Source organism: Mya arenaria, chromosome 9 (assembly GCF_026914265.1).
Source record: "Mya arenaria isolate MELC-2E11 chromosome 9, ASM2691426v1".
Classification (NCBI taxonomy): domain Eukaryota; kingdom Metazoa; phylum Mollusca; class Bivalvia; order Myida; family Myidae; genus Mya; species Mya arenaria.
In genome coordinates, this window is record NC_069130.1 from 18,066,534 (window position 1) to 18,189,158 (window position 122,625).

The window sequence follows — 122,625 nt, forward strand, 5'->3', positions numbered from 1 at the left end:
CTAGCCTGCAGCTCATCTAGCCTATTGGCATTCACCTCACTCAACTTTCTACGAACCCTTAAGTAACCAAGCCCAATGGACATCATACATAGACCTCATCATAATCTCACCAAGCTTCAATCACTGCAGCTTGCGCTGCAAACTATTCTGCAGTTTACTCATCCAATGTAGCTTACAAAAACCCAACTCTACATGCCCCCTATTCTGCAGTTTAACCAGCCCCAATCCTGCTGCTCAACCATCCCCAAGTCCTGCAAATCACAAACCCCTATCATGTAGTTCACATAGCCCCTTTCCTGCAGCTCACCAATCCCCTGTACTGTAGTTCGAATTGCCCCTTTCCTGCAGCTCACCAATCCCATGTCTTGTAGTTCACATAGCCCCTTTTCTGCAGCTCATCGACCTCATTCTCTGTAGTTCACTTAGCCCCTTTCCTGCAGCTCATCGACCCCATATTCTGTAGTTCCCATAGCCTCACTCCCGCATCATCAGCTTACAGAGCGACATACACTGCAGCCCACTTACCTCACTACCCTTCTGCTTACTAATCTGTCTACATTGCATCTTACATAGCCCTCCCCAACCGGCATCATGCAGCTAACACATCAACCATCACTGCAGCTTTCAAAGCAACCTACCCTGCAGAAATCTTACCAACTTAAGAATGCAGCCTTCAGCGCTTCCTGAAGTGTAGATCATACATCTTCTTAGCATGCAGACCAAGACTGCAGTTTTTTTTAAATAATGAAGTTCTACACAATCCGACACACGTCATACAACAAATGTCTACATCATGAACCAAACAACTCATTATATGTAATGCGTTGGTAAGAAAACATATGATTAACTCAATTGCTTCAGTTTTTCAGCAATCTCGGTGCTTTCATATTGGTTTTCGTTCTACATTTATTCTCTATCAAGTAGAATGAAGTGTTTCATAAGAACTGAAGGTAAGTATCATTTTGTATTTCTTTTGCTGTCTTCTGTACGTGTGTGTGCCTGCTATTTTAGCCTTCTATAATGATAGTTTAATCCGGAAAAACTGTTATCTTAAACGAGGTAATTGTACTATGAATAAACCCAAACAATCTAAAGATATTAAAATGATTTAAAACATGAACGTTATAAATTTATAGAAATTTATAAGAAAATACAGTGAGGTTTATTTTGATTTAAATTTGTATATTCTTAAAAAGGCAATAGTCGAGGTATTGCCATTACATTGTTTTCGTTGTCGAGGTATTGCCATAGCATTGTTTACGTTGTCGAGGTATTGTCATTACATCGGGTTCGTTGTTGAGACATTGTCATAACATTGTGTTCGTTGTCGAGGTATTGTCGTGATATTGTTTTCGTATTCGAGGTATTGTCATAACATTGATTTCGTTGTAGTGGTATTGTCATAACATTGATATCGTTGTGGAGATATTGTCACAACATTGATTTCGTTGTAGTGGTATTGCCATAACATTGGTTTCGTTATCGAGGTATTGCCATAACATTGATTTTGTTGTCGAGGTATTGCCATAACATTGATTTTGTTGTCGAGGTATTGCCATAACATTGGTTTTGTTGTCGAGGTATTGCCATAACATTGGTTTTGTTGTCGAGGTATTGCCATAACATTGGTTTTGTTGTCGAGGTATTGCCATAGCATTGATTTTGTTGTTAAGGTATTGCCATAACATTGGTATTAATGTCTAGGTATTGCCATTACATTGGTTTTGTTGTAGAGGTATTGCCATTACATTGGTTTCGTTATCGAGGTATTGCCATAACATTGGTTTCGTTGTCAAGGTATTGCCATGACATTGGTTTTGTTGTCGAGGTATTGCCACAACATTGGTTTTGTTGTCGAGGTATTGCCATTACATTGGTTTTGTTGTCGAGGTATTGTCTTCGGGTTTTTTTTGATGTCGCTGTATTACCATACCATTAATTTTATTGTTGAGGTATTGACAATGGTTGAACACCAACATCACATTCTGCAGCTTACACAGCCCAACCTACACTGCAGCTCACACTGCCACCAAAACTACACTAACTTCACTAGTTACTTCTATACCCTTCATTAAAGTGACATGATACTTCACACAATTCACAAGTAACGTAATTCCATAATATCCTTTATACAAGAAGTTTACAAACTAGGTCTCAAATACCTTTTATATAATGTACTTCATTCTTTACACAGTATCCAATGATGTTACATAACTACATATAAGCTCCAAATACAAATTATGCACTTATTGTTTTTCTTTTTTATTTTTACATTTTTGTCCAGGTGTTCATAAAGTTGAACCTGGTTATTAGAATTTCTTATATCTGTGTGTGTTGGCGGGCTTGCATTAAGGCGGCGTCAAACTCAGCTTTAGTATCGATTTTGTTTAGTTGAATTTGAAATCTTGTGAGTAAACTTGGTATAAAGGAAGCGGTAATGAACTCTTTCCATGGGAGTGCGTTTATGGTTCATAGAGTAAAGGTCAATGTTCTTAAAAATAGAAAAACGGTTGAAACTGAATACTTTTTGGTAGGGTTGACATATTGTGAAAAAAATTGGTTCGTAGTAGAGCTTATGGCGGACGTTCATGGGATTGGTCAAGGTCACTGTTACTAAAAATACCACATGTATATTTTACCTCATTTATTTAATACATACTAGTTACCTACAGTATTTATAGTAACAATACTTGACCTGAGTACATGAAATATCATTCACTTAATTTAGATGACTGATCCACTAGATCGGGTGTATAATATGTGTGTATATGTCAAGACAGTTTGTATTTATTGCTCTTAACACATGTCACTTTAATAAACAAATTAAGTATCTTATCTTTTACCTAATTGATGGTGACACATATAAATGCTTTTATTAAAAAAGCGATCTACTTTCACTTTCGACCCAGGTTTACTTCCAATTTGAAGTACATGCATAACCATGAATTTTACAGTACCTTAAACCTCATTCTAAAACAATGCTACATGCATGTAAGGTATCCGATACACAAAAGTGTGCTTTCGATATTATGTTAGCTGCAGTTGAAAGAGTTTTGTGGAGGCGGGGGTAGGGTTGGGTGGTGGTAGTACCGAAAAATAGTATATTGGAAAGGTTGTTTTGGCCAGATAACTGACTAAGCCATTTATTCCCGATTCAATTGTTTTAAAGAGCAAATCTATACAATGTAAGTACCTAATGTATGATGTTATTGTGGTTATTTTTTTACTAGTAATCAGCAAGCAAATACCTTTCAAATGATACCAACAGTATGAAGAATAAGAATCCATCAAAATGTAACATTAATGTTAATGAACCTATGAGACAACGTCAGTTTTCGGTCTTAATTCATTTACACATTGTATGTAACTCGTTGGTAACTTAAACATATGATCCATATTAGTGCCCCCGTCATTCAGCACATTCAATGCTTTGAGTTAAGTTTTCTATCTGAACTTATTTATGCTAAGGTTTAGTAGAATGAATGTTTTATGAGTATATCGATATCTCATTTACCTCAGTTCTCATGTTTTAAACCTGCCATTTATTCGTCCTTGTTGAAATTGGAGATCGGCAGAGTTCATTGAATTTTTGAAAATAATTGCAAATATACGTTAATTATATATAAAGAGACGGATAATAAGAGAGTAAGCATTTATTTGTGTGGTTTTCAAAATTACGACGCCGTTCAAACATATCTGAAGGGAAACGTGATATCTCTTCTTAATTTCGTGAAAAACAAAACTATTGTAAGACATTATGTACTTAATATTTTAAAAACAGTAAATGATGTCCTGAACATAAACAAATTATGACGCCATCCTACAAGATATCACGTCACAGTTGAAATAAAGAAAGCAAATTTCGTAAAAAAAATAGCGTTTATGTTTTGATTCTTAAATGATATCATTTTAGTATCCTTAACAAAAATAAAATGATCGGATACATCTTTTTTATATAAATGATTTGGGTAGGACATTCCCGCAATGCATGTCACGCGGGAAATATCATTGATTTGTGTATTCCCCAGCAACGCAGGTTAAACAGGTGGACCTTCCTTAAATTTTGTTAGTGGAAAATACCTGCAATTAATAAAATCTGACAGTCGTCATGATGTAAAACACAATTTTATTCAAAATGTTCAGGAAATATGTAAGTAAGCGAGCCTTTGTATATAATATGTCTTATGTCACATTCTATATTAAGTTTAAACATGCATAGTAGTTTGAACATTGGTATTCATGATTACAGTTAAAAAAGCGGTGTTCATGATTTCGGTCCAAAAATAAGTTGTATTCCTTTGTCTGAAAAAGTGACACCTGCAAACATGGTAATTTATTCATCTCTCATTCTGATGCTACTAAATATTTCTTGAACAAAAGAATATTGCTTAGCCAGTTTACGGGAACTTTTGTTAAGCAACTTTTACACGTGTCTACAGAACATTAATCCAAATTGACACAAAGTATAAACAATTTTAAATTATTATAAACAATGAAATACCTTAGGATCTTGGCATAAGGACACGAAATTGAGGCTATATTGAATATTTCAGAGACGTTGGCAGTGTTACACATACCATTACTGACAATGAACAGTCCAAATTTAACCGATACCCTTTTAATAGTTTTATGTAGTTTGTATGCTATCAAAATTCATATCAAACACCTGTGCATATATAGCTTCAGTGTTCAGGCATTTGCCTCCGCCAATGTGACGAAGGACAGATTCACATTTTATCATATAGATTTACTTTGACAACTGAAACTCCATTTAGCAGATTACAACTGTCAAATTTCCATTTAATATCTTAACAACCACCAAATCCCATTCTGTTATTTATTGGCTTTTAATTGATTTATGTAAAAGCCATCCTCGGAACCCAAGCGTATCATTACCTATATGATACACTGGGCATATCAGCTGTTAAAATCTCTTAATCATGAATAATTAATATGGTGAAATCCAGCCGCTTGATTGGTCGCATGAGACACAGCTCATGCAGTGCAGAAATGGCGGAGAAGTTACGGATGTAATCTCGGTTCGAAATAATCCAATGAGATCACGGCTTACAAATCGTTTTAGGCAGGATATTGTTAAATATGCCGGTAGCTCTTCACAAAGGATATACTTTCATTTTATTATCGGCTATTTCACTAGTCGGAAAATGCTTATGAATTTTCAAGATTATGATTTCCCTAGCCAATTTGCTCAGGGTATCATATAGGTTATGATACGCTGGAGTGCCAAAGATAGTAAGAGCTCGAGCATGCGCCCTGTCTTGTGTAGAGGCGTTCGCGAAGCACTTCCTGCTGAACACTAAGACAAATATAATTTATTTTTGGTATTCTTAAAGATGTGTCGGTGCGAGGCTTCTCCGATCTGCAAGCTTTATCCTTTAGAAACCCTAAAATAAGCATTATGACATCTTTAGGAAAAAGTTTTCTTCGACCTCAGATAAATAGATCCAATAATTTAACCATGCTAGAAATTCTTATCTTGCCCACGGGCGAAAATAAAATGCCCGTATGGCACTCCATTTTAATTGAGAAGACAGTCGTCTATAGCATCATGGAAACCTTGTCTTGTGGCAATATTTAGAATGCTAATTAACTATTTCTCGCTTCAAATGTCACCATAAAAAAGTTTTCACGCATATTTCAAGAAATAATGCTCCACTCTCCTCCGAACTATTTTAAGACCGATTTGACTAGTAACATAACCTGAATCACTGCCAGCATATCCATGACAACCATGAATTATCAAATATCTATACGCATTTATTTTCACCACGCACAAAATAGTTCCAGCAAAAAATACATTTTTGCTTAATTTTGTTTAACTGAGGTGGGAGAAAAAGCATCTACCATAGCCGCTCGTGTTCATCCCGACCCTCACGCAGGGTGTTTTGCGGAAACTCGGTAAACCTCGTTTCCGCAAAACACCCTGCGCTCGGGTCGGGATGAACCTATCTTGCACTCTCAGCCATTGAAGATATTTATAATCTATCATTACGAAACATGCAATAATTGAATGATATCTTATCGAATTTATATCTTACATACGTCGTATTGCGCTACCAGGTCGATTTTAAACTTCATTATTAGTCTGCTTTAAACTATTCAAATATCGTTAAATAAGCCTATATTCCATTCATAGTGAAGGTGCTAGTTGTCAATAAACATTTGCCTGATTGCACGTAAACACTTTAAGTCTTAACAAACAGAATTATTTAAGTTTAAAACGTTGGTGATTTATTTCTGAAGGTAAATATAATTTTGTGATTTTTTCTGTCTTCTGTACGTGTGCTTGCTATTTAAGCCTTCTATAATGATATTGTTTAGTCCATAAAATCTGTTATCTTAAATGAGGTGTTTGTAATACGGGCTTGAAGACAAACGCGAAGCGTTTGTCTGTACAAGCCCTCTTACGGTGTGTACGTGTATGCAAGGGACTACTTCTTTTTTGCCGGAGTGATAGGCATTAAAAAATTTGGGCACCACTGAACCGTGAAAATGAGAACCAGACAAGCTCGTCATACATTGTTCATATAAAGCGCATGCATGCCGGCAAGCAAATTGTATAAGGTTTAGGGCGGGGTTTGACCTCCGTTAACCAATGAAAATCAATACGGAAATACCCGAGGTACATGTACAATCCACCTTCGGCACTTCCATAAAAGGAGTGGATAACACATATAATGAATACACGTCTAAAGAGTACTTTTTTTGACCGGAAATTATATTTCATAACTCTGCAATAATAATACAAATCGAACAGGGTTGTCATAACAATTGTGTTTTTTTACCCCACATCTTATAAAATACCGTTTAAACTGTATATCTAAATAATTAAGTTAAATGTATTTATGCGCATTTTACGACAGGTGATGTAAACAATGATTTGCATATAGGCACATTGCAGGTGCGCGTGACGTCTTCAATGTGTCTATTATATTGAAACTTTCATCATGATGCAATAACACGGATTTAACGTTGCTTTCACGGTGAGTTGTACTAAGAATTATACTTGTAAATTCAATCGTTCATACGTTGCTGTTTGGACACCATAATGACATAACGTTGGTTTTTACGGATAATGAACAAGCTAAATTGATGCAATCGGTATCCAGATATGACCTTCATGTCATAATTTATGACTCATCACTATACATGCCAAATCACATATTTTTTATTATGTGACTTGCGCTTGTGTGCCAAACTAATTGTTAACTGTGCGATTGTGTACTTCGTTGTATTGTATTGTAAAATTAAAGTATTGAATAATAAAAGTTAAAACTTAAGTAGTGAAAACTAAATCTTAAAAAAACATTCCTTTTTCATTAAAAATCATTGTGCATGCCTATGGTAAACCTGAGAAGAAAAGTGAGCCTGGTGTGGGGCTCAGGCTCACGACCGCAGGAACACTAGCACGGCGCTCTTGCCAACTGAGTTAAATGGGCAGCTGGTTTCAACTTACACAGACTAGACTCGTCCGACCATTAAAGGGGCTGTCTCACAGATGATAAAATAGCGAAAGGAAAAGAAAATTGTCGAAAAATAGCAAAAACTTGGCATCGATCTGTGACACAGTCCCTTTAACCATTTAGGTCGACATGTAGGCACTCCTGCTCTCTTACTGCTAACACGATTGTGGGTAACCTGATTGTAATTATGCCCAGTTTAAAAATTAAAAAAAAGTTTACAGTATTTAATTAATATTTTTGTCATGGCGGAGTGGGGCAGATAACTCGCGAATACTTTAAGCGATAAAGATGTATGAATGAAATTACAGAAAAACCACTTCAGCACAAACAATAAAATCAAATGTTTAGTAATTCATAATGTGATTGACAGGGGAGGGTTCGGGAGGGGTATCCCCTCCCAACAACCATCAAATTTGGCATGTTTGACCTGGTTTCAACAAGTATTATAATGTGAGTATTATAGAATTTGAACCCGGAGGAGTTTTAAGCATAAAAGGCAGTGTTTCTTTTTGGCAGAATTACATGATAACGCTAGAGCTTACAGCGTCTTACCGGTGATTTTTTTAACAAGGTTTTCAGAAGGATACCTTTAGGCGAGATGAAATGTATTGACATGTCTCGCTTAAACTGGCACATATTTCCGCACAGAATTTCTTTAAGTTAACCTCTGTTCAAACTTAATCAGCTGAATGCATGTTTAAGCATGCAAGACAGATTTAGACAAACTCTTTCCTACAAAGTAAAAAATGGCATTTAAGTAATTAATTATTTAAATGGGGTGGGTTTCCCCTCCCGACAAAATCCCTCCCAACAAGCAATGTTAATAATACCTTTTTTCTCCTGCATTTAATTAGAAAATGCGGGGTCATCAGTTTAGCTCAAAAACAGTGGCGTTTTTTGCAATATTTTTCAGACGTTTTTAACAATTGCTTGTAGATCAGTGATTCTTCTTCATTCAGTGTGCAATTTACTCTTCCTAATAGCTGTTTCGACTTGAGATAGAATATGGCAGAGAAATATTTTCTTCTCAATTTGTTCATAAAATACAGTCTATATGAGTTACTTAAAAAAAGATATATTGTTTATGTAAAATTAACAAGACATTTACAAAGCCAGCTCTAATATAGTAACGCATAGGCATAGCAAAATTCAAAACATTTTTATTATATATGCTTTGTGGTGATTTATAGACATTTATGAACAATAAAAACAATCTTTCACTGTTTCAAACATATTGAGATATTTTTTACTGTTTGAAATTTCAGCCAGCTCTCAAATAAATATTGAATCCCATCAATTTAAACTGGTAGGCCAGAGATGTGTTAATTGAGTATGTTGTATATACTATAAGGGTGTCAATGATTGTTTGTTTGGGAAGGTGTTGTGTTATTTTCATTCCTATTATAAACAGACCCGGGAGGAAATGCTGATGAACCAGCCAGACAGCCCGCCTGCCACCCCGCCGAGCTGTACTTAGTGTATGCCAACATGCCGACATGCTAAAATTTGTTAGCACTTCAAGATCATATAATGGAAAATTGTATCCAAACTGAAGTATAAAGTGAGTAAGTTTGGTCATATAAGCCCATTGATACTGTTTGATCCATTTCTAAATGAATTTCTTTCATGTTGTTTGTCAATCATTTCTGGTGCGGCTTTGATAATAATATTATTTTCTAATGAAGCTGCTGACTTGTATTAGTCTTTGGTCTGTATTGTGCATCTCTTCGCACATTTTGTTTGCTCTTTTAAGCAAACATTACATAAATTGCAAATTCTATAAGCAATTAATCAAAACTTACTACATATTTGATGCAGAATGATGTTTTATTTTTGCACCAGTCAATTATAACCACGCCCCCCCCCCTGGTCCGGGATAAGCCGGGACTTTGACTTTCAGTCCAGCCAACCCGGGGTAAAATCCCCGCCCTGCGGGGACGAACTGATGGTTAAACCCCGGCCAAATGCCCCCGCACCTCCGCTAAAATTGGCGCTATGGCAAAACCACCGCGGTCACCCGGCCCTGCGGGGCCACCTGGAAAGTTAAAACACGGCCCTTTTCCCCGGTTAACCCCCGGACCTTGGGGGGGGGGGCGTGGGTACAATTGACTGAAGCATTAGTGTGCATATGATTTTCAGCTTATGGACAAGAAAACATCTACTTCAACAATCACAGCAACACAATGAGATCCCCATTTTAAAGAAATAATGCCACCTTTCATTAATTCATTAATCAATTCTATCAACCATTCATATATATTCATTAATTCATTCATTTATTCAGTCTATACATTGAAAAACTTGACATTTCTCAAGGCAAAAGAAATAAAAAAGTGAGCCGCTTTCATAAAGATAAGAGCCTTTTCCCTTTATGCATTAAAAAACAACCTTAATTCATTATAAATGTCTTAAAATCCCTAATTTATTGCTTATTTCAATAGCCAGCCTGGTTGCTGTAGCCACAGAGGAATTTTCAAGGACAAGAACCAGTGCTGGTCAAAATGTGGTCTCGTGTGGTTTTCCATACCTGCTCTCGGCAAGGATTTCCGAGAAACGAATACCGTCTCAAAGTCAGAAGAAATGCATGTCTGGTTTTAATGCTTTCAAAATGCATCTGGGTACTCAATAAGATGAGATTAAACTTTGAGTTGTTAAAAACTGATTGCAAAATGTCCAAAAGACTATATATTTCATAACATTTGTCCTGAAAATCCTTGAATTCATGAACTTTTCTGCATATTTATCACATTGATGACTACATAATAGGTTGTGTATGCCTCAAATGAGTGTTTACAGGCCTTTATCAAACTTTAACAGTAGTGACAGAAAGTTTTATTAGTGTAAAACATTGCTTTTGTGTCTTGCTTGCAGATCATGATGTGCCAATAAGCTCCAGTTAGCTGCGCCTTTTTTCCCCGGCGGTAGTCCTGCAATCTGAATCCAGGAGATGCAGCACTGAATCCAATATTTCAGAAGAATGAAGATGTTAGTCAACTATGTAGTATTTGTTTGTGTGTAAATGATTCCAAAGAGTGAGATTTATAGCAAATAAGCAACTGATAGACAATGGTGAAGTGCTGTACTCTGAATTTAATGCCAAATCTAGCCTATCTAAGTTTTTAAAAATGGGCATAATAATGCTATCTCTGCATTTTCTACATCATGTAGCCACCTCAATAATGAAAACACTAGCAGTTGTCATGAACCTTTCAGTTTTGGTGGGATTTTTTCCATTCCCTTTGTTGCGCCATTTGTCCCAGACGCAAACAATTTGGCATATAGTGGTGTTTAGACTGTCTATAAACACATGATCATTAAATTTCTTTTGTTAAACTGAACAGTTCTGTTACCTTTGTATATAAGTGGACCAGAAAAGCAAAATTTTTACAAGTTGAAGGATTTCAGTTTGGCTCTATGTCATTTTTTTATATAAAACACTAAGCCGATGAAGTGGAAAAACATTTTTTTGCTTAGAAAAAACTATTAAAAGAGTAGGCAGGCCATTTTTGTGGTCTGTTCTATAGACACTATTCAAAGCTACAAGGAAAACTTTACTTAGTCAAATTATTCCAATGCATAAGGAAATAATGGCTCTTCAAAGGTTTGCGGCTTACCATTTGAGGGAAATAGCTGTTTCTGCTTTTTTATGAAAATACCACAGGTGCTAATACTTGTCTCATTCATTTAGTGTTTAATATATCATTGCCAAACTTTCAGTATATGTTTCACATAGCCTTAAGTTGACCTATAGCAGTTTTGAAGTCTGTTTCTGAAAAAAATGTTGCTTAAATAGGCTCAAGACCACAGTTATCTGCCCCCTGTTGACCAAGATCCGGATGTGAATATAGAAAAAAGAGTGCTTGTGTTCAAGTATCAATATTTTTTTAAAGTTGAATGAAAGAGAAGAAACAGGCGGCCTTTTTGCATAGAGCTTAACATAATTTGACACTGTATTGCAAAAACTGATAGATTTCAGTGTAAAAATTGGAAAAATCATTGCCTGTGGAACTTTGTAAATTGGTTGTTTGTAGCCTTATTCCGTCTTGAATTCAGGGTCATGTCTTACTACTCAATTTTGTGAGAAAACGCTATAGTCCACCCAATGTTTTCTTGTTATTAAATTTTGTGTCTTGGATTGTTCTACAGCAGCCAGTTACTTGGTTTTCAGTTGGGACTGTTTAAAAGTAAGAAGCCAAGTTAGTGTCTAAATGAAACATATATGAAAAATAACTGTGGTCTCACGCCACATAGCATGCGCTTCTTAAAATAGGCATATTTTGGTTTCCCCAAGTCTGAGGTGATAAGCGCTTATTAAAACGTATTGTGAATCTGGTTCCAACCGGTGTTTGCCTTATTTCTAAACGACATTTGCAACAAAATGACAGCTATTTAATGTGAACAAACAATAATTACAGAATAAATTGATTAAACTTGAAAGTTGTGTTATGGTAAAAATCTTATATATATATATATGTATATAAATGTAACTGTGTTCGGTATAATAAAGTAAATATTACATTGCTTCCAGTGTGACAGTACATATTGTCAACATTCGGGTAAATATTTATATAATGACATATTTTGGGATATTACTCAGGACAAAAACATTGTACCTATATGCTTAAGAAGACTTCATATCAAAGTAATAGCACTGTTTTTGTCATAGTTTAGGGATAGAGTTTCTATCCTATTTTTATCAGAAATTAAACAGCTTTTTATGTAATTTATTTTCTGACATGTGTGATACCTTTTTTTCCCATTTATTGTGATTTCTGATGTTAAAGCTGCACTCTCACAGATTGAACGTTTTGACAACTTTTTTTATTTTTTGTCTTCGAATGAACAAGTTTTTGCGTAAATATCTGCAAACCAATGATAAAAGACTTCTGACAAAAGATAAGATCACAGCTTTTCATATTTCCGTCCCAAAAACGATGTTTTATGCATTTTTAATAAACCGTTAATAACGGTTTAAGCCATAAAACATTAAATGTGGATTGGAAATATGAAAATCTGCGATCTGATCTTTTCTCAGCAGTCTTTCATCACTGGTAAGCAGATATTTACACACAAAATAATCTAATTCCAAGACAAAATTTAAAAAAAAAGTTGTCAAACAGTAAATCTGTGAGAGTTCAGCTTTAAGTAACAACAAAACTTTTACTGCATTTTGATATTTTCCTCCATAATCAAATGTGTGCAGAAATGACAACCTCAAATAAGTGGATATTTCTTTATTTTATATCAATGCTTTAAAGGAAAACAATCAAAAGCAAAAAGTACTTGCTTTAGTTCATGTACAAGCAGGAAAGTTATTAACCACTTCTAAACTTGACAATCATGTACGTAACACTGCTTAATTAAGACCATGTAGTATTAACTTTCAATCCATTCTTTTTCAATAGATTATCAGTTATTCTTAGTATAAGCCTTAAATATATTTTAGCATTAACTTATTCATTCACTTATGTTGCCCTCCACATTCAAATGATACAATATTTGAAACTTGTAAGGCTCACTTTTGTTTTCATTTTCAAATATTTACACCTCAACTTCCATTCCTTTAATGAACTGCCTTTCGGCAATTGCGTTCATCAATCGATGAACGCAACATTTTCGGATATGTTCGGATCGTAATTCATTGCATAACAATAAACATGAAAGCTATTGATCTTATTTTTGGTTGTATTGTGTGTGCAGGTCCCGTAAAATAAAGATCAACATTTTTAAATGTGTTAGTGTATTATATTTTAAATATATCGGTACCAGAAGTGTTTCAATTTTACGTTTTAAAGTGATTTCAAGTGGTTGACCTTTTCCCGCGTTATTGTGACGTCATTTGAAAAAAATGCTTCCGGTTATAGTCAGGTCGTTCTATTTACAGAATGGGTAAGAACGGATTACTGAAAGGTTTTCTTAAATGAAATGGAGTATTTTTATAATAATTCTTGAATGAAATAATGAACTATTGGTGTAAATATAAGGAATGAATTGCGGGGTTGATGTCATTATCGGGGATATGAACGCAATTGGGTTGGTCAAAGTACGCGTGGAGTCCTTCGGACTCCACACACATTGACCAACCCAATTGCGTTCATACCCCGATAATGACATCAACCCCGCAATTCATTCCTTAATTAAAAAAAAATCATGCATTTTTTCTGTTACTTTTTATATATATTTATTTTCTAATTACTGACTTATTCTACAATTATACTATAAACGAAACACTTATGTGATGGAAATATATTGCAGATATTGAAATGTGCTTTAAAAAATATACTAGTTACTAGTTTTTGAAAATGGAAGTAAACCCCTTAAATATTTTGGTTTGAAAAAATGAAGTTTTAATAAAAGTTGAGTAATGTTCTTATGATTGACCCTTCCCTCAATGGGCAATTTATTGCATTCATATTTTTTATAAAAAACTTCCTTAACTTTTATTTTATTTGTATTATTTTCTGTGTAAACAATATAGTTTTTTCAAATGTGATAATGCTTTTGACATGTGATATTAAAATAATTGTTTTAATTACTGTTAATCAGGAATTATACTCATGTATTTGGCCAAAGGAATGTTTTACTGATGTTGCAGTTAAATCAACATATTTTATGAAATGGATAGTGTTGATGTTAAATCTTCAAATATGAGTATTAAATGTTATTGTTACAAGAATATATACTCATCTTTTACTTTAAAAAAAATGTCTTCAGTATCAGCTGAATGCTAATGTTTTATCCTCACTATAATTATATGCTACCTAGTTCTTGTTTATAATAATTGATAATTTGTCTACTGCCACATAACTGTATGCATTTCACATTACTCATTTACAATGGCCATGTGCATATTTATCTCATATTTTATAGCTTTAGTTTATAAATGTATGTAGATAGTGTATCTATGTAAATTAAGGACTCATAAATAAACTGTGAAATACTTACTGCATGCTTTATGGAAAGTGTGAAAGACCAATACTTATAAGGATTTACATCTGGTAATAGGAACCATTTCCTTCACACTACTTAGCCGATTTCTTTCACTTTGGTCTTAATTATGCACCAGTCAATTGTAAACACGCCCCCCAGGTCCGGGGTATACCGGGGATAGCCAGGAAAATGGGCCGTGTTTTTACCTTTCAGGTGTATTTGTTCAAAGAAATGTTTTACTAATGTTGCAGTTAAATCAACATATTTTATGAAATGGATACTATAGTCTTAATTATGCACCAGTCAATTGTAACCATGCCCCCCCCCCCCCCAGGTCCGGGTGTATACCGGGGATAGCCCGGGAAATGGGCCGTGTTTTTACCTTTCGGGTGGCCCCGGAGTGCCGGTTGAATGCGGTGGTTTTGTCTTCGCTTTAAATATAGCGGGGAATGGGCCTTACCTAGGGTCCCTGGGGTACGGGGGCTCTTGGCGGGGATTTTACCATCTGTTCGTACCCGCAGGGCGGTGATTTTAGCCGGGGTTGGCTGGACCGAAATTCAACCTCCCCGCTATTCCCCGGCCCTGGGGAGCCGTGGTTACAATTGACTGGTGCATTACTAATCAAAATACTAAGAGACCATGCAAAGTACAGTGTGTATATACCAGTGATGGGCAATCGGTTTTATATTTTCATAATCAATTAATCAGATACCCTGATTGATCGATTATCCGATTAATCGGCTGTAATCGGACAGTATCACAAAAGCATCATTTTCTGATGTATATATCAATAAGGACCTTAGTTTTCACGTGTATTTCATTTCTTATGCTTCAGTCAGAAAACAGGTATTATTTTTGGCATATTGAATAATGGGGGGGGGGGGGGGGGGGGCTTGGATACAATTGACTGTAGTCCAAATAATTGTACGTTGACGGATTTTTTTTAGATTTTTGATATGGCAAATCCTTCACGTACAAATTGTTTAGTATCAAAAGTGGGTAGTTGTTCCGATCATGATTCCGGGTGAAAGCATATAGCGTCTATAAAATATCATAAAATTAAGAAATATTACCAGATAATGTTATTCTATATTAGTTCCGCACACAAAAAATAAATATCCAACTTATAATTATGAATTTGACGGCTTTTCTTCATTTCATTCTGTCAAAACATAACGATATATACATGAAGGGCACCTGCAAGGCTTCAGGGCACAGTTTTAAATCGCTCGGAACATTTCGGCCATGGCCGAGCTGTTACGATTGTATAACGAGGTCTATCTCGAAGCTTTGTCGGAGGAGGCCGAGTTATTACGATTGTATCGAGTTGTTCCCCTTCGCATAATTGTTGACTGTGTCAGTCAACTTTCGTTTTATTGGAAAGGTAAACAACTTGTTTTAATGCATTAAATGCTTGTTTAGTGCAAAATAACATTACACTTACATGTTAGAATATGAATATAACTCTTTATGATCAATTTCAACCATAAAATATACTTCACTTAAAACAATTTCAATATTTTTAAAACACCCCCCGTTTTTTGCACATTCCCGTTTCGACGTTAGGGATTGGAAGAATCCCGTATAACACGTCTATTATTTTAAACTACAATTGGTGCTTAATTAAACCGGTTTTGAAAATTAAATTGAAAAAAAATGAGACATAACACATTGGTTTTGGATGTCATAAGCTATTAAAAATAACGAGTAATTGGAAATTAAATAAGCAAAACGTTTCTCACGTACTTTCGGAGTTGGACGGCAAACATTTCCCTTCTTCAAACAGTTTTTACATTGATCTTGACGTTCATTTCAATATGTGAGCACAGTTGGGGTCGATCAAGCCTAGTTTCATAAGAATCTGGGCTTGAATGACCCTAACCATTTTGCTGGAATAATTTGCTCTTGTCCAGCACCTGGACGACCGATATCCAGGGTAATCAAATATTTATAGATCGATGTCCCCCCTGGCCGTCCGCCATCATAAAGCTATTTGAACGCAAAGAAAAACTAAATGAAAGTACTGTTAAAACTCAAAGTATCGGTTACTTCCCTTAGATCTAAGTTACTGCTCTATATAAAGTTGGAAATTTATTGGATTCAAGCAAACCTTTTTTTTTCGATTATTCGATTATGGAACGATAAGGTCGCCGATCCCCAAATTACGAATGTCTGCCGATATAATCGATTATCGGCGATCATCGGCCCATCACTAGTATATACCACCTGTTTCCAAAATAATGTTTTGACAGTGCTCCGTCAGACGGCTATATGGTGAAAAAGGTTTGTCGAAGTGTTTTAAGAATCTAAACTCGCAATCAAAATTTGGTTAAAGAACGAAGATAGGGCTCCGTAATCGGCGTAGACTGCGCTATGTTTCATTTACAATGATGAAGAAATAGTAAAGCTATCTTTGTTTAAAGTATTTTTTCAAATCAAAATATTGCCTTCCGACGTATCATTTATGACGCAATTTATCACGTGGTATACACACACTAAAAGTATGGACTGTACTGGACTGTAGACCCGATATAAAAATTATTATACAGCTGAAAAGCACATTCAAAAAAGCCTCTTCGTCCTTGCCATATGAATATTCATAAATTAAGGCTCTGTGCTTAACTTGAAAGAACATGTACTGAAAAGTTTGCGACTTGTTTATATAAAACAGCTAGTTGTTCTTGATGGCCCGAGAGGCCAAAAATGCCGGCCGCGATGTATTGTACAACATGTGTTTCATAAAAAGAACTACGATTCCGGCAATAACACTTCAAGCCCGTAGAGGCAGCGCCTTAATTCATATTACCTTTCAAAGCAAATAAAGCAATGTCATAGCCTTGTCAACTTTGTCGTCAGCCTTCAAAAACATGAACCGTGGCCATTACTCAAAAGCCATGCTCTCCAAGGCCCATAACTCTGGCTTTCATAAGAGTTTAGTTAGGCCTCATAAACGCCCGAACACAACAGAGGACTGTTGGCTTTGCAGCGCTCTTATATTTAATAAATATCCCTGGTATATGAAGAAGTAGGGATTTGAGCTTCATTGTTTTACAGAGAAAGTTCTCATAGCTCTGATGTTGTCATGCTTTAATAGACCTAAAGGGACTAGACGCTTAATGTTTCCGAAATCGGCAAATACAGTATATCCTCCAGACAAGACTAGAATCGTCAATACGAGATAGTATGAGGCTGATAATACATCATTTAAATGCTTGAGATAATGTAATTTTAACTGTCTCAGCTGAGTTTACCTGTTTAAAAATAGCCCATAATGGTTTTCCAGTTTAATGAGTCTATATTTAGCATGTGAATGTAGCGTGATAAATTGCGAATGAGAAAATTATACAAACAATTTGAAAGATACGTGTGAAAAATATATCAGTAATTTAGATTCAATGTGTTGTACACAATGATATTAATTTATGTAAGTTTTTGATATTTTTCTGTTTTTCTTGCAGTCATCTGGTGTCTTGTCCATTTAAGCCTTTGGCCATAAAGCAAAACACATTGTAGATATGGGTGATTTAAAAAAATGAAGCTTATTCCATTTTTTTATAAACTTTTATAACAGAGGTCCATGAGCTCAACTTTAAGCTCATTAAGTGTTTTTTATGGTGTGTGTTGCTGCTGGAAAGTTTTATTCACTTGTTCAAAAATGCCTAAGAATAAAGTCGCCAAAATGTCCGGAGTGTACTGATTTTCGCGTGACATTTCAACTTCTCAGCCATTTTAAAATTTGAATAATACTTAAGATATATGATATACATGTATGACCAAATTTTCTGCTGCTATTCATTTATTAGCATGTCTGCCATCAATACATTTGTATATTATCAGCCATCTTGGATTGAACAATTTAAGGGAGTCTTAAAATGAACATGGCCCTTAAATAATTTTGAGGATGCAAATATGCACTAACCTCACCATTACAGGTTTAATATTACGATTTGAGTATAATTTTATGTATGAAAATATTTTATTTCATCAATGTAATATTGAACCTTGAAATAAAACAACAATTAGGCATCATTTTTCTTTAATATATTCATATTGACTGTTGCATAATGATGTTGGTCATGACATTTGATAATGTTACAAATTAACTTAAATGAGTGTACAAAAATAGCCCCAAAAGTGCCATGTATTGTATAAGCTGTATTAAAGTCAATTTTAATTCAGGCTTGATGAAATTCTGCAATAACCTTCATTTTGACTTACATTTTTCTAAACATGTCTTTTTACTTATATCCCATGATACTTTGTAAAGTTATACAAACTTTTTGGAGTGTTGTTATGAAATAACAGGACAGCAAATAGTTTAAAATGTTATATTTCGCAGGTTTTGGTGATTGTGTCATCAATGTTCAGTCATATTGTTAGTTCAATATGTACTTAAAATTACTTAAATAGAAGAAAACAGTATCATTTTGTTGTTTATATGTTCCTTTAAAATGTGTTATCAAGTTCATAAAAAGTTCATTAAAATCATTATTAAATGTTAAAAAAATCACGTTTATTGTTTACCTATCCATTTGATAATTTAAGAAAATAAACCTGAATATATTGGATACAAAATCGACTAAAATCACTTTGGGCATTCAATGTTTAATTTTGACACCAATGTCACGTCTATGTTTTCAATTCACCCATATACTCATGAACTTACTAATCATCTTATCATTTAAAACATGCATTATGCTTATACTTAAATTGAGTAATGCCCCTTTAAAAAAAGCTTGTGGTCCTAATTTGTGGTATGTGGCATTGAAGTCTGCAAAGTCAAGTGTGACAGTGTCGTGATAGCTGAGTGAGATTATTCATATCATACTAAAACTAAATCTCATATTTAAATATCTCGGTTTTCAGCTGGATGAGCGAAATCCCAGTATGAAGACTGAGTAAAATAAGATTGAAAGCAATTTTTTTGAGACAATGCCTAACACAGTGGCTATTGTGCCAATCGCCAGGGTGGAAAATGGTGACCTTTGGCATGACTATGTAAGGTAATGACAAGTTATGGCTTGGTCGTCAGCCTTTCAAAAATTATGTTATGACTTGTATATTAATCATTGGGTGTGAGTTGTGTATGCATGCAAAGCCCTTTGTGAGAGCACCACATAGGACTAAGGCCTGAAAATATCACTTGTTCGAGTTACCAGAATCTAACTACAAAATAGTCTCTGACCCAACAGTTTTTAGCTCGACTATTCGAAGAATAGGTGGGCTATACTACTCGCCCAAGCGTCGGCGTCGGCGTCGGGTTAAAGTTTTAGGGCAAGTTGGGATTTTCACTTATAAGTCCAATACCCTACTTTCAATTGACTTAATACTTTACGCAGTTGTTCAGGGCCATCACATGATGAGGTAAGATAACTCCATTTTATTCTTTACACAGATTATGGCCCCTGATTGACTATGGAACTTAGGTTAAAATTATAGGGCAAGCTGGAAAATTTATTAATAACTTCTATATCCTTTGTTCAATTGACTTAATACTTCACACAGTTGTTCAGGACCATCCCACAATGAGGTTACATAACTCCATATTATCATAAATAGAAGTTATGGCCCCTGATTGACTTAGGTTAAAGTTTTAGGGCAGGTTAAAGTTTTAGGGCAAGTTGGGATTTTCACTTAAAACTCCAATACCATTCATTCAATTGACTTAATACTTCACACAGATGTTCAGAGCCATCACATAATGAGGTTAGATAACTCCATATTATCTTTTATACAAATTATGGCCCCTGATTGACTAGGGAACTTAGGTTAAAGTTTTAGGGCAGGTTGGGATATTGTTTAGTAACTTCTATACCCTTCATTCAATTGACTTAATACTTCACACAATTGTTCAGGACCATCCCCCAATGAGGTTACATAACTCCATATCCTTAATACATCTCATGGCCCCTGATTGATTTAGGTTAAAGTTTTAGGCAAGTAAAAGTTAAGAGCAAGTTTAATAAAAAAAAAATTCTATACCGTTCATTAAATGCACTTAATAAAATTCAAAATTATTTACGACTATCTTACAACAAGAAACATAAATCCGTTTAAGCCTAAATACAAATTATATCCCTTGATTTTTTTTCTTTTCTTTTTTTAATTTCCTTTGAAAGGCATATTTGTATATTCTTAACCACATTTTCATAATGGGAAATCAAGTTATTTGAATGACTTGCGTCATTGTTTGGGCGTGCTGGTGAGAGGCCAGCATCAAAGTCACCTTATGTATCAAATACTTTTGATTAGGTTTGACATAAAGAGACCAAACTTGGTATTATTTCATCGTTATTGTATTCTAAGTCAAAGCGGCGTAGTCGAGCGCGCTGTCTTACGACGGCTCTTGATTTTGTTGTATTTGCCATATTGACAACTATCTGAGGTAGTTGTTGGTGACAATGTTTGTTAAATATCAATTGCATAGGAGTGGGTTTTAAAGCATTCGATAGCGAACACATTTTGCAACGTAGCCTTACTATCTTTATTTACTTCAGTGATCTCCATGCCTTACTATCTACATTTACCTCGGTGATCTTCATGCCTTGCTATCTACATTTACCTCAGTGATCTCCATGCCTTACTTTCTACATTTACGTCAGTGATCTCCCGCCTTACTATCTGCATTTACCTCAGTGATCACAATGTCTTACTATCTACATTAACCTCAGTGATCTTCACGCCTTACTACATACATCTGCATATACCTCAGTGATCTCCATGCCTTACTATCTGCATTTACCTCGGTGATCTCCATGCCTTACTTCCTACATTTACCTCAGTGATCTCCATGCTTGACTATCTACATTTACCTCAGTGATCTCCTTGCCTTACTATCTACATTGACCTCAATGATCGCCATGCCTTACTATCTACATTTACCTCAGTGATCTCCCTGCCTTGCTATCTACGTTTACCTTAGTGATCTCTACGCCTTACTACATATATTTACCTCAGTGATCTCCATGCCTTGCTATCTGCATTTACCTCAGTGATCTCCATGCCTTACTAACTGCATTTACCTCGGTGATCTGCAGGCCTTACTCTCTACATTTACCTCGGTGATCTCCATGCCTTACTATCTGCATTTACCTCAGTGATCTCCATGCCTTACTGTCTACATTTACCTCAGTGATATCCATGCCTTACTATCTACATTTACCTCAGTGATCTCCATGCCTTATTACCTACATTTACCTCAGTGATCTCCATGCATTACTACCTACATTTACCTCAGTGATCTCCATGGTTGACTATCTACACTTACCTCGGTGATCTCCTTGCCTTACTATCTACATTGACCTCAATGATCTCCATGCCTTACTATCTACATTTACGTCAGTGATCTCCCTGCCTTACTATCTACATTTACCTCAGTGATCTCCATGCTTAACTATCTACACTTACCTCGGTGATCTCCTTGCCTTACTATCTAAATTGACCTCAATGATCTCCATGCCTTACTATCTACATTTACGTCAGTGATCTCCCTGCCTTACTATCTACATTTACCTCAGTGATCTCCATGCCTTGCTATCTACGTTTACCTCAGTGATCTCCATGCCTTACTTTCTACATTAACCTCAGTGATTTCCATGCCTTTTTATCTACATTGACCTCAGTGATCTCCATGCCTTACTTTTTACATTTACCACAGAGGTCACCATGCCTTACTTTCTACATTTACCACAGAGATCTCCATGCCTTACTTTCTACATTTACCTCAGTGATCTCCATGCTTTACTAACTGAATCGACCTCAGTGATCTCCATTCCTTAATATTTACATTTACCACAATGATCTCCATGCCTTTCTATCTACATTGACCTCAGCAATCTCCATGCTTTTCTATCTACATTTACCACAGAGATCTCCAAGCCTTACTATCTACATTTACCCCAGTGATTTCCGTGCCCAACTATCTACATTGGCCTCAGCGATCTCTATGCCTTACTCTTTAAATTTACCTCAGTGATCACCACGCCTAACTATCTACATTTACACCAGTGATCTCCATGTCTTACTGTCTACATATACCTCAGTGATCCCCATGCCTTACTACCTACATTTACCTCAGTGATCTCCATGCCCTACTTTCTACATTGACCTCAGCGATCTCCATGCCCTACTTTCTACATTGACCTCAGCGATCTCCATGCCTTACTCTCTTAATTTACCTCAGTGATCTCCGTGCCTTACTGTCTACATTTACACCAGTGATCTTCGTGCCTAACTGTCTACATATACCTCAGTGATCTCCATGCCTAACTATTTACATTTACCTCAGTGATCTCCATGCCTAACTATCTACATTTACACCAGTGAACTCCATGTACTGTCTACATATATCTCGTTTATGATTCAATTAAACAATCTTAACAGGTTCTTTATAAAGTAGAATATTGCCCTTCTCAATTTTAAGCCTATACCAAGTCCAATATAACGTTTTCATTTTTAACTGATTGTTAAGAGAAAGTGATATATTTTAGTTTCTTTATATTCTTGAAAAACTGTTTACCAAAATTTTATTTCATATGTTTGTTTATTATTTGTATACGTTGGCAGTCAGCGCTTTAAGTTTGACCCTATTTTAACGTAGTTTATGTTTTTGCGGTGCATATGCTTAGAAGGAAACACTCTTTAGTAAATCAATGAAGCATTTGAGAAGATCATCGCTGAATAATCGATGTATTGAAAGCTTTAATTGGTATGTTTGGTGTATAAATTCATTTCTTAAACTTTCGTAAACTCGATTGTGGAGGGTGAAGGGAATGTTTCTTTCGTGGCGGGCGGGAGGTTCGGGTCCTACCCGAGGAGTTTCATCATATCAATATCCATGCGGAGTGGATGTGGAGACGTACACCCCCTTTTGAGTTAGACATTGTTTGAAACTATAACAGGTGTTTTTAAGCACTAGCAAACTCAGAATGGAATTTATCTTAAGTGACTTTTTGTGCTTAGTGCTTTTCAGAATCATTTTCTATTAAACAAGTATCTAGCAGCGATTCAGGTGATATACAAGTACATTTTGCCCTTTATAATGAAATCGGGGTTATAGTTGGTCCGTAGGTAAATATAAACATGGAGTTAAGACCCCTCCCACTACCCAGGTAGATTAAGTAAAATTGGTCGGTAGAAACAGGGAAAACGACAAATAACAGTTTCACCTTGCTTCTTGCAAGGTCCAGTTGAGTAACATATTTTTGTCAAATTGTCTATTCTTGATTATTTTACACATTTGACGGATATAGATTGTTATACTTTTCAGCGCCCTTTTTATACCTTTCATCAAAAAATATTTCACTGTATTCTCATTGTGTTTATATTTCTATCAATTATTTGTACGCCTTGAGCTACTATTTGACTCGTATTGATAAGTTCATGTGAGACCCGACAGGTATTGATTTTGTCATTTTGTAACATTTGCGAAATAAATGAGCTCAGTGTACAATATGAATAGGATTTACAACGAGTGGACTTAAGGTATGACTACCTGATTTACAATTATTAAATGAAGTATTTGAATGTCTAAATAAGCATTATGAACAATGTTCATCCAATAATAAGTTGTTGAGTTAAAACTGTTTTTCTGATGCAATTATAAAACCCATTATTTAGTATTTTAAGATACTTATAACCATACAAATATGTTTCATTATTGCACAATTGGAATAATCGCTCACGCAAATTAAATTGCAAGATTACAAAATCACAAAATGTTATTTTCTGAAAATCTTTTTCGAAACATGATATTTTTCTTTTTCGATACACTTGGGAATCTCTTTTATAATTGCATGAGAAAAATAGTTTTAACTCAACAACTGAATGTAAAAATAAAATCGTAAATAGTATTTATAATTATTGATAGATCTCCTATTAGAGTGTATATAAAAGGCGAGTTAATTAAGGAATATTGAGAAATTGTTTGACAATATTGAGGCAGAGAACTATTATAAACTTTGTAACAATACGACAACGTTATCGGGGTCTGTGAATATGCTTTACATCTGTGACTGCCAACCGTTTTGGAATTTGGTGACTCCTTGCGTTATAGATATTGACTTTGGAGTAGGCTTGTGTAAGTTAAGCTGTCGCATGATAATAAACAATATCCTCTAAAACTGCTGTATTTCTCTTCTACTGAATATTGAAACATGTAATTTTATCCGTCAATTGATCTTCCATATAATAAACAATATCTTCTAAAACTGCTGTATTTCTCTTCTACTGAAAATTTAAACATGTAATTTTATCCGTCAATCGATTTTCAATAAAACTGCTATTATTGACTACGTGAGATTTATCATGAGTGGTTTTGTTATTTTGTAAACATTTGCGAAATGAATGAGCTCGGTGCATAATATGTCCTTGATATATCGCCAGATTTTCAAAACTATTGCACAATGATCTAAACCGCGTCAGTTCGATTCGTTGAAAATGCCTAAAAATAGACCATTTTTTAAAAATATTTTCCATTCAGTTCATTTTCGAAACTTCTCTAAAAGATCTTAACACGATGTGTGTCATCATAACTTTCAGATCAATTGTATTTTCAGATCATGCAAACTCTATTTGTTAAAGCCCAGTAAGCTATATTTTTGTTTTTATCTTACATGCTTTATATCTCTCAAAATTTGGAAACATATTTTATAGGCAACACGGTTAAAAGTGAAACTTGCTTGTTAATGTTTGAGATAAATGAAACTTTTGTCGGCAGCAGGCTTCGAACTCAGGACTGCTGGGTCTGTTGACTGCGCCACGTTGGATATACTGTCAATTTTTTGTTTGTTTGAAAATAATGTTCCTGAATTACGGCGGAATAAGTCAACATTTCATTATTTCATTTAGGTGATTTAAACGTATTTTCATTTGAAGAAGCTTTCAGTTTCACCATCAGTGTTTGTTATTAGCTCTGTGGACAAGAAGAATCTGAAAAAAAATATTCCATTTTTTTTAAAACCCAAAACAGTGTTCAGTTGAGAATTCTTTGATTTAAATTATTTAATCATTTCTCGTTTATGGTTCAATTAAACAATCTTAACACGTTCTTTACAAATTAGAATATTGTCCATCTCAATTTTAAATCTATACCAAATATTACTATTACAAAATAAAGTCAAATATAACGTTTTCATTTTTAACTGATTGTTGGGATAAAGTTATATATTTTAGGTTTTTTTCATATTCTTGTATAACTGTTTACCAATCAATTTATTATAAACTTTTGTTTATTATTAGTATACTTTGGCAGTCAGCGCTTTTGGTTTGACCCTATTTTAACGTAGTTTATGTTTTTGTGGTGCATATGCTTAGAAGAAAACACTCTTTAGTAAATCAATGAAGCATTTGACAAGATCGTCGCTGAATAATCGATGTATTGAAAGCTTTAATTGGTATATTTGGTGTATAAATTCATTTCTTAATCAATACTGATTGATTGCCTTCTTGAAGAAAAAATTGAGATTTATAACGGGTTTGTTGTGATTATAGTGTTTTGTGCATGTATAACTTGTATATTTTTCACGTGTTATTGCCACATTAGATACCAATAACTGTTCAAAACTAATCACTGCATAGCTGTCCCCTACAAGTTTTTCTAGTTTGTCATGTATAACTATATTGAACTTTTCACATAATCATATTGTTATTGTTGCAGCTGCACTTACTTGGTTATACCATATGATCTTCCTTAAATCGTGCTACTGACAAACAAAACTATATTTTAGCCAAAGCGGAGTTAGGCCAAACTTTCGTAAACTGGATTGTGGAGGGTGATGGGAATGTTCCTTTCATGGCGGGCGGGAGGTTCGGGTCCTAACTGAGGAGTTTCATCCTATCAATATTCATGCGGAGTGGATATGGAGACGTATCCTCCCCCCTTTCTGAGTTAGACATTGTTTTTAAACTATAACAGGTGTATTTAAGCACTAGCAAACGCAGTCTTAGGATATTTAAATGGAATTTATCTTAAGAGACTTTTTGTGCTTTGTGCTTTTTAGAATCATTTTCTGTTAAAAAAGTATCTTGACGAGATTCAGGTGATATACAAGTACATTTTGCCCTTTATAATGAAATCGGGGTAATAGTTGGTCCATAGGCAAATACAAATATGAAGTTAAGTCCCCTCCCACTACCCAGGTAGATTAAGTTAAATTGGTCGGTAGAAACATTTGGAAATGCCTCTCCAGGGAAAACTGAACTAAAGCGAAGACCTCATTTCAAAATAATTACACAGAGCAGTTCCTAATGTGACCCTTTTATCAAATTTATTATGCCCCCTTCGAAGAACAGGGGGTATATTGCTTTGCACATGTCAGTCGGCCGGCGTTTCCTTCGGTAAACCAAAGTTTGCCCGAGTAATAACTCGTCAATTACTGGACCTATTGTCATCAAACTTGACCGGAAGGTTGGCAGGAACAGAAAATGAACTCTAGTGATTTAATGGTCCTCGGGTCAAAGGTCAAGGTCACATTGATATTCTGTTTCAAAACGTTGTGCTAGTGATAACTCAACCATGACTGCAACCATGACCCTCAAACTTGACTTGAACATAAGTCCTGACCTGTAGATGACCCCTATTTATTTAGGGTTTAAAGTTCGAGGTCACAGTGACCTCGAACGCAAACTCGACAATTCCTAGACATATGGTCATATAACTTTACCTGAAGGTTTGGCCTGAGCAGTAGATAATCCATAATGATTAAGGGTCAAAGGTGTAGGTCACAGTGATCTTTAATGTGAAAAGGTTGACGAAGCTTTTCCGAGAGATACAATGCCAGGACCTATGGTCACCAAACATTATATTGGGGATGGCCTGACTAGTAGATGACCCCTATTGATTTAAGGGGGTCAACTGTCAAGGCCAAAGTGACCTTGAATGCTGAAAATGAGTGAGTCCAAATGATATCTCGACAATGCCTGCACCCGTGGCCCTCAAACTGGACATCTAGGTTCTGGGTGACCCCTTTGGATTTTAAGGTCATATAGTCTAAGGTCAAGGTCACAACAAATATGGTAATTAAAATAATTTTACTTAGTCCATGCTACTAAGAGATACTACATGATTAAAAACTGTGCCTACTATCCTCACACTTTAAATGGTAATAATCTTTAAACAGCCTTAGGGGCATCCAATCGCAATAACAAATCAGCAGTCATTTTGGTTTATTTCATTTTATTGTCCAAATATATTTCACAACCTGCCGCTCAGGGGAGAGGGGCATTATGCTTGTCAAACATCTCTTGCTATTTTTATTTTTATTTTCTTCGTTAGAGGTATTGCCCTTTGTATTTTTTAAAACAAATAAATGTACATTGTCCGATCTATAACTTAAGAACTCTTTGTCCAATCGAATGAGCGATATTGGACCATCTTGGCACTCTTGTTTGATGTGGTTTTTTCATGTATGTTGATTATTTACCATAATTATGCCTAAAATGAAGCATATCTACAACTGTGATTGTTCTAATGTTGAATTGTAACAGAAGTGTTTTTATCCTTGATGATTCCGCCTAATTGTTTACATAGCATTCTTGAATTGATCTCCACATATATTCCATGTGTTTTTTGCCTATCATAATTTCTTTCATTTAAAAAACAAAACAAATAATAAAACATGAGTATGATTCATCTGCTTAGGCAAATGGATAAAAGTTATAATAAACATAATGAAATCATATTTATTACTAAAATGTGGCAACAAAAAAGGCTGTATTGGCCAAGGTCGCTACTAGTATACTTTATTTGCTAATATCCCTAGCAGTACACTTATTTTGCTAGAGAAACTCGTACGAGCAGTTCACTTAATTGGCGTATGTCACTAGCAGTACACTTTATTAGCTAGAGTAACTCGTACTAGCAGCTTACTTGATTGGCGTATATCACTAGCAGTACACTTTATTGGCTAGGGTTACACGTACTAGCAGTTCAATACATTGGCGTATGCCACTAGCTGTACACTTTATTGGCTAGAGTTAATCGTACGAGCAGTTCACTTGATTGGCGTGTGTCACTAGCAGTACACGTAATTGGCTAAAGATATTCGTACGAGCAGTTCACTTGATTTCCTAGTTGCTAGCAATACATTTTTTGGCTACATTTATTATGAGTTAACTTTAATGGCTAATATATTGGATTTCTTTTAAGTAAAACATCTTAAGTGTTTAAGAACTGTAATCATCCTAGGAACTTTAAAACCTTGGTATTGTCTTTGTTAATGAGATGAAAAAAATGTTTATTTACTGTAGTCAGTAGATGCCATTGAGTTTTCTATTTTGTACTTGTTGTTAATGCTTTGGAAGTAAAAATAATATATAAACATTGATGACAGTTCTACTTGCCTAATCTTTAGGTCCTTCGCCCAAGTGTTCAGTTATATGATTCTAGAAGTTATGACAAACTGGCACTTTAAGTCATGATTCACAGCTTCAAATAAGGCCATACCAAATCGTTTCCATGTCAAGCGGGCGGACGGATATATTTTGGTCTTTCTGTAGGAAAATACCCCATATATTACATGATCAGCAATCATGCCGAATATTTAAATATCTTTCTACTATGACTCTAACTACAGAACACCACAAGTGTAAACAATATGCTTCTTAAATAGGTTGTTATAGTATTCTGGACATTTGATATCAGACAATGATGCATTCCCATGATCAACACACTTAAGTATAACATGCACAAGTTTAATTTGAATTAATTTTGTGGTGGAAATCTAATTAACAATTGATAATTGGTCACCTTTTCACATTGAATTGCTTTTTATGTAGAACATTTAAGTGATCAAGCACTGTTATTGCCATATAAACTAGTTTTAAACCTGAGTTTTGTCTTTGTTAATGAGATTAAAACAATGAGTATGCATTGGTTATACAAAAGTAAGTAGATGTCGTAAGGTTTTTATTTTGTACTTGTTGTTTATGCCTTGAAAGTGAAAATAAAATATAAACATTGTTGATAAGAAGTTTTAATTTCTTTAGTGTCCTTCTTCCAAGTGTTAAGTTGCATGATTTTATACGTTATGACAAACTGACAGTTTCAGTTAAGATGCACAAATTTTAATACATGTATTGGAATGTCTAACAAGTATTATGAATGTTTATCTGATAATAATTTGTTGAATTAAAAACCTTTTTAATTTTGGAATGTAAATTTAAAAGTGAGTCACAAGTCTATCGAAAAATGAAGATATCATGTTTCGGAAATTATTCAACATTTTCAGAAAATAAGAATTTGTGATTGTATAATCTTGAAATTCAATATGCGTGAGAGATATTTCGAACTGAATGTAAAAATCCAAATCTTGAACATGATTTGCATATTAAGCTATTAAGCTAGCTGAAGATAACCTCTCAAATAAATTAAATGGGTGCAGTAAAAGTTATATTGTATATGATATTGGATTAAATATAAATTGTAAAACAGTAATAACTATTAAAACTTAGATTAATGTCATAAACTTATTGAGCAGAACGGAAAAGAATAACGCTACATGTACACATTAACCGGCATGCATCGCTGACTTCCAGTAAAGTGAGTTGATTGAATCCGTTACAGAAGAAAACTGCTGACCATTAATTGAAAAGTGCTGAAAATATAGATAACAAAATTTACTATTGAAATGTTTTGATGGATTTTTTATTTGTGAAAATCGATATTTCTATATTTTATAAAAGCGTTGAGTTGAAGGTGGATGACATTTGTACATAAACAGTATCCTTCCAAATACATGCCACATTACGCTGTGATGCTTTTGGGTGAGTGAGTGAGTGAGTGAGTGAGTGAGTGAGTGAGTGAGTGAGTGAGTGAGTGAGTGAGTGAGTGAGTGAGTGAGTGAGTGAGTGAGTGAGTGAGTGAGTGAGTGAGTGAGTGAGTGAGTGAGTGAGTGAGTGAGTGAGTGAGTGAGTGAGTGAGTGAGTGAGTGAGTGAGTGAGTGAGTGAGTGAGTGAGTGAGTGAGTGAGTGAGTGAGTGAGTGAGTGAGTGAGTGAGTGAGTGAGTGAGTGAGTGAGTGAGTGAGTGAGTGAGTGAGTGAGTGAGTGAGTGAGTGAGTGAGTGAGTGAGTGAGTGAGTGAGTGAGTGAGTGAGTGAGTGAGTGAGTGAGTGAGTGAGTGAGTGAGTGAGTGAGTGAGTGAGTGGGTGGGTGAGTGAGGTGGGTGGGTGTGTTATGGTTGGGTGGGTTTTGGGTGGGTTGGGTGGATTGTTGGTTGGGTTTGGGTGGGTGGGTGGTTATGGGTTGGTGGGTGAGTGAGTGAGTGAGTGAGTGAGTGAGTGAGTGAGTGAGTGAACAGACGGACCGACCAACCGACAGATAGACAAACAGACAGACCGCACGAACGACACCTACAACACTGTTCTTGGTCTAGCAGGCAAGTTACATACACAATAAGTTTCAGTTGATGTTGTAATGTTTTGTTTCCGCCGTCCACTGGCACTCTTTTTCGTGATTGGAGATTTCTTCCTTTTCTACACACGATAAATGTTCTTGGAGTTAGTATACAGTCAAAACACGGATTGTGCCGACTCAGAAAGATGTAGCATGTGCAATGGCATATTATCCACACTCTACTACATTGTTGTTTTTGAATGGTAGGTCCAACTACATTAATTATTTCTTCATGTTCATCTATTTGAGATAATTAGTAGTTTAGCCCCTTAAATATAGCCAAACAATTTTAAAAAATGTACTCTACAGACATGATCTCTTATTATATCATTATTATTGTACTATTTAACAAATTCCCTTTTAAAACAACTAACAACAATCTATTCGCACTTAATAAGTACAAAATAGAACATAAAATAAGTCTTCAAAATCTTATCTTTTCACTAATAAGAATATATTGACAGCACTTTTAAATATATGGTCAGCAGTTTCACTCTATTTCCATATCGTTTGTAACTTATCAGCACTTTAGAACGGGAATGATTAGTCACAGGAAAATGTACGTGTCGTTTTAGAAATCCCATAGGTAACAATTTTGTTAAATCAAATTTCGGGAATGAAACTGAAAACGCAAAAAAAGATAACAAGGAAACAGAAATGTAATCTAGTATACATACATACATACGTACGTACGTACGTACGTACATACATACATCTGCGAGAGTGTATAGCTCGTATGTATATCTTACAGAGGGGCTCAGGTAATTTGTGAGTACATACATGTTGTGGAAATTCCCTGGAAAAATATGGTTTTCCATGGAATTTACAGTGATTTCCTTAGATTTCAAAATAGTATCCACAGTCACTTCTGGAAAACAGTGCGGTCAACATATTGGCGTTGTTGATATTTTCCGATATTACACTCGAAACGTTTGGAAACTAGATAATTATGCAAAGTTTGGACTTAGAATATTTTCTGCATGTTTTACTATGCAGTAAGCTTTTTCTGTGAATATAACTTTTTTCTTCGTGTTTCTAAGCAAACATTAAGTTATCTCGTACGAAAAAAAGGGGAGATTCTGGCATGTAATGAATACATTACGCCTGTGATAAGGACAAAACCACCGACAGTTTTGGTGTTAAAAAAGGTCCATGCATGTTTTTATACTAAAACATTTTCGCAGAGATGAAACTTGAACATGAATTCAACTTAGAAATTCCGGTAAAGGTTTTGCATGTTACTAAATTTAAGTCAGTATCTCAGCAAATACATAATGTATTACATAGAGACTATTGAAATGTCTTCCAAACTATATAACCGACTTGATTAATAAAGTAAGATAACTCCATCTTGCAATAATGCAAATTATTTCCCTTTATTATTTATATTTATACTTTATATTTTGGTTTAGGTTTTGCATGTAAGCACACATATGTTAATATCTAAGAAATAATCAAGTTGGATAACTCTATTTTTCACATATAATGTTAATTATGGTCCTTTATTATTAGGAATTATGGCTAAGGTTTTGCGGCGGAAAGGTAGAGCGCGCTTGTCTCGGTGACAGCTCTTGTTTATAAAGTTTTCAATTTATGATTTGAATTGGACACCTTGTGCAATAATATTTCATTGATGTGATTTAAATATAATTCTGAAAAATTGTTTTATCAACATTTCAGAACATTTTTCCGACCACACACAAATGCTTTCAAAATGCATTTTGTATATATTGAACCTCAGACTGGCTTTAAGAAAATATGCGCACTGTCGACAATGCTTTTGTACATCATGGACTTGTTGCCAATATAATAAACAATAATAAAAAGTTAAATTGCGGTTTTATAGATATAAGCAATGCCCTTGATTATGTGGGGAGACCCAGAACCTGTGGTAAAATTAAATAAGACTTTTTTTCTGCTTTATTAAAATCCTATCATAAAATAGATTTGTTTGCATTATAAAGGTTGATCATACTTGTTACTTATCATAATTTCAAGCGAAAAGTTGTTTTTTAGTGAATGCATCATAATATGTTATCTGTGGTATGATGAAGTAGGCAGTATTAATGGGTGCCATGATTATAAATTAATTCACAGACATAGTTATAATCATAAAACAGTAACAGTCAAATTAGAACCACATGACATCTTATTTTATTATTATAAAGTAAGTTGTGGTTTGAACTTGAAATAGTTTCAAAACCAATTCACAAACTATTTCATATTAGTATTCTAGTATATGAACTGGTGTGCCTAGAGGAAGATGAAATTACTGATCTATATTGGTGTTTTGAACGATTATTAATTAAATAGGACCTTAACTGAAAACAATCATTTACAAAGTCGGTGATTACAGCTTTATCCTCATTACTAAACAGCCATAAAACTAATTTCTTTGACAATTATAAGCCTTACATGAAGTGATAAAGAGGACTTCATCTTCAATTTTCCCAGTGAGACCGTCGTTTCAAAATCTTTCTTCTCCAGCAATACTTTTGTATCTACCAATTTCTATCTCTAACTTGTGTTAACAAACTCAAAATTTGGTAAAGCATTTTTGAACCTCTTGTCTCTTAATGACATGTTTGTTTTTATATAATGAATCACTGTCTGCAAGAGCACTTCCTAACAAGCTCTATGTATCAGATTACGATATTCTATACACACGATTATACAGTGCTTACTCAAGGGCAGTAGTGTCAGTTGCGTCCATTGTTGATGATATAAAATCAAGACTTAAAGTACGCAATACTCTTATACATTATTTCATTGTTTTTAGGAGTGCGGCAGGGAGAATGATTATCTCCTGTATTTTTCTCATTATATTAAGACGACTTTGAGGAAATGCTTTAACTAAATGGCTACGATGGGATTGAGATGAATCTGTTGAAAAGGTGTTTGGATATATTTGTCGATGATATTGTACTATTTTCTCAAACACAAGTGGGTTTGCAGATAGGTTCTGATATTTGTCTTAAGTGTTGTTATACATGGAAAATGAAAGTAAAGGTAGGAAAACAAAGGTTATGAATTTTTGGAAATCAGGATTACTTCCAAAAGAATTATTTATACACGGAAACAATAAATAAAGGGTATTGGAGACTTTTCCATGACTGTTAAACTTCTATCCAGACTACTGTATAAGGAGGCAAAATACAAGGGCAGGACCCTCACAGGATGCCGGCCGAACATCAAGTATGATCGAAGGCCTATCTAGGAGGACCTTACCAAAATTATATAATATAAGGTACTTATCTTATATTCGCCATAACACTAAGTGTGTCAATTGTTTGTCTAACAGAAAAGAAATATTTCATTGATACACTGTTTTTTTTTTTTTTAATTATCTCTCATAGAATATATCTGCAGTTTTGTCCTTTCTTTGGCGCTGACATTGACATTGTTTTTTTTTCTGCTTGAACAATTTCAGTGTATTAACATTTTACTGAGTGCAAAATATTCGTCAAACAATACATGCCAAGGCTAACTAAAAGACTGCATTTGTTTGCGTTTATGCGTAGGAAACACAATATAGCCAGTTTTTAGTTGTTTGATTATGTCCCTTTGTCAATTAATTTAGAAAAATTGATGAGCGGTATCATGTTTGTGGATCTTTTTTCCTAAAATCATCACAGAGCAGTACAGTGATTTGACAGCTGCACTGAATGGCATAACTGATGAGATGTTAAAGCCAACAAGAGTGGCGAAAAAGACTTTAAAACTGCTGGTTGTGCTCTTGAGGCTGTGGTTGGTTTGTGGAATTACCAAAAATTAACATTTTTGAATCTGTGTCACTCAAAACTGCTTTGTGTGGCATGTGAGGTCATCCGTATTCATTTAATATAATAATATGAACTTAAATCATAATTAATGTTCGTAATATTTATCAATACGAATTTGTGTTTGTCAAGTGTTATCATGTCGTTTCATGATAAAATTGGTTTTACATAAGTGTTATTGTTTATTATTCTTTGTATTTTGCATTTCTTCAGTGTAATACCAAATCAGATCAAATATTAAACACTTCCAATGTTTTTTGTTCGTTGTCCGTGATAATTATTGTTTGGTACGTTTGTTTACGGAGCTAGCAGTCCGTCCGTACTTGAAGATTAAAGGGTCATGCCTCGATATGAAGAAATTTTAATCTAGCAACTCTTTAAATCATATGTATAGCAGTAATATATTTGTTATAATTTTTTTATTTTCGCAAGCAATGGCAGCGATTAAACATATATTATAAAACAGAAAGCATCCATACAGGAAAGCAATTTTAGAATAAGTGTTAATATCCCCGATGAGTTCCCGATGGGTATCATTTCTAGCAATAATTTGAACAAAATAACAAGGTTCAGTATTGCGTACTTAATGTTATAAGTACTATCAAACCTGTAAGATTATAGAAATATATCAAAACAGTTTGACATTATTACTAGAACCATCAAACCAACAGAGTCACAAAAAAACCAATAACTCATGATAAAAACTCCACTTACAGATGCCTTCGATATGCAATAAATACAATGTCTTGCGATACTGGGATTTATCATCTAATTATATCCCGGTATCATCTAGACTGGGATCGACAAATGGTACCAGATACCGGGTATCGGATACTAGGTTTTAGCACCACTCTGGATTTCCGGTGAATTTAGCTGTGCTGGTATCCCACGCGCAATGTGTCACTTCTTAAATGTTCAACTGTATTGGTTATGGCAAGTAAATTTTGACATTTAAAAGGAGTGTGATTGAATACATATTTCTACAAGAAATTTGAGTACAATATGAAAACAAATGACCTTTGAAAATATGATTTTTCAAGGAACTATTTGACCTCAGTGACCATTAAAGGTACTTCGCGTCATGATGCTGTTTGGTGAAATGTATAAAAATACATTTTTCTACGTCGTTATGTACACGAATTTATGATTGTATGCAAGAAAATAAAAGGAAAACACATGCTTGTGTTTCCGGTCTGGAATGAAAAATCGGACTCTCCGGCATGCTGCATGAGCGGTAACCCGGCTTTACCCTAAACCAGCTTACTGACGTGCCCTTGGTCGGATTTTTCTATCTGGACTGGAGATTTGTGATAAATATTATTATTGAACAATAAATCCAAGCTCAAATTCGCTGAATTCCAGTATTCAAAGATTTTGTTTGGCAAATTGAAGCATTTTCTCAATTTATGTCTCATATTTCAAGTTATTGAACAATTCATTTCTTGTTTGAACTACGACATACCAAAATATAAAAGCTTGATTTGGGAATTGAACAATTCATTTCTTGTTTGAACTAGGACATACCAAAAATATAATAGCTTGTTTTGGGAAATCAGACCATCCTAACCCTATTAGGATATGAACTAAGGCGCTGCCTCTACGGGCTTGAAGGGTTATTGCCGGAATCGTAGTTCTTTTTATGAAACACATGTTGCACAATACATCGCGGCCGGCATTTTTGGCCTCTCGGGCCATCAAGAACAACTAGCTGTTTTATATAAACAAGTCGCAAACTTTTCAGTACATGTTCTTTCAAGTTGAGCACAGAGCCTTAATTTATGAATATTCGAATGGCAAGGGCGAAGAGGCTTTTTTGAATGTGTTTTTCAGCTGTATAATTATTTTTATATCGGGTCTACAGTCCAGTACAGTCCATACTTTCAGTGTGTGTATACCACGTGATAAATTGCGTCATAAATGCTACGTCGAAAGGCAATATTTTGATTTGAAAAAAATCTTTAAACAAAGATAACTTTGCTATTTCTTCACCATTGTAAATGAAACATAGCGCAGTCCACGCCTATTACGGAGCCCTAACTTCGTTCTTTAACCAAATTTTGATTGCGAGTTTAGTTTCTTAAAACACTTCGACAAACCGTTCAGCTGTCTGACGGAGCACTGTCAAAACATTATTTTTTACCTCATCAAATTTGGAAATAAAACAAATGCGGGGCGCTTTAATCGGCATAGGCTGCCCTTTGTTTCATTTTAAATGGTGTTGTTAATGAAAAGTTATCTTTGATTTAAGTCTTCATTTTAAGCAATTTTGCCTTCCGACGAAGCATATATATAACGTAATTTATAACGTGGTATATACTAGTGATGGGCCGATGATCGCCGATAATCAATTATATCGGCAGACATTCGTAATTTGGCGATCGGCGACCTCATCGTTCCATAATCGAAAAAAAAAGTTTGCTTGAATTCAGTAACTTTCTAACTTTATATAGCGCAGTAACTTACTTACATCATTGAGCAAACTTCCGTCACAGCTTCAAATTATTATTTTTAGCAATATCTTCTAGACTTCAATTCCCATTAAGTGGTTATTTGTTTTCTGCGTTGACAAGAAAATGTAAGAATGTATCTTGTTGTTTAAGTTATGTCATTCACGTTTCTTAAAGTGTTTAGAGCTAAGGGAAGTAACCGATACTTTGAGTTTTAACAGTACTTTCATTTAGTTTTTCTTTGCGTTCAAATAGCTTTATGATGGCGCATTCGGAGCTCCTCGGCCATTTTTTTTCAAAAACAACCTCGGATGTATGCCGGTACATCTGTTGAAGTAGTCCGTATTTTTTTGAATAAAAGCATTAATTAAATGTAGTGTTTAAGAGTTGTATTCATTGCTCTCAGTTTAAATTGATTGCCAGTGAAATGTATTATTGCAAACATAATTACGATTCCCAAGAGTTAAGTCATAAATTTTAACTACTAAATAAGATTACTACGCGATCTATTTGCAGCGGACTTAAACGTACCACTTTTTAAGTATGTAAACCGTCCATATACATCCGAGGTTGTTTTTGAAAAAATGGCCGAGGAGTTCCGAATGATGATGGCGAACGGCCAGGGGGACATCGATCTAAAAATATTTGATTACCCTGGATATCGGTCGTCCAGGTGCTGGACAAGTGCAAATTATTCCAGCGAAATGGTTAGGGTCATTCAAGCCCAGATTCTTATGAAACTAGGCTTGATCGACCCCAGCTGTGCTCATATATTGAAATGAACGTCAAGATCAATGACAATGTAAAAACTGTTTGAAGAATGGAATTTGTCCAACTCCGAGAATACGTGAGAAAAGTTTTGCTTATTTAATTTCCAATTACTCGTTATTTTTAATAGCTAATGCCATCCAAAACCAATGTGTTATGTCTCATTTTTTTCAATTTAATTTTCAAAACTGGTTTAATTAATGCACCAGTCAATTGTAACCAAGCACCCCCCCCCCCGTTATTCAATATGCCAGAAATAATACATGTTTTCTGACTGAAGCATAAGAAATGAAAACTAAGGTCCTTATTGATATATACATTAGAAATTGATGCATTTGTGATACTGTCCGATTACAGCCGATTAATCAGATAATTGATCGATCAGGGTCATCACTGGTATATACACACTGTACTTTGCATGGTCTCTTAGTATTTTGATTAGTAATGCACCAGTCAATTGTAACCACGCCTCCCCCAGGTCCGGGGAATAGCGGGGAGGTTGAATTTCGGTCCAGCTAACCCCGGCTAAAATCCCCTCCCTGCGGGTATGAACAGATGGTAAAATTCCCGCCAAATGCCCCCGTAACCCAGGGACCCTAGGTAAGGCCCATTCCCCGCTATATTTAAAGCGAAGACAAAACCACCGCATTCAACCAGCACTCCGGGGCCACCCGAAAGGTAAAAACCTGGCCCATTTCCCGGGCTATCCCGGGTGTATATCCCCGGTATACACCCGGACCTGGAGGGCGTGGTTACAATTGACTGGTGCATTATTACGACTGAAGTATCCATTTCATAAAATATGTCGATTTAACTGCAACATTAGTAAAACATTCCTTTGAACAAATACACCCGAAAGGTAAAAACATGGCCCATTTCCCGGCTATCCCCGGTATACCCCCAAACCTGGGGGGGGGGGCGGGCATGGTTACAATTGATTGGTGCTTAATTAAGACTATAGTGAAAGAAATCGGCTAAGTAGTGTGAAGGAAATGGTTCCTATTACCAGATGTAAATCCTTATAATTATTGGCCTTTCACACCTTCCATAAAGCAAGCAGTAAGTATATCACAGTTTATTTATGAGTCCTTAATTTACATAGATACACCATCTACATACATTTATATACTAAAGCTATAAAATATAAGATAAATATGCACATGGCCATTGTAAATGAGTAATGTGAAATGCATACAGTTATGTTGCAGTAGACAAATTATCAATTATTATTAACAAAAACTAGGTAGCATATAATTATAATGAGGATAAAACATGAGCATTCAGCTGATACTGAAGACATTTTAAGAAAGAAATTAAAAGATGAGTTTATATTCTTGTAACAATAACATTCAATACTCATATTTGAAGATTTAACTTCAACACTATCCATTTCATAAAATATGTTGATTTAACTGCAGCATCAGTAAAACATTCCTTTGATCAAATACATGAGTATAGTCCCTGATTAACAGTAAATAACACAATTATTTTTAATATCACATGTCAAAAGCATTATCACATTTGAAAAAAAACTATATTGTTTACACAGAAAAAAATACAAATAAAATATAAGTTAAGGAAGTTTTTTGTAAAAAATATGAATGCAATAAATTGCCCATTGAGGGAAGGGAAACATAAGCACATTACTCAACTTCATTTTTTCAAACCAAAAGATTTAAGGGGTTTCCTTCCATTTTCAAAAACTAGTAACTAGTATATTTTTAACGCACATTTCAATATCTGCAATATATTTCCATCACATAAGTGTTTTGTTTATAGTATAATTGTAGAATAAGTTTGTAATTAGAAAATAAATATATAAAAAAGTAACAGAAAAAATGTATGAATTTTTTTTAATTGAAAATGATAACAAAAGTGAGCCTTACAAGTTTCAAATGTTTTATCATTTGAATGTGGAGGGCAACATAAGTGAATGAATAAGTTAATGCTAAAATATATTTAAGGCTTATACTAAGAATAACTGATAATCTTTTGAAAAAGAATGGATTGAAAGTTACTACTACATGGTCTTAATTAAGCAGTGTAATGTACATGATTGTCAAGTTTAGAAGTTGTTAATAACTTTCCTGCTTGTACATGAACAAAAGCAAGTACTTTTTGCTTTTGATTGTTTTCCTTTAAAGCAGTAATATAAAATAAAGAAAAATCCACTTATTTGAGGTTGTCATTTCTGCACACATTTGATTATGGAGGAAAATATCAAAATGCAGTAAAAATTTTGCTGTTACTTAAAGCTGCGCTCTCACAGATTTACTGTTTTGACAACTTATTTTTTAGTTTTTGTCTTCGAATTAGATTTTGTGTGTGTAAATATCTGCTTACCAGTGATAAAAGACTGCTGAGAAAAGATCAGATCGCAGATTTTCATATTTCCATTCCAAATTTAATGTTTTATGGCTTAAATCATTACTAACGGTTAAATAAAAATGCATAAAACATCGTTTTGGGGACGGAATTTGAAAAGCTGTGATCTGATCTTTTGTCGGAAGTCTTTTATCATTGGTTTGCGGATATTTACGCAAAAACTTGTTCGTTCGAAGACAAAAAAATAAAAAAGTTGTCAAAACGTTCAATCTGTGAGAGTGCAGCTTTAACATCAGAAATCACAATAAATGAAAAAAACAGGTATCACACATGTCAGAAAATAAATTACATAAAAAGCTGTTTAATTTCTGATAAAAATAGGATAGAAACTCTATCCCTAAACTATGACAAAAACAGTGCTATTACTTTGATATAAAGTCTTCTTAAGCATATATGTACATTTTTTTTGTCCTGAGTAATATCCCAAAATATGTCATTATATAAATATTTACCCGAATGTTGACAATATGTACTGTCACACTGGAAACCATGCAATATTTATTTTATTATACCGAACACAGTTACATTTATATACATATATATAAGATTTTTACCATAACAACTTTCAAGTTTAATCAATTTATTTTGTAATTATTGTTTGTTCACATTTAATAGCTGTCATTTTGTTGCAAATGTCGTTTAGAAATAAGGCAAACACCGGTTGTAACCAGATTCACAATACATTTTAATAAGCGCTTACCACCTCAGACTTGGGAAAACCAAAAAAAGCCTATTTTTAGAATCGCATGCTATGTGGTGTGAGACCACAGTTATTTTTAATATATGTTTCATTTAGACACTAACCTGGCTTCTTACTTTAAAACAGTCCCAATTGAAAAACAAGTAACTGGCTGCTGTAGAACAATCCAAGACACAAAATTTAATAACAAGAAAACATAGGGTGGACTATTGCGTTTTCTCACAAAATTGAGTAGTAAGACATGACCCTGAGATCAAGACGGAATGAGGCTACAAACAACCAATTAACAAAGTTCCACAGGCAATGATTTTTCCAATTTTTACACTGAAAACTATCAGTTTTTGCAATACAGTGTCAAATTATGTTAAGCTCTATGCAAAAAGGCCACCTGTTTCTTCTCTTTCATTCAACTTTAATAAAATATTGATACTTGAACACAAGCACTCTTTTTTCTATATTCACATCCAGGTCTTGGTCAACAGGGGGCAGATAACTGTGGTCTTGAGCCTATTTAAGCAACATTTTTTCAGAAACAGACTTCAAAACTCCTATAGTTCAACTTAAGGCTATATGCAACACATACTGAAAGTTTGGCAATGATATATTAAACACTAAATGAATGAGACAAGTATTAGCACCTGTGGTATTTTCATAAAAAAACAGAAACAGCCATTTCCCTCAAATGGTAAGCTGCAAACCTTGAAGAGCATTTTTTTCCTTATGCATTGGAATAATTTGACAAAGTAAAGTTTTCCTTGTAGCTTAAAATAGTGTCTATAGAACAGACCACCAAAAATGGCCTGCTTACTCTTTTAAGATTTTTTTCTAAGCAAAATAAGTTTTTTCCACTTCATCGGCTTAGTGTTTTATATAAAAAAATGACATAGAGCCAAACTGAAACGCTTCAACTTGTCAAAATTTTGCTTTTCTGGTCCACTTATATTCAAAGGTAACAGAACTGTTCAGTTTAACAAAAGTAAATTAGTGATTATGTGTTTATAGACAGTCTAAACACCACTATATATGCCAAATTGTATGCTTCTGGGACAAATGGCGCAACAAAGGAAACGGCAAATAAAACACAAAAACTGAAAGATTCATGACAACTGCTAGTGTTTTCATGTATGAGGTTGCTACATGATGTAGAAAATGCAGAGATAACATTATTATGCCCATTTAAAAAAAATACTTTAAGTATCTGTTTTGAAGGCTAGATTTGGCATTATTAGTACAGCACTTCACCATTGTCTGTAAGATGCTTATTAACACCTGATTTGCTATAAAACTCACTCTTTGGAATCATTTACACACAAACAAGTACTACAGAAATGACTAACATCTTCATTCTTCTGAAATATTGGATTCAGAGCTGCATCTCCTGGATTCAGATTGCAGGACTACAGCCGGGGGTGGGGGGGGGGGTGGAAAAGCCGCAGCTAACTGGAGCTTATTGGCACATCATGATCTGCAATCAAGACACAAAAGCAATGTTTTACACTAATAAAACTATCTGCAACTACTGTTAAAGTTTGAAAAAGGCCTGTAAACACTCATTTGAGGCATACACAGTCTTTTATGAATCATAAATGTGATAAATATGCAGAAAAGTTCATGAATTCAAGGATTTTCAGGACAATTTTATGAAATATATAGTCTTTTGGACATTTTCAATCAGTTATTAACAACTCAAATGTTAATCTCATCTTATTGCGTACCCAGATGCATTTTGAAAGCATTAAAACCAGACATGCTTAGAATTTCTTCTTACTTGGAGATGGTATTCTTTCTCGGAAATCCTTGCCGAGAACCGGTATGGAAAACCACACGAGACCACATTTTGACCAGCACTGGTTCTTGTCCTTGAAAATTCCTCTGTGGCTACAGCAACCAGGCTGGCTATTGAAATAAGCAATAAATTAGGGTTTTTAAGACATTTATAATGTATTATTTTGTTTTTTAATGCATGATGGGACAAGGCTCTTATCTTTATGAAAGCGGCTCACTTTTTTATTTCTTTTGCCTTGAGACATGTCAAGTTTTTCAATGTATAAACTGAATAAATGAATGAATTAATGAATATATATGAATGATTGATAGAATTGATTAATGAATTAATGAAAGGTGGCATTATTTCTTTAAAATAGGGATCTCATTGTGTTGCTGTGATTGTTGAAGTAGATGTTTTCTTGACCATAAGCTGAAAATCATATGCACACTAATGCTTCAGTCAATTGTATCCAAGCCCCCCCCCACCCAGGTCCGGGGGTTTACCGGGAAAAAAGGGCCGTGTTTTAACTTTCCAGGTGACCCCGGTGACAGCGGTAGTTTTGCTTTAGCGCCAAATTTAGCGGAGGTGCGTGGGCATTTGGCCGGGGTTTAACCATCAGTTTGTGGGGCGGGGATTTTACCCCGGGTTGGCTGGACTGGAAGTCAAAGTCCCGGCTATTCCCCGGACCTGGGGGGGGGGGGGGCTTGGTTACAATTGACTGGTGCAAAAATAAAACATCATTCTGCAGCAAATGTGTAGTAAGTTTTGATTAATTGCTTATAGAATTTGCAATTTATGTGATGTTTGCTTAAAAGAGCAAACAAAATGTGCGAATAGATGCACAATACAGACCAAAGACTAATACTAGTCAGCAGCTTCATTAGAAAATAATATTATTATCAAAGCCGCACCAGAAATGATGGACAAACAACATTAAAGAAATTCATTTAGATATGGAACAAACAGTATCAATGGGCTTATATCTCCAAACTTACTCACTTTATACTTCAGTTTGGATACAATTTTCCATTATATGATCTTGAAGTGCTAACAAATTTTAGCATGTCGGCATGTTGGCATACACCAAGTACAGCTCGGCGGGGTGGCAGGTGGGCTGTCTGGCTGGTTCATCATCATTTCCTCCCGGGTCTGTTCAAATAAGAATGAAAATAACACAACACCTACCCAATATACAATCATTGACACCCTTATAGTATATACAACATACTCAATTAACACATCTCCGGCCTACCAGTTTAAATTGATGGGATTCAATATTTATTTGAGAGCTGGCTGAAATTTCAAACAGTAAAAAATATCTCAATATGTTTGAAACAGTGAAAGATTGTTTTTATTGTTTATAAATGTCTATAAATCACCACAAAGCATATACATAATAAAAATGTTTTGAATTTTGCTATGCATTGTAAATGTCTTGTTAATTTTACATAAACAATATCCTTTTTTAAGTAATTCATATAGACTGTATTTTAAGAACAAATTGAGAAGAAGATATTTCTCGACCATATTCTATCTCAAGTCGAAACAGCTGTTAGGAAGAGTAAATTGCACACTGCATGAAGAAAAATCACTGATCTACAAGCAATTGTTAAAAACTTCTGAAAAATATTGCAAAAAACGCCACTGTTTTTGAGCTGAACTGATGACCCCGCATTTTCTGATTATATGCAGGAGAAAAAAGGTATTATTAACATTGCTTGTCGGGAGGGGTTTTGTCGGGAGGGGAAAAACCCTCCCGAACCCACCCCATTTAAATAATTAATTAATTAAATGTCATTTTTTACGTTGTAGGAAAGAGTTTGTTTAAAACTGTCTTGCATGCTTAAACATGCCTTCAGCTGATTAATTTTGAAAAGAGGTTAACTTAAAGAAATTCTGTGCGGAAATATGTGCCAGTTTAAGCGAGACATGTCAATACATTTCATCTCGCCTAAAGGTATCCTTCTGAAAACCTTGTTAAAAAAATCACCGGTAAGACGCTGTAAGCTCTAGCGTTATCATGTAATTCTACCAAAAAGAAACACTGCCTTTTATGCTTAAACCTCCCCCAAGTTCATAATCTATAATACTCACATTATAATGCTTGTTGAAACCAGGTCAAACATGCCAACTTTGATGGTTGTCGGGAGGGGAAACCCATCCCGAACCCTCCCCTGTCAATCACATTATGAATTACTAAACATTTGATTTCATTGTTTGTGCTAAAGTGTTTTTTCTGTAATTTCATTCACACATCTTTATCGCTTAAATTATTCGCGAGTTATCTGCCCCACTACAGTAAGCCATCACAAAAATATTAATTCAATACTGTAAACTTTTTTTAATTTTTAAACTGGGCATAATTACACTCAGGTTACCCACATGTCGGCCTAAATGGTTAAAAGGACTGTGTCACATATCGATGCCAAATTTATGATATTTTTCGACAATTTTCTTTTCTTTTCGCTATTTTATCATCTGTGAGACAGCCCCTTTAATGGACGGACGAGTCTAATCTCTGTGAGTTGAAACCAGCTGCCCATTTAACTCAGTTGGCAAGAGCGCCGTGCTAGTGTTCCTGCGGTCGTGAGTCTGAGCCCCACACCAGGCTCACTTTTCTTCTCAGGTATGCCATAAGCATGCACAATGGTTTTTAATGAAAAAGGAATGTTTTTTAAGATTTAGTTTTCACTACTTAAGTTTTAACATTTTTATTCAATACTTTAATTTTACAATACAATACAACGAAGTACACAATCGCACAGTTAACAGTTAGTTTGGCATGTATAGTGATGAGTCATAAATTATGACCTGAAGGTCATATTATCTGGATACCGATTGCATCAATTTAGCTTGTTAATTATCCGTAAAAAAACAACGTTATGTCATTATGGTGTCCAAACAGCAACGTATGAACGATTGAATTTACAATAACAAGTATAATTCTTAGTACAACTCACCGTGAAAGCAACCTTAAATCCATGTTATTGCATCATGATGAAAGTTTCTATATAATAGACACATTGAAGGAAGACGTCACGCGCACCTGCAATGTGCCTATATGCAAATCATTGTTTAAATCAGCTGTCGTAAAATGCGCATAAATACATTTAACTTAATTATTTAGATATACAGTTTAAACGGTATTTTTTAAGATGTGGGGTAAAAAAACACTATTGTTATGACAAATCCTGTTCGTTTTGTATTATTATTGCAGAGTTATGAAATATAATTTCCGGTCTAAAGTAGTACTCTTTAGACGTGTATTCATTATATGCGTTCTCCACTCCTTTTATGGAAGTGCCGAAGGTGGATTGTAAATGTACCTCGGGTATTTCCGTATTGATTTTCATTGGTTAACGGAGGTCAAACCCCGCCCTAAACATGTACAATTTGCTTGCCGGCATGCACGCGCTTTATATGAACAATGTATGACGAGCTTTTCTGGTTCTCATTTTCACGGTTCAGTGTGTCGTATTATTTATTAACTATAGGGATGATAGATAAAGACTGCTATGTAGTTTACGATGTTTATTCGACGCTAGCTAACTACAGACTGCTGATAAGCCTGGCCACTCGCAAGTAGCCGATATCATATTACAACACCTCCCTTTTAAGTTAATAAGTAATTTAATGAATGTATCATTTAGAGGTGTTTACTTCTGAAACAAATATAGCATTATTATATGAAACATATAATATATTTCAACTAACACGATTCGATTAGTCTTTCTGGGTTTCTTGACAATCTTCCTGATCTTGTTACGTAACCATTCCCTGCTTCCACGGTCTCCTCCTTACTTTCCCATGAAGATAAAGAATTTTCACTATCACTCTCATTAATCTGAACCATCTGTTCTCCTTGACCATCCTGCTGACCATTAGGCCGCCTGGGAGTTTCTATAAGATGGCGCCTATTCCGGCAGATAATACCTTCATCCGTCTCAACATTGTATGAATGTGGGAATACAGATTGTGATTCAATTACCCCATACTTGTTTTGATCTTTTACAAGAACTCGGTCGCGATTTTTTAGGCAAGGCAAAGTTTTTGCCTTGTGTCTTGTATCGAAATTTATTTTTTGTTGACCTTTAATCTTATTTTCCCGATTTCGGACAATTTTTAAATTTGGCCACTTTGGATTTAAAGTTTCGGGTTTAACCGGTATTGACGTATTTAATTTTCTGCCAATTAATAATTCTGACGGACTGAATCCATTGTGCAATGGCGTTGCACGATATGACAACAGTGCCAAATACGGGTCTTCTGATTTATTCAGCATCTCTTTAATAGTTCTTACAGACCTTTCCGCAAGACCATTACTTTGAGGCATTTTTGGGCTAGAAGTATGGTGTGCAAATCCATACTCACGTGCAAACTTTTTAAAAGTCGCTGAGTTGTAACACGGCCCGTTGTCACTAAATACTATTTCTGGTATACCGTGTCGCGCGAAAATGGACTTCATGTGATTTACTACGCATGCTGCTGTAGCATTTGAAAGTTTTGCCAGCTCAATATAACGCGAGAAATAGTCCACTACTAACAAATATTTGTGACCTTTTAGTTCAAATAAGTCTGTTGCTACGCGTTGCCAAGGGCGTTCTGGAAATTCGAACGGCATAAGCGGTTCGGCTCTATCGCAACCGTTTTCAATGCATTTATGGCATGCCTTTACAACCTTTTCTAGAGCCGAGCTCAAACCAATCCACCAAACAGATTGTTTTGCCCGCTCCCTACATTTTGAAATTCCCTGATGCGCTTCATCGTGAAGTCTATCAATCATTTCTGACTGTAATGTGTTTGGTATTACTAGTCGCGTTCCTTTGAACAATTGACCTCTTTGAACAGTTATCTCACCCCTATAACACCAGTATGGTTTCATGTATTCAGGAAGTGCTGACTTATCTGGCCACCCTTGTTTACAATACAACAAAAGCTGTGTACAGATATTATCCTCTTTGTAAAGGGACTTAATTTGTTCCAGTCGATTAGCGGTCGCTGGGATGTCATTGAAAATCATTTGAACATATGCGTCACTCGCGGACTGCAGACTTTCTGATTTTTTATTAATTAACGTTCACAGAGGTGCCATTGATAGACAGTCGGCTGTAACCAGTTTACATCCGCTTATGTAAACAATGCTAAAATCGTAACGCATAAGGCGCATGCGAAACCTCTGGATTCTAGCAGGTAAATCGGTCAAGTCTTTCGTACTTAATAAAGGAACTAACGGTTTATGATCCGTTTCTAAGACAAACTTGGATCCTATTAAAAAGTTTTGAAACTTTTCGCAAACCCATGTTAATGCAAGGCATTCTTTCTCTATTTGAGCATATCTTTGTTCTGCTTCAGGTAGCGAACGAGAAGCAAACGCTATTGGTTTCCATGTACTTCCCTGCTTTTGCCTAACAACTCCCCCCATGCCAAATGAAGAAGAGTCTGCTGAGACCATTGTTTCCTTATTAGGATCATATTGGGCCAAAACCTTGGGAGAACTTAACTCCTCTTTCAATTTCTGGAAGGACGATTCTTGATCTGGACCCCAGAACCACGAGTTTTTGTCCTTTAAAAGGTCTCGCAACGGTTTAGACATTTGTGCTAAGTTTGGCGTGAACTTTGCTAATTAATTGCACATTCCAAGAAATCTCCGGATATCTGAAATATTCTGCGGGTTTGGCATGTCAATAATTGCTTTCACTTTGGCTGGGTCGGCCCCAATTGTGCCCTGACCTACAACATGACCTAGAAATGTCAAACTGTGTTTACCAAACTGGCATTTTTCATTGTTCAGTGTGATGCCAGTCTCAGAAATGAGCCCTAACACGCGAAATAAACGCTGATCATGTTCATCTTTATTCTCACCGAATATGAGGACGTCGTCCATTTTGCAAACTACGCCCGGTACTCATTCTAACATTGTTGACATTTTTCTCTGAAAGAATTCTGGCATAGCATTTATACCGTATGGCTAGACATTAAAGCAAAACCTACCGAATGGGGTTATGAATGTAGTTAAATGTCGCGATTCGAGTGCTAATCTTACTTGCCAGAAACCGTGGCGTGCGTCAATTTTCAAAAAGAAACGTCCTCCAGCGAGCTTTGCAAGTGACTCGTCTACGGAAGGTAATTGAAAACGCTCTCGTTTTACTGACTGATTGAATTTTGACAGATCTACACATATCCTAATTTGACCATTTGGTTTAGGAGCTACTACCATTGGCGAACAGTACTCGGTCAGCTCTGATACTTTTGAAATAACCCCCGATCTCTCCATTTGCTCTAGCTCGGCTTTGACTTTTTTTATTAAAGGCAATGGTACTCGACGCGGTGTAGACAATGAGTACGGCTTTGAGTTTTCACTTAATGTGATTTTGTATTCCCAATCAGTTTTACCTAATTTGTCGCTAAAGACAATGGGGAATTTCTCATATACTTGTTCATACGATGCTTTGACAGATGAAATGTATTTAAAATCATTTACCTGAACAATTTGTAAAGCCTCAATAGCAGGTCGGCCAAGGAGAGGAAATTCCAAACTTTTTACAACAAACACTTCTGTAACACACATTTTTGATGAAGATTCAATTGTGGTTTGGAATTTACCCAGAACTGATAATTTAGAATTGCCTGCGCCAAATAATGATCTGTTAGTTTTCTGTATTTTCACTCCAAACATGTGTTTAAACAGTTTCTCTGCCCCGGTGTCGATTTTGAACGTCACGTCCGCTTCATCATTTACGGTTAGTGTCACTTTCCACGGGTCCGTGGTCGTTGTTGCCCGTACTGTACCAAGAAAGGACTCGTCTTTGTCGGAATGCTCGGTGTTGCTAGCCTCGTTCACGGCTCCAACGGTTGAGCGGCATTTATTTTGGAAGTGTCCTACTTTTTGACATTTACGGCACTTCGCATCTTTTGCCGGGCACTTATTTCGAGGGTGCCCCGGCGTGTTGCCACAACGCTGACAATCCCTGCTTGCTGGCGTAGATGGGACCGGTTTTTTCTCTGGCTTCCAGTTCCGGTGCCCCTGAGTCTTGTGTTGCCGTCTTGTCACTGCCTCAACTGTAGATGACGGTTCGCCTCTTACTACCGCTTGTTGGGCTCGAACCGACTCTCGTTGTTTGGCCTCAGTCACCGCCTTTTCTAGCGACAGTGTTGGGTCAAGCTGCAGTCTTTCGGACAATTTGTGGTCTCTGATTCCAACCACAATCCTGTCGCGAATTAAACTATCATGTAAGTCCCTAAACTCACATGTTTCTGCCAAATGGTACAGTTCTGTGATGAAACTGTCCACGCTTTCACCAGCCATTTGTGATCGTTGGTTGAATTTGGCTCTCTCGAAGATAACGTTCTTTTTAGGAATGAAATGTTGATTGAGTTTTTCCACTACAGTGTCAAATTTCTTGCTGTTTTCATTCGAAAGAATGAACGATGACATAATTTCTTCTGCTTCTGGTCCCATTGAATAAATTAAAGTGTTAACTTGCACTTCTTCGTCTTTTTTTTCTTCGTCTCCTAATCCTGACGCAAGCCTAAATCTCTCAAACCGTTTTAACCACTTTTCCCACTGTTTCTGCCTTTGGAAGTCAAATTTATCCGGATGTTGGAAATTAAAATTTGCCATTTTGTTTATTAACACTAGTGCAAATAGTTCCAATATTATTGTTGAGTTTAATCCCGAGCTGCCACCATGTCGTATTATTTATTAACTATAGGGATGATAGATAAAGACTGCTATGTAGTTTACGATGTTTATTCGACGCTAGCTAACTACAGACTGCTGAAAAGCCTGGCCACTCGCAAGTAGCCGATATCATATTACAACACAGTGGTGCCCAAATGTTTTAATGCCTATCACTCCGGCAAAAAGAAGTAGTCCCTTGCATACACGTACAAACCGTAAGAGGACTTGTACAGACAAACGCTTCGCGTTTGTCTTCAAGCCCGTATTACCCTTAATCCCCCCCCCCAAAAAAAAAAAAAAAAAAATGATGGTTGGCCATATGGGGATCATCATTGTTACAAACATTTTGTTTCATGCAATATGCGTCAGATTAACTGATAAAATGCAGTATTATAAGCAAACTTATTCACTGAAAGACTGCTTTTTAGAGCCAATCTATGTTTCGGTATTATTGCAATGCACTGCTTATTTCATATCTCTAACATGATTTTTATTCCAACCGACAGTTTTTAGTTCGGGTTTGAAAAAGTATTCTGGAGACAAGTTGACGACTGATATACATTTATAGGGTCTCTTCAATAATATGTTAATTTAAAACCATATTGATTTAAATTCAGGAAGTGTTCTTATATTCATAATGTTACTAAAAAGGAAATGATCGCAAAAAACAATGACGTACAACTTTATATATTGTATATTTTAACATGTAGCTTTAATAATAAATATACCTAACATGTTGTGACTACTATGGCATTGAGACTGCTATTATGTAGTTTTGTTTTTATCCCCAATTCACCAGTCTTCGGTCCTTATCTGCTTGTTGCAAACAAATATTTATTTATTTTCAGTTCACACAAAACTTCATTGCATATTGTGCTTTAAAATGGCGATGGCTATGGATCAAGATAAGGATGACATTGTTCGCAGAGTGATAAGACTTCTGGCGTCACAACCGAACAATGTGATAGGATTTGCAGATCTACATGCTAACTTCAAGTCGCTCATCGAGAAAAGACAATTTGAAAGTCTGCTTAGGAACTATGCCGATCAGTTTGAGTTGTTTAAAGATGGACAATTATTTGTCCGTCTTGATATCAAAGTAAAGGTATGTGAAATGCATTGTTCAAACCAGATCTGTCCGGGAAACATCTCGGTCTGCAAAGGCTTACATATTTGTAAGAGGTATATTTTATATGGAAACTGCACACACAATCCTTGTATTGTTGGGCATGACTTAACAACTTCCCATAACATGGAAGTTCTGAGTCAACTCTTACTGGATCAGTTACCAATGCCTCTTGTTGAAGATCTCCTTAAACGTCCAATCCAAATATGTGAGTTTTACAACAGGGCGGGTGGATGCAGAAATGATGAAGCCGGAAAACCATGCCCATTTCTGCATTTATGTAAAAACAACATAATACAGGGATGTAAGAGAAAGAACTGCCAAAGAAGCCATTTCATCCATATGAGTACAGTAAGGAATGTCTTAGAGAAGCATGGCATCAGTATGGGAAGAATACCAAAGGAGAATTTAGCAGAATTCAGAAAAATAATGCAGGCAAATGACGGGAATTTTTCCAGAAGAGATGGACCTATTCCTGAACCGATGGTTGAAAGGTTAGTACATTAGTGTTTGGAATCGGACCAAATTTTACTAGCGAATATCAATAATGAGTCCCAAACAATGATCGATTAATCATCAATACCTATACCAATGTCATGCCTGTACAAACACATTACTCTTTGAATGTTGGCATCATTATTTTTAAATTAAAACTACAAATTACGTATGCATTTCCTTACTTAAGTAGTTTGAATGAACTTTGTTTTAAAATAAAAAGAAAGTGAAAAACCATATGTTTCAAATTACATTTGATGAATGATTTCGTTTCTAGCTGCATTCAGTAGAACCCGAGTTATGGCCTTTGAATAAGCACAACATGGCATTTCTTGACTTGTGTCGCTCAAAACTCCGAAGCTATATTACTTCCGAGTCATGAAACCTATTGGGAATGTTAATGGGGTGATGGAGTTGTACCTGTGGTTTTGTTTACCGCTGCACTTAGTAAAACCAGAGTTATGGCCCTTGAATATGAACAAAATATCATTTTGGTTCTTGTTAAACTTGTGTCGCTCATTACTTCAAAATTATTAGTCATAGACTCATGAGATCTTTTATGAATGTCTTTGATGTTATAAGGTTGTGGAAGACTTAATTTTGATGCAAATTTATGGATAATGGACAAAATAATTGCTCTTGCTTTTGTGACAAACGCGGCATATGGGGGCATCCGTGTCCTATGGACACATTTCCAGTTTTGTATATAATGTGTGACCAATTAATTAAGAAGCCTTTGATCAATCATCACAAAATAATATCTCCAATAAGTTTCATAACCATTGTGTATGTGTATTGGCATAACATCATGGACATGTTCGTAAAGAAGCCATATGACACCAGTCACTTGAGAGTTGTCTCCCTTTATTTATAGAAATTACCTTAAAACCGTTTTGCCCGTTCAATTTCTTCATAGGCCTGTGTCCAATCAACACCAAATTTGGTCAGTATGTGTATGGGTATTATATCAATATCTCGGTAAGGTTCGATAACCAGCTACAACGCCTTAGTCAAAGTTATGACCCTTGAATTTGCAAAAATCTAAATTAACGGTATCGGCTCTCTAAATTGGGCTTACGTATAACCAAGTTATCATCAAACTTGGTGTCCTAAAAAAAGAATAGGTGTATTTTGCGACAGGTTGCGCTCTTGTTTGCACTTTAATGAAAAACCTACGATATGGAAGCTTATATACATACTATAAATTAACAAAAAACAGAATTGCATCCAAACCACAAGGGCCACGAGGCCAGCTAGAGCCATGCGATCCCAAAACCAAGGGGTGCCATTCAATATCAGGCGGGCTAGCCCAAGTCCTGTTGGCAGGTATGCCTTATGGGTGGTGTGTATCGCATACGGGTTTATGGGCACGCCCAAGTCATTTTAGTAGGTGTGCCTAAGGGGTATTGTGTTTCGCATCAAGGTTTATGGACAAGCCCCAGTCCTGTTGGCAGGTGTGCTTAAGGGTGTTGTGTATTGCATACGGGTTTATGGGAACGCCCAGTCACTAGTTCTGTTCGCATGTATGGCTAATGGGTGTTATGCTTCGTATAAGGGTTTACTGACACGCCCAAGTCCTGTTGCCGGGTATATATAACGGATATTGTGTATCGTATATGGGTTTATGGGCGGAGTAAATACTCGACCTTATAAGTAGTGGATTCTAATTGTACTTTCGAACTTTTTTATTTTTTATTATTTCAGAGTATATTTTGTTCTTACTTATTTTCTCTGTCATTAATACCACGTTGCCTACAGAAAAATGTCATAACGGCAAACATTTGAAATTTTGAGACTTTTTTCTGTCTCCAGAGTGAGGCAGGCAACATCAGATATGGTATCAGAAACTGCGGCAAACAACATCCTTAACAAGAAGATATGCATTTACCACTTGAAGGTGAGTGTTTCATGAGTTTGTATTATTTTGGAACGAAATAATTAAAGTTAACATCAATGTTTTATTAAATAATTAAGCTGAGTTATTGTCATTGCTTTGGTGACGGCGCTGGGGTTGTGCGGTGAGGCCCATAACTCTGGCTTTGCTAATTCTTGTTGAAAAAAACACAACAGACTAGTGCATGTAAATAAGAGATAGAAATACAGTGTGGTATTGTTGTCCTAGTTTGGTGGTACAAAAGTTTTATAATGGTCATTGCTTTAAAAACCTTCAAGATATTGACATGAAAATGTATAAAGTTTCAAGGGGTAGTCAGCTATATTGGCACTCACATTGTGTATGTTAGTTGAAATAGTGATAGAAAAATATTAAAAAAAAAAGTTAAAAGGGGGTTAGGGACTTTGACTGGGTCCTGTTCATGGCGCTGTGTTCAAAAAGAAATTATGATTAAATGTTTAATTTAGGAAAATTGCCGTTTTTATGTTGAAATGAAAGAAAATTAACAATGTTTGTACAACAAAGTATGAAAATAAGCAAGAAAATAGTCTAGATAATGGTTGCAAATAAATCAATTTGATGAGCAGTAGAGGGTGAAAATAAATCTGGTGAAAAAATGATCACTTCGAGTAAAACAATACACTGAGATTCTTTATGAATACGATCCCTAGTTTGCAACATCCAAATTGGCTTTACCCCTGTTAACACATCTATAAATATTCTCGCAAGTTTCATGCGCCTTGCACGTTAACGTTGAGTTTTCGTTGATTTCTTGTTTTGCAGAGTCGATGCGCGTACTTTGAAAGGTGTTTTAATTACCACTGTGAACTACTGTACCAGTGGTTCTACCGGTTTGATGATAGTGCTAACTGGGAAACAGTCGAACCCCAGGAAAACATGCGTATGGAACTGCACTATAGCGATCCAGCCTACGTTGAATACAAATTGTTTATTGGGTATGTTGGTCTATTTAGTTTGACAAAGCTGGCATTATTTAAATTTAATGGAATATTTTTCTGTAGCAGTAAGAAATTATCTGATCGTTTTATTAGCTATTCTGTTTTTTAAGATAAAAGGTCTAAGTATTGTGATAGACTTGGTGTCGTTTTTGGCGTTATTTATGCAGACCATTGGTAATTACTCAAAAACTGTTAAAGATAGTTAAATGAAACATGCTATACATGTTGCCAGAGATAGTACACATATGTGTTGCAAGGGTCATCACTCTGGCTTTAAGAATTGTAGGTAAAAGCCCTTGTTAGAATGAGAAAAAACAAAAGTCAACAGTTGTTAAATAACTGCGTAAATATAAAAACAACAGCAGTAGCACATATTAGTCTACAAGTCGAGAACACCATTGATATTCAATCTACAAATCACTTATTCAATATGTTTGCAACAACACTAGACAGTGTTATTCTCATTAACAGTGTCATCTTCTGTGTCACATTGCGTTTATGATCAATAACTTTTCAATAATTGTTAAAGAATGGTTAAACTTGGTATGCACTAGGTCGTGGTCATATTATGTCTTGTTTATATGTTTTGGTCATATGATGGCAATTGTGACGTTTAGAAAAAGAAAAATTGTAATGGGCGTTCCAGACCTGTGACTATTTCGGTTTTCGAAATTATAATCTTAAAACTACTCTATCTCATGTTTATTGTTCTCCATCACAGAGCTATGTTGGTGCAACTGAAGTTCAAGACCATGAAAGGAGAGGGTGGAGGCAAGCAACTGACATTCCATCGGGTGTCAACAGAGACGTCGGCAATTTTGGATTCGCACCCCCTTGCAACAAGCTGGCAGTGGTTTTGGATGGCAGAGAATGGGGATTGGAATAAATATGGTGATGTAAGTGTCATAGTTAACCTTTATGTTTCATGCTTTATAGCGTTTAATTATAAGAGTTATGGAATGGTGCTGCTGTCTGTCCTTTTTTGGTAGCACACTTCTGCCCTTAATTCAGCATGTGAACCTTTCTGCCTTTGTAGAATTAATTGCTTAAGATAATTAAATATTTATTTTGTCTTGATTTAAACTATGATAATAAATGCATACAGTTATTATATTTTAGGCAGTTGAAACTAAATATGACTTCATTTAAACACAACTCCTAATATTTTCGGTCAAATTCGTAACGTTCAAGTTTTCACAGCCCAATACAATGTGCCCCCTTTACCCCCGGTCCCTCTTCTGCAGCACCCTGTCCTTTACTCAAACTTTGTTTTATGTTTGTAGCTCCTGCTCAAGAGCCATTTTTATTTGTTTTGCCTGAAAAGCATGGCAGGCTTACTTTGTCGGGTGTCACCATCGTCCACGGCGTCATACTTTCGTTTCCGATCCATAACATTTGCGTGCACATTAATAAGTCATGGCCATAAGATATGACTCTTACTGATTTGGGGGTCATAAGGTCAAAAGTAAGGATCACTGAGTCCTTTACTAGAAAAATGAGCTCTCACGACATGTGATAAATCTGATTTGAAAAGTCCTAATTCGAAATTAATCTCTTAAATTTGCTGAAACTTGCAAAGATTATTGTGTTTTGCTCTAACTGTTTATCTACACCCTTGTATTTTAGCATAGAACAGAATCCGGATTAAGTTTGCAAATCCGGAATTTTTGCAAACTTATTTTTTTTATTTTTGTATTTTTAAAATGTGTTAGGTAATACTAATAAGAGATATTTTTTGTTTCCTGAAATTTAATTTAAAAAAAGTTTTTTCTGCATTTAAATTAAATTTTTTCAATGGGACTCCCATTGGAAAAAGGCCGTCCCATTGGAAAATGTTTTTTTTCCAATTGGAAAATCAGCCCAACATTTTTTGTTGGAAAATTCTCCCACATTTTCAAAAAAGGAATTAGTGATAAATAACAATCATTATCATTAATGGTTAAAATGTTATCTAGAAAAAGTGCGTTTATAGTACTTTTTATCATTTTTTGTAAAAAAAAATCCCGTTGACCAACTTTTCCCACAATTCAATATGGGAAAAGTCAGGAAATTGGAAAACTCCAATTGGAACATTGTCCCATTGGAATCTTCCAATTGGTAACATTGGCAATGGGCTTAATCTAATTGGAGGTTCTGGCAATAAATTTTAATGAGATAATATTTCAACTTTCCTATATCTCTTAAAAGAATACCTATTTATTTATTTAGGAATATATTTGAAGTTTTGTTTTATTGTTTACCTGTGTCCTGACATTGTATCCATCCAATTCCAAGCTAATACTTCTGTGCCGATATCTTAGCGATAAGATGTAAGCATCTTTTAATGAATTTGAATGCAATAAATCATATCAAAAATTACCTGAAGTATTCTTACTCAACCAGTGACACAAATTCCAATTTTTAAATATCTTTACACTAGTTTCATCTCCTCAGACGCCATTTTTAATCGATTAAGTTGTGGTTACAAACGACTAAGAACTTATTCATTTTGGGACCAAAGCTATACTCAGTTTTACGCTTAAAAATGTTATTTCGGTTGCCAGTACCTTTACGCAAAAAATGTACCATTTTCTTGATTTTTAATGAAGATGTAATTAATTGATGGAAATCCATATGAAATGTTTTACCTAAGATAATAGTTTATTTCATACACACTGTTCTGCAGGGGGGCAGGACCTTTCAACCCCAAGAGGCTTTTCAACCCTTCTAAAAAAGAACACTTTTCAGTTTTCAACCCTTAGACTTTTAAACCCCTATTTCAAAGACTTTTCAGCCCCTACCTGTTTGGACTTTTTAACTCCTATATCAAAGACTTTTCAACACCTAGTTGAATTATTTTAATAACCATATTAAAGACTTTTTAACTCCTAAACAAAAGACTTTCCAACTCCATTTATTTGGTTTTGAGCTGGTCCAAGCTAAACACCATTTAAATGCTGGAAGGCATTTTAGAATGTTAACATGCATCATGTGCCCATGAAATGCCTTCCTCAAACAGTAATACTATTATATGTTTTAGAAAAAAATATCGAACTGTACAAAAATATAAGGCTGGTGAATTTTGCATTACAAAATAAACGCTATTGGTAATTAATGCCATGGTGTCACTAAACTACATACCCGGTAGTAGTATATAAGCCAGTCATCCTACAAGATAGCAGTGAAGCAAAAATACACATATGATGATTACTTGTAAGTCATCTTGTATATGTGGAAAAAATTGAACTTGTTATCTAGCTGATTGTAAAAACACTTTGTCATTCTTAAATGGACTCGTACCTCATTGGCACCAAATAATCATTTTCCAGGTAATGTGTCTGAAATAATTAGTTAACTCTTTGATACTGAAATTGCAGAACAAAATACAATGAAAGTATGAAAATAAAGTCTTGTTTTAATCAGGGGTGAACCTACGCTTGTTATGTCAAGGACAAATAAGTAGCAAAACCACTAAGCAAAAGGGACTCATACATAATTTATGGATATTTTGAGCATGCATGCCTTGGAAGCAACACCTTTATTTCGTATTTAAAACAAATCTGCTAAAGAACCACATTTTACATACTACGAGCTATAACTTATACAATAAACTCATACCTGGTTGAGCCTTTTTGAGGTAGAACATGCACCCAAATGCCAACAAGTACATTTGCATGCATAAATATTGAAGCAATGGTTAACATCGTCGCTTAAGTATATCCCTCACGCATCAAAATTAATTTTGCAATTGCACTAGTGGCCAGAAGGAGGGGGGGGGGGGGGGTGACCCCCCCACCACAACGTACCGATGTCGTCCAAGTTAACTTTTCGTTTCGAGGTAAGGGATACAGGGTAATCCAGAAGATCTGGAAAAAACAGGACAACCTTTTAGGTTGTGAAATTGCGAAAATTTGTTTAATTAATTTTTGTTTAGTGACACTGTTATTCAAAATCAATACAAACACATATATAACAAACATCAATTGTGACTGATTAACCTTTAACTACATACTAAATAATGCATTTATTGAAAATATTTATTACTGATAACAAGATTGTAACCGTGTTTTAATAGCAGAAAGCGCAAAAAATATGATTGGTAAATGCTAAAAGATTTATTGTGGTCTACTATAGTCTCATAAGGTAGAAATACCGTGTGTAATGCTCATTTCTTTCAAATATAACTCGATATCCTTCATAAGAACCATTTTTTTTCGACATTTATTCATCCTTTTAGGAATATTAAAAGAATATTATTAATTGTGGGAAACCTTATCTGGGAGTACTTAAGAGTGCATCTTTATTACTCGAGTGAATGTACCTTCAAACCGGTTTAACACAAACATGTCACAGTAATCAATACCATCTGCGTTAAGATGTCGGGGATGTGTTAGGGTAAGTGTTATATGGGAAACGAAATCGAATATTTAGGGGATTCGATTTTGGTTAACGTAAATCGTTCTGAAGGGCGGTGCAAAAGCACGGTTACCGGTACCCGGTATTTGCAATCACTTTCCGATAGGACTGCTATAGTTAATATTATAATAGTACGATGGCTGTTGTGGAGTTATAATTATTAAATATGCTCTTACTTTAACTTAAATGCCTTCATTTGATAACAAAGGTTATAGTTATCCAAATTGTATCCAATTATATATTTTGGCAGATAAGGCGATAAACCGAAACTGGATCCATTTTAGTCAATTGCACACTTCAATAAGGCTAAAGTTTTTATAAAAAATAAATAAACAAAAAATGAAAATGACTTTCAACTGACCCCCGTATAGTCAAAAGAACTATATGGGATTCAGTTTTGATAACTCAACAAATATTATAAAGTTATATTACACTAGACAGTTGATTAGGGATTCAGTTTTGGTTATATGCAATTTATGGGTATACAATTACTATATGGGAGTCAGTTTTGGTTAAATGCAATTTATGGGTATACAATTACAAATTGCAGTTCACCAAAACTGACTCCCATATAGTAATTGTATACCCATAAATTGCAGTTAACCAAAACTGACTCCCTTATAGTAATTGTATACCCATAAATTGCAGTTAACCAAAACTGACTCCCTTATAGTAATTGTATACCCATAAATTGCAGTTCACCAAAAATGACTCCCTTACAGTTATTGTATACCTGTAAATTGCATTTAACCAAAAGTGACTCCCATATAGTAATTGTATACCCATAAATTGCAGTTAACCAGAACTGACTCCCTTATAGTAATTGTATACCCATAAATTGCATTTCACCAAAACTGACTCCCATATAGTAATTGTATACCCATAAATTGCAGTTAACCAAAACTGACTCCCATATAGTAATCCTATACATATAAATTACAGTTAACCAAAATCGACTCCCTTATAGTAATTGTATACCCATAATTTTTTTACATTTAACCAAAACTGACTCCCATATAGTAATTGTATACCTGTAAATTGCATTTAACCAAAACTGACTCCCATATAGTAATTGTATACCCATAAATTGCATTTAACCAAAACTGACTCCCTAATAGTAATTGTATACCCATAAATTGCAGTTCACCAAAACTGACTCCCTTATAGTTATTGTATACCCATAAATTGCAGTTCACCAAAACTGACTCCCATATAGTAATTGTATACCCATAAATTGCAGTTCACCAAAACTGACTCCCTTATAGTAATTGTATACCCATAAATTGCATTTAACAAACACTGAATCCTTTTTATCAACTGTCTTATGTTATATGATTATATATTCGTTGAGTTACCAAAACTGGTTCCCATATAGTAAGGATTTTCTTTTTTACCAAAACTGACTCCCATATAGTCAACACTTTGTTTCAATGTAGTAATCATATTAGTAATCACGGCCAAGATATATCAAAACTATCAAAACTGCTTCCCATATAGTTATCTTATACCCATAGACAGCTTTAAACCATTATGTAGCAAATAAGTCATTTTACGACATTATCCATTTTTGAATCCCCTCTATCATTGAATAATGAAAAAAGGCCCCCATATAACCTCCACCATGTGTTAGACGAATGATTTTGTTTTTTTGGAGCTTTGAAGAGCGATGAATGGCACTAAAGTGGTGCCAAATTGATATCTCAAACACCCATTGGTAAGTCATTTATTTTTTCCATTTAATTTATTGTCTTGATTTTTGAATATATCTAGACAGTCAAGAAGTAGGACATCTCGTAAAGAACGTTCACTTGAAACTGGCCTCTTCTTATCCACACTTCGACAGGGAGTGGGGATGCTCTGCCTAAATAGCCGTCAACGAGTATTTTAAGAAATATCAAAATAATAAAAAATGGTGTCCTAGTGGTTGCACCAGTCAATTGTAACCACGCCCCCCCCCCCCTAGTCCACCTAAATGACCGTCAATGAGTCTTTTGACGATTTAAAACTATGGCAGTTACAGGGATACACATGAAATGTCAAAATAATAAAAAAGTATCCCTAATCGCTCATTGTTGTAGCTACCCCCCCCCCCGCCAGTCTAAAATTACAGACGTGTAATACAGGATTCTTCCAATCCTTACTGTAACGTCTAAACGGGTTTGTACAAAAATTGGGGGTGTTGATATATTGAAATTGTATTAAGTGAAGTGTTTTATGGTTTAAATTGATCATGAAGGTTTATATTCATATTTTACCATGTAAGTGAAAAGTTATTTTGCATTAAAACACATTATTTACCTTTCCAATAAAACGAAAGTTGACTGACACAGACAAAAATTATGCCAAGCGGAACAACTCAACCCAATCGTAATAACTCGGCCACCACTGACGAGCTTCTAGATAGACCTCATAAATACAATCGTACAATTCAGCCATGGCCGAAATGTTTTGATTGTTTAAAAATTGTGCCCTGAAGCCTTGCAGGTGCCCTTCATGTATATATCGCTATGTTTTGACAGCAAGAAATGAAAAAAACATGTCAAACTCATAATTATTCGTAGGATATGACATTTTTATGTATGTAACTGATATAAAATAACATAATCTGGTAATGTTTCTTGTTTTATGATATTTTTGAGATGTTAAATGCTTTAACCCGGAATCCCGATCGGAATAACTACCCACTTTTGATACTAAACAATTTGTACGTGAAGGATTTGCAATATCAAAAAACGTAAAAAAATCCGTAAACGTACAATTCTTTGGACTACCCCCCCCCCCCCATTCGGGGAGAGCCGTGGAAATGGGCCGTGTCTTAACCTTACAGGTGGCCCCGCAGTGTCGGGTGAATATGTTTTTGTCTTCGTGCAAAATATAGCAGGGAAATTGCCTAACCTAGGCTCCCTGGGGTGCGGGAGTATTTGGTGGGGATTTGACCATTGAACAGTCCGTGCCCGCAGGGCAAAGATTTAGCTGGGTTGGCTGGACCGAAAGTAAAAGTTATAATCAAACTGTACTTAAATAGTAATTAAAATTTTAACACAATGTTTTGACAGCATAAAAAATGGGTCCTTGTGAATGTTATTTTACAGCGAAATCAACAAGTTCAAAAAATACTCATGAACTGTTCCTGATCAATATGAAATATCTTTTACCTTTTTGGAACATTATGCAAAAAAACCAGTATATTTTACCTTCGGTATAAGAAAATAACTATTTTTTAATAAAACTACTGTTGAGAAATGTAAGCTAATGAAATGGAAAATAAAAAGATGCTTCTAGGTTGCTTTGAAGTTGAACTGTTCACATGAACCCACAAAAGATGTGTAGGTATGTGCTTAACAATAAAGGATAAAGCATTAAAATGAAGCATTTCAAGTGGAGGTTTTCATTACGGTAGTGCTACCTTAAACACACACTTTACAATTATTTTTTTCTCTTTTTAAATCTATTTTCTTTAAACAATGGACTATACAAACAGTAGGGTCAGTCCCAGTATTCAGGACAATTATTAAATAAAATGTTTATCCTTTTGATATCATAATTGTTAAAAAAAATATCAAAATGTAAAGAAAAAATAACAGAGACCGGGTTCAAACTGTGGTCGCCAAAATTGCAGTCCAGTGTTGTATCCACTGCTACGAAAGTTTACATTTGTCTATTTAATTTAATATATACCTAGTTTGGTAACATTAAGTGATAACATTGACTAGCAAATCACACATAAAAATTAATTATACTAGGTATACCCACCTAGTAATCTTTTTTAATGGAAAAAAATGTGAAAAATCAATTAATTGTAAACTATGTGGTACTTCAGTTAGTTAATTTCAATGCATTGTACACATTGATACCAAGTTCATGTCAGTTTTCGACAATTTTCTCTTCTTTCGCTATTTCATCATACGGTGTATAGCCCCTGAATAAAGTTTCACTCTGTTTCATTGAGTATATTTCTCAAAAATCCTTTCTTTGTTCTAATCTGCTAAAAGGTCAAAATGTCACAGTCATGTGAGCATCTTTGAGGCCTCTCAGTTATTATAACCAATGCACCAGTCAATTGTAACCACGCGCCCCCCCCCCCCCCGGTCCGGGGGTATACCAGGAATAGTCGGGGAAATGGGCCGTGTTTTTACTTTCTATGTGGCCACGCAGGGCCGGGTGACCGTGGTGGTTTTGTCTTTGAGCCAAATTTAGCCGAGATTGGGCCTTATATAGAGTCTCTGGTGTGCGGGGGCATTTAGCTGGGGTTTTACCATCAGTTTGTCCCGGCAGGGGAGGGGGATAATAGACCCAGGGTTTGCTGGACCGAAAGTCAAAGTCCCCGCTATTCCCCGGACCTGGGGGCGCCGTGGTTACAATTGACTGCACAGATATTGAGTTCTTGCACTAAGGTGACGAGATGCTTTATGCAAAATCTCACAAAGATGTAAAAAAATACTAAAGAGTTCAGGTTTGCTAGTTTGTAAAAATATTTCATGGAATCATGGTAAATTGTTATATTATGTCCAATGACAGCCCATATATTTTTTAACTACTTGAACCTTTCTTGTTATAATTCTTATTATTTATTTTTTTAGTTGATGTGTGATGCTGATAATACAGAGACAGCTAGAGTGACAGAGTTTGATGAATAAACTTAAATTAAAAAAACAGTGAGTACAATAATCCATTTTAACATGTCTCGTGTGTAAAGTGTGATTCCAAAGCAGTAAATATATATATATATATATATATATATATATATATATATATATATATATATATATATATATATATATATATATATATATATATATATATATATATATATATGTATCTTTAAGTTTTGAATCACAAATTTAGATCAAAGATCTATTATCACACGAAACTCAAAGAATATATATGAAAAGTCATGTGAATGGTGCAAGTCATATAATATAAAATTTATATTGATCAAGTCAAGTCATGCCATGTAAAAAAAACTGACATCATATCAAAGATTGTATGAATCATTCTCAGAGCTATTGAAAATATTTAATTGGTTGTAAGCGGACCATGCACGGTAATTTTCAGTAACCCCACCAGCCAATACAATTTGGCTATTTAGAAAGGCTTTGATAATATTTTTTATCTAATGTTTATCTTTCCTAAAATATTTATATTTATAAATCTATTTACCGGTATAAATCTGTATTTATTTATTTATTAATGCATTTATTTGCTCACTAATATATACAATACACTTATCGTTGTATATTGTCTAGCTAATACATGTATACAAATATGCATAATAATGGGAGGGGAGGGGGTCATAATTACCTATGGTGTACGGTCTTGTTCTTACGCATATATGATTTTGACTAAAATCCTTACTGATCCTTACTAATCCTATAGCTCGAAATTCACCTTTTATTTGTACCGGCATGGGAAAACCCTGTTATGTGATAATGCATATAGCCTGGAATTAACATAACTGGGTTTTCCCATGCCGGTAACAAATAAAAGGTGAATTTCGAGCTATTGAAATTCATGTAACAGTCCAATGACTCAATTGTTTCTGAAGTAACGTGCATATATTACAACGGTTTAATTTTGTTTTTGACCGTAGAATAAGGTTGGGAAAACCAGAACACAGGTGGCCATTTAAAGCAGGTGACCGTTCAACCAGGTTTGACTGTAGCTATAATTCCGGGCTACAACTATTCCGGGCTATATGTATTAATATATATATATATATATATATATATATATATATATATAAATGCACGAAATCAAAGTGGGATTTTCATTAAGTTTTGGTTAAACCATCTTTGTAACAAATTACAGTTACTTCCAAATTACATCTTATTCTACATAATACAAACTGGAGGACAGTTCTTTTTATTTGATAATGTAAAGAGACTTGAAGAAAAAAAAATGTTTAAATTCAGAAAACCTTACACAAAGTAGAAACCTTCTAATAATGTCATTATCTTGAAAACAATGAACATGCCTTTTAGCAATTGTATCAATCAGTGAAAATCTACATTTTGCCTTCGACATGTTATATAATTTAAGGATATTTACATGGAAATTAAGTTCAATTCTAAATTGACAGTCATGTATTTCTTCCAAAATTTTCATAGTATAAGGAACATGATTTTTTTATGAATTTAAGTGCATAACTGCAGATATCGATCATTATCTTAATTCAATTACAAGCCAATTCATAGTCATGCATATAGCCCCCTTTTCAAAATATGATTGTGATTGTCTCAAATGACCAGTCTTTCTCTGTGGGGGGTGGGGGCTGTCAGTCATAAGGAAACCTTTAAAAGGCATATTCATTCAGCCAATCAGATGTCAGGTTCAGTGAAAGGGGCGATGTCAGGTCAAGTTAAAGGGGTGGAGCTAAAATAAATACTGACATTCAATGTAGGTGGATCCCCCTTTGGCCTCATAAATATGTTTCAGTCACACTAGGGGGTGTGACAGGGTCAAGCCATAATGCAGCCATAGGCAAGCAGACTTTTATTAACCCAACAACAACAACAGGTGTAATTCTTACCAACTGAGGAAAAAACTTTAAAGGTTTTATTATTCCTCATTTTCTTATACAAATTAAATATCTAACAATGACAAATATAAAATATGATAATTCAAGCATAATATTGACACCAAACATGACACATCTTGCAAATGGTCTTGAATAAAATTCCTACATTTCTAATAATGATAATACATGGTACCAATATCAAAACCATTATCCTGTTAAATAGGACAATGGATTTGATATTGGTAATTCGCAGACAATACAATGTAATGTAGTAAAAAAAACACAGTATGCACATCTGGCTTCAAACAAAAAATTGTTGCTTAGGCAAAGTGACCTATATCAGGGTATTATTAACGTCTTTACTAAAAAAGCACATATTGATTAAAATACCAAAAACAAAAAAGAATCAGAAGGATAAAAATAGGGTCAGTTGGGCGGAAACAAAGATTTTTAATCCTTATTTTGTCAATGATGTCATGTCAGTGATCAAAATGATAACACAATATTTAAGCCCTGCATTCTGGAATGTGGGGCTAAATTATTGATTGTGTTATAGTAGGGCCAAAAATAAAATGATTTGGTTAGGGTTACATCCTTTTTAAAAACAGAAAGAGCAAAAAGTATAAAGGATTAAATTTTTAAAATACATAATCTCATTATTTTTAAGAATCCACCAGTCATTTAATATGTGCGTTTTCACTTTTAAATACATGCATTGTTACAGTCTTGTTTTCAGTAAGTAACTTTTCCTTAAATGCATTCTTTGGAAAGTAATTTAAGGTTTATTATTCAAAATATATTTAGTCAACTCGTGTATGTATTGATTTCCAACTTTTTTATTTTTTGTTTAAACTTTATGTATTAGAATTTCTTTGCGTAAATACCTGCTTATGTGATAAAAGTCTGCTGACAAAAGATTATATTTCAGATTTTGATATTTCCATTCCAAATTTAATGTTTTACAGCTTAAACTGCTACTAACAGTTTAAGAAAATGCATGAAACATCAATTTTGGACGGAAGTATGAAAAGCTGCAATCTGATATTTTGTCAGCAGTCTTTTATCACTGGTTTGCAGATATTTATGCAAAAAATCGCTTGTTCGAAGACAAAAATTAAAAAAAGTTGTCAAAACGTTCAATCTGTGAGGTTGCAGCTTTAATATAAGACTAACGTAAATATTAAAAACACATGAGGCCCCTTTAAAATTAACATATCAAAAATCAGATGAAAACTGAAAACTATGAGATGGACTGTTTCTTATATAATTAAAAATAAATTGCTTAAAGCAAATATCTGAAATTAATAATTGTCATGCAAAGCAGCCTGTAAAGAATATGAATATTAGATTTTGGCCTTGAACACCTTTTTAAGAAGAGTGTTTTGAAGTAAGGATTATCATAATGCTGAACTTAATATTATACTGTAGCTTTGTAGCAAATCCTTATGATTAAAGTCACTGTGTCTTCCTTATGCTGTGATAAAGATCTCCATAGTAACATTTCTAAACCTTATAAATTAAGTGAAAAAGGGTGTTTATTGGGGGTAATAAAACACATCTTGATAATGACCAATTAAGTTAATTTAATCTTTCAAGTGTTCGTTAGGATGGGAGGGGGGTCTTAACTTTTTGAACTGCCAATATTTTCCTGGTTATTTTGTCAACTATGTCAAAATGATCTGGGTTGTTTTGTCAACCCTGTCTAAATGGGTTGGATATGTTTTTTCCCCTAAGTCAAAAATGACTTGGGATGTTTTGTCCTACAATTTTATAAAGGAGTTCAGAATAAATAATACATTAGTTTTCATGCTTATATTAAATAAATGCAAATGACTTTCATTATAAGTTTAAAAAAATACTCTTAAAGCTGCAATCCCACAGATTTACCATTTTTACAACTTTTTTATTTTTGTCTTGGAAAGAGCAAATTTTTGTGTAAATATCTGCAACCCATTGATGTAAGATTGTTGATAAAAAAACAGATCTTAGATTTCATATTTTCGAAAATTAATGTTTTAGAGCTTAAACCCTTACTAACGGTTTAAGAAAAATGCATAAAACATCAATTTATGAACTTAAATATAAAAATCAGCGATCTAATTTTTTGTCAGCAGTCTTATATAACTAGTTTCCATGGACTGTAGCAAAAATTGGCTTGTTCCAAGACAAAAATTAAAAAGTTGTCAAAATGTTTAATCTGTGAGAGTGCAGCTTTAATTATGGAAGCTTTTCAGTCATTTGCCTATATGATTTGCCTATTTGATTCAGTAAATACTTCATATAAAGCTAGGCTTATTAGCAAATGCTTATTTTCATTGGGTTCTATTTTTAGCACATAACAGCTTCATTACAAGAATATATTAATTATTATTTAAGCTACACTTCACAAATTTACCGTTTTTACAACTTTTTTTATATTTTTGTCTTGGAAAGAGCAAATTTTGGGGTAAGTATCTGCAAACCAATGATAAAAAACTGCTGACATAGATCATATCGCAGATTTGCATATTTTCGTTTGAAAGCCAATGTTTCGTGGGTTAAATTATTACTAACGGTTAAAGAAAAATGCATGATCTTATTTTTTGTCAGCAGTTTTATATCACTGGTTTTCATGGATTCTTGAAAAAAAAAAAAAATACTTCCTCTGTTGGCCAATTGAGAACAAAATCAAGAGGTTTTGGGTTTTGCTGTTTATACGTTCTGGGATTTTTCCAAAGCATTTATTTATAGGTACTTATGTACAGCATTCTGTATATTGTCAAGTGTCCTTTTTTGAAAATTAAATACAAAATGTATAAATATTCATGTTTCAGGAAATAACCACCATCTCTCTTAGAGGTCGTCTTTCTCATTATTGTGGAGAAACCTCAAAGGGCATCAGGAAAACCTTCATCACCTCTTTGTGCCCAATGGCTTGTGCAACAGTGTTTCAGAAGTATAAATACCTTTTTAATTTGTGTATATCAATTGTATAATGACTTGTTTTTATATATTAAATATATATATATTATGATTATATATATAGATGGTTAATCTTATGACTTCCTGATAGTATTTAAGTTGTGAAATATCAAATAATCTAATCATAAAAAATGCTTGGAAATGACAATAAAGAAAGATATTTGTCGAATAGGAAGTTTCACCTGTCCTGTTTATATAACAAATCATTTTAAATCAGACAGAAAATTCAATTTACTTGTAGTATCTCACTGTTTATTTGTCTTCACATTCCTAGAGAAGATAAGTGTATAGAAGCGGATATGATATAATAAATATGCATATAAATGTGCTTGGGATTATTTTCAGATAATCATTAAAATGGGGATAATGGATGACTGGCCACACATATGGGGCTATGGACAAGCTTCAGAGCAAGCTGCCAGCGACATTAGATGACAAGCCATCTATGCTGGACATTCTTCACAATAAAATGTGATGTCACAGGAGCTGTCTATCTCAACAGCTCACACTGTCCGTATTTGACTAAAGGAATGAATGAAGTCACTGCAGAAGTTGGATTGAGGAATGTCCATGTCACTACCCATCATTTGGAAGGAGTTGGATACAAAAAGTGTGGCCTATGTATTAAAACTGGTCCGACATTCCAGTTACGGACAGTCTTGATTTGTTTGATTACATTTCTGACCAACATGATGGTCTAAAAGAACACTTACTGGTAACTGGTAAAATCATGGCCCAGTTGTTCCAAGAGGCAGGCGAGTGGGAAGTTACTAGACTCCATTTCTTTATGGGTTGATATGAGGTTCCAGTTCAGTTAAAGTACTGATGGAACACCAAGTGTTTGCCATAATACAGCAACATTTGATTTGTAACTATGTATTTGTTTGAATTGTTGAAACATTACTGTTTACTAATTAATAGGGATGACAATGAGTACCCGAGTACTCGAGTATTCGATCGAACGTCCGAGTACTCGAGTACCAAATCACTACTCGAGTAATCGGAAAAAAAATCTATAAAAATCACCAAATATACGATTTACAAAGAAAATATCAGATCTGGTTAGTTGCCAAGAGGACAATTTACGGTCCCTCTAATCACCACTGTGTACACAATTGACCTCAATAAATTAGTTGACAGTTGAGAGTGATAGTTGCAAACTGTCAACAAAGGACCCCTATTTAAAATTAGCACTGATGTCAATTAGCGAAGTTTTGATAGCGTTACTTTCACCTACACAATTCTATTGTATACCAAATAGAGACCTTTCACCAAACAATGGACGCTAACGAACGAAAGAGAATCGACTGTTACGAGAATTGATTTCTTAATGGGCGTATTTTAACTATTTTTGCGATGATTATCACAATTAATTGGTTGATATTTTAAATCAAGAATTATGAATATTAATGAGGTAAACAACAATTACACAGTACGAAAAATTATCATTTTAAAAATAAAATTGTAGAGTAAACAACTGAACAACCGAACTTCGTATTGAATTTCGTTCACTATTTTTATGTATGCTATTAATTTTTGTTCATTGTAATTCTGATTTCTGCAGTGCGTACTTGTATAAAATGAAACGAATAAGACAAATGAAAAGCCTGAAACAACATTTGTTTTCTTTATTTATCATTTATTGTTAAAATACGTAATGAAAGTTTCCTTAAAAGGTGAAAATGAACAAAAATACGACCAACGCACAATATACCAAACCAACGCACAATATACGCCATTAACGATATATGTATATACACAATCATGTCTTCGCGAACACATATTCAATTTTTCCGAGTACCCGAGTACTCGATCGAACGATCGTCCGAGTACTCGAGTATTAATTTTACTACTCATTGCCATCCCTACTAAATAATGTGTATATATATGAAGAATAATATTATAAATAATTTGTAAGAACCTTTTGATATTAAGTTAAATGTCGATAAGTCTAAATATGTATCTGTTAATCATTTTTAGCTCGACTATTCGAAGAATAAGGAGAGCTATACTACTCACCCAAGCGTCGGTGTCGGCGTCACCCCTTGGTTAAGGTTTTGCGTGCAAGCGCACATAAGTTAATATCTCAGCAACTACTTGAGGTATTGCATTGAGACTTTATACAACGGTACTCAACCATCCAACCTACTTAATTAACCAAGTTTGATAACTCTACTTTGCATTTAATGCCAATTATAGGCCTTTATTATTTGACTTAGAAATTCTGGTTAAGGTTTTGCGTGCAAGCACACATAGGTTAATATCTCAGGTACTACTTGAGGTATTGCATTGAGACTTGATACAATGGTACTCAACCATCCAACCTACTTAATTTACCAAGTTAGATATTTCTACTTTGCATTTAATGCAAATAATTGGGCTTTATTATTTGACTGAGAAATTCTGGTTAAGGTTTTGTTTGCAAGCACACATAGGTTAATATCTCATTAAATGCTTGAGGTATTGCATTGAGACTTGATACAATGGTACTCAACCATCCAACCTATTTAATTTACCAAGTAAGCTAACTCTAGTTTGCATTTAATGCAAATAATTGCCCTTTATTATTTGACTCAGAAATTCTTGTAAAGGTTTTGCGTGCAAGCACACATAGGTTAATATCACAGCAACTACTTGAGGTATTGCATTGAGACTTGATACAATGGTACTCAATCATCCAACCTACTTAAATAACCAAGTTAGATAACTCTACTTTGCATTCAATGCAAATAATAGGCCTTTATTATTTGACTTAGAAATTCTGGTTAAGGTTTTGCGTGCAAGCACACATAGGTTAATATCTCATTAACTGCTTGAGGTATTGCATTGAGACTTGATACAATGGTACTCAACCATCCAACCTACTTAATTAACCAAGATAGATAACTCTAGTTTGCATTTAATGCAAATAATTGCCCTTTATTATTCGACTCAGAAACTCTGGTTAAGGTTTTGCATGTAAGCCCACATATGTTAATATCACAGCAACTACTGGATGAAGTGCATTGAGACTATATAAAATGGTACTTAATCATACAATCTACTTAAATAACCAAGTAAGATAACTCTAGTTTGCATTAAATTCAAATAATGGCCCCTTTTTTATTCAACATAGAAATTCTTGTTAAGGTTTTGCATGTAACCACTTTTAAGTCAATGCTTCAGCAAATACGAGGTGCAGTCAAAAAGTTCCCGGAATGTCTTTGTACTGCTGTCATTTTTGGGATTTGAAAAAAATAAAATTTCATCAAACTAAAGCAGAATTTATATTCTACATGACTGTACATATATTAACTTTTAATCACACATAAAACAATCATTTTTTTACATAGCAAATTTACATAACTCACACTGTACGGATAGATATGTTCCCTGATAAAACTTTTGCGGCCTGGCACATTGCATCTCATCAGTCATGGCAGTATTCTTCAAGTTCAGGCTTCTTATTTTCAAAATTCAAAATGTTTATTTTCTAAACCATTAATTGATTTATCAACACCATATTCACACATTCTCATTTACAAGAGGTTTGATAGTGATAAATCAAATGTGGAACGCATGGCACCATCACTCTGGTGAAAGAGAATAATTTCATATAGCACGATGTACATGAAATAATGACAGTATGGCGAGTTGTTCCTTCACTATTTTTACCCATAAATACCACAAAATTAAGCCTTTTCATACAATAGATCTCCATCACCTCTCCGACTCCTTTATAATTTGTGTAAATATATGAACATAATCATGTGGTCTTTGTTTTGTTTTCCTTGTTGTAGTGTGCGTATTCTATGGTCACTAATGTGATTTAATAAATAAGAAACACAAGTGTGCTCTAACTATTTATTATAAACTACACTACGCAATGTACACCAACACACTGACCAGGAATATTCAGCATGCAAAGAGATAAAGATATAAAGTATAGTCTGTTTCTAGAATCTGCAACAGTCTTTAACAAAGATAGAAGTGTGAAAAAGTTTATATCTTCGACTTCAAAGAACTTCATTAATGCTAATTCTTGACCAAATTTTAGTTGCCTTTAACCTTGAAAATAATCGGTTAAATGGCAAGATGTTTGTAATCAAGCTTAACGACAGCGTTTTTGTGACATTGATGAAAGATGGATTTTTTTGCTTGTCTTTTTTCAATCGGATAAAAAATTGTACTAGTATCTGATACAGGGTTTATGAAGCAATGCAATGGTTAGACATCATGCTAACCATTGTATAGTATAACAGCGATGAGGAATATGGATAAGTCGACAGTTGACAGGTAAGGACATTGTGAGAAGTGTCATTTTGCTAATTAATGCTTTAAATATGACAATATTTTTCTTTATTCCCATTTCCTACATGTTCCCATTACAAAATCCTACATATCCTTCCAATTGGAAATTTCCCATTTTAAAACTGAACTTTATTCTCCAATTGGAGTTTTTCCCATTAACCAAATATTCCAATTGGAATTTTCCAATGTTCATACTTTCCCACTTTGAATGTGGGAATCCTCCAATTGGAAAGATTCACTCATGGGAAGGATTCGCAAACAAATGCCCTAAATGAATCTATCGGTTCTTCATTTTTAATGAATATATTATTTTTCATGTAGTTAGTGTAAAATATTCTTAATTAAACAGTCAATTTCAATTTTAAAAATTATGTTCCAATTTCTCCCAAAATTTTAAAAGAGCCAGTTTTCCAATTGGAAAAGCTTAAAAAAGCCATTTTCCAATGGGAAGGCCATTTTCCAATGGGATTCCCATTGGAAAAGTTGACTTTAAATGCCAAAAAAACATATTTCTAAATTAAATTTCAGGAAGCAAAAAATATCTCTTATTATTATTACCTAACACATTTCACAAAATACAAAAATAAAAAAAACATTGGGTGAAAAATAAAAAAAAATAAGTTTGCAAAAATTCCGGATTTGCAAACTTAATCCGGATGCTGTTATAGTAAATACTTGTTTTATTTCGGTGTCAGATCTAAAATAAAATCCACAGTGTGATCACAGAAAGCAATTCGTTCAGTGTTGTCTGCACGTGCCACAGCTACAAGTGAAAGTATAATTTTCTGTTACACGAGGGAAAGAAAATTTGAAAATACTCAAAGAGTTTTCTTGTTTGCTAAAATTTAATAACATAATAACAATTTGATTGTCGTAATTGGAAAATTCAGGAAAAACATACTACTATGACATTATTTCCATACATACAATATTTATGGTGGCCATTCAAGGGATTTTGGACATTTTTTAGAACTGCTGTGGGTTTTGACATACGACCAGGGGCCGTTTCCATAATGCTTTCTTTCAACTTTCGTTTTTTTTAACAACGAATAGTTTAAATACATTTTATTTTCATTTGCCTTAATCATTTTTACTTTTTCTTGCTTATTTTCATATTTGTTTTCTTTAATATCAGCTTAGAAAAAAAACGCATTTTTACTAAGTTGACAATTTTCACTCACATGCTTTTTGAATACGGCCCTAGATGATTTTTTCCGTCAACATTTATAACTTTCGCGCGAGCATCAGTTTACTTTTTTGGACGTCAAAAAGTATTTTATTTATACTTCTTAGATTTACTTCAATCCGATTCAGACTGAGGGCACAGAGAGCGTCAGATTTAGACATCAATATTAAAATATTATTAGATAAATTAAACCAGTCCGTCGGTGCATATTAAGATAAGATAGATAAGATAAACTTATTAAGATGCGAAAGGATACTATAATCAGCAAAAATGTACGCTAAATAACGAAAGGTGATGACTAATCTTTTTTTTGTCAATTTGAACCGGCCCAAAAGCCATTTGAACCGTCCATTTCGGTCGGTTCTTATTTAGTATCCAGCTTCTATATAATTCACTTATATTTAATGATACACTGTGGTGAGTATTTATCATATACTGAAATATAAATACGATGCATTTGCAGAACAAAATAATTCCCGGGTTCCCTCTGGGTATTTCAAAGTATCGAAAGTCGGGGAAAGCTCCAATGTTTCAAGAATTTTGAGACCTTAGGTTCATTGCTTTTCAAATGATGTCACATAACTGATTTCTGTGACACCATTTAAAAGAATCAACCTTGGCGTGCTGAAAATAATTTTAAAATCCAAAACAGAAACCAATTTATATCAAATCAGTGAAAATATAAAAAGGACTCACAGTAGTGATATAAATATAAGAATTCACCGAGAAGCATTTTTTTTTTTTTGAATTTTCAGGATGCAGATGGATACCGTTCCACAATATCGGGCCAGGATCTAGAACAAGCTTACATCTCAAACCCTGATGGCCAGCTTAAGTTTAGTACTCAAGGGCATGAGTATATACTAGACTTTGCAAAAATGGTGCAGTGTAACCTTAAGTTCAAGACCGAGCGAGAAGTATCAAGACGACCAAAGTTCGTATCAAAAGATGAGTTAGAAAGACGCAAGAAACAGTAAGTCTGTTTTGTCCAATTTGCCAATATAATTATTGTTATCACTTATAAAAAAACTATATTGATAGTGCCTGATCTTGACCTTTTCGGTTAGTTTTTTTTCTATCATAAACAATCATCAAAACAACACAGTATATTTATCATGCCTATATGTTAAATTCTTCAAACTTATGGTATACAGTATACAGTATTAACTATATTGTTTGTCCATGCCAGACCAAAAATACAGAAACCTGCAGGATCTGCAACATCAGGGTTTGTCCCTGTCGCTCCGCCACACTGGAATCTGAGACCGACCGATGAACTGTTGAACCATTGTGAGCTCGTTCCAGTAAGGAATTCTTTTTATATAAAAATGCATTGAACGAAATTCAAATGACATTTGGATTTTTAATTTTGTCCTTTAATGAGTTTAACGTTCCCATTTAACATGTTTCTTATAATAACTGGGTTGGGTGTGAATTGCTGCTGCATGAAAATCAGTTTATTTTATAGAACACACATTACATACACTTATATATTATATAAAGCAGAACAATTACAGTTTAATAAATGGGTTAAGCAGTATATATTATGAAAAGTTTCTTTAACATTATATTCTTATATTATTAAAATAATCGTTCGTAAAAATGCATTTATTTTTCAAATGTGTTTGAAGCGCTATCAACTCATTATATATTATATGATACATAATATTTATCGGTTAAGTTCTCCTTTCAATTTAACAGTAGATCTTGTAAATACAATAGGTTATCTGATTTAAAACAATGTTTACAATAGTGTATTATTTTTTATCAAATGTGTTACCAATAACAATATATCTTATATTCTTAATTACTTTTTGCATTGCCATTCTTTTCAAAATATCATGTATAGCATTCCACAAATAAGTCAATAAAACTGGGTGTTTAATGAAGAAGTGTTCGTAATCTTCTTATTCATTACAATAATTACATAAAGGACAATCCTTCAACTTCCATGTAAATAAATTCAAATGTATTTCTACAAGATTTTGCAGTAACTTTATTTTAAACTGTTTGAATTTATTATCCAGTATCCAAAATGGACTTATTAACAATATAGTATGCACTATATATGCATGCAAGTCTTTTCAAAAAATTACTTAATATACATTTGATATATTTGGTTATTTTTCATGTCTTTCAGAGGATTGTTTAGGATGATTATTAGTAGTTTTGTAGTGACATAAGTATTTGTAAATACATAGATCTAAGAGTTTCTTTCCAACTGTTACGAATTTCTTATATTAAAATATTCACTTCTGCAATCCAATTTTGTTTATTTTTGAGCTGATTGAGAATACAGTTTGCGTCTACGTTGCTCGAATTTGATATACTATCGTTTAGTATGTTGGAATCAATCATATTCTTATATAGAATACTTTTATTACTTTAATGAATTCATTATCCCATGTTATTCCTTTCTAATATTTTAGTAGCTGTTGGGTGTTTTCGTTTGATTAACTAGAAGTTGTTTAAACTGAATCCATATTCAACTGTATTAGTCAGATTGTTAACCCATTTGAATTTGAATTATTTTAGAATTATATCCATTATGCAATTATGATTTATGGTAAAAATGAATAATCCTTAAGTTATATAATGTCGCATTTGATAAAACGACAACATAAGCATGGATAGTTAGTTTACCTGTAGCATTTTAACACCTTTGGTGTGACGCTGCTGAGAATTGAACACCCTTCTGCGGGTGACATTCTTGTGATAGCTTAGTGAGATTATTCATATAATACTTAAAATTAATCTAATATTTAAATGTCTCTGTTTTCAGCTGGATAAGCGGAATCCCAGAATGAACACTGAGTACAATAGAATTGAAAAGATGTTTTTTGAGACCATGCCTAACACAGTGGCTATTGTGTCAATCGACAGGGTGGAAAATGGTGACCTTTGGCATAACTATGTAAGGTAATGACAAGTTATGGCTTGGTCGTCAGCCTTTAAAAAAATATGTTATGACTTGTATATTAATCATTGGGTGTGAGTTGTGTATGCATGCAAAGTCCTTTGTGAGAGCACCACATAGGACTAAGGCCTAAATATGTCTAGCACGACGGAGACTATTGTGCCGATCTCAAGGGTGGAAAATGGTGACCTTTTGTATAACTATCTTAGGTAATGGCGAGTAAGAGCTTGTTTGTCCACTTTTTATACGCTTTTTTAATAAAAAAAGGGACATATTATAGTTCTACCAGCGGCGTACGGGCGGGCGGGCGTTTTCTCGCTCGGCGTCCAGTATGTTGTCCGCTCAATAACTTTAGAAGCCTTTGTTCAATCATCACCAAATTTGATCAGGATGTATATTGGCCTAATATCTTAAAAGATAACCAGCAATATCGCTTAAATAACTCCAGTGTTATCGCCCTAAAATTATTGAAAGCAACTCAAATTTATCTTGTCCGATCAATTTCAAGCCGTTGTCCAATCATCCGCAAATTTATTCAAAATGTGAATGGGTAAAGTTTGATAACCATGTATATCGCTCGAGTCACTCAAGAGTTATTGCCCTTTTATTATAGAAAAGACCTTAAGGTTTGCTTGTCCTCTCAATAACTTTAGAAGCCCCTGACAAATCATCACCAATTTTGGTCCGAATATTTGCGGGCATAATATCTTTTTTAAGTTCGATTACAAGCTAAATCGCTCAAGTCACTCGAGAGTTACCTCAAATTAGTCTTGTTGTGGCGACCTTATCTAAAATTCAAGGTTATAACAAAACTAACTAAGGCTGTGACAATTTTTAACCGCATCGATACTTTTCAATAGTAATTAACACACTGATGCGTTGAGTGTTTTTATATGCGATATAAACACAGTTTATATCTTTTAACGTTGATTTTACAACACAAACTTAATAAACCCTTGTTTAGTAAATCGTTAATATCTTTAGTAAATACTGTTTAGTCTAACCAATATGTCTAACCAATATGCAAAATTATACAACCAGTATTTATATTTTGCCACAATTAACACCACAAATAAATCATGCTAACGACTCCGAAGGAGCATTTGCAAGAGTCAATTTAGGTGGGAAAAGTTTTGGCGGGAAGGTTTTAACGGAGCAATAAATAAACCCATTGAACGGCACAACACCTTTAATAAAAAATATTTAACATACTACATTTAATGTGTCAAATTCATAAATCGCGTTATTCGCAACACTTGTTAGATCAATTACTTTAGAAGCCTTTGTCCAACCATCTAATTCGGTCAAAATGTTTATTGCAATATTATCTTTAAGTTTGTTAAGTGGTCATATAGCTTGAGTCACTCAAGAGTAATGACCCTTATAGAAATGACGTAAAACTGGCATTGCCTAATCTATTGTCCAATCTATGAATTTAGAAGCCTTTTTTTCCAGGGTCAGCTCCCTAAATTAGGCTTAACATACAACGACTTATCTGCAAACTTGGTGTCCTTGAATTAGAATGGACGTATTTTGTGACAGTTGGTGGTCTTTTTAAAATTTGTGGAATGACCAGTATAATAATCACTGTGGTGATTTGTGTCGGCATGCATAGACCTATGTGAGAGTACCACTAGTTCCATTAATTAAGTTTCTGAATCAAAATAGATGTAGGTGGCACTCTCTGCTTATGTTAAAAGTATTTATGTGTTGAGGAAGAATATCTAAATATTATACCAATAAACATATTGCAAACATGCTTTCTTGACCATGAAACATTTAAAATTCAGTCATGTTACTTTCAATTGAGTCGAATTAAAGAACAAAATTACAAACTGCCTTAACTTTATCTGTAATTTAATTTTAGTCATTTTATTTACCCATTTTTAGTGACCAGCAAGCAGTACTCTTTCAAAATAGACCACAATTACATGTGGTCACCTGGCATCAAAATTTAAAATTATTTGTCGATTATGTTAGTAATACTACCACATGACCTTATTGCAATTTGAAAATATAAGTATACTGAGACATGTTCCGCCGCCGTTGCTTTATTTATTTGAATGATTTCCCATTACTGCAGCTAATAAAGTATGTTCAAACATGACTTATTACTTAATATAGTTATTGTAGTAGTAAAAATCGTCAAGCTCTATTATTTATATCTGCCGCAGTCATCAAAAACGAACATGCCAGCATGACAAAAATGTCTAGAATATGTAATATGTTTATACATTCACGGTTGTAGTTTATATAACTTTTTGTATAAGTATATAAACTTTTACCGTTCTAGTAAAAAAGATAAACTGAAAAAGAGGAACAAGGGCGTAGATGTGGAGGAGAGACAACTCTTCTTTGGCACCAGTAATGACACCGTGGAGGCCATCTACAGGCAAGGTTTTGACTTCAGGCTGAATGGAACTGCTTCAGGTAGAAATTCATATTGTAAAAGTTTGCATGTTTTTTACGTTGCTTAAACATGTCATATTTTGACATAGACGAAAATTGCCATGCTTTAAACATTGACAAAACATATCATGCCGCCGGAATTTATAAAAAAAGTCATGCTTTTTACATAAACATAAATTGTCATGCTTTTAAAATTGACATAAATCGTCATGCTTTTAACATTGGCATAAATTGTCATGCATTTAACATTGACAACAATTGTCATGCTAAAAACCTTTGCCATTTCGCATAGTTAAAAGAAAGTCATGTTTAAAATATTGTTTATACTTTAAACATTGGTTAATACTGTTGTGCATGAAATATTGGTCAAACTTTGCCATATTCAAAAATCATGCTTAAAAATTGGTCAGAAATTTTCAGCTAGATGCATTTGTTAAAAAAAAAGTTTTTAAAGCATTGGCGCAAATTTGTCATTCTTGAAGCATTGGTTGAAGTTCTCATGCTTCATGTTTTCGTCAAAGTTGAAATCCTTATAATTGTCATGCCGAAAAGATTTGTTAAAACTGTCATGCTGGATGGATGGTTCAAAGATTGACATGCTTGAAAGATTCGGGCATGCTGTCATGTTGGATTGATATGTTGCAATTCTGATTCTTAAAACATTGGTTACAAGTCTGAAGCTTGAAGCATTGACCAAATTTGCCATACTAGAATCGTCAAATACTTCAATGCATGAAACATAAGTTAAAATCATTGGCCATAATTGAAATTCCTGAAACAGGTTTTGGTTATTAGCCGCCTCGAAACCTTTAAAAAAATTCTCCGAAATACAGTTGACTGTTGGCCTGTTGTACTCATATTTTGCATTATTGGTATGTTTTTTGAAGAACACTTAATAAGTGCTTATTATATTACCTATAAATTTGCAGGTGCACGTTATGGAAAAGGCAGCTACTTTGCAACTACTGCCAAATACTCTCACCCCTACACAGACAGACAGAAGGAAACCATGGGGATGTTCGTTTCTAAAGTGCTAGTTGGAGATTACACAAAGGGAGATAAATCATACATCAGACCCCCACACAAAGACCCCCTTGATCTGTCGAGTCCTTTGTACGACTCTTGCGTTGATAGTGTTACAGATCCAAAGATTTTTGTTATCTTCGAACTTGGTCAGGTGTACCCAGAATACTTGATAAAATACAAGTCCGATGAACTGTTGAACCATTGCAAGCTCGTTCCAGTAAGGATTTCGTTTTATATAAAAATGTATTGAACAAGATACTAATGACTTTTGAATTTTAAGTTTTGTCCTTTTATGAGTTAAACGTCACCTTTAATCCTGCAAAAACTAAGTCATTTTTTTTCTCCAGAAAACGACTACCGCGTATTTATCCAGATTTATCTATGTATGGTAAACAAATCTCAGAAATCAATTAAGATAAACAACTTGGTTTGGTACTTCCGTTTGATTCTTGAATATGCTGATATTGTCTGGGATAATTGTACGGACTACGGAAAAAACTGGAAAAAATCCAAAATGAAGCCGGTATAATAGTCTGTGGGGCAACTAGTTATTTTCGATTTATGTTCTCCATGCAGAGAATTGTTGACCTAATCTGTCAGAAAGACGCCTTAATCACAAATAATGTCTGTTTTACAAAATGAAAAACGGCATTGCCCCAGAATATCTGTCATCCCTTGCACCTTTTAATGTCAGTTCACATAATTATCCACTACGGAATACATCTAACATAAGAACGGTTATGTCACGCACAGATTCTTACTTTTCTTCTTTCCGACCTTCAACTATACGTGCCTGGAATGAACTTTTACAGAATGTACGGGTTCGCCGTTCAATTGCATCCTGTAAATATGCATTTCGTAGTCGATTGCTAGTCTTTGGGCTAACTAATTAGAAGTTGTATACTGAAAAATAGACAGACTCATGAATATAATCACCGAGATTTTTACACTACTTAAGTGTACTGACAGTCAATGTCATCTGACCATGAATTTTGATTGCACACATACATTCAACATGTAAAGAAATAATAATGCCTAGAACATAATGTCATAACATTCAAGAACTCAAAATAGCGGAAGAACCCGCATTACAAATAATAACACTTAATTAGCGACTCAATATCACCGTTTGTTCTTGTAGCTTAAACTAATTTAGGATATTTTTAAAAAACTAAACATTTTAAAAAAGATAACGCAATATGTTTTACACTTACAGTTTGAGGAGGAAAATGCTACGTTGAAGAAGGTGCTGGAGGTGGAAAACATCGGGATTATGAGAAAAAGGTCAGACATTTTTGTCATCATATAAAGAATTGAACATGTAATTTTCGTTACTAAATATCCAATACCGGACAAGTGTGTATTTTAAATTAAATTTTGCTTGTTTTTATGTACGTAAGTTTTTGTCACGTTTTGTATGCATTTATATGATAAATCATACTTTCTATAATTTAATTTAAACATTTTACAACGATTGTCAAACAATTTATTACGATATTATATAAATCACTCTCGTTGGCACGATGCTCCGCGAGATGGTAGTCTTGTGTTGTGGGGGAAGACGGAGTGACCCGAGGAAACCCACTATAGTGAACAATACATATATATATATATATATATATATATATATATATATATATATATATATATATACTCAGGGCATTTAGGCTTCTTAAATTAATTAATAAAAAATATACATAACTTGCGGTCTCCTTAATAATTTGTAAGTATGTTGAAGGTTTTAAGGGGACAGGTATATATGTCATTAGGAGGACACATTATATATATATATATATATCTTAATTTTGAAAACTGAAAGAATATCCATCTGCCTTTGGTGGGGATTAAAGAACTAATATAAACATATATTGTATTGTTAAAATAAATTCAAACTTTCAGGCAGTATCTTTTTATTCTTATAGTGAAGTTTTATTTGTACAGTTCACTCTTGTATTAAGTTCTAATTCTGTTTCATGTTTCATTGTATCATATTATATTTATAGACATTAAGTTAAACTGAGGGTTATGATAGATGCTGGTGTCTCTGTTAATACTATGCTATTCTATGCCTGTCCATACCAGTTGAAAACCTATTTTGGTTTTAGAAAATAATAAACATCAGAATTTATTTAGAAATATTTACTGAACATCCAAAAAACAAACATTCACAACTTTAACACAATGTTATAATTAAGCACTCGTGTTACCAAATCTCTTGAAATAATTATGTTGAATGATGTGTACATATGACAAGGTTTTTGTATTAGTATGGCATAAGGCTCGACTTTTCTAGATCTGGATGCAACACTATCTCATCAATGCAAAATATCGCCATTTAATGAATTGTTGAGTGATTTATGTATTGTCTCTTTGAAACTCAATCTCAATTTTTATGGAATATTCACTGCAGCAACAATGCAGCATGCAGTTGACAGAATGGTGGAAAATTGTATACAAATTTTAAAGGTACATTAGCTTTTGATGAATACAACATGTATGACATAATGTTGTGGTTACTGTGCAAATATCCTAAATCTCCTGTCAGTTTTATACTTGCATGTGTATTTACCTACAAACTGACACACTTATCCTGGAAAGACCTAAGTTGTATTATCAATATTTGATTATATAGATTCTGAGACAAAAAAATAAAGAAGGTCAAAACTGTCAATTTGTGAGGGTGCAGCTTTAATGGTAACTTTAATATCCATGGCTATATATCACAGTGTGTGCACAGTGATCAGTTGAACAAATAGGTAGCTTTTGTTCTATTTATTTCACACCTATTGATCAAGGCATCAGACTAAATTTGTATGAATAATAAAGTTACTTTATTTCAATATTATAGCTTGCTTGGTACAGATCAAACTGAGCCCAGATTTTTCTTACCTAATGTGAATAAGTATGTATAAAAAGTTCTTCCACAGTATGTATCTTTTAAATATTTATAAATATTTATAATTCATTATTGACTTGAAAATGATTACTTGTTTGCATCTTGAAAATTTTCTAATCTTTTCCCATCTAACAAATATTGGACTGATCCATATCATAGATATGTCAACTACAACTTAACTTTATGCGAACATATGTTTAAAGTTCAAAGACAGTATCTTGAAAACTTAAGTCTCAGTATTTGGGTTTGCGTCACAAATGTTTTGCACTTTTGCACAGACCACCTGCAAAACCGACCAACTTGATGACTTTCTTTATAGTATCTTATCGTGGTGAAACTCCAATCACTTGAGTGTATCGTCATTGCAGCTTTTTTCTTTTGTGCTTTCTAACGAAAGTGTTTTGTTTTCATTAAAAAGTTTTGTTCTTGTTGTTCAACACTGCTCTTTTCTGTTTAATCCTTACAGAGAGTGGGTCTTGTCCATATCCAGGAAATCATCGATCCGTTCTTTATCTTAAGATACAAAAATGAATTTAAACACGAAAGGCATCACTTATGTCATAATTCCTTGAAATGATTTACAATAACTATTCTATCCTATTAAAATTATATTTAAAGGGCTAATGATCAAGAATCCGGTTATACTACTTTCAGGATTATCATACCTCTCTTCAACCAAAAACCCAAGGATATTACATGGATATGAAACAGTAAAATATCATTTTATTACACAATAAGTATCTTCTATGGCCGAGAGTGCAAGAGGTTTACCGAGTTTCCGCAAAACACCGTGCACGAGGGTCGGGATGAACCTATCTTACACGAGCGGCTATGGTAGATGCTTTTTCTCCCACCTGGCGTAAGACCACAGTTATATTTACTATATGTTTCGTATAGACACTAACCGGGCTTTTTACTTTAAAACAGTCCCAATTGATAACAAGTAACTGGCTGCTGTAGAACAATCCAAGACACACAACTTAATCACAAGAAAACATAGGGTTGACCATTGCGTTGTTTCACAAAATTGAGTAGTAATACATGACCCTGAGGTCAAGACGGAATCAGGCTACAAACAACCAATTTACATAGTTCCACAGGCAATGATTTTTCCAATTTTTGCACTGAAAACTGTCAGTTTTTGCAATACAGTGTCAAATTATGTTAAGCTCTATGCAAAAAGGTCACCTGTTTCTTCTCTTTTATTCAACTTTAATAAAATATTGATACTTGAACACAAGCACTCTTTTTTCTGTATTCACATCCGGATCTTGGTCAACAGGGGGGGGGGGGGGCAGATAACTGTGGTCTTGAGCCTATTTAAGCAACATTTTATCAGAAACAGACTTCAAAACTAGTTCAGCTCCATGCTATATGCAGCACATGCTGAAAGTTTGGCAATGATATATCAAACACTAAATGAATGAGACAAGTACTATTAGCACCTGTGGTATTTTCATAAAAAGCAGAAACAACCATTTCCCTCAAAGTATCTAAAGAACAGCACCACAAAAATGGCCTGCCTACTCTTTTAATAGTTTTTCTAAGCAAAATAAGGTTTTTCCACTTCATCGACTTTGTTTTATATAAAAAATGACATAGAGCCAAACTGAAATGCTTAAACTTGTCAAAATTTTGCTTTTCTGGTCCACTTATATACAAAGATAACCGAACTGTTCAGTTTTACAAACACAATCTAGTGATCCTGTGTTTATAGACAGTCTAAACACCACTATATGCCAAATTGTTTGCTTCCGGGACAAAGGAAATGGCAAAAAACAACAACACCAAAACTGAAAGATTCATGATAACTGCTAGTGTTTTCATGTATGAGGTGGTTACATGATGTAGAAAATGCAGAGAAAGCATTACTATGCCAATTTAAAAAAATAAATACTTTAGGCATCTGTTGTGAAGGCTAGATTTGGCATTCATTTCAGAGTACAGCACTTCACCATTTTCTATAAGTTGCTTATTTACACCTGAAATGCTATAAATCTAACTCTTTGGAATAATTTACACATCTTCATTCTTCTGAAATATTGGATTCAGAGCTGCATCTCCTGGATTCAGATTGCAGGACTACCGCCGGGGGAAAACGCCGCAGCTAACTGGAGCTTATTGGCACACCATGATCTGCAAACAAAACACAAAAGCAATGTTTTACACTTATAAAACTGTCTGCCTCTACTGTTAAAGTTTGAAAAAGGCCTGTAAATACTAGTTTGAGGCATAAACAACCTTTTATGTAGTCATAAATGTGATAAATATGCAGAAAAAATAATGAATTTAAAGATTTTCAAGACAAATTTTATGAAATATATATATAATATATATAATTTTACAATCAATTTTTAATAATTAAAAGGTTAATCTCATCTTATTGCGTACCCAGATGCATTTTGAAAGCATTAAAACTAGACATGCTTAGAATTTCTTAATGCATGGAGAAGGTATTCCTTTCTCGGAAATCCTTGCCGAGAGCCGGTATGGAAAACCACACGAGACCACATTTTGACCAGCACAGTTCTTGTCCTTGAGAATTCCTCTGTGGCTACAGCAACCAGGCTGGCTATTGAAATAAGCAATAAATTAGGGTTTTTAAGACATTTATAACGTATTAAGGTTGTTTTTTTAATGCATGAAGGGAAAAGGCTCGAATCTGTATGAAAGTGGCTCACTTTTTATTATTTTTCCTTGAGAAATGTCAAGTTTTTCAATGTATAAACTGAATAAATGAATGAATTAATGAATATATATGAATGGTTGATAGAATGAATTAATGAATTAATGAAAGGTGGCATTATTTCTAGGGATTTCATTGTGTTGCTGTGATTGTTGAAGTAGATGTTTTCTTGTCCATAAGCTGAACATCATATGCACACTAAATAAAACTTCATTCTGCATCATACGTGAAGCAAGTTTTGTTTAATTGCTTATAGAATTTGCAATTAATGTAATGTTTGCTTAAAAGAGCAAACAAAAGCTGGCAGTAATTGAAAATGTAAAGTGATAGTTGGAAATATTGTCCTGGAGTTTTTACTATATGATGAATAAATATCAAGTATAATAATTCTAATTATTTCAATGTGTGCACACACAATTCTGTTTGTAATCAAAAATGCAAACGAGACAAGTTTTTTACCTGTTATTGAGCATGTTGGCAGGACTGTCCTCCTCAGCAATGTAAAGAACAGCAATGACTGGCTGGCACTCTGAAAATAGCGATTACTTTAACAGTAAAGATATCTTTTTTTGAGAAAATTAATTTAAGTGAGCTCTTTTATGTCATGTTTCTAAAGTAAGTCTTATGCACATCTATGTTACATGTATAAATAATAAACAGGAATTTTCTGTTTATAAAGTTTGCAATTAACATATGAAAAAAATGAGGGGTTGTGTACACACTAATTCCTCCTTATGTACTGTGTAACTCAAGAAAAACAATCATTAATTCTCGTAAATTTCTAGAATTTCCTTACTTTTCTCGCTGTACAAAAATGAATGAGGAGTTGCAAACAAGCAAGGCCATAACACTTTTGCTATTTAAAATGTACTGCAACAGCAATTCTAAGACAGTGATACTCATTGATGGAATAGGCACTTAGACAGCATTTTCTGAGAAATGGAGACTAAATTATCCAGAGATAATTTATAGATTTATTTGAAATAAAGAACATGTTACAGTGTTTGTGTTAAACTTGTTACTTATCCCTGATTTAACACAATCATTACCTTCAAAATGGTGATAAAATAAAAACAAATATACCTAATAAAACACTGTTTACTATCACATCTGAACCCCCCTTCTTACATACTTAAGCAGCTCTTAACAAAGTAAAGAATAAAAGGTCCACAAGGCCACTTATAAACCATGAACCACGAGAATCCTGTTTACTAATTTGATTTTAAATCACCATGAAGGCTTTCTACACATAATTGTTCCTTAATTTAAATCACGTTTCCAAAGGTGTCACAGTTGTGATTTCATTGAAAGACTTGAGATGCGTTATTTAAAAAATGACGCAAGGAAAGCTTAAACGCAGAAGTCTGCCGGGTATACGAGCCTGGAAATAAATACGCAAAAGCTCACTATGCTGCTAAGGAGTCTTATATAATTCCCGGCCCAAGTTCAGCTAAAGATGTTGATTCCACTCGGCTGGAAAACCGGCCTTGTGCACTCGATCTTCACCATCGGCAGTATTTGCAAGAGGAGGGTGTAAATCTGGAAAAACGCACTTATAATCAATTTGCGAAAGTTCTTATCCGTCATAAGTAGAGAACATGTATGTGGCTTATAGAACATCTGAAATTAAGTTTAATGAAGGAGACAAAGTACGGTCTGGGATCTAAGCATAGATTTTGATGCTGAAATTGTAAGTTTTGGTCAAATGAAGTATAAACTTAAAGTGAGTACAGATATATCTTGAAGTCCAGACTATCGCTTACCTGAAGTTCGTAGGGCTACAATTGAGAGCTTTGCTGTAAATTGCATGAACTGTCCCCATCAGCCTTTTGTCTGTTAGGGGGAATGGTGGCTTAGGTGATTGGTGGTACCACTCTGCATTTCTTATCCACACACAACACAGTGTATCTGAAAATGACAGAGAATTGCCATGCACTTATGAAAGCTATGCTAGAAATACGCCGTTATGAGTGTATCAGATGATATTTCCACACAGAAATTGTGAGGCCTCCAATACAGCAGAACTGACATCAATGACGAAACATATATATCTGTCATGGAGCTATGTTGGTTCTCTGGCGTCAAAACCACTGCAAGTGGGCAATTCACTAGAAACATCTTTTCAGAAAAAAGAAACAACCAATACTGGGTAGACTTTGTCACCAGTGAACACCTAGAGCATCTATTTACTTAGAAGTAGCCACATTCAGATCTCAAATTAACAAAAAAGTGTATCCGAAAGCTTTCAAATACTGAACGAAGTGTAACTTTGAGGTGGGCTGCGAGCAAATATTTTCAAGGGCAGAAATCTCGCAGAAGTTTGAAAAAGATTATGCAAAGCTCTAGCTTGATTATTTTGGCCCAATTTAAAATTGTTACTCAGTAACAAGGCGGCTTAATTTTAATCAAACATCAATATAGTTACACAGGAAAATAAGAAATAGCTTTAAACTCTCTCACATTCATGGCAGAGTGTCTGATGACGGTCCAGTATGACAACCAGGACGGAGATTATGTGAAGCATGTACATACTCACACACCTTTACAGCCCAACATTTGGTTATGGTTTCACAGTTATTCATTTACACAAACTCACAATCAATCAATCAATCAATCAATCAATCAATCAATCAATCAATCAATCAATCAATCAATCAATCAATCAATCAATCAATCAATCAATGCACACTCACCTGGAAAGGTATTACATCCTTTGGAAGAGATGAACCTTGCAGTATGGTAGACGGTTGCTGACTTAACTTTATTGTCCCAAGCAGCAACTGCAATTAGATTATCATGTTGATGTTCGCACTAAAAAAATCTTAGTATGGAGTAAAACATTCAGCCTGTTGGCTCGGGTAACATATTTAAATCCCCAAATGGATGATCTGATCATCCATTTGGGGATTTAGATAGGTTACCCTAGCCAACAGATCAGCGAAACACGAATTGTATTGGGGTCCGGGGGGGGGGGGGGTCCCAAGGATATCTTGACGCAACTTACAATAGCCGCCTTGCGTTTTTGTTCACAGAGCCGGCACACACAGTTCATTATCAGTTTGCATGTTGTGTACAAGTTCCAGCATTCCATGACACTAGCAATAAACCTATCCATGAATTAAAACAAATTAACAAATAACTACCAGGTTATTATGGAAATATAAATGACATTTTTTACTTAAATTGTTGATAAATACAACTTATATTGCAGTCTTACTGGATAAAATATCAGAAAAATGTGTCCAAAAAGTGTGTTTTGAAGTTGCAGACAATAGTCCAAAGACCAAGAATTTAAGTGTTCAGACAGGGGCAGGCAAATCTTAAAAAAATGTCATTTTTTAAAATTTAAATAAAACTAAAATTATACAAACCTTGGTAAAATCCTTTTAGAAACAAGGTGCCTATACCCTCAGATACTTTTGTGTGAAATTTCATTACTGTACACTGAATCAGCTGTGTTATTCCAAAATATGGTTTTCACTACTAGGTCACGGTCCAGAACAAAATTGTCCTTCTTGTTATAAATATGTAAAATCACTCCAGCTCACCACTTTATTTTGAATTTGCAGAATAGATATCAGCTTTGACACTAATTTACGACAAATTATGAACACTTAACTGTCATTTAATTTAACACCAGAAGACCATATCAAAATAGTTCCGTTTTCCTGCTATCAACATTTCTTGACATCACTATCTATAACGTACACGTGCCACAGTCATGGCCGCATCTCTTTGGTCATCTCTGAATCCATCCACCCAAGAAAGACGTCCTGCAAAATATAATTCAAAACCACATCACTGTATTAAATATGATAAATTATGAATCATGAGTAAACTTGAAAATACATACAAGAATACAATGTACACATAATCAAATGCTACCTGAGAGAATCAAATTTTTTCAAGAACTACTTGAAGGGGTACTGCGACCCGCAAGCATTTCGTTGTGGACCGACACCTTTAAACCTCTTTCCCGCACATTAATAAAACACGTCTTATGTTTTGTTAGTGCCGGTTTTGATGACCAGTATGAATCCAAAAGCAGTTTTTCTGCCAATATTTACCCAAATGATTTGGATGAATGCTTAACAAGAAAGTGCAGTGTACATAATCAAATAAAATATTTAGTGTTCCAGAAATAATGAGCAATCTGAAATCTGACCCCTTACATTCCTTAAATATTCACAAAGTGTTAAGTTCGAATTTAAGCAACAAAAATCACATTCAAGCAGAATAATTTCAAGCAAAAATGAACAAGAAAATAGAAACCAACTGAAAGCTATTGTATTTTCAAATGTTTCATCCGTGTTTGTTTGTTATCTTTTTATGATTCAGTTTTGATTAAAATTGTTTCCCAATGTTATGATGAATGGTAAAAAAATGGTGCAAATGTGAGAAGCTCTGAAGAAGAAAACTGATATTTTAATAGAAATAGTGATGAAATCACTTACATTATGTTTACTTAGCAACTAAAGCAACATACCAACCAGACCTACCAGTATGCTAATCTATATTTAACTGCTGAATTTTAAAAACCTTAAACATACAGATAAGATCTGTGGCGCAGTTGTTTACATTTTGTGATTTAAATGCATATATTTTTGTTGGTGATTAGTTTAAATCCAACTGAAGCAATCTCTTATCAATATAAACCTTAGTTCATCCAACAAATTCAATATTTGAATGTTAGAAGATTTGTTTTCAGAAGATCAGCAATAATGTTTTTCTTTAATTGTCTCAATGAAAAATGTAATGTTGAAGTTCATAAGCGCTGTTTAATCTGAGAATTTCCTTGGATGTGAACCGCTTACTGTGTCCAAGTTATCCAAGCTGGATCTTAGACATTACTACAATGTGGGAAATTTGCTCTGCCATTTTTTATAGATACTTGTGTATTCCAAAGGTATTCATTTGGTACATTGAACTCACAACAATCTTTGAACTCCTGACGTCCAGCACCGCTGTCAGATTATCTAATCCAACCACTATGCCATTGCATGCTCTTTACTGAACGAAAGATAAATGAATACTCACAATTTTGAATAATATCTTTTTGGTCACAGATAGCAACCTTTTAACACCACTTAAACCTGTCATCCCTATTTTGCAAACATATTTTTTTTAGAAAATTTGTTATCTGATGATCCTGTAAATTTTGTGTGGATGGACTAAATACTGTTCGAATTTAACAAATCAAAACTAACATTTTGGGTTTATTCAGTGTAGACTCTAAAATATCAATTTTGATTTATAAGTATGTAGGTTTGTTCAAAAGCTCAGTACAGTTTACTTTACTTGTGAAGTTATCCAATTTCTGTAAATAAATATTACTAAACTCGACTATAAAATACTGTAGAGGGGCGTGTCGTAAAGTTAAGAAAAAAATCCAAATAATAAAACAGTCAATTACAGCATGGGCCCCCAAGGTCCTGCTAATAGCGGGGACTTTGACTTTCTGTCCAGCCAATCCCAGGTAAAATTACCGCTCTGCACAGACAAAATGTTGGTAAAAGCCATTTACCATAATATATATATATATATATATATATATATATATATATATATATATATATATATATATATAATTACTATTGAGTAACATAAATTATTGGCTTGTAATTAGCGAGAATTTGAGTAATGTCTCCCAATTGGTGTCTTGGTTGCTGTGCCATATACATCCAGGTTCGAACAAAACACTTAACGAGGTGCTGAGTGTACTATTTATCACCTTGTTAAATGGTGGTTGCCATTTGACCAATTGATTTCTTGACGGTTACGAATTGATTAACAGAATGGCTACCAATTAACCAAGATTCAGCGGTTACGAAATGGTGAGGTTACGAAATGACCAGATCCCCGTCATATGCCCCTGGGGACATCCTAGGTTAGGTCCATTCCCCGTTTTCGGCGCAAAAACAATAATACCGCATTTACTCAGCACTGCCGATCCACCTGGAAGGTAAAAACATGGCCCATTTTCCCTGCTATCCCCGGTATAAACAAGACCTGGGGGCCATGGTTACAATTGACTGGTGCATAACTGTGGCAGAATTAGGGAAATAATTTATTGTTGCATTTATTATCAAATATGAGAATTTAAGACACATGCAAAAAGCCACAGTACGAATGGGTGATAGTGTTCGTTCTGTTCTGCTATTAATAGGTGATGAGAATGACAAATGACATGACATTGACAAACAACATGTAAGGCATTTGTATCGTTTCGTCTTTTATTTATTAAAATCTGAGATGTTAAGGCAGCAAATCCCATTTTAGATTGGAACATACCAAAAAATAATAAGCGACGATGTAGTGGTAAACCAAGTTTGCTAGAAAGCAATCGAGTTTCTTCAAAATACAAGCCAAAATTAAACCGGATGTTGATTCTAGAGTTTTGGATAGACAAAATCCGGATGACTCATTTGCTTTTCATCCAAAGGGTGGACGATTTATACTACTGTCCAAAAGTCATAAAAATAAACGAAACAGCTTTGAATATGTATTTTAAACACTTACCAAGTTCCCATTCTCTTTCCGTAAGAGATGTACGCCATACTGCATAATTGCACGGAGATGGTACCACGGAGATACCGGAAAATTTACGTTATATTCCGGAAATGTAAATGTCTGTATACTGGAAAATAATGATGCTGATGGTACACAAAATATTGAATTTCTTATTTCTGTTTTTTATGGAATGAAACTTCGGGATAGTGTACAATAGGCTTTAAATAAAGTTAAACAAATACAAAATGCTTAGTATATAGCTATTTTTTACCAAAATTATGATTGTTTCCCTGGACTCACACAAAAGTTAAAGAATATTTTTTTTAATATTAAAGGAGAATAAGATTAAAAACAATGAAATGATCTCGTAAATAAACATTTAAGCTTATCAACTTACTGTCAATGGATATTTTTATTGACATTTGATACATCAGATCTGGACTGAAAATATCAAGGAGACCAATTTTTGTCGTCTAAATCCAGCGGTCCCCATATTAATATATATATGGGCACCTTAATATCTGTATATATATATTAAGTATTGAAGTACTTTAAAGTATATTTGTTGATTCGGTGTTAATAATTGTATTTGAGCGTGTGCTTTAGTAGGTCCGTTAACATAATAAAGACATGACAACTACCTGACCATTTTTCAACACAAGTAAAATTACACTTACTTTAACTTTGAAGAGGTAGTGCAACCTGTTGCACATTGGAAAACAATGCATGCTTTAAATAACAGTCATGGATAGCAGAACGTAATACGAAGTAGTGTATAGTAAAAATATCAGTGTTGCCGTAACCGTTCAATAAAAATAAACAATGAAGGATAACGATTTTTTGTGGAAATGGAATTCTCTTATTGTCTTACTACTGCCCCCTCCCCTTTCTGACCTTTTTCATTTTTTGGTGTTTCATTTATGATTGTTGCCGAGTAAAGAGCATCTTGTTGGCTTTGATTTCAATTATTTCCTAGAAATAGCACTTTTTGCGCGCACCATTATATTATCAAAAACGCAGTGTTTACGCCAGTGATGCAAAACTATTGCGAAATCGGACTAAAACGATTTACAAAAAAACGTATTTTGTTTTAAAGTTGTATCTTATTATTTTTAAGATACAGCAAAGAATGTAGACATAGCATTGACATGGAAAGTAATTCCACAAACACTTATATTTCATAACTAAATATATTTCAGCGAATATTTGATGACGTTACAAATTAAACATATCAAAGTATCGTTATTTGTAATTTGTTATTAGTTTTGTTGTGTATGTTTCGTACATATTCTTGCTTTTCTCATGAAATTATTGAAGCCGTTTCATATGATGCCAGCATAATATGGGCCACAAGGCCTCCACAATACACATAAATTTGAATCGGATAAAAGAACTTCCTTTACAGGGTTTTGCACGCCACCTATTGAGCATGTTACGGATGTGTGTTATAGTAAAGTGACACTCTTATTCGTAATCAATACATACACATATATATCTAACATAAATACTCAGTATTAAATCTTTAAGTTCTTACTAAATAATGCACGTATGGTTATATTAATTACTGATAGCAAGATTTTAACCGTGAATTTAATAGCTGAAAACGCACATATGTTAAATAACTGGTGAATGCAAAAGTAATTACTGTGATTTACTTTCGTGTCATAAGATAGAAATACCGTTTATTCTGCACCTTTCTTTCAAATTTAACTCACTTTCCATTAAAAAACACACATTTATTTATCCTATTTGGTAAATTGAAACAATTATATAAATTTTGGTGAATCTTATTTGGGAGTAAGAGTACATCTTTAAAAATATGTGATATATACAATCAATACAAGCCCTGCATCAGATATTTTTAGTTTTGTTCGAAGCCAAACACGGGCACCATTATAGAAAGTGATTAAAGTCTAAAAATAGAACCAAATTATGTTGGAATGTAAACTACGTGTCACTCTTTTGCAAAATTATCTCCCATTTTTTCAATTTGAATTAATCTAAAGTTGCGTATGCATATGAAACGTGTAAACTTTTAATGTATAATACGCGTGGGAACTTACTTTTAAAAACATATCATCTTGTACATTATGAATAGTTAAAATGAGTCCCGGGCAAAACACGTGAAAATAAATTCATTAAACTTTGTGCATTAATAGAAGACAATATAAGATTCTCCTTAGCGCAATGAATAAATGATTTATCACTATCACTGAATTATATCCCCGTGTTTCTTGACTTTCATAAACATGTTTGTTCAAAGCATAATTTTTTGGCAAATATATTTTCCGTAGTATTAAAGTACACTTTGAAAGTTGATATATTGCAATATATAATATTACTCAGCGCAGCAAATTGGACGTTTTTTTTAACCTTCACTTTTAATTATTATTCGTTATTATTTGACTTTCTTCAACCAATATCCATATCTTTTTTTTACAGTTAGCCTTCCCTCTTAAGTTGCCCAAATACTCTATTTAATGTGGACACAAATATGTCGTCCGAGATTGAATTTGCATTTGCGCATGTTTAATGTGTTGCAAAGACAATCTGTGTTTTTAATAAATGTTAGAACAAGTTTCGTATATTATTGTATACGAATAATAACAATCGACCCACAAACACACGTACGCACAGATTACACATAAATATTTAAAATGGTGATCATCGTAGTGATAATGGTGATGACGGTGGGGATAATGATGCTGCTATAGTTGCTACTGCTGCTTCTGCTTCTACAGCAATTGTGATTATAACGTCAACAATAATGATGATGATAATAAGTACGGTCATATACTTAGTTTGGTCAATTCAAGTTAAAATATTGTATATATATGTCAAATCCGTCCAAGGGCGCTGGTGAAAACACTTCATGTCAATAATTCCGAATGTTTATTTTCGAATTGAAAATTGGGTTTGGTATCATCTTTTTATTATATTGTGTTATATAAAGTGCATGTATTATACATCTTTTAGATATGGTAAATATTTCTTACATTTGTTTAAGGCTGATTGGTTTTAGATATTTGATCAATGATGCGGTATTTACGACGATTGATGAAATTACGTTCGTTTAAAGTGAACGAAAGTTAAGTTATGACATGTATCGTATGCAAAGTAATGAAATGTTTGGACCTTTTGCTGTTTAATTCTCAACGAACATGTGTGTATACTGTTACAAGAGTTTGATACAGTTTTAACAAAAACACTTAATTCATTTTTTCTCGAAAACAGACGCTTTATTTATTGTGAACAACCACATAATTTGAAGTGTTATTTTTTAAAACCAAATAAAACTAGCATAAAGCTTCATTCACCGTTGTACTGCAGCCATGGTCAAAACACTATCGATATACAGAAACTGGGGCATCACACATACATTAATATTAACATTAACCATAATGTGTGATAGATAAATTCTTTGGTAACACTGAGTGTTTAAACACGTATATTAATGTTGAAAGATAAACGGAAAAGATAAATGTGTGTTTTTTTTAAAACTTGACGGATCTCAAATACATGATTTTTTCGTATTTCTGCAAAACATATAATTCAGCAATATCATTGTAGCAGATAAAGGTTGGTAAAACACCATTTGCACATAATGTATATTTGACAAAAGTAAGACTGTGAATTAATATATATGCAAAAAGCTACAGAAACATGCTCAGTAGCAAAAAGTTTAAACATAAACCCGGTTTAGTGGCAATCTATTAAACCTTATAATGCTAGGCAATAGTTTAAAGAATAATGCATTATTAGATAAATAACGTATGTCATCGGCCTATACTCTGTGATTGTTAAGGCGTCTTAAAAAAATTCTACGAAAGTTATAATCACGTAATTTTCTTACAGCGAAAAATATAAATTTTGATAAAGAATCAGTTTACAATTTCATGCAGCTAGTTTGTGCATTCTTGCATATATTGTATAGTTTTACTTTGAGTGTATATCTCAACATCCTTTTACATCAATTTGTACTTAAAATTCAAATATTGCGCCCTAATATTTAAATTTGAACAAAAAAAAACGTATTAAAAGTATTTAAATCCAGAAACTAATTCACTCAGGAACTCATTTTGCATGAGCTGCGTGTGCTGTATTTGGAGGTATAGTTATTTGATATTGCAATAATTTAGAGAGAATCTGTGAGACACATGAATGTTGCAAAATAGAGACAGGGTCAAATTGTATAGTTGATTGCAAAATAACAATAAGTTGATCTTGTGAGGCGCTTTGTTGAACGCTATGGCGTTTGTTGTACGGAAGCCATCATGGCGTCTAAAAATAACAACGGATTGTTGATTTCAATGCAAATGTACAAATACTCAACTATATGGATTCAGTATATTTGGCAAAATAAATGTGTAAATTTAATTACAAGACAGTAGAAGTATGTTTTAACAAAACTATTTAAAAAGGGACATTTATGTTGCATTTAACCTTATTTAGAATGTCAAAACCGCTTATGGTATGTTATTAAAAAGCTCTGTATCTTATATAAAGCATTTCTGTAAGTAACTACTGAAATACTTTCATCAATGTCACAAAACACCTTTTTTCAGTGTGCATATACATCACCAGCTAATCGTATCCACTTGTCTAACAAATATAAACGTTAACTATATTGAAATAATTATCAGTACTATTGTTTAGATTTTGAAATCCAAACAAGAGTTTGCAAATGAGAACTTTTTGTAATTTTTTCTGCATTTTTAAAGCGTATTAATATAGCACTAACTAATATCTTTAGGAAAACTTGTTTTGCCAATGCGCGTATAGAACAGAATTTCATCATACCAATTACATTCGTTAAACATGACAACATTATACTCATACTGCTTACATTGCGCTTTATCTAATACACAATTTCAATATATCATATACCATAATTAATGTGTCCTAAATGAAAATGAACATGTTAGCAACAATATCATATGACCAATAATAACACGCTCTCTCATTCCTCCAGACAGCCATCGAAGAAGAAAAAAATATATGATATTCACTGGGATTTCCTCATCATTCTGATCTAAATATAGAATGCCATTCTATTAAGAAGAATGATGTTGTTTTTTTAACTTCCGGTGACGTTCTTAGTGTTTTGTTCACATTTGGCATTTTAAGATTAGTTTTGAATATAACTTCCAGTGAGTGTATATAATATATTTTCAATACCTCACTAGTCATTAATTGTATACTTACAAATAAAGAAGAAAACAATGCTGCAGCCGATAGCTTTTACGTTAACTGTTTAAATTAGTGTTTTCTTTAACACAATTGCGTTCCTTAAAAAACAGCTGTTTGATATCGATGCATATTTATCACTTGATTCCTATCCCCACGAAGATCATGATATCGTTATTGGCTGTGTACATACATGCATATTACAAATTGATCGATCCTATACGACAACTGAAGTTTATTTACTTTATATTTTCATGATGAGAATGCAACAACAAAAGAGGTATGCTTTTCTCGTCATGTTACAAACAAAAAATAAATCGTAACGTATCTCATGTGAAACTGTATTATTTTCATAAACTTGAAACGAGTTTAATATAGAATCAATGGCAGGATGTTGTAATTTAGGATGTGCTTTCACCCTGACTGTTTAAATGCAAGCTCGATATTTCGTACGCCATTTGTCATTCATTATTTATTTGCTTTAAAATACAATTCATTACTGTTTAAAATTGTGTTAAATAAGCTCATTTGTTTCATATGCATTGTCTATACCATCCGATAACTACTATTCATGCATTAAGAACACATTGCCAACTTTGGTGAAATCCGCTGAAGCGAAAGTGCCTATGGAGTTATATAGGGAAAATATGGTTAAACAGTTCTCAAGACTTCGTCTTTCAACAGATCAACTTACTTACTACATACATGTTAGGATAATTCTTGCCCTTGAAGATGATGGTTTTGTATTGGTTGTATTATTTTTACATTTTGGTCCTTTTTAAGGATTTTGTTGGTCTTTAAAAGTTACATTGAAATAAGAAGGAGCTAAAAATTGTTTTGCTATTTTAAGTTTTTATAGACATCCGATCGCTTAGCTTCCAGCGGATTGCGATGCATTTTTTTTCTCTTTCAAATGCACTTTTTGAAATAATATATTTTTAAATATCTTTTGGTCCTTTTTGAACATTTATGTAACATATGTAGAAAATCGATGCCTAGAAATTGTGTGTTCAACTGTACGATAATTGTTTTATGGCCCGCCCCGCGGCGTATTCACAGCAGGATAGAAATAATCCATCGGCAAGGTTATGTCACTGGGTATGACATGTGCAACGAAGTTTGTCAATATATTTATTCCATAACTATTTCAGATTTGATTTTCCTTTTATCATTATTTTATAATTGAAATTATATATGATACTCGATTATTCATTTACATTAGTAATTAAGAAATGTCATATATTTTTTTTGTATAAAAAAAGAAAGTAATAGATTAAGCAAAAAATATTCCCATATTTAATCGCAATCACTATTACAGACAGTTAAAACGTTACTCTTTTCTTATAAAACATTAATGTTTCAAGTTTCATTGGCAATTTTGGAAATACATATTAGCTATGAAACATAATAAATAAGGGTATTCAATTATAATGATTTACATATCTACATCGAGTCAACATGTTCATTTTTAATGCTTAAGTTCTAATTCTTAATGGTGAATATTTTGGTCTACCATTTTGCACTTAACCAAAATTGTTTATAAATTTAGCGTAAATATAATTGTTTTGATTAGGCAAGAAATGTGTTACATGTAATTTTGTCAGCATATTTTTAGTAACGAGTGCACTAGGTTTTCATAACGTGTCAAAATGCCATTAAATAATTGTGTTGTTATGGAATAAAAGGGTATACCTGTATTATTGTCTATACAACATTAATGAAATTCTAACTTGTATCGGTACTAAATGATAGCAACTGCGGGTAATATTTCATTTTAGCTGTTCCTTTCCGAAATATCACACCCAATCTTGTGTTACACTGCTATTAGAACAATTACCAAACTGTTAAAATAAAGGTGTGGAAATGGCCCCAATTAAATGTTTTGATAAACGATAAATTATAGACTTCAACAAAAATGCACGGAATATAATATGTAAAAGAAGTAAGTTTATCAGAGATGATTTGATATTTCAGTACTTTATCAACTAACGTTTCCCCTGTAGAACTCTACCTAATTATGGCTAAATCTAAAATCGTCCAAAACTGAGATTTTCTATCGCAACTTTTAATAAAAGGACGGGTCAACTTAATGACCTTAATAAATTCTGTATTTCTCATCTGCCTTGATCTTACACTGCGTCCAGTAAATAAATAAGTGCTAAACTAGCGTATCTTAACGCTACTATTGCACTGAGAGGAGAAACCGATAGAGACCGTCGTTACCCTGATAAGCTCCAAAGTTGGCAATGCATGATTGGATGAGAAAAATATGTAAGCATTGCATCTCCCGGGTGTGAACACAATCAGTACATTGTAAGATGTTAATATACTCAAAGTATGTTAATCAAACAAGCACTCAAAATAATTAAAACATGTAGGTAAAATAAACTTTTCATGGAAACAAGCCACATAAAATATAGGAGCAAAATTATACTCAATGCATGTTAATCAAACAAGCACTTAAACAAATTAAAACAAATATGTAAATAATCGTAACAAGCCACAGGAAATATATGAGGAAGTGCTGTTTCAAAATCAACTAAATTTGCATATTATTTATCATTCCTTACCTTCAACTACATCATTTCGATCGTTTTACGTTAAGCAATTAAAACTAGTGAATATTTCGCATGTATTACTGTGTATTGCAAACTGATCCCAGATAAATTAATGTTCAAATCATGATGTATATCTGTGTCAATTAGATAACAACAAGAACGCAAATAAGATGTCTTTTCCTAATTGCAACCGTATCATAAAAATAGTTTTCTCTCGAATTGATTGGAATAAATAAATTTCAGAATTTTCATCTTGACTATTTTGTAGCAAAAATACAAAATAATAAATTAATGGGCAAGATACAATATCGGCAATAGTCGTGAGCTAACCACTTCTTGCCAAAAGTTTAATTTATAATGATATATTATTGTCCCGACCACAGGTCATGCTTTCTTTAACTGTAAGTGTTGTTATCCTATACAGACTTTAAGTCTACTATTGTTTCTGAATAATATTAAAAGAGACTTTCCTTTGGACATACAAATCAAGCTTTTAATGATACCATTGTTGCCATTATATCGTACGGATGTGAAGTCGTTTGCTTTGAAAACCTAAATTTGTTTGAGCAACATCATCGTAATTTTTTGCGCCGGATAACATATATTAGAAGGATTACTCCAAGTTACATGCTCATCTCAGAACTTGGAGCCTCCAAATAGAACAGTCAAACCAAAATAATAAGTGAGCAATCATAACTTTCCTTTCAAAGTTGGTAGGTGGAAACGAAAGACGGTACTACAAGTCAACAGAAGAAAGTGTTCTTTTCGTAATCTTAACGATATTGATGACGAACTGCATTATTTACTCAAATGACCACATTTTAATCCTGTCAGGAAATATATAAACATTGCCGCTTTTACTCAAGACCTTATGTACTGAAAATAACTTAAACTGTAAGGACACTGATAACTAGGGGAAAATACATTGAATTTTGTTAAAACCTTATTTAATCACTTGAGACGAATTTGATTAGGTGTCAAATAGTTTTTTTATCACACTACTGTATCGATTATATTGTGCCTTAATTCAAATAATTCAATTTGATTGTAATGTATCTGACTTGAACTAACAACATTCCCATACTTATTTTGTGTATAATGATAAATGCCAAACCGTTCTGAAACCGCCATTAACCCATCTCTTTATACTTGTGTCTACATGTAGTTATATTAAGTTTTCACATGCTTTAACTTAAATGTAAGCTGTTAAATAATAATTGAATATGGATTTAACTTTAGTTGACTAGTGTGCTTTAGTCAGTTAAAATGACCTTTGATTGATAACGAATAAAAGCACGAAGACTTTGCATACGATATACAAAATCCCAATAAAAACATTTTACCGAACACCCTTTTACGCTTAAGGAAAGGCACGCAACCTTTCTGCTCTTGTGTATGTATATCACTAGTTATTATATCCACCCAACAGTCATGAGATTATGGTAATGTGTCCATGTTTTGTTTTCTTTTTGCCGAATATATAGCGATGTTCTGTGTTACACGATTGATGGAATGACAATATGAAGTTACAATTTAGGACTGGCTATTATCCTTACGTTTAAATTGGCAGCCATATCGAAACTTCCTACTATAGGAAGTAAACATGTGTTATTTTTTTTAAACACATAAACGTTGACCTTGCTAGGGTGTCGACACCATTTCACAAGGTAATGAGACTATGAGCATGCCATGCGGTCTTTATTGACTTTTGATGGTAAAATGATTGAGTACAACGGTTTTTTTTAATTTGGCACTATAGAAATTATAAAACATGTCCGGTCTTTTTGAATGGCTGATTAAAAATAATTTCAGATAAAGAGCATTTTGGTAAAGACAATCCTAATTGGTAAACATATTATAAAAGGCATATGCGTTAACGAAGTAAAGCACCAAACTGTTCTAGATGTGTTAAATTATCAGCCATTCACTGTACGGTATGATGACTTTTTGGAAACATTGCAGGCTAGACATTTTGTTTCTTTTGATATAAACATAAGTGTCTGAAATGTTTACCATGAACGGGTTGTCTTTGCAGTTGTTGAAGCTTCAGTGGTAAGACGTTGTACAGGCTTACAGACGTTTGTAATATCTTCTTACTGACTCGAGTTTGAAAATCATTTAAGTGTTTGTGCGGGCAGTGGTATGAAAATAATCAATCGAAATTAGACAAACACAATTCAGCTATATTTCAATAGATATGTTGAGGACCAACCATGAGTTTCCACACAATTCATTCAACGTTTTCGTTTTTTTTTGCACAGTTTACAGTTACTTTATTGATTGATCTATTTTTTTTTCTAAAATAGAAATCGTTTACAGAAAATATAACTTGCAATGTACATATTTTGAGTGTGTGAGTGAGTGAGTGAGTGAGTGAGTGAGTGAGTGAGTGAGTGAGTCAGTCAGTCAGTCAGTCAGTGAGTGAGTGAGTGAGTGAGTGAGTGAGTGAGTAAGTGAGGTAGTGAGGTAGTGAGAGTGAGGTAGTGAGAGTGAGAATCATTATTAACTTAGTGTATGTATGCATGTTTAAATAAGTTATGTTTAAATGTTTGAAAATATTAAATAAAACTGTTCGTAAGTCAATGTGACGCCACCTTTATCTATATGTAATGCCTAAAAGTCATATATGTTTATACGGATGCACAAAGGCATTATAAAGTACATTTGAGACATTTATGCATGTATAAACAAGATCTCATTTAGTATATAACTACTTGCATTGGAAATCATATAACCTTCTTTCTATGCAAAACGTGTAATTAAATTTCCACGGAGAGAAACATTATGAGCTATGCTTTCGTTTCAATCCTAATCAACATAGTGCATGTTAATGCATATATGCATTTATTAATTACAATACGTTTTAAAACATATAACATAAAATCGTTCGTTAGCATGTGTGACGTCACCATTTAAAAAAAGAGAACTCTGTTAAAGGAATGTTTACATTGAATAAGGTGTACCATATTTCAAGTATATTTTGTACATTAAAACGGTTATAATAATCGAACAAAAACATGATGTTGCAATCTAGAACATTATTGTATATGCACAATTGCTTGCTTTGTACAACAAATATGTTCAGGACTGGGAACATACAACCGTTTTCTTCTGTGCACTGTTACCATCATATCCATTCAAACATCACAAAGCTAGTGATGTGTTGTCCTAAAAAACAGTACACTTAATTACATCTTAGGGTAGTTAACCTATGCTGAGTTATTTTTTTACATTTAAGAAACTTATTCAAGTAATCTAGAGCTTGTTTGTATACAACAAGGCACAAATTTCAAACGCTGTTTATTATCAATTCATCATCTTTGAAATAGGCTGGAACATTTGTTGGTCGCGGAGATAATTTTTTTGTTTTAACATTACACTTCAAATATGTGTTGTAATACTGTTTGGTTCAACATGATTTGTCCAGGCAAATCAGATGGATTTAATGTTTAGATTATGTAATAATATGTTTTGAATTCGTTCGTTTCAGTCCGGAAGGGACAATTCGAAATCTGGAGATGAAGAATTGGTGGTGAATGATTTATTTTGCACTTCTCCTTCTTTATTCAGGCACATAATAAGTGATAATGTCAACGCAGTTTGATTTAGGATAAGGTGTCTAGCCAAATCAACTCAGTTAAACGTTTAGATTATTTAATAACATGTATTAAATGTATTCCTTTAAGGCTGGAAGCACAGAATAAACAGCTGACCGGTGAGAATTCAAGGTAAATTATTTATGTTGTACGACTCTTTTACTTACCATTATCTATGCAATATCGAACGCTGTCTTTTCATACAAGTTGAGCCAATCCTTGATTGCCGGCATCTAGGCCATAAATTACATAATAATCCGAACATGCACGTTTTCAACAATGTGCCACTATATATATACAAGGTCGATTTTAAGATGCAACTGCAATCAAATGACTGTCGTTTATTCCGAAATTATTTGAACGAATATAACTATTTAAAAATAAAACAGTGTTTTATAGTTAAAAGTATGTGTGGACTAAAAACCTCGTAAAGAAAATGCAATACACTAAATCGTCGAGTTTGTCTAAGAACTGTACTGCAATTAATTTACACAGGGTCACCCATAACAACTTTTCTAATTATTCACGAAGACATGTGCCTGGAATAGACTTGAAAAAAGTAGAATTAAAGTTCAAACATTTTGTTTAAATATATCTTGTTACTCGACAATATAACCGAAGTTTAACTTTATAAGATATACGATCCTTTCAATCCGAGTCAACATATTTTATAAAAGTGTTTAAACGTATATACTTAATGAAATATGTTTAAACACACAAAATACAATTGTTCGTCAGCCGTGTTACGTCGGTTATACGTCATCAATTTCATTAAAGACAATTCCTTTAAAAGAATAGTGTTTACATTAAATACATCGTAACATATTGCATGCATGGATTTAAACATTTAAACCGTTATGATAATCAAATGAAAACATGATGTTGCAATACAGAAACTCATTTTATCTTTACTGTTTCTTTACACGTGCTTCATTTATATAACATATTTATTCGGGACGGAAAAACAAACCACCTTTTCTGTATGTTCACATGTCAATTTATCATATTTATTCAACTCGTCAAACATAAAAGATCTTTTGTTAGGCTTTCCTAAAATCCCTTGAATATATCTTAACGTAGTTAACTTATGCATAATTGTAATTGTAAATGTAAGAAATATTTTTCAAATGAAGAAAAATCAATTTTGTAAACTAGAAATTGTTTGTATACATCTTGTAAAACATATCATACGCTACTTATTATCAATTTATCTTCTTTGAAATAGGCTTGAACATTTGTTGGTCGCAAAATATTTTGTTGTTTGTTCTACACTTAAAAATGTGTTTAAATGCTTTTTGGTTCAACAAATGGTGTCTAGGCCAATCGGATGGAATAAACGTTTTGATAATTTAATTACATGTTTTAAATGTGTTCCTTTTAGGCAGGACGAAGCGAAAATAAAAGCTAAAACAAAGAAAATTTAATCTATTGCTCCTCTTCATCTATTACTATTTACTAGTACTGATTTCCATAGACAAACGGGCTTTATTTGGAAGTAAAAAATCAATTTTATTTCGAATAAACAACAACTTATGTTTGAATGCATATACACCACCACTCTTTTCAAATAAACCACAGAAAAGCATGACCTGACAAGTGTTTCTCTAATGCTTTTTAAAAAAAACATATGTTACTATTTACTATTGTTTAGGCTCGCAAAACGACATAAAGGTATTATGACCATGGTCATTTGTATCCGCCATTCTGCATCATTTTACAGATATTCTCCATGAATTAAAAAGCAAACTAATCATTCGACGTTGTCAGAAATATGTTTTTTTCAAACTCTTCAGTTAAAAGGTTGGATGATGAAATGCACCATTTGACATTAACTTTTTAAGGAATCAGTAAATCCAATGACAAAGAAATAAACATTTTTTATATTACTGGATATTTGTTGGTGGCTAAATAAAACAAGTAGGTCATTAACATAAACAATGTTTGCTAAATAAGGTAACATTTCAGATTGGAGGATGACAACTCGAAGATGAAAGAACTTCATCAAAGGTAAGAGGGTGTAGTTTTACGGTATGTATTACCTGATAGTGTGACATGTCTTGTGTGAGATTACAATGCCATTTTATGTGCATTAGGATGCAGTTGGGTAAAATATAGAATACAAATACGATACAAATGTCAACTTAATATCAACAAAAACTTAAACAATTATTAATTGTATCGATTACTCACAATATGATATTTTTAGTACAGATTGATGAACTTGACAAACAGTGTGTAGCATGTGTTATAATTCTCATTTAAAGAATTACAGGACAGATAACCAAAACTTGTAAAATATATCGACCACTCACACTGCTGCCGACATTTTTTTACAAATCATTTGAAATTTATATCATGAACGCCTCGAATTATCGCGTCATGATATGTTGTGCCTTCCCATCGTGAGTGTCAAGGTCAAATCCGATTTTAAATCAACATGGTAAGTCCGGTGATCCGGAACTCAATACGCTCATGGAAATTCAAACTGATAGTACACCTGTTCTTTCTGTGGCCGCAATGGTTGTATAGCTGTACGACTTATTATGAATACCGGGCGTCTATCTCAAACACTCTGTGCCGACAATCTAGTTACCAATCTAGTTACCACATGAATGGAAATTTAAAAAAAACATATGAAGACGCGATTAATTCATGCACGACAGTAGACATTGGCACACTATGTAGGGAATTTTTAACGTTATTGAAAAATATATTTGTTCATACATATTAAAGGTTTGAATATATTAAAATTGCTAAATCAATAAGCACATATTAAATTACATATACTGAGTAATAATATCCCGACTTAATTTCTTCTTAATACTTCTTTTCATATTATTGTGTAATTTTTATTTTCAAACATATTTGATGTTCGAAAATGAAGACTAAATTATTCAAGCTACTTTAATTACCCGAGTTCACTTCTTCGACAAATTCTTTCCACGTTGGCGTATTAAACACTTGCTTACGCAGGCACTTTTTCATACCCGTGTTTGCTGGTGTGATTGAGTTCGCAGCATTGCATGTGTGTTAGCGATTAGTAGATAGGTCCATTCACCTTATCACTTGCAAAACATATATATGTTCGATACCGCTTTAAATATTTCATGTTTATTGATTTGTTTATTTCTTAATCGTCCATATACATTTATACTTATAATTTGTATGTACGTTGCTTAATAACGTTTAACTGGTGCCACTGAAACTTCAATAATGCTTCTGATGCTACAATTACAATTACTACTGCTACTGCCGATGTTGCTGATGCCACTTTATATATGTGTGCAATACTCCTTTGCTCAACCTAAGGTGTCTAGGCAAATCCAATAAATGTGATGTCGAGGTTTTATTTAAATAATACGTTTTATATGTGTTTTGCTTAACTACTCCTTTGTTAATCATTCACTGTGCTGTGTCGTACATACCTCTGCATTTCTGAGTTTATGCAACATATGAAAAAATAACACAGTACTTATATTCAATCGATTAAAAAAGGCATTTAAAATTTAATGGCTCCCGCTTGTTCGGAAACAGTTTGTTTTTAACAGAGGTAGCTATATAAATCAGAAGAAAACAGTGTTCTTGAGTATTAAGTATGTTTGGTCACATGATATATTTTGTAAACTCAATCGCCGAGATTAACTATGATCTGACCTCCAAATATGTACATACACATTACAACTGTCAAATCATTTTAATAGAAATGTGCCTGGAATTAAAATGAAGAAAACGATTAAAATTCCAATACTTGGGTCAAATATACATTGCTTTTCAAACATGTTAAAATGACAACTTATGTTTCTATACTGATACTGAAGAATTCGATCGAAACACATAGTCAAAACAAGAAAAGAAACAATCAATTACTACAAGGAGCGTAGGGGTACCATCTCCTTAATAATCCTTAATGATCACTAACAATATTATATTGTATTTAACACAGTAGAGCCTCATATACTTGACAGGGCGTTATGTTACCTAAAGTAGCGAACCGGGTTTTGACAAAATAGTAAACAAACAATTGTATTATAAAAAAAACAGACACTTATGTCATGTTTACAGACACTCTTCACGCTAAAGTTAAAAGAATATTGCGTTTAAAACGCTATATAAAAGGGGATATAAATATCATACATAAGTTTACAGGCCAAATATATTAAATTTATAAAAACATATTGACCAGTTACACTGCTGCCCGTTTATGGTATTTCATGACTCCAATTTGGTCACTGATAAACAGCAAAACGGAAATAAAACGTGATCGCTTATCGCATTATTTATACTGCAAGAACCATTGCAATCGACCTTTTAATAAAGCTCATACGTTAAGCATGGCGTAGTTATGCTTGACACTTAAGCAGTATTTGACTTTGTACTTCACTTCGCATTAATGTAAAAACAATATGGACATTGGTATACGCGGACAAAAGTTAAAACACTCATTAGCTGGTTCAAAGAGATCCATAGCTACGCAGTCGTGAACAGTGATATATTAACACTATTTTTGGTACTCCATGGACTACGTCATGATCAAATTTTATTCACAAGCTCTATCTATTTTTAATGTATTGAACAGCTCATGCATCGGCAGACTTAAAACCGGAAACCCATACCTACCTGGTTACATCACAATCGTAGCGTAGTTTTTGACATATTTTTTAAACTAAATTCCTGTATTAATATGCTCAAAATATGATGAACTGTTAAACAATAAGAAAATAAAACGCATTACTATTTAACTAATGATGACAATTCAAGCAACTTTCATGGCATTAACCCTCAAGCAAGCACTACTTCTACTACTTCTACCACTACTACTGACCCTTAACATATTTTAACATGATATTTGGGGGAATCATGTATGAAAAATTGTTATTTGCATAATAATGACAAACAGAAATTCAGCATGTATCTCATTACGTCAAAGTATAGACGATAAATAATTCGTATTGAGTTTATATTTCAAGCATGGTTTCATGATCTCATAAAGAGTACAAGGACTTCATAATTTACATTGAAGACCTTGCGTGCTTGTTTGCATACTGGCGATAAGTATTTCAAGTACTCATGTAGAGGAAAGTCTTAAACAATTATGCTTAGATAATCCTGGCGACATTTTATTTTAAAGGTGATTTTTTTTTTATCATTATAAACAAACACCAAACGATAAATCTACGATTCTTTTTAAAACGAATTCTTAAATAGAAAATATTCTATTAAATTATGTTTTAAATGCTTCTTTTCAGGCATGAAGAAACGATTCAAAATCTAAAAAATGAGAATTTGAGATGAATGATTTATGTTTAACTATTCATTCATTAAACATGCACTATGCAAATCAAGTGACTATGTTAAATTGAATACTGTTTTATTCAGCATACTGAGTCCAGGACAATCGGATAAATTAAACGTTTAGTTTTATTCTAATTATAGTGCTGTATATGTGTCTTTTTTAGGCAGGAAGAAACGATTAAAAAGCTGACGGATGAGAATTTGAGGTAAATGATTTATGTTTTACGTTTCCTTTATTAACTGTTATATATGCAGTGTCGAATATTGTCTTCGCGTGTGAGTTTACCCTGTCTTTGAGTGTCTGCATCTACAACACTACTTATATAAAGTCGATTTCAAGATGCATCTGAAATTAGATGACTCTTGTTTACTTTAAAAGGTTTTGAAAAGATATAACTAGTAAAACAGAATTAGACAGTTTCCACAATAGTAAGTATGTGTGGATCATATAGTTCGTAAAATATATACTAAACACTCGATCGCCGAGAGAAATTTAGAGCAGTACTGCAACTATGTGCATAATCTTAACAAAGTTTTCTAATTACTTATATAGACATGTTACTTTAATGAAAACGAAGAAAACAATTAAAAAATAAATACTTGGTTTCAATATATATTGTTTCTCAAATACTGAGGACATATGTTTTAATACTGATAATTAAGAACTCGATCGAAACAGTCAGACAAAACGCGAAAGCAGATAATAAATAGCTTTAAAGAAGGTAAGGGTATTCACTATTTACTAATCACCTAGTGACGACACAAGCGTAAGCTACGAATGAAAAAAACATACTCACTAACAATATAATATTTAATTTAACACAGTAATGCCTACTTTACTTGACATAGCGTTGTGTAACCTGAAGTAGTAACAAGGAACCGGGATTTGGCAAAATTGCAAAATGAACACTAAAGATTACAGAGGGCAGCCACTTATGTCATGTTTACAAACACTATTCACGCTAAAGTTAAAAGCATATAACGCTTGAAAATGCTATGCCACACAGGTAAAAATTATAAAATATACAGTTTAAAGGCGAAATGTCATAAACTCGTAAAAATGTAGACCAGTAACACTGCTGCCTGTTACAAATAATTTTAAGTGATATGTCATGCCGCGAATGGTGTTCATCAATGAACAGGAAACGTTAATCGCATTTCTATACTGCAATAAGGTGGTGTGTAAGCTTATTTATACTCGCACTCGGACCTTGCCCTGTCGGCGAGTGTTCCGTTACGAGTGTTAAGCATTTTAGGTTGATAAAGCATAGTGCACAGACAGAATGTAACCCTGGTTAGAGCTACCCTGCTTATTAACGAGCTCCAGTGTATAGCACTGTCAAACAGGACCCCCATTTAATGTCCCTCTCGGAAGTCGATCAGTATCTTTAGTGATTCGACGGGGAGTGGATCTCGCGACCCCTGGATTGATATTCAAGTGTGTTACCACTAGACCACGGATCCTCCACATACTGCAATAACCATTACAACCATTTTTTAAACGGATCATAAGTTAAGCGTAGTGTAGCGTAGCAATGCTTTACACTTCAGCAGCATTCGACAATGTGCTTCACTTCACATTTATTTAAAAAACATATAGACATTGGTATACGTGGACGAGACTAAAAACACTTGTTAGCTGGTTCCAAGTAATCGTTAGCTTATCAGTCGTAAACAGTTATCTATCCACACCATTTACGGTACTCCATGAAATCCGTCAGGATGGAATTATAATTACATGGTTTTAGTAATTTATAATGCAAACTATTGAAGAATCTCCAAACGGCTCATGTATCGGTACATTTAAAACCGTAATCCCGACACAACCTGGTGACGTCACACTGGTAGCATTGTGTTTAACAGACTATGCGTTAAATGCAGGTTTTGAAATCAATAGAATATGACATGCTGTAAATTAGAAAGTAAGAACAGAACACGCATTATTATTAAACTGAAGACAATTCGAGCAACTCCAATGACATGAATTCCTCTTATACTATTATTACTACCTTTTCTACAGTTACATTCACTATCCTTACCACTTCTATTACTACCTTCAATACCACTGAATATACTACTTTTACTACCTCTTCTACAGCTACTGTCAATATCCTTAACACTTATACTACTACTACTACTACTACTACTACTACTACTACTACTACTACTACTACTACTACTACTACTACTACTACTACCGATACTACTATTACTCTACTTTTTATACTACTACTACTACTACTACAACTACTACTACTGCTACTACCACCACCACCATGATGATTTGGGCAATTATGTATGATATTTGTTATATGCATAATAATAAAAATCAGACATTTAAAGTGAATCTCATTCCGATAAGTATTTGCTTAACAATTTCAAAAGTGACCATAAATTATATTTAATAACATTTCGTGCTTGTTTTCTTGAGCAAATTATCAAAAAGAGAATATGGACTTCATAATTTACATTGAAGACCTGGCGTTTGTATTTGCATCCTGGTGTTCAAGTATTCAAGCACTCATTAAAGTGATAATCTCAAAGATTCGTGTTGGGATAATATTAGCGACATTTGATTTTTTTTTTATTATTGTAAACACACACCATACCGTAAATATGCTATTCTTTTTTTTGCAAACTCTTATATATATTTAAATACAAAAAAAAGAAATATGTTATAGACAATAGCGTTACAAACGATCCCCTAATGCCGACCTACTTTTGTGACTTACTGACATATGACATGCAATATTTCGATATCTGACCCTATTAAACATGATATGATCCTCTCAGAAATTAGGCCGAACAGAGTTTTTATAACACGAACTTACAAAAGCATCAATATGCTTTATTTACCATTTTGTTTAGGAACATGAATGTACCCGGGTGAAGGGGTTGAATTCATTTTCTATTAGATTTATTTTCCATCGTAGTATTGTGTATGCCTTGTATTTCGTTGTATTTGACATACTGTACTTCAGAACAAAGCAACTAGAGAAATACTGTTTCTTGTATTATTGGCTGCATTCGGACTGCCATGTCTCTCTTGAAACACCTGCAAGAACATACATAAGTATCCACCCACCAGACACAAAGGGATTTCATTCACATCAACCGAACGTGGTACAATCCCTGGATGAGGATATTAAGCGCCTAGGGAATCCAACTGAGATTATGCCTTTAGTCGGTCTAAATGTTAACGAAATAGATGAATGGTACAAAACAATTGATGTTCACTTTGAACAGTGGACTGATGATTACCGAATGCTAGAAACTGCTCTCGTAAAAGGATCAGACGACTTCAAGAATTACTTAGCAAAACACAAACCCAGCATTCCAAACAAAATGTGTCCACTCTACATCTATTCAGCTGCCTGGGAACACACATTGACAAACTGCGACAGCTCAAGATGGCATAACGATTGAAGATACTAACGTTCCTGAACATAAATTATCTATTTTGCATAGCTTATGTTTATTAAGACCAAAGACCTCTCATACTGTAACAATATATATGAACACTAATTATTTCAAAGATTTGCTTTTAATTATTTTGTATAATTTTATTGATGTGTTGTGGCTTGTTTCTGGTGTTTGAATTAGGGTACGTGGTGTTATTATTTATGTGAATTTAGTTCATTGTCGTTAAGGTCCTTGTAGTGTGTCCATAGTTCGACTACTGGGTTTGTCCCTGTAGTTTGTGTTGTATTATTGTGTAAAATGCCAATACAATATTATTAGTGAACATTCTAGTACTACTTGTGTGCAATATGTAAGTCACATGACAGTTAATCATTCCGAATCTACTATTTTTGATTACCGCAAAACAGTAAATTTAAAAATTGTATAAACTGTCCTGTGCATCATAGCTGATATCCTACTATGCAATGTACTCCATTTCGTACCTTTTAATTTTACGCTAAAGCGAAAGTAGATTGAATAATTGGCTTTGTCATGACCGATATATTGTATACTACTCAGCATAAGTAAAATAAACATGCTGTACTTCAACACCTTTTATTTGAGTGTGCAAGTGTTGTTTCCCCCAAAATAAGTAATCGCTTTGATGGGATAGTAAGCATGTGCACACTTTATGGTATTTTTAGTGAGTTGAACATTTAATAAATGGTACATAAGAAAGTATTTGACTGTAACAGTTCTTTAAGATGTCATGTGTGAAATGAATGATTATATTTTTAAACAGTTGTTGTTTCATTAATTAAGAAAGTAAATAATACAATGGGAAATCCGAATTATGATACTTGTAGTCAATCAAACTGGTATTTTAAACAAAATAAAATAACATGCCAAGATATTGTTTTATAATTTTGTTTCCTGAATAAAGTGGTTGTGGTAAGCAAAACATAGGCATATTACATACCCAAAACGTCGAAATAGTACTTGTTACAGAAATGAAAAGCGAAACAAGTAATATTTGACGGGTATGTAAAATCAAAACGACTAAATGGATTATTTTATTTAAACTAGGTTTAAACGTGTTATGTTTTTATCTGTCCCTGTCATGCTACAAGATACAAACGACAAGAGAGTTAGTTGTTCCAATTACATATTTTCATATCTCCATTTCAAAAAGTGTCGGTCAGCATTTGCTCCAAACAATATATATATATATATATTAATACATTTACTATTCGTCATTTAAGGAACCGTTAAGTTTTATTTATATTGACAAACCAAAGAAGTTAGTTAAACTTAACGTTTATGGAAACTTGTAAATTGTATAGTGCGGTTATGTTTCCGGAGAATTACACAGCACCATGAAAGCAACGCGTTTACTAAAGAGTTTTATCACCACACTGTGCTATTATACTATTTTTATTTATTTCTAAATATGAAATTATGTTTACAAAGAAACAAACCAGATAAATATTTTAAAATATTATATTGGCATGCCCAGAGATAAACTAAACCATTTAAGGGATCCCAAAGAACCATTTGATTACGTATGCAATGTATGACATATTGATAATTAAAAATAAACACAGTAGAATGTAATCAAACAATCAGAGTTCAAGCATAAACCGATGATGAGTTATCGGACAAAAACAATAAAGACGAGTTACATTAGAAATTAAGGGAAAAAATAACCAACGGAGCGGAATCACTAAGACAGCTATTTTAACAAATGGCGGATCATTAATTGACACAAATGAGTTACAAACATAATTAAACATCATTTCAAACCAAAACCGTACTCATCGAGATGCCCAATATTAAACTTTGACCACGAGAAAGCTTATGCTTTAAAGAAAACATAGTTGGCGAAATTCGTAAGTAGTGGGTATGAGCAATTTTCAGAAGTTCCGTTTGGGAACAAAAGGACGCTGAACATGAGTTGATTCTAATAAAGATAAACTATTATCAACAACAATTGTTGCTAAGGTTTGAGCTTTAACAAAGGTATTTTATAATACTAGTAAAATATGTTTTATGTTTAAAGTGTTGATGGAAACATACGTTATTAGATACGGGAAGCAACTAAGAAATATTTACAAGCAATATACGTCTAGCGTATGATGTAAAAACTTAAGTAGAAAATAAGGATTTTAAGAAACAAACATATTGTTTAAAATATAAATTAAGTTAAAAAGGATATATTAAACGAGTTTTCTTACATTTTTATGTAAATTCATCTGTTTCTACAGCTTGTTAAATGCAGACATAACGTTTGCCGCGAGACGTACATAAAGAATATAAATATACCTATTTATTATTTACCTTATAAATAAGTCCATGTGCTCGTTACTTAAGAGTGTAAATTCTATTATCACCTTTTCTTAGCAACTCGACTAAAGACCATGACCTCAAAAACAGTAATGCATTACGCCTAGATATTCTTATGGGCTTGATCAATCTTCTTTTTAATTATGTAAAGATGCACAAAAGTTTACATTTTTCTACGATGTAAAAAACAATCATTAACTTCTATGCTGTGATGTAGAGAATTACTTCATATTTGATATTTTAAGCAACTAAATCATTTTATTGCACGGTTACTGTAATAACACATACTTTTCCATCAAATGATTTGAGCTATGAAAGACAAGCGTTTTCCTTGTTCCAATTTCATGGTTAGGTGGTTCCCATTTGTATACCCATCACCTCGGAAGAGAAAGAAAGTAGTCCCTCGCATACAAATAACGTATCCGGACTTAACGTCAAACTGCTCTGTATGAAGCGAGGTACACTATAGAAACCAACAATGTAGAAAGTACTATAGAGCCAAGCGAATTAGCCTAAATAAAACTAGGGCGACAATAAAGAGAACCGAGAAGTGAAAGAACCGTGATATATTTACAAAAAAATAACAAAAACCGTATTTAAATAACATTTTTTGTTGGTAATTTATCAAAATCATGATGTTACATAATTGAGACAAAGCAAGGAAAATAGACATAAAATGTTTATCATAAAACAGTTTTCTTATCCGAACGTATTCGATTGCATTGACGACGAAATACGCATTTTTTCCTGATATTGTCCAGCGATTCATTGCACACGATGTCACGGACATGCGCAGCATTTTTCGTCTTAACATTGATTATGGAAGGACGTAAACTAGTCCCTGGTCCTAAACAGTCAACCATAACACAATTATTATAAACTAAATAGTTTAAGGTTATTTAAATTAAGGTTAATGAAACTTATATAAGTTGTGTTGTTTTTTTTCAAATAAATATAGGTAAACACAATAACGTTCAATCTGAATGTTTCCCATATAAAACACACATTTTATTGTTCAATCGACTTACTTGGAATTGCATATCTAAAACGTTTTCCGTATTTTATATGAAAACAGATATACATAACTAATATATATTTGTTTGAAGAACATTATTGGACAATTTCGTGACAAAAACTAATTACAAAGATGCTAGTAAATACCATATGTACACTCGTATATACATGTACCAAAAATATATTGAAAAATATTGGAGCAGATTTTCAGCAGTATTATTCATTCTATATGGATTTGAAAGAATTGAGGATGACCTATTTCAATTGGAAATACTCTTCCATTGAATACATTTGGAAACAGGAAATGCAATTCATAGATATAGTTGAAGTAGTAGTAGTTACATAGTCCCCTATATACGGGGATTTGATCCTTACGCATACTAAAAAACAGTTTTATCATCCATTGTTTAATTGACCGGCTATTTGGTCCAGGTTGTGAAGCATATCTTCGTAAGTTTTTATTTTCATTGTTATATTTATATTCGCCTAGTCATTTGTATAAATACGACCTGACGTTCATATTGTATGAGACGCAAGTTGTTATGACGTCATTGTTAATTTCAATATTGCGCTTCGATTGGAATAGCTGACGTAAGTCCACCAATGATGAACGCCGTTTCAAATATCAGCTATAATATTATTGTATACTCGTACAAACGTCTATTGTTGGTTACTTTCTTTAAGAACAATCATCAATAATTGCAGAATAAACTGCTATTTTTATAGTAATGAATAATATTTTAAAACATTAATATAAGACAATATAATTTTCTTCAATGATGTAATTTCCAGTAGGTGGCGTGATATTAGATCTACACGGGCGCTAAATAGTTCGGAACGTTCGTCTGAACGGATAGAGTTTTGAAAATTGATCCGTGATTGACATACAAGTCGGTGGGCGATTGATTGTAGAATAGTTTTAAGCATGTCGAATTCGGAAAATTATGGGCATATTATTCAACTTACAAACTTAAAAAGCGATGTGCAAAGAAATTCTTTAAATGTCGCCACAGAGGTGAAACAACTTAAAACTAAAAAAAATCTTACTTGACCTTTCACAGGTAACAGGCATCAATATGAGATAAAAAGATAAATAGCAAACATTGTCATCCAGTGCGTTTGGGGTTTAAAAGTTCGACTTTGTTAAAGAACAACTCGCATATATTATAGAAAAGTTACATTAGATGCACATGGTTGTGAGAACTGTAGACACCTCTCGAGGAGTTAAGACAGTCTGTGACTAACGCTGTGGTCAGCGATAGCGATAACGAGAAGACAATTAACAGAACGGGGAGCCGATCTCTCAAAAAACATAAGTTTTGGATTTTCCCGCGTAGCGGTTTGCGTTGCAATGTTTCTACTTCCGGTGTTCCTATGTGGGGTTCTGGCGCGAGAAGATGAACTGGAAGTGTCACCAGATTTTTTTGAAGAAGATTCACACATGATTTTCTCGAATAAGAACAGGGAATGAAAAGTATCATTGTGAGGTGAAGGTTAAAGAAACATATATAATATTGGCAGTCAATTGATACAAGCGATCTTATACTTGATGCTATTAACAATGGTTACAATATACCTTAATACTCAAAACCTTCACGAATACTTTGTAAAAATAATAAATCTGCTTTGTAGGACTCGGATTTTGTTTCAAAAGCTATTCAAGATTTATTAGACAGATCTTTAGTTTCTGTTTGTGAAAATCAGCCATATGTTGTTAATCCTTTAACTGTATCCTTTCAAAGTTCTGGGAAGAAAACACTTTTTCTAGATTTAAAAGAAGGAAATAAACATTTATGAAAACACTCTGTGAAGTTTGAAGATATTAGTATTGCATTGTCTTTAAAAAAACACAACCAAATGCTATCAAATTAAGTTTCATTTGACGAGCGCCTATCATTTTGTTGATATGTATGAGCCTCATATTGAATAGCTGTGGTTTTCAAGGACAACACAGGAAGGGAAAACGTTTTTTTTAAGTTTATAATTCTTCCATTTCGAAATCCCAGCGCATGCTCTTTGTCTACGAAGCTAACGAGACCCAAGTTGAAAAAATGGCGCGGAAAGGGCAAATTTGTTACTATGGTTTTAGACAATGGATATGGTCGTTCTCAAACTTTTGATAGCGCTGTGAAACTTGGGCAGATGATCAAAAATGATCTGCTGTACGAAATACGACGAAATGTATCTTATTCCCAGCTCATCTTTTAGAGTTTCTATGTGTGATGTTGGATTCTAGCAAAGGTGTGATATTTATTCCTGATCGTACAATAGATAACTGTATGCACACAATATCAGACATATCTTATAGTCACATATGTCATCGATATGTTTATGTTTAGAAAGTATCAAGCTGTATAAGTCAAATTATTTTAATGACAGTTGTTTCAGGGCACACTTCTCAAATTATGAGTGGGAACGTTGGTTTATTTTTTCCTCCTATCACTATTATTACACACGTCATCAAGAAAATGACATTAGATGAAGCGAGCGTGTTCTAATCGTTTCTTGGTGGAAATCGGTTTTATTTCGGCCTTTCCCCTGTCCAAACGGGTCATTTACAACGGAAGTAGTTGATTACTTTAATTTACCAACAAAAGAGAGAATTATGTTTTATGCAGAAATGGTAAAGACTGTTCGGTTATATAGATTTGAATTTCCGAATGTAAGCATTGAAAGCTAATATATTTCTTCATAACATAATGTTTCGGTGGTTAAGACTATCGTTGAATAGTCTGTTGTTGAATTTATTATAATTAGAACATAAGCGCGTTTGCACTTTATCGAGACAGTAGTGTTTGACAGAGCACGTAAGGCTGTATTGAAAGGCCCTGAAATATTTGCTTATTTGTTATACATAATTATGATAGCTTTGTTGAGCCTGAAAGCAAAGGCAGTATTGCAAACCCCTTACTATTGCAAAATTCTTGTACATTATTAAGGCAGTATTACCGTGTCCGATAGCGTAGCAAGTATTGCAAGGGCGTTAAACTACTTGCGATGCTATTTAACAAAATAATTGCAGTATTGACGTGTTCGAAAGCTTAGGCAGTATTGTAATGGCGCAGGAAATTTAACAATTTTGTTGACATAATTATGGCAGTATCGCACTGTTCGAAAGCTTAGGCAGTATTAAACAGGCGCAAGAAATTTAACAATTTTGTTGACATAATAATGGCAGTATTGCAGTGTTCGAAAGGTTAGGCAGTATTACGCATGCGCAGGAAATTTAACAATTTTGTAAACATAATTATGGCAGTATGCAGTGTTCGAAAGCTTAGGCAGTATTAAACAGGCGCAAGAAATTTAACAATTTTGTTAACATAATAATGGCAGTATTGCAGTGTTCGAAAGGTTAGGCAGTATTACGCATGCGCAGGAAATTTAACAATTTTGTTAACATAATTATGGCAGTATGCAGTGTTCGAAAGGTTAGGCAGTATTACGCATGCGCAGGAAATTTAACAATTTTGTAAACATAATTATGGCAGTATGCAGTGTTCGAAAGCTTAGGCAGTATTAAACAGGCGCAAGAAATTTAACAATTTTGTTAACATAATAATGGCAGTATTGCACTGTTCGAAAGGTTAGGTAGTATTACACATGCGCAGGAAATTTAACAATTTTGTTAACATAATAATGGCAGTATTGCAGTGTTCGAAAGGTTAGGCAGTATTACGCATGCGCAGGAAATTTAACAATTTTGTTGACATAATTATGGCAGTATGCAGTGTTCGAAAGGTTAGGCAGTATTACGCATGCGCAGGAAATTTAACAATTTTGTTGACATAATTATGGCAGTATGCAGTGTTCGAAAGGTTAGGCAGTATTACGCATGCGCAGGAAATTTAACAATTTTGTAAACATAATTATGGCAGTATGCAGTGTTCGAAAGCTTAGGCAGTATTAAACAGGCGCAAGAAATTTAACAATTTTGTTAACATAATTATGGCAGTATCGCACTGTTCGAAAGCTTAGGCAGTATTAAACAGGCGCAAGAAATTTAACAATTTTGTTAACATAATAATGGCAGTATTGCACTGTTCGAAAGGTTAGGTAGTATTACACATGCGCAGGAAATTTAACAATTTTGTTAACATAATAATGGCAGTATTGCAGTGTTCGAAAGGTTAGGCAGTATTACGCATGCGCAGGAAATTTAACAATTTTGTTGACATAATTATGGCAGTATGCAGTGTTCGAAAGGTTAGGCAGTATTACGCATGCGCAGGAAATTTAACAATTTTGTTGACATAATTATGGCAGTATGCAGTGTTCGAAAGGTTAGGCAGTATTACGCATGCGCAGGAAATTTAACAATTTTGTAAACATAATTATGGCAGTATGCAGTGTTCGAAAGCTTAGGCAGTATTAAACAGGCGCAAGAAATTTAACAATTTTGTTAACATAATTATGGCAGTATCGCACTGTTCGAAAGGTTAGGCAGTATTACGCATGCGCAGGAAATTTAACAATTTTGTAAACATAATTATGGCAGTATGCAGTGTTCGAAAGCTTAGGCAGTATTAAACAGGCGCAAGAAATTTAACAATTTTGTTGACATAATTATGGCAGTATTGCAGTGTTCGAACGCTTAGGTAGTATTACACAGGCGCAAGAAATTTAACAATTTTGTTGACATAATTATGGCAGTATTGCAGTGTTCGAAAGCTAAGGCAGTATTAAACAGGCGCTAGAAATTTAACAATTTTGTTGACATAATTATGGCAGTATTGCACTGTTCGAAAGGTTAGGCAATATTACACAGGCTCAAGAAATTTAATAATTCTGTTGACACAATTATGGCAGTATTGCAGTGTTCGAAAGCAGTATTACACAGGCGCAGGCAATTTAACAATTGTGTTAACATAATTATGGCAGTATTGCAGTGTTCGAAAGCTAAGGCAGAATTGTAAAGGCGCAGGAATATTAACAATATTATAAACATAATTATATTGAAAAGGTGCAGAAATTTAACAATACTGTAAACATAGTAATGGCAGCATTGCTGTGTCAGTGTGCGCAGGTAGTATTGCAAAGGTGCTGGAATTGTGTAATTTTGTAAACATAATAATGGCAGCATTGCCGTGTCACTGTATGCAGGCAGTATTGCAAAGGCACAGGAGTATAAATAACATTGTTAACATAATTTTGGCTGTATTGCCGTGTCAATGAACGCTCGCAATATTGCAAATGTGGAGGAAGATTAACAACAGTGTAAATTTTATGTTGCAGTTTTGCCGTGTCAGAAAGCGTGTTTTAGACTGATAAACGAACTTGTCGTGTATAAAAGCCCCAGGCGCTAATTTGTTGAGATATAATGATGCGAAATATACATGTAGTATTGTTAGGATGCAAATGTAAATTTCTTTATACGTGTATTTTTTTCAGATCTATTAGAACGAAATTTATGAATTACCGGAGGCGATAGCTTGCAGAGCGCACCTACTTCCTGATTTGTTTAAAAACATGGGCAGTGCCTTTGTACGTTTTCTGAAGTGGATATCGTGTAATGGGTTAAAAAAATAGGGACGCTTTGCCCGCTGGAGCTTTCATTGTAGCAATATATATTTGGCATGGTTACTTCAGAAAGTAAATTCAGCAAGTCCAGTGCTTACTGCTTCTATGCAACAACTTGTATCATGAAATAAAAGAGTAAGTATCTCCAATTCAAAGTAAGTTGAAAATGTTTTAGAAGCTGCTAAAGGATTTTGGGAAAACCTATTGTTAAAAATGAACCGACTACTGTTAAAATTAGTGCACTTGTGTTTAAACGAGTGTATGATTACAACAAATAAAAAGTCAGAAAACTATATGTGCTTTTAGAGAGGGTTTTCAGTTTTTTTTAGAAGTTGTGAATTGTTGAAAATTATAATATCTGATATTGTTTTTCACACGTCTTATATGGCATTTTTAATAGAAAACAGCAAGACAGATAAATATAAAGATGACTCTTGGATAATGATTGCAAACACTAGACCAGAGCTTTGTCCAGTAGATAACACTTTAAAATTCATAAAGTGGGCAAAATTGAATTGTGATGATTGTTCGTTTTGTAACTAAAAGGATACAAAGAGACAATAACAAACTGCAAAATGAAAAGGGAAAATGCAACTTTCCCTTTTCAGCATGGTAACATTTTTATTCACCAGAAACCCTTTGTAATGTCGTCAAAGCATTTATGTAGGATAAAAAATATCTTTGGGAATATTACCAAACACTTCATAGTATAGTATTGAAGAGTTATAGTGTGGTTTTCAACATTTCTGGTAATATTCCAAAAAAATATCCATAGTATGCCAGGTTTTCTGGGAATATTACCAATTTGATCTTGAAAATTTGGTAACATTACCAAAACATTTTGAAAATATTTCCAAACACTTTGTAGTATAGTATTGAAAGTTGTGGTGGGGGTTTCAAAATTTGTGGGGACATTCCCAAAATAATTCATACTATGCCGAGAGATATTCAAAAATATTATTCAACTATGAAAAGTCACAAATATTTGGTAATATTCCCCCAAAAAATGATGAACATTTTCTGCTAGGTTTCTGAATTTAATGTCCAGGTTTTCTTGGAATATTACCAATTTGATCTTGAAAATTTGGTAACATTACCAAAACATTTTGAAAATATTA

General features: G+C 33.8%; 1 protein-coding gene across 7 annotated transcripts; it reads left to right on the forward strand.

Moving 5' to 3' along the window:
- Nucleotides 1-6,126: 6,126 nt before the first annotated feature.
- On the forward strand, nt 6,127-113,544 carry LOC128202933 (protein mono-ADP-ribosyltransferase PARP12-like). 7 transcript variants are annotated; one of them, XM_052904119.1, is made up of 16 exons: nt 30,949-31,006; nt 51,180-51,951; nt 53,765-53,849; nt 54,630-54,802; nt 55,527-55,701; nt 74,910-75,127; nt 75,344-75,458; nt 76,937-77,073; nt 79,365-79,501; nt 80,410-80,723; nt 81,723-81,790; nt 104,030-104,071; nt 105,905-105,946; nt 109,396-109,437; nt 109,895-109,953; nt 112,213-112,362. In XM_052904119.1, the coding sequence occupies exons 1-16, from the start codon at nt 30,964-30,966 to the stop codon at nt 112,224-112,226; spliced, it is 2,436 nt and encodes an 811-aa protein (XP_052760079.1). In that variant the 5' UTR covers nt 30,949-30,963; the 3' UTR covers nt 112,227-112,362. The 7 variants fall into 7 exon arrangements, with proteins under 7 accessions (XP_052760076.1, XP_052760077.1, XP_052760078.1 ...); XM_052904120.1 differs by having other exon boundaries at nt 109,911-109,953; nt 112,213-112,333; XM_052904116.1 differs by lacking the exons at nt 30,949-31,006; nt 109,895-109,953 and adding an exon at nt 6,127-6,264 and having other exon boundaries at nt 112,213-113,544.
- The last annotated feature ends 9,081 nt before the right edge of the window (nt 113,545-122,625 follow it).

Bases quoted from the DNA above. Each gene is read 5' to 3' on its own strand.
- LOC128202933 (XM_052904115.1), top strand. From the start codon at position 30,964: ATGGCATATTATCCACACTCTACTACATTGTTGTTTTTGAATG. The intron at 54,803-55,526 runs GTATGTTGGTCT...TCTCCATCACAG, and splicing joins GAATACAAATTGTTTATTGG to AGCTATGTTGGTGCAACTGA. The intron at 81,791-104,029 runs GTCAGACATTTT...TATTCCTTTAAG, and splicing joins ATCGGGATTATGAGAAAAAG to GCTGGAAGCACAGAATAAAC.